The following is a 144,179-nucleotide window of genomic DNA, read 5'->3' on the forward strand; positions in this document are numbered from 1 at the left end:
TCTATAATTACTTCCAAAAAAATAGAACAGAAAAAAGATGACTGAGAAGCTCAGTGAATGTCCAGGAGCACCAGAGAACCAGGCGTAGCTACGGAGCCAGGATCTGCTGCCAAGCCCACATGGCAGAACTGGGCCAACAGACTCCATGGCCGCCTCGGGGCATAGGCCCTGCGGGCTCTGTCACCCGCACCATAACACCAGGCCTGTTTCTCGCTCACTGTTGCCTCTAGAAACAGATGTGGCTTCCGCTCCCACCATCTGTCACCACAGTGAAGTCCAGACAGCCCGACTCCTCCCATTGCTGGGCTGCATTTGCACAGCCACCACAGGGAGTGTGGGACTTCAGTACCTGACAGTTTGGCTTCTATCCCTTGGTGGGACTCTACTTCCTAAGATCAGAGATTTCCCAGACATAAGAAGGAGGTTCCAATGCTCAGTGGCCAGAAAGAAGGACATTGGTCCACTGTGGTGACTGAGGCCATATAAATGGAGTGGTCAGACAAGGCCTCTGGGAAGAAACAGTACATAGGTAAGGCATTATTAGAGTGAAACTGAATTTGAAATAAAACTCAGCAGCCTCTGGCACTCAGCTCTGTGGTCAAGGTGTGATTCTAACAAATAAAAATGCATCCTTCTCATGCAAACACTGTATTGAACAAGCAGTACACAGAGAGTCAGCAGAAAACAATTTCATTTTTGTCTTTCACTGACCCCTTCACTCAGCTCTGTGAGGCCATGTCTGCTGAGTTTTATGCCAGAAGCACGGAAAGTCCTCAAGAATTCTCTGGTCACTTGAGTAACACACACAATTCTAGGGTCACTTCAAGTCATAAATCATAATTTCAGATTTGCCTTAAAATGTGTCTAGTCTTACATAACGGAGAAGGCAATGGCACCCCACTCCAGTACTCTTGCCTGGAAAATCCCATGGATGGAGGGCTGCAGTCCATGGGGTCGCTAAGAGTCGGACACGACTGAGGTGACTTAGCAGTAGCAGTCTTACATAATAGTCAAAATTTCAAATTTGCCTTTAAATTGTGGCTTCTCCCCCCTCTGATGGTGTGGGTCTGAAGTCAAGGAAGTAAAGGGCCTCTCTGCTCTCTTATCTGTGCTTCCTCTGGCTTTTATGGTTTCAATCCCTGCAGAGCTGAAGCACACTCAGGGTGAATAGGTCAGGGGAGAAGAAAAGTTTCTACGTACCTGGTACCGTCAAATTTATCTACAGATTCAATGAGACATGTATCAAAATCTTTGCTGCCTCCTTTGAAGAAATTAAAAAACTGATTTTAAAGTTCATATGAAAATTAAGGAGCTCAAAATAGGCAAACCATTTTGAAAAAGAAGAATAAAGTTCGAGAACTCACTTCCTAATTTCAAAACTTAATATAAAGCTATAGTAATCAAGACAGGGTGTAACTGGCATAACGGTAGATATAAAAATCAATAGAATAGTATTGAGAAGACATAAATAATCTCTCACAGTCAACTCATTTTTGAAAATAGAGTATAAACAATTAAATGGGGAGCTAATAGTCTCTTCGACACATGGTGCTAAGATAAGTATACATTCAATGTAGAATGAAGTTGGACCTACACTTCACACCGTATATACTATGTGTAAAAATGAACTCAAGATGAGTCAAAGATCTAATTTTAAGACCTAAAACTATAAAACTCTTACAAGAAAGCACAAGCAAAAATCCTCATGACTTTGAATTAGGAAATGTTTACTTAGATTCTGCACCATAAGTACAACAACAGAAGAAAAAACAAATTTTTTAGATATCATCAAAATTAAAACATTTTCTGTTTCATAGGACACCATCAAAAAAGCAAAAAGACAGTCCACAGAAAGGGAGAAAAATTTTGTATATCATATATCTGATAAGGATTACTACCATAATACATAAATATCTCTTACAACACAAGAATAAAAAGAAAATGCCATTAACAAGGGATCTGAGTAGATATTTCTCTGAAGAAGATAGACAAATGGCCAATGAGTAAATGAAAAGATGTTTGGTATCATTAGTCATTAGGGAATTGCAAATCAAAACCATGATGAGATAACCACTTCACACCCAGTGTGATGGCTAAAATCATAAAGGCAAATAATAAGTATTGGTGAGGATGTAGAAAAATTTGAACTCTCACACATTGCTAGCAGGAATGTAAAATGTAGTAGCCACTTTGGAAAAGTAGAGCAGTTTCTCAGAAGATCAAACATAGAATTACCATGTTACCTAGCAATTCTACTTTCATTTCAAGAGAAATGAAAACATATCAACACAAACAGGTTCATAAATATTCAAAGAATTATTTTTTACAATAGCCAAAAAAGAGGTGGGAACAACCCAAATGTCCATTAACTGATGCATGGATAAATAGCTCAAATGGTGAAGAATTTGCCTACAATGCCGGAGACCAGGGTTTGATCCTTGGGTGGGAAAGATCCTCTGGAGAAGGGAAACAGCAAACCACTCCAGTATTCTTGCTGGAGAATCCCATGAACAGAGAAGCCTGGCGGGCTACAGTCAGTGGGGTTGCAAAGAGTCGGACATGACTGAGTGACTAACACACACACATGTGTTACACATGTGTTACACACACTCATACACTGAAACATAGACAGCCGCAGAAAGGAACTGATACATGCTACAACATGATGCACCTTGAAAATATTATGCTAAGTGAAAGAAGCCAATCTCAAAGGCTCAAATACTGTATGATTCTATTTAAATGAAATGTCTAGAATAGGTAAATCCATATAGACAGAAAATATATTAGGGCTGGAGGTTTTGGGGATAAATGAAAAGTGATTGCTAATGGGCACAGGGCTTCTTTTTCAAGTGATGAAAATATTCTAAAATTGATTGTAGTAATGGCTGCACAGCTCTGTGAGTATGCTAGAAACTATTGAATTGTGTAATTTGAGTGAATTGTATGGTGTGTAAATAATATCTCAATAAAGCTGTAATTTTTTAAAAAGTGCCAGTGTAGTCTTTGCTATGTGAAGACCTGCAATGCTGAAATGAAATGCAGATGAGTTTTTTTCAAATATTAACAAAATGCAGTAGATCTTGGTCTTGCTACAAGTTGTGGTGGATAATTTATTGTTTCTGGGATCTAACACAACCAGCAGAGAAACTGTAGTCTAGAGTGAGGGGATTTTCAACTAGAAGGTGGTTTGGGAAAAGCCTAGCTTCTCAGCATGAGGCCAAAACAGCCAAGTCTCCCACCAGCACAAGGCCTCCTGATTCCCACTTGCAGGCAGACAGCAGTGTCCCAGCAGACCTGGGTCCTTTGGGGAACAGATCCTGGAGGCAAGTAACCCAGAGCATAACTGTGCACCTAAGGGTTGTGCAAGGAGAAGGCAATGGCACCCCACTCCAGTACTCTTGCCTGGAAAATCCCATGGATGGAGGAGCCTGGTAGGCTACAGTCCATGGGGTCGCGAAGAGTTGGACATGACTGAGCGACTTCACTTTAACTTTTCCCATTCATGCACTGGAGAAGGAAATGGCAACCCACTCCAGTATTCTTGCCTGGAGAATCCCAGGGATGGCGGAGCCTGGTGGACTGCCGTCTATGGGGTCGCACAGAGTCAGACACGACTGAAGCGACTTAGCAGTAGCAAGGGTTGTGCAAGAGCCGAGACCCTGAGAGTCCACGGTCCTGGGGCACACAATACAAGGACAATGTGAACTATCATCTTAGCCTAGACTTCCTCCAAAGCAAAGGGTCCTCTGTGAGATGGGCAGGGCTAATAAACAGGACCAGAAGTATCCATGCCAGTGTATTTGTGCTCAACCTTCAGGACATTCTGAGAAGCCTCACAATGCATTTTATAGCTGTTTACCCCTGAGATGAACGGGGGAAGTGCTTTTTTGTCAGCTCCGCTTTGCCAATGGACAAGGGCCATTCTGTGGAGAAGTAACTCTCCCTCCTTCTGGGTTGTGCAAGCGTAAGTTCCCACAGGCATGCTGTGGAGACGGAGGGACCTAGGGTAGAAAGTACCAGGCACACCATACACCCATTTTCAGCTGTAAACAAGTTGAGAACAATGCTTACGAGGTATGTGATGCAACCATCAACTAAGTTCTGTGAGGTCTCAAAATCAGCTGTAGAATTTTTAAGGTCCAGTGAAACATGAAAATGTGGAGTCTTTGTTCAAAAATTATTAGAATTTCCAGATGGTCACAGTGAGCATTAAGCCAAACCCAGGGTTCTTCTGAGAGTGGACCTTGTGTGACCGCACTGGTTGCACGTGGCCATGAAGCTGTCCTTGTCTGAATTCTAAAGTAGCAAACTACCCTCACCCCAACTCCCATTCTGGCAATACACACACACACACACACACATACACACACATACACCAGGTACTTCTGACTAACGTCTCCATAAGAAACACCGATATCAAGGAGCTGAATTCCCCTGTTCCTGCCTCTCCCTCAGCTCTGACCACACACCCATAAGCAAGACCTCTGCAAGGGGGTTCCTGACCCTGGTGTGTGCTAAGGTTTTTCCAGGCCCAGGTCAAGTCTGGACAAAGGAGAGAATTTTTCATGAAGCTGCTTATTTTTTTCCCATAAGATTCTTTAATATAAGATTTCTTCCTTACTTTAGAAATGAAATTATGGTGATAGTAAGCAGCACTTTTTTTTTGGCTATAAAAGGATATTAATTTTTTTGAATGTCAGTCCTTTGCAGTTTTGGACTTAAGAAAATTACTGGCCCATGAATACCTGGAAATACTGGGTTGGGAGGAAGAAGAGAAGATAGGTGTTCAAAATCAAGAGGTTGGTTGATACAAGGATTTGATGCTACTTGGATAGACAGAGAACAGTGCAGGGTATTTTATCAGCAACCCGGCATCCCTTACAAGATACAGAACCATCAATATCTCGAAACTCAAGTCTGCTCCTTGTGAGTGTTCTTGATGTGCTTTTTCCTTCATCCATTTTTCTTGCCAAGGCACTGCGTAAGGATGAAGGAAAAAGCCCTGTCAGTCCCTTGGACTGCAAGGAGCTCCAACCAGTCCATCCTAAAGGAAATCAGTCCTGAATATTCATTGGAAGGACTGATGCTGAAACTGAAACTCCAATACTTTGGCCACCTGATGCGAAGAACTGACTTATTTGAAAAGACCCTGATGCTGGGAAAGATTGAAGGCAGGAAGAGAAGGGGATGACAGAGGACAAGATGGTTGGATGGCATCATCGACTCGATGGACATGAGTTTGAGTACACTCCAGGAGTTGGTGATGGACAGGGAGGCCTGGCGTGCTGCAGTCCATGGGGTCGCAAAGAGTCGGACATGACTGAGCCACTGAACTGAACTGAACTGTCAGGTAGAGTATGAGCATTCGGGAAGCTCTTCGTAAAAACACCTCATCTATCCTTAGATCATCCACCTGGAATTCCACTGCCAGTACTGCACTGCTTTGAGTAGAATATGAGCCTCTGGTTTACTCAAGTGGCTTAATGTGTTAATTCTTTAAATATGCATTAAAACCCTAGGCAAGAAGATTCAGTAGCACTTAGTCTAGTGCCTGATGCATGGAAGATACTGCTCACATATGATGATGATGATATTAACATCAAGTGATTATATCACTAAATCCTAACAAAACCCAGAGAAATAGGTGCTAATATCATCCCCATTTTTTGGCTGAGGAAACTGAAGTTCAGAGAGACTGAATAAGTTACTCAAAGCCACACTGCTTGGAAGCAGAGGGCCAGGATCCAAAACAGACCCAAAGTCTATTGTTTAACCCCCCTGCTATGTCACTAGTCCTGTGAGAACATGAGTGGGGCACCCTGAGGGACAGTGATACAAGGTTGGAGGTTGATGCCAACCACACTGAGAAGTGTGGAGGTTGGTGCCAGTGAGCTCCGCAATTCTTGCTGCACCACCGGGTGTGCAGCACTTACCTAAGAGGGCTTCAAATGAAAGCACAAGGTCCTTTCCTCACCTCTGTTTCTCTTTGTCCTTCTTTTCTGTACCCTTTTTTCTCCTAGCATTCCTTGTGTGATTCTGGCAGAGCCAATAGAGGAAACAGACCAAAAATTTCCTTTTAGGACAAAATCTTTGCATCTTCAATATCTAGTATTGAAGCAGTATCTAGTATTTAGCAACTCACATAGGTGCCTAATAAATGTTTGCAGATCACTCTGAGAAGGCAGCCTCTTCCAGGTCCCCATGAAATATCCAGTGGTGTTCTTGAGCAGCCTGGCAAAGTCTCTGTCATCCAGCATGCCACACAGTGGGCTCCATGCCCACTTTTATTCCCACATCTCTCCCTACATAGGGCCAAAATGAAAGGTTGTTGCTGAACCACAAAAGACACCAGGATTCTTGGCCTCTGGAGGAGAACAATTCAATCTGGGGCCAGTGACAAGACTTGATCATTCAGAGCCTTTGTGTAATAAAATTTTATTAAAGTATTAAAGAGATAGAGAAAGCTTCTGACATAGACATCAGAAGAGGGCAGAAAGAGTGCTCCCCTGCTAGTTTTTAGCTGGATGTTATATAGCTACTAGTGGTCTGCAAATCAGAGAAAGAAATGTCTCAAAACTCAGAAAATGGCACCAGGCCCTTTACCCACAACATGCATTTTGAGATAACATTGGCACCAGGTGAGTCATCCGGGCCATAAAATGATTGACACGAATCTTGAAGAAAGGCAGATTTCCAAGCAAATATATAGTTTCATTAACATAGATTAGGAGAACAATGTATGAGTTAAACATAATGGCTTGTCAAGTCTGTTCTGAGTCTTAGGCAGAACTGATTTGAAGACCAAGTCTAGGGTAAATACATAGTACATTAACATAGCCTAAGACAAACATTTCCATAAGAAACAAGCCTTGGTTAGCTCAAGGTCTGAGCAAAGTTAAGTTCTGGTGGAGCCAGGTGTCACAGAATTTTAAGAGAAACCTCTTTTTAAATTTGTATAGAGAAGGGGGAAAAATCTAACACTTGTTTGTTTCCTCCTGCTGCTTAAGAGGGAGAGAAAAAAATGTCTGACACTTGCAGCCTATTTCCTCTGCTTGGAGGCCCCTGGCCTTCCTGCCTGTTACCCTCTCAAAAACAAACCTCATTATTAATTACAATGCCTCTGAAAGATGCAGGTGTGTAGTGAAGCCCCCATTCCCAAATTCAGGGAATGTCGTCTGATATGGTCCATTGCCTCCCATTACCTAACAACCACCCTTCAAATGTGTCTACTTCAGCTTCAGAAATCTAAAGAAACAGATTCTGTGTATCATCTCCACTTAATTAATGCACGACTCTAAGGAAGTACTCCAAAGTGTTTGAACAGGATCTCTTGATGCTGTTTGAGCAAGATTGGCTTCCCTGGTGACTCAGATGGTAAAGAATCTGCCTACTATGCAGGAGATGTGGGTTCGATCCGTGGGTCAGGAAGATTCCCTGGAGGAAGAAATGGAACCCATTCCAGTATTCTTGCCTGGAAGATTCCGTGGACAGAGGAGCCTGGTGGGCTACAGTCCATGGGGTTGTAAAAAGTTGGACACAATTGAGTGACTAACACTTTCACTTTTCTGAAAGGTTAGAATCTGCCAAAGCCTCCAGATAAGGAAAAATATCAGACCCTCCACTCCCAGTCCACCTCAGACAAAATATACCTTCTCTTAAGCAAAATTAGCCACTCTTCCGATACTAACCCTTAGTATCCACTTATTAAATCACCAGTCACTTGTCAAAATGAAAGAGAAAATTGCTCAGTCGCTTCCGACTCTTTGCAACCCCAAGGACTATAGCCTGCCAGGCTCCTCTGTCCATGGAATTCTCCAGGCCAGAACACTGGAGTGGGTAGCCATTCCTTTCTCCAGGGGATCCTCCCAACGCAGGAATCAAACTTAGGTCTCCTGCATTGCAGGCAGATTATTTACCGTCTGAGCCACCAGGGAAGCCCAGTCACTTGTTAAGAAGCATTGAATTCATCATGACAGAATTGAGACTATGCAGTTATAGTGAACCTTTTCGGACTGATTAAACACTAAACAAGGCTTTGCCAAAATGTTTTATTTCATGTTTTATTTGAGCCAGCACCAAATGATAGGCATTGTTTCCTTTTAATTGAACCCATACGCAAGTCGGTAGAATATTCCAGATCCTCTGGAAGAAATTTTTCCAAGCTCTATTTGAATTACTTGATTTATGACTAAGTCTTGACATCTGGATCTCACACTGATGTTCTTATTCTAGCAGGCACACTCACAAACAATGTGAATTATCATTTTAAAGCTGTTGTGTGTGTCTCATTCCAAAATGGACACCAAGTTTGTTTGGAGTTGCAGAGTTAACAGGAAAAAGAGGAGGGAAATCAGGCTTTTTTGTTTGGCTGGGCTGGTAGTCCTAGCTCCAGAGACTTTATGGCTGAAGCAAGGAAAAGGCCAACATAGTCATAGAGCCAAGTATGTCCAGCTCTTCCACAAAGAACAGGCATTCTCCTTCCCAGTCAAAGGACAGCAAAGGCTCACTTACTGTATGCAAAGATGCTCCTTGGCCTTCTCTTTCTATGTATAAACTCAAGCACACACTGCCATTCTGCTTCTTCTGAGTGTCTGACTACTTAGAACAGACTTAAGAACAATCCTATGTTGCAGAGTGATCAAACCAACCTTGGATTAGGACTCTGATTCCTCCTTTTTTCTAAAGGGATCAAGTACAAACAACACTTGGGAGGTCTATATAAAATTCAGGAATCCAGAAACTGTAGGAGAGAATCACTTTTGGGAGAAGAGCAGCGAAATCTACTTCTACTAGAGGATGAGATGATTAGATAGCATCTCTGACTCAGTGGACATGAATTTGAGCAAACTCTGGGAGACAGTGGAGGAAAGAGGAGCCTGGTGTGCTGCAGTGCATGGGGTCACAAAAAGGTGGACATGACTTAGTGACTGAACAACAGCAACAAAGAGAAGTCTAGTTCAGCAGCATTTGTCCATGGCCAGGGATGGTGGCAATAGCTGTTTGTGGCATACATCTAAGGATCTAAGACAGGGTAGTTGTCTCTAGGCCTACATATGCTATGGTGGTGGTGGTTTAATCGCTAAGTCGTGTCTGACTCTTGCGACCCTATGAACTGTAGCCTGCCAGGCTCCTCTGTCCATGGGATTCTCCAGGCAAGAATACTGGAGTGGGCTGCCATCCCCTTCTCCAGGGAATCTTCCCAACCCAGGAAATGAACCTAGGTCTCCTGCATTGCAGGCAGATTCTTTACCAACTGAGCTACAAGGGAAGCCCCTACATATGCTATACTTCCATTTATTCTGTAGATTATGAAATCTGCTTCCACAAAGAACAGTTAAAATTGGGTTGGGAGAGAAAAGCAACCTAGAAGAGCATAGAAGGGAGAAGGTGAGGAAAAAGCCTTTTCTATATGGAACACATTAGGGGCATCAGACTTCTGGGGACACTTTGACCTCATCTTTACCTTAGTAAATATCCTACCCCCTCCTCACTTTTCTCTCTTTTTCTCCTGATGTGTTCCACCTGTTAGTACAAGGAAACTTTTTTCCTTAGACAAAAGAATATAAAGAAATGAGTCTGTTCAAGTTTTGTTTGGTTTTTAATATTCTCTTTAAAAATGTTCATGTTTTCCATTAGCTGATCACAATTTCAAACACACTATGGAATTTTTACCCTTCCATTCTGTTTTTAGAATACAGTTTTTGCCTAGACTTGGTAATGGATCTATTAATCCTTCACTGGATATAAAGGAAAACTCCACATTTATGACTTTAACCAGGGTTCTCAACTTGGCATTACTGACTTTTGAGGCCAGAAAATTCTTGTACAATGTCGGATATTTAGCAGCATCCTTGGCCTATGCTCACTAGATGCCATCAGCACCAGTTGTAAAATCCAACAATGTCTCTGATATTGCCAAATATCTCTTAGGAAGACATTCCTACCCCCACCCTAGAAACACTGGCTTTAAGAAAATCATTATTTTATGAAAAGGAGATATTAGATACCAATTTGAAAACTCAAAATCTTCATTTCCCAAGTATTTCACTATTTCAATACTTGAAAACCTTTTTAGTAGATCTTATTCATTGCCTATCTAATGGCCATTTCCCAGCCCTCTGTAATTACATGGTGGGCTGATTCATTGATTTCTTTTCTTAAATTTTTTTCGGCCATGCTGAACGGCTTGTGGAATCTCAGTTGCCCCAACCAGGGACTGAACTAGGGCCACTGCAGTGAAAGCACTGAATCCTCACCACTAGACTACCAGAGAACTCCTTGATTCATTGATCTCTGAGCTGGCAGAATCCTGTCCCAGCCCTGGAAGAGACGTCAATCATGCAAATCCCCTTTCCCTTTGCCAGTGGTTGGTCAAGCGATGGGAAACATGTAGCTCAGTTCTAGACAATGAGAGGTAAAAGTGGGGGAAATGCTTGGGAAGGCCTCAAGATTTTAAAAAATATCAATAAATAACAATAAATAAGATCCTCTCAAAGAAAAAGTCTTTCAGCCATCTCTCCTTTTCACCCACTAGGATTTTTGCCTTTGAGTGGGGCTATATTGCTTGGAGCTTCAGCAGCTATCTCACAGTCACAAGAAACTAAACAAAAGGCTGAAATGCCAATAGCTTGAGGAAGGTAAAGTAGAAAGAACAAAAGAGCTTCAGTCCTCGATGATGTCTTTGAACTGTTGAACTGGCCTTGGAATATGCTTGTTAGTTGAAATAATTCAACACTTTTATTGCTTAGCTAAACCAACAATTGGCACACTATGGTCTGTGGGTCACATTCAGGAACTAAGAATTGTTCTTACAGTTTTAAAAGGTTGTTAAAAAATAAAAATAAACACCCATACGTGATCCACAAAACCGGAATATTTTTTACAATATGGCCCTGCACAGAACAAGTTTGCCAGTCCCCAACCTAAATCCCACTCATAGCAGATGTCTGATGATTTGCTACCCAAAGCATTCCTAACTAATAGAAGTACTGATGTATCCATTTTAAAGCTATGGAAACTGAAGCTGGGTTGGCCAGTTGTAGGCTTGACTAGGAAAGTCAAATACAAATTTGCCATTATTTCAATTCATTGTAAAGTTAGGTCAAATTGAGGCATCACAAAAGCATTAAACCTATTCCTTAGGACTTTAAATAATGTTTGTACAATAGGTTTGATGTTACAAATCAGAATAGACAAGGCCTCTTGATTAAACACAATGTGTTCAATGAATACCTTCAAAAAGGGGCCAGATTGTCCCACTATCTAGAGCACCAACGCATTTCCTGCATTAGGAAATCAAAGCTGGAGACTCCAAGGAGGAAAAGTCATTACAGAAAAACACCAGAAACAAACTCACAGATACGATCAATTCCCTCTTCTACTTGCTGACACAGTTCCTTCACTTCCTCACTGACTCACTCAGAGAATGAATCTTCAGTGAAAAACATTCAAAGCCTTCCTCCACTAACTATAGCTCCTGTGTTAATCTGCAGTCAGGTCAGCATGTTCTGTCATGTAAACAGTGACAAAATCTTAAGTACACTCAGAGCACTGGGTCTAGAAGAAGGCACACAAAACTTGTGGAGAGCCCCCAAGGTGAGAGTTGCACAAAAGTTACAGGAAACACCTGCCAGCATCTAACCATGGAGCTGCAACTGAGCACCAAGGGGTGGCAGAGCCAGGCTTTTCTCAGTTGATGCAACCAGCATTTCTCTGCCTTGGTATCCCAGGAGCTGGCACACAGCAGTGGTCAGTGAGGAACGAGGGCCCTGAGTCTACACCCAGTACTGGTTGTGCTTCAGTGCTGGGTTGGTTTGTCGGCAGAGCTTGACCATGTCGGGATCCAAATTCACCCATGTCTCCCAAGGAGCACATCTTTCTGCTGGCTCGGAAGCTGGAGACTTCTCCATGCGCTCATGCTCTGGGGCCCTGAAAAGACTGACTGGAGGACTGCTGGAGCTTCTTAGAAGAGGTGTCACTGTGACAGTGGGAACCGTTGCACTCCTTTCTGGCTTAGGACCTGAGGTTGTGGGTTCTAGGTTGATCTGGGGCTTAATAAGAGGTTTTGCCTTCTCTGCCTTCCGGCCCAGCAGCCAGATACATGAGGCCACCACGGTTACTATTAGCAGGAAGAGCACCACTGTCAGTGGTATGATGACCATGAGAGGGTGACTGCTTTCCCTGGGCTGGGTGGGGGCCCCAGGGCTGGCTCTGGTGGCACCTGGCGACCAAATGATTCTGATGGGAGAAGCCGTGACATCCAGCGTGGGCTCTTCACCACTGTGTCGTCCCCAGGGAGCTGCTTCCGGCCATCTGGTCTGGGTCAGCTTCCCCAGAGTTCCCGTCTGTGTTGTGGGTCCTGAGGAAACCACAAGCTTTTCCTGAGAGAGACCTATAGTCACAAGGTTATCAGTGACTAAGAAGGAAACATCAGGGGTAAAAGTTTGCAAAAAAAAGGGGTCAGGTGGCACTATGGTGAAAGGGAGACACCCTGTTGCTGGTTGGACGTGGTCTGCCCTGAGCAGAAACGTGAAGGAGTCATTGAGGCTGTTGGGGCCCGTTAGATTAGCACGCGGCTCGAGCATCAGCAGTCCTTGGTCAATATCCCTCTGAGTGAACAGAGTAGCATCTTCCAAGGCAGTGTTCCTGCCTACTCTTCGTACAAGTCTGCTGTGGACAGGGGGTTCTGTCACTTCAAATTTGGGATCACTGTTAGTCCTGTTAGCAAGCTCAGTAGCATCAAGGTCCTTTCTTGTCAGCTGATGGGCCACTCTGTTGGCAATTGTCAGGTTTGACATAACCCGCAGTAAAGGCTGCACTCGGATACACAATGTTTGTCCTGTCAGGTTGCTTTCTGAGGTAAACAGTGAGAACTGTAGCTGGTCCTCTGAGGCAGTGAGGTTTGTCATGTGGTAAGAGAGCTTTCCTAAATTCAGATCTTTCTGTCCAAAACTGACGACCACCTGGTCTTCAATGAGCAGATAACCATGCTGGAGGGGCCACATAACCTTGTAAGTGATTTGGGGGCTCCTTCCATTGGTCACTGCTGACAGGTGAGCACTGGTGATGGTAACACTTGTCTGGCCTTGTGGAAGAAGAAGGTCAGTGAGGTTCACAAGGGTGATGGAGATGGGGATGACATCCAAGTGGAAGAGCTTGTAGAGTGGGCGGTGTTGGCCATCGGTGACACTGAAGTAAAATGCTCCAGAGGATGGGCTTCCATCTTGTATGAACCACACCTGAGAGTTATCAATGTCGGCTTGTGTGAAGTGGTGAACAGGTATATGTGGACGGTGAGCCATTGCCAAAAAGCCATTATTAGGATCATGGATGATCACATACCTGATCTCTTCTGGAGGACTGTCTAGATCTTCTACTTTCAGGTTTTCAGGTCCTAAAACCAACCGATTGCCCTGCAGAACTTGCAGTCGAAGCCCTTTTGTCTTTAATTCTGGTGCTTGGTCATTTATAGGAGTGATGGTGATGTTAAACATCTCTTCAAGAAAGTCGGCCTCTGGCTTCATGGTGGACTTGCTCTTTTCATTGGGCCAAATGGCAAAGGTAAAGTTATCAGCCAGTGATTCAGAGTCATCATGAAGGTATATGACTCCAAATTTATTAATTATATATTGAGAGAAATTGGGTTTTCTTTTGGTAATATTTCTCTCTCCAACCATAAGAGTTCCATGGTGAGGAAGAGATGTAACTTGGAACCAAATTTCGTATGAAGAACGCTGAGATTTGGGCAATTTAAGTAAGAGATTGGACGCATCTAACTTAGATTGGTCAATGAGAACTTTGTCTCCTTCCTTGACAACAGCTCCTGTAAAAAACACACGTAAAGAACAAAGTGGCATTTCATTAGAACTTTCAAATGATCTCAGATTTGCCTGTCCCAGTGGATGATTCAAAACACCTTAGTACCTGAATTAGCATTGCTACCCAAGGCATACTAAAAAAATAAATTTTAAATACACACGCCCACACTATTAAGTCAGTATTTCAAGTAAGAGAGTTTTAAACCTTGAGATTCACTTATAACAAGTTCATCTCCTAACTTTCCCACTACTAGACTTTCTCTTACCATAGAAACAGGTGTAGTTTTCAATATCTCTTTCTTTCAAGAATTTACCCTTTTTGTTATGTTCATTTTCCATCAACAGCTTTCAGTCGTGCACATAGTGAAGTCCCCATTTGGAAGTACAAATAGGAATTCTTGAAAGCTAATTTTCCATCCTTTCCCCACTGAAACTATTAAGGCTCAGGAGAGGAAAAAGCAGAGACCCAGAGAAAAAGCATACATAAAGAAATAACACATTTCATAGCCATATAAGTTTTATTTCAAAGATTGATATCATGGCACTGATAATTAAAAAGGGAAAGATTTATTCCCCAAATGTCCCTGTTCTAATAAGTGGAGATAAGGTACTACCTTATCAGTAGGATAAGGTGGAATTACCTGTATTTGCAAGCAGATGACTCTGCCGACCAGGTTCGTTAATTTCATATGAAATAGTTATATGAAACTCCTCAGGGCCTAGAGCTGCTGGTGGGGAGGACACTGTGAACGTGAAAGAGTCTTCCGCAGTCCAGCCTGTATTTTCCCAGTCCATATGCTGGTATAATATCAGCTGTTCACTCACCTGGCCAGATAGTAAGAAAAATCAGCCCCTGGTTTCGGGGATAATATGAGAATAAACATATATCCCAATTGGAAGAGATACATGATTTTTCAGGGTTTATTCATCCTCAGAGTATTGCACATTTCCATGCAAATTCAGGAACATTAAAAGTGTGGTAACTTATTTGTCAAACCTAGGTGATTCTACTACCAAAAGAGAAAGAAGAGCACATTGATTTTGAGATGACTGATGCCTACAGTATTTATATTATAACAAGTTTACAATGAACCTTTACTTCCATGTCAGCATCATAACTACCAACTCCCAACCAATCTTGCTTCATATGTATTCCTACCTTTCTGCCCAACAGACTATTTTGAAGCAAAACACAGACATCAAATCATTTCATCTATAAATGCTCTAGTAAATATTAGTAAAAGATGACTTTTTTCAAATATTCAGTTATTACCCATGTGGCATCATTTAACGTGGTCCTCTGGTACCTATAGTTCTTATGTATTTGCAGTTATATCTAGAGGTTTAATAAGAATCAAGTTCAATTTTTCAGTAAAAATGTTTTACATGTATATTTCCTCTCGCATTGCATCACTAGGCAAAATAATGTTGGGCTTCTTCTCTTTTGGACATGTTAAGATTGATAGATGGATTCAAGTGCTGCCAGACTGATCCAACTATCTTTAAGCTCCCCATAAGTCTATCAACTAATAGTTTTACGTGCTCATTGATATAATTGCCTAAACTCATTATTTTCATGGGTTTCCCCAGTGGCTCAGACAGTAACAAATCCACCTGCAATGCAGGAGACTCGGGTTTGATCCCTAGGTCAGGAAGGACCCCTGGGGAAGGGAATGGCTACCCACTCCAGTATCTTGTATGGGGAATCCCAGGGACAGAGGAGCAGTAGACTACAATCCATGGGGTCAAAAAGAGTCAGACACGACTGAGAAACTATGCACATTATTTTCACAGTGACAAAACACTGATATTATTCATCATTCCTTCTTCATTCTTATTTGGAATTCTTCTATAAAGAACTTTCTCTTATCAGCTAGTTGGCTGCACTGATATACAGTACCTGCAGGACAGACAGGATAAGTGTTTTATTCTTTTCCTTGTAGTATCATTCTTCAGAAGAATGAGTCCCTTGGCTCCAATCTCCAAACACTGACCATTGGTTTTGTTTTGTTTGCTTGAGAATCATCATTAATTCATGAATTTTAATATATGATGTATATCATTCTCTTTCAAGTATTACTCTTACTGATTTTCAAATTTTCCCATCTTGCTTAAGATATTTTTCAAGATTTAATCAAAGTCCTTAATGTCTGTGGTCTATCAATGTCCTTTTTTTTGAAAAACTTTTCATTTTATATTGGAGTATAGCCAATTATCAATGTTGTGATAGTTTCAGGTGGACAGCAAACTCAATCATACATATACATGTATCCATTCTCTTCCAAACTCCCCTCCCATCCAGGCTGTCACATAACACTATCAAGGTCCTTTTTATATCAACTGATGGAGATGGTCCCACCCAGCATTTTGTTGTCCAGATACCATGTGAGCAGCCCTTCCTCCAACAACAGTGATTGAACATTCTAAAACTATAACCACAGAAGGGAAGGCCAGAGATAAAATATTCAACCTTTAATTCCTATAGGTCACATCTTTTTCTGACCTGCTATCTGTCATAATATCTGAACTTACAGGTAGGTTCTGCCAAAGTACTTGACTGTCCACGTCAAAAGTGCTGAGGATAAACTATCATATAATTTACAGAGAAATTTTCATCAGTCAGTATTTGGAAATATGACTGTCCATATCCACTGGGTTCCACACCCAAAGATTCAACCAACCATGGATCAAAAACATTTGGAAAAAAAAAATCCCATAAACTTCCAAAAGTCAAAATTGTTATGTGTTACCTACTGGCAATGATTTATACAGCATTTATATTGTATTACGTATTGTGAGTAGTCTAGAAATGATTTAAAGTATATAGAAGAATGTGTGCAGGTTATATGCAAATATTATTCCATTTTATATATGGGACTTCAGCATCCTCAGATTTTAGTATCTGCAGTTGTGGGGGATGTAGGGAGGGATGGTCCTGGAACTAAAATCCTACAGATATGTAAGGATGACTGTAATGTATTAATTAACAGAGGTTTGGCAAAGTGTTGCTCTGACTCTCTGCTCATGACAGTGGATGTATCTAGAACCAGAAAGGCTTTTGGCTGGTGAGTTTCATGGAATAAAAGATCTGTGTTCGCAGAGTGGCCAAAACTGCTAATGAGGAGTTTTTTGTTTCTTATCCTATTCAAGGATAAAGCAAGGAAGTGCTGTCACTTGGGGATTTTAAGTGGGGAGAAGAAAATATCATCTCTCAACATTTCCTAATAAAAAAAGCAAGGTTACTCATGAGAAATCGGACTTTCTCCAAAGATAGTAATTGCCGCCACTAACTAGTAACTGAATACCCCAGAAGTTCCTGGGGAATAAGTCAGTTTTATTTAGTAGATCTATCATTTCTATTCCTAGTTTAAGATTTATGACAAAAGGCTAGTTATAAATATATACCACCTCTTAGAAGTAGGTGACTGTGCCATGGATTTTAGACAAGAGGATGGTTCCTGAAATGTTTCCATTCTGCTTGAGAAGTATAATATAAGGCAAACAAGATCCAGTTTCTTCACATGAAAAGTAACCGACTATTAACCAGGAGGAAGGTGTTTGTGGATACAGGTCATTCGTGCCCACTGCTTCTTTGGTATGAGTGAAAGTCAGCTTCCCTAAAAAATATATAACAAATTATTAGAATAATCTAAGACCTTTTGATGTCTATTGTAAGGAAAATGATTTTCCCATGGAAAGAATGGTTTTCATAGATGGGAAGAGTTGACATGAAGGTCAGAAATCTTCCGAAAGAAGTAACTGTGGAAGAGTCTTAAACGTAGTTTTGTATTTCAGGCATCTAACGTAGGAGAGGTCTGTTCTGAGTTCTGTTTTTGAAAAGCATTTTAAGAGTAAGAAAGTGTGGATAACAAAGTGACATTTTACACTGGAGAGTGAGAGAGAGAATGGAATTAGATTCATCTTGAGTGTGTGAGCTTTAAGACCAGAGAACAGGTAACTGAAAGGGCTGAGCTAGAAGTCAAAGGAAGTGAGGGCGCCTGTGGAATGTCAATTTGCCAGTCATGCCTTGAAACAGGATAAGAGGGTTGAGGTGATGTTTAGAAAACAACTTTGGCTTCACCAGCTTCAAGAGTCAGGTTATAAGGGGGGTGTGTGTGTGTGTGAGTGTGTGTATTTGTGAGAGTGCGTGTGTGTGTGTGCATGCTGAGAGACGGCCAGGAAAGGGAGAATAAGATCAAGACCTTATGAGAAAAAGTGTAGGGTCAACCTGAGGAGAGAAGGTTCTCAGAGAAGATTAGGAATTGCTTGTTACCTCAAATAGAAAGCAGCCTTAGGAACAACTTCCAACAGCTCTGCATATTTCCACTGTGTTAAATATAGACAGATAAGCTACTTAGCAGAATACCTGGGCTCTGGGATTAAGGGGAGGGGAGAGGGGTGTTTTTGTTTCCTATGGATTTAGATTAGCCCAGATATTTTCTCTTTTACAATCTTTCTGGTATGTCATTAGAAACTGAATGGTGTATAATTCCAATATAGAAAGAAAAATAGAAAATCAGAAAAGTTATGGTTTTCCTGGTGGGTCAGTGGTAAAGAATCTGCCTGCCAATGCAGGAGACACAGGTTCCATCCCTGATCCCGGAAAATTCCACATGCTACGGAACAACTAACCCCGTGTGTCACAACTATTTTTATATAGTTGTGACTATATAAAGTCACAACTATTTCATATGAAATAGTTATATGAAACTCCTCAGGGCCTAGAGCTGCTGGTGGGGAGGACACTGTGAACGTGAAAGAGTCTTCCGCAGTCCAGCCTGTATTTTCCCAGTCCATATGCTGGTATAATATCAGCTGTTCACTCACCTGGCCAGATAGTAAGAAAAATCAGCCCCTGGTTTCGGGGATAATATGAGAATAAACATATATCCCAATTGGAAGAGATACATGATTTTTCAGGGTTTATTCATCCTCAGAGTATTGCACATTTCCATGCAAATTCAGGAACATTAAAAGTGTGGTAACTTATTTGTCACAACTTAAAGTTGTGACTCTAAGGGCCTGTGCTCTAGAGCCCTTGAGCCACAACTACTAAGCCCAAGAGTCCTGGCTCCTGAAGCCCGGGCACCTTAGAGCCCATGCACTGCAACAAGAGAAGCCACCGCAGTGAGAAGCCCGTGCACCACAACCAGAGAATAGCCCCCATTTGCCGCAACTGGAAAAAGTCCACACAGCAATGAAGATTCAACACAGCTAAAAATAAGTAAACAGATACAATTATTTTAAAAAAAGAAAAGAAAACTCACCATTTGGCAACCAACTAGTAATAAATGCTTCAGGTAAGAATCCTAAAATGACTGCTAAAACTAGTGAGCTAAATTATGATGAGAAACAGGATATTTAGATAGTTCCAAAGCGTCTCCTCATAGATACTTACTAATTTTCAAAGGGGAAAATAGTACCTTCACAGTTGAGAAACATGAAAAACAGCACCTGACCAAGTGATGAAAGAAAATATCATCAGAGACAGGGCAAAGCGAGCACCAGGCAGGAAGCTCTGGGAAGAATCCAGCCTCTCTTGTGGCTCTCGCCCCAAACAAGAGGAAACATCAGATAAAACCAAACTGAGGGACTTCCTACAAAAACGGCGAGGTCACCAAAGTCAACATGACTGTGGAATGGATCCAGATTAAAGGCGACTAAAGGCTCCTGACATCTATTTGCTATGTATTGTGCTGTGGGTTTTCCCCTCTGCCATAGAGAACATTCACTGAAACAACTTGTCAAATTTGACTAAGGTCTATATATTATAAAACAGTATTAGTGTTAATTTCATGCTGTTGAAAATTAAACTGTGGTTATGTAAGAGAATGGCCTCTTGTACTTAGGAACTATACAGAGCTAAACATAAATGTACTAAATACAGAAGTAAATAAATACAAATATGTTACTAAATATAGTAGTAAGGGGGCCATTGTGTCTGTAACTGGCTCTCAAAACTCTCAAAATATCAAAAATGTGTGTGTGTGTGTATAGGGAGAATGATAAAGGCAGTTAAAAGGCAGTTAAATGCTAACATTTGGTGAATATGGATGAACAATTATAAGAGAATTCTGTATTCTATTGTGATTCTTTCCGAGTCTGAAACTATTTCAAAATAAAAAGCTAATATAACAATTAAAAAAAAGTAAATCCTGGGGTGTTTTACTATATCAACTTCAAGAGGGGATCAATAGTCCCTTTTCTCTGATGACTCAGTGTATGTAGAATGGGGGAACTGCCTTGGGCACTCTGAAATCAACAAGAAGTTGCAGACTATCCCAGCATGCACCCCACCTCGAAATTGGTCTATTTATCTAGGACTTTATTGAGGTTGTATTCCTCTCCGAATAGATGGATATGTGGTTCCAAATCCTAGATCTTCTCAGAGTAGTGTTTTTACTAGAAGGGACACTGATAACATCCTTTGGATCTCTGAGATCTAAACATTCTGGATCTCATATCCTTGATTCCTACAGAACCAAAAAGAAAAATATTTATCGGAGACTAAAGAGACAGATTGACTCTAAGAAGGCTAGGGATCCTATTGGTTTTTGTGCGATGGGTTAAAGTTTACAGCTGAGAGGCTCCTGAGATGCTCAAAGAAGTTGGAATTTCAGTAACTTCTCTCCCTCCCCGCAATGACAGGGCTAGCTGGGAGCAGAGCAGGGGCCAGAAGCCAGATGTCCAGGCTTATAGATAAGAGCTCTTTCTTTAGAGCCACATTACTGGGAACTTTTTGCCCCCAACCGCTTGAACCATTAACCTTCTTCCTCCATGAAGGAAAAGGATGTTCATTAATATAAAAATGGAAGCACAGGAATGTAGTAAAATTTGAACCCTGGATTGATCAGCCACTGTGTGGTGCTTAGTTGCTCAGTTGTGTCTGACTCTGCAACCCCATGGACTATAGCCCACCAGGCTCCTCTGTCCATGGTATTTCCCAGGTAAGATTACTGGAGTGGGTTGCCATTCCCTTCCCCAAGGGATATTCCTGACCCAGGGATCAAACCCATATCTCCTGTGTCTCCTGCAGTGGCAGGCAGATTCTTTACACTGAACCACCCAGGAAGCCAGATTGATCAGACCCAAAGTCAAATATAAATATTACCAACTGCCAGCTCTGTGGCTTTCAGGCAAGTCATTTAATCTCACTGAGCCTCCATTTATGCATTAAAATATAGAATCATATCTCACTTGCAGATATGCATTTGACATAATTGGTCTTTTGCCATATCAGTGTTCAAAATGGCAGGCTTTGGGCATTTCTAGGGCTTTCAAGAAAGGATCTAAGCCCTAACTAACCAATTCCTTACAGATGGAAGCTATATTCATTTTTTATAGTGAATCATGGCATGAGAATATTAAGCAATCAGAAAGTTCTAAAATATGCCTAATGAAATAAATATTTTCCCATAAAATAAAGGAATTTATAGGCTGGAATTTTGGCACATATTCTGGAAGCTTACTTTCTGTTGCTTTGTAAATAAGTATTAGCTCACCATTCTATAGGCTTCCCGGGTGGTGTTAGTGGTAAAGATTGAACCTGCTGATGCAGAAAACATAAGAGACATGGGTTCAGTCCTTGGGTCGGGAAGATCCCCTGGAGGAGAAAATGGCAGGCCACTCCAGTATTCTTGCCTGGAGAATCTTATGGACAGAGGATCCTGGTGGGCTACAGTCCATAGAGTCACTAAGAGTTGGACACAACTGAAGAGACTTAGCATGCAAGCATGCACCATTCTACACTTGGTGATTCAGTAAATATTTGTTTAACAAACAGATATACTACTTACAAAGTGTTTTATAAAATTTAATTATAAAGTGTACATTTATATCATGAAGCAGTAGAAATAAGGCAATCCAAGACATCTTACCCATTTTATTTAATAAAAACACATTGACAGTACCTAACTTTAATTGTGCCCTAAATATATGCCAGGCATTCTGTTTGGCACATATGTAACTCACTTTGTTTTTGTTTTAGGAGGGATTGTTATATTCATTTGACAGATTAAAAAAAAACAACAACAACTGAGGCTCAGAAAATTTAAATAATTCACTAGCCAACAGGTGTAAGAACTCAGTTTTTAATTTAGTCCTGTGTGACTCCAGAGTTCATTGCACCTATGTGTGGAAAGCTCAGTGTGTGCTAAGACGCTTCGGTCATGTCCGACTCTTTGCAGCCCCATGGACTGAAGCCCAGCGGGCTCCTCTGTATATGGGAGTCTCCAGGCAAGAATACTGGAGTAGGTTGCCATTTCCCCCTCCAGGGGATCTTCCTGACTCAGGGATCAAATCCCATCTCTTACCTCTCCTGCATTGGCAGGCGGGTTCTTTACCACTAGTACCACGTGGGAAGCCCAGAAAGCTCAGTGGCACTAAAGTAAACCAGAAATTCACAAGATAGGCTCTCTAACCCTAAGGAATTCAGGAATGTGGAAAGTGAATGGGTAGGTATGATTAGGGCAGACAAATGCCATTTTGGTCTGGCCTGTCTAGGACACAGTCACTAATCTCACCAAAAAAATCTCTATCTTGGTCAGATATTTGTAAGGAAAGGAGACTGCAGAAATCCAAACAGTTCAAAAAGATAAAATCTCCGAGGTTCCACATAGGTTAATAAAAAAAGTCCTAAAGGCTAAGACTGGGAAAACAATAAGCTCCTGTGCTCCTGAAGGATGATATCAGAGAAATGACTCCTTTCTGTGTGCCCTTTCTTGCTCCCACCAGGACTGCAGTGTCTGCATGGGACCACCATGTCTACAGTCACTACTGGCCAGAGCTTATAAGGATTCAAAGAAATAGCTCCACATACTGTATCTATTACAAATAGCAAGTTAAGGGAAGGTTGTATTCCTTTTCTTTACTGCTGCCATTGTAGATACAGCTGAAGTGACTTAGTACCCACGCACAGACATAGATTCTCATGGGCCTTATACCATTACAAGTATGGAGCCCTTTAATGAAACTACCAAGTGAGATCATATAGGATGCCTTGCTTTTACTCTATATGAGTATACTAGGGTAAAAACACCCACCAAAAATATCGGGTCCAAATCCCTTGAACCTGTGAATGTTACCTTCTATGGCAAAGACTGTAGATGTGACTAAGTCAATCTTCCTAAAATGGGCAGAGTATCCTGGATTATTCAGGTGGGCTCTAACTGCAATCACATGAATAAGAGGGATGCAGAGGGCTATAAGATACAGACAGAAGAGGAGAAGGCAATGTGATCACAAAGACAGAGATTAGAGTGACGCAGCCACATGCCAGGAAAGGCTGGCAGCCACCAGAAGCAGGAAGACAGGCAAGAAAGAATTTCTCCTAAGTGCCTCCAGAGAGAGCATAGCCCTGCCAACGCCTTGATTTCAGCCCAGTGAAACGGAGTTCCAACTTCTGGCCTCCAGAACTATGAGAGAGTAAATTTCTGCTATTTTAAGCCACCAAGTTTGTGGTCATTTATTACAGCAGCTTTAGGAAATTAATAAAAGGAGAAAGGCTCAACCATGCTCACTGAAATGGGAATTAGTTCTCTCTGCTTTTTTGGTTATTCAACGCCAGCTTCAAGTTTGAACAGTGAATAGGTGACTAGGTGACAATGCAAAAATGTGCTAGCACATAATTCAGTGAACTACAAGGGCCAAATCAAAATCGCTAAAACAAGAAACTGGAAAATGTTCAAGATGTCTACTGAGTCTAGTTGTCATTAAGCTTGTCACTGAAGAGACCCCAAGAAAGCAGGGGTCAGGGTGGGGCAGAAGTGATCACTAACACAAAGAAGCTTATCCTTCCCTGCTCAGAAAATAAAAGAGCCAAAGTTTAACCATCCCATTGCACTCTCCATTAAGTTGTAATAAATTAGCTTCTCTCCTATGGGAAATGCATTCACAATTTCTTAAAATGTACACGCTGATTTCGGAGTCTAGAAGAGGTTATTAGATTAACCCAGAATCGATTGTATCACTTTCTAAATGTGATCCTGGAATCCTGTATCTGTGCTGAAGCAGCAGGCAGAGACGAAGATGGATGATCTACCCATAACAGCATAATGGCTAAAATGCAATTACTGGGCTTTACAGAAAAGAAAAAAGACCAGGCATCATAAACCTCAAAACCAGAACACTTTGCTTTTTAATGATTCCAAATTATCTAAACAAGCACTGGAATGAAAATCACTCAATTAGCCTTGTGCTCTACTAGTAAGAGAATTCTTTAGAGAATTCAATTCTTTGTTTGTATGTTCTTTGAAATGAACAATAATTTCTCTACATTTGTAAAAAGGTTTTATTTCATTTAAAAATTTGATGATTCACCTTCTCTGTGTATCTGTATGTTTAATTCTTCAGGATATAAGATTTTCAGCACAAATTTTTGTGGTTTACCTATTCCCTCTTGGGCAGTTGTAAAATTAAGCAGGTGAAAAACAAGAATGTTTATCTTGGTAGGTTGATATGGTATGGTTTGAAAATCATTAATTTATTCCAGGCTAAGATAGTATTTTGAGCTAATAACTAACAAATGTTTTCCCCACAATTACTCTTCCAAAGGATGATATTAAGTGAGAAATGTCTTGATTTCTTTCATAAGCTGAAACCATCCAGAGCCATTTATTTAAATGGTCATTTTTGTTTATCCATCAAAAGCAAGACAGGGTATGGGTTTTACATGCAAATGATACAGCTGAGAGTGGCAGAGAGCTGGAAAGAATTTAGTCCTTTAAGGTAAAGATGTGAAAGAAGACTCAGGCACCACCTGTCTGAAGCCCTCTCCCCATTGGACCCTTAGCAGGTTATGTGCTGGAACTAACTCTTGAAATTAGAAAAAAGCTGATCTAAAAAGTCAAAAGGCAACTGAAGCCATTATATTACATGAACACGACTAAACAGCTCTGAACTCCTTTTATAATGGCAATTGTTTCCTCTGTAATATCTCTTCTCACCAACCAGATTGAAGAGGAATAATCAAAGCACACAGTAAGTGTTCAATAAAGGTCCTTGTTCAGTAATTTCAGAGAAAAGGTTTTAACCATTGTCACTACCTCCAAAACCTATCCCACCCTCTTTTTGACTTGTTCTGGAGCTGCTGGGGAGGAAACTCAACCATCATTAAATGGCTGAGAATTTGAAGGTCCTGTATGACAGAGGCCATAAAGCTACTGATTTTATGAAAGGATTCATAATCCATTTGCATGTGAAGAAGAAGACAAGATCTGAAAAGAGGAAAGTCAGGGAGGTAAATAATAAGTTTCTTTCTCTTCCCAAGTCACAAATTAAAATGTGCATTTTTGAACACACAAGCTAAACAGAACTGGAACGCCTTCAGCTAAACACCAATTACACTGAATTTTTTGATGATGCTCTACTCTTTTTCAGCATTCATTTTCTTTGTTTTGATGTCAAGACCTTTTTTATTTTTATATTTTTTTAGCTTTTTATTTTATATTGGAGTATAACTGATTAACAATGTTGTGATAGCTTCAGCGGGACAGCAAAGGGACTCTGCCATATGTATCTCAATATTAATGTTCTGCTTTAATGTTTCCTAATTTTATTTTTACAATAAGCATGTGTTATATAAAAACTCAAGCCACCCCCCACACACACACTGAAAGAGCCGGAGTTAGCATTTGGGTTTATATTCTTGCAGAGTTTCCTCTGCACACTCTCCTCTCCCCCATAGTACTGATGCTATTTGTGACTAAAGAAGTGGAAGGGGAGTCAGGGTATTTCAATAAAATTTATTCACAGAAGTTTAGAAACAGCCAAACACATCCTGCAAAAAACACCAGCTTTGTTCAGCTGCTCCCAGCTGCTCTGGTGAGGAATCCTTCCACCGAGTCCTCCTTGCCCTGACCCTCTGGGGTGAGATCCTTGTCGCTGCCCCAGCCTCAGGCCTCAGTCTGCCTCCAGCCTGTGCTCTGCCCAAGGATGCAGTGCTGCTGGATCCAGACATGAAGCCCTTGACATGGTCCCCAGCCTCCTCCTCTCGTCATTGCTCAGGGAAATGTGTTCCAGAACGCCTGGGACTCTTGACTCTTCCACAGAGGGAAACAGTGAGTGGGTGACAGGATGAAGCAAACGCCACTTTCTTCTAATGGCCTCATTTCCATTCATGGAATCACCACAGCCCGTTAGGGGAGATAGAGCAGCCAATTCCAGCGTCCCAGAAAATTGCCTGCCCCGTGAAATTAGTCCTTTGGCTACGAAAGGAAAGGAACCTCTCACATTTTCAAGGACGAAAAGATAATCACAACAGTCTTAGCTACTATTTATTTAGCCTCTGCTACATGTAGGGCAGTGTGCTAAACATTTTGTATTTACTTTCTTGGGTTAATTCATTACAAACTCTAAGAGGAAGTTATGGACTAGAAGATAGGAACATGACCTATAGTCGAGACCCTGAGTTCCAATCCTCACTCTGACACTTGTGAGCTGTGTAGCTGCGGGCAAGTGGCTTAACTTCCCTGTGCTTTAGGATCCAAGCCTGCAAAGTGATATAATAAGTAATATAGAAGAAATCTGTTAAATTGCTGCACTCAATACGTCAGTAAATATGGAAAACTCAGCAGTGGCCACAGGACTAGAAAAGTTCAGTTTTCATTCCAATCCCAAAGAAGGGCAATGCCAAAGAATGTTCAAACTATCACAAATTTGTGCTCATTTCACATGCTAGGAAGTAATGCTCAAAATCCTTCAAGCTGAGCTTCAGCAGTATGTGAACCAAGAATTTCCAGATATACAAGCTGGGTTTAGTTAGAAAAGGCACAAGAACCAGAGATCAAATTGCCAACATTTGTGGGATCATGGAAAGAGCAAGGGAATTCCAGAAAAACATCTACTTCTTCATTGACTATGCTAAAGCCTTTAACTGTGTGAATCACAACAGACTGTGGAAAATTCTTGAAGAGATGAGAGTACCAGACCACCTTACCTGCCTTCTGAGAAACCTGTATGTGGGTCAAGAAGCAACAATTAGAACTGGACATAAAACGAATTGGTTCAAAATTGGAAAAGGAGTATGTCAAGGCTATATGTTGTCACCCTGCTTATTTAACTTCTATGCAGAGTACATCATACAAAATGCCAGGCTGGATAAATCACAAGCTGGAATCAAGATTGCCAGGAGAAATATCAACAACCTCAGATATGCAGATGATACCACTCTTATGGTAGAAAGTGAAGAGGAACTAAAGAGCTTCTTGATGAGGGTGAAAGAGGAAAGTGAAAAAGCTGGCTTGAAACTCAACATTCAAAAATCCTAAGTCAAGGCAGACAGTCCCATCACTTCATGGCAAATAGATGGGGGAAAGGGGGAAGCAGTGACAGATTTTATTTTCTTGAGCTCCAAAATCACTGTGGACAGTGACTGCGGTCTCGAAATTAAAAGACGCTTGTTCCTTGGAAGAATAGCTATGACAAACCAAGATAGCATATTAAAAAGCAGAGACATCACTTTGCAGACAAAGGTCCATCTAGTCAAAGCTATGGTTTTTCCAGTAGTCACATACAGATGTGAGAGTTGGACCATAAAGAAAGATGAGTGCCAAAGAATTGATGCTTTCAAATTATGGTGCTGGAGAAGACTCTTGAGAGTCCTTTGGACAGCAAGGAGACCAAACCAGTCAATCCAAAAGGAAATCAACCCTGAATATTCATTGGAAGGATTGTTGCTGAAGCTGAAGCTCCAATACTTTGGCCACCTGATGCAAAGAGCCAACTCACTGGAAAAGACTCTGATGCTGGGAAAGATTGAAGGCAAAAGGAGAAGGGAGTGGCAGAGAATGAGACGATTAGATTGCATCACTGACTCAATGGACATGAATTTGAGCACACTCTGGGAGATAGTGAAGGTCAGGGAGGCCTGGTGTGCTACAGTCGCAGAGAGGGGTTGCAAAGAGTCAGACAAGACTGAGCAACTAAACAACAACACAACTTAGCAGAAAATTTAGAATGGCCCCTGGGACACAGGGAATGTTCAAAATGGTTTCAATTGTCATTACTACTATTTTTCCTCATTTTACAGATGAGGAAACTAAGGCTTAAAAGATACATTATAACCACAGATTTAATCCAGGTCTTCCCACTTCAGAGGCCAAGGCACTGTCCTCAGTTATAAGCGGTCAGTAGTGGCTCAAGGAGCAGCAACAGGGCTCCCGATTCCTACATGATATGCTCTGTCTACACTCATACACTGAAGATAGGGAGTATGGGCCGCCGTGCTGAATTCCCACAGACTCTAAACGTATCTTAGATGCTGTTTTGGGGAGACAGGAATCATCCCATCCGGGAGTTACCTGCATAAAGGCCTGATGCTTTGTAAACCACAGAAGGGGCTCTCCTTTGTCCTCTGATTCAAAGCACTGGGCCAGGCCACACTGGCATGTTGGGTGCATGCTCTGGAGAGGAAAGGGCTGTGTGGAGAAGAGGGATGTTCTCCTGGTCCATTCAAGAAAGAGAACACGCCTTTCTCTCTCACCACACCTGACTTGTGATGTTGCCCAGGTTGTGCTTCCACATTGGAGCCTGTCCCTGCCTCCACGAGGACCAACAGCTGGGTCTAACACCCCTCATCCCCAACACCACTGTGCAGGCTCTTTCCAGCCCTGAGTCCCACGGTAACACATCACCCACAGACAAATACCTGCCATTGATGATATGAACAGCTGCCACTGATGATACGTCTTCCTGATACTCCCCTCTTGATTCATAAAGTAGAAAAAATAAAACCTTAAATAACTGATTTTTAATCAATCAAGACTTTTTCTGCCCTACTAGTTGGCCTTCTGGGCTTCCCTGGTGGCTCAGACAGTAAAGAATCTGCCTCAATGCAGGAGATCTGAGTTTGATCCCTGGGAAGATCCCCAGGAAAAGGGAACGGCAACCCACTCCATTATTCTTGCCTGGAAAATTTCATGGACAGAGGAGCCTGGCGGGCTACAGTCCATGGGGTTGCAAAAAAATTGGACATGACTGAGCATGCACGCACTCCAATCTAAATTATTATATATTTGCAATGAAAAGTAGTCAAAATTAAAGCTTGAAATGATCACCATCAAAAAATAATTTTTAAAAGAACTAGGACTAGAGTCAAGGCATCTTAATATGACTGTCATCATTCTTGTTAGTATTCAAAATACTAGCAAAAAAAAAGAAAAAAACTGGGCAAGTTGTGATGCCTTTGGGCACACTAAGCTCCCCCTCACAATGTAGTTTTCATCCTTAATTTCTTTTTCCCTTCCTCCAGAGTGCATCTGTGAACTAGAGGATTTATACTTCCTCTTTTCAGTGTCCCTTTCAGAACTTCTGCTAACCTTATGATCCGTTCCCTTCAATGCATCCCAGACAAAGGCAATTGCAAAGCAAAAGCTAAATTCAATTCTGCTACATCACACTGGAGAAAAATGGCTCAACAGTTAAAGGCAGACTTGTGGTTCACTTTGGCTATTTCCTCTAAACTTGACAAGACTTTTTTATTCCTTAGTCATGTAAAGCTATAGCCAGATCAGCTACCATATCCCTGTACCCACTGTTTAAGAATGGAAAAAGACAGTTGAATGACAAGCAATAGTTATATTTAAGAAGACAATTGGAAATGAAGACTTTAAGAAAATGAAATCACATATAAGCAGTCAGATTCCTAGGGTGAAAAAGTAAAAAAAATCAAAAGACTTGAAGGCTTATACATTTAAATAAAAAGGTACGTACGTAGATGCTGGTGGTGATAAAGTACCAGTGAAGTTGGAAACAGATGGCTCTGGGTGCAGATTAAATACACACACACACTTTATACACATACACATTTAGATGCATACATACAACTGTAATATGTGAAATTATGTATATCATTTCATATATTAAGCATAAATGTACACAGACATATCCTGAAGGATTTACTCTTGCAACTCTGCTTTGGCTTCCTTTTTAAATTCATCTTTAGCGATAAAAAGATCCCCTCTTATTTATTAGACACAAGGTTTGAATTTGCTTGGTGTTTTTTGACAGTTGTGTTTCATCCTGTGTTCACCACAAAGTGTCCAGTTTTAAGACCAGCACAGCTGGAATGAGTAACTGCCTGGGCAAAGGAGCACCTCTGCTTGACTTTAACAGGATGAGGAGGAGCAGTGAGGGGCCCGCTCTGCACAGACACCAAGCCCTGTCCAGCTGCACAGAACTACATCAGGACTCACCAGATTCTGCGTAAACATGGAAACGTCCTCTGTGCTGTTGTCAGAATTGACACATAGCAGCCTCCCGAGTCTAGGGGAACTTATGACAGTAAAGGTTATAGTTCTGTTTCCTGCACTGTCCACGTCATTGGTCACAGCTCTCAGGTCACGAGATGAAAGAGGCTTCATGGTACCTAAGTGAAGATTAAAACATGCATGTAAAGCATATGAAGGCTACGGTTAATGACCTTTAAAGATCCCTGGGAACTGGAAAACATGTAGTTATGTACAGGAGACTGGCTAACTCTAACTTGAAACTGGGGTGAGGAGCTAGTGATCCATGAGGCATCTGTTTGTGGATGTGCTTTGCTACTGGGGCTGGAGATGAAGGAGGAAAATCCCATGAAAAGACCCCCTCAGGCCCCACAGTCCTGTGTGTCTAACTGATCCCCAGAGACAGAAGGCATTGCCAGGTGAGGGGCACCCAGCTCAGCTCCGGGCATAGGAAGGGGGAGTCGAAGCTGTACATGGAGAGAACAGGAGACAGCCCCCTCCCTGGGAGGACAGGCACATCCTGGCCCAACAGCAGCTGCAGGTGCTCCATGGAGTGTCCATCTGTGGACACCTGAGGGAGAGGCTGGCTCTGGAACAAATATGGGAGGTCTCCAGAGGACCCCCAGATGTGCATGCTGCATGGATAACATGGGGAGGGGAGAGCCTATGTGGATGTTATGGGAAGAAGAACCAGTGTGCGTGGTCAGTGTGCTAAAATGACTTCACTGGTAACCAATGGCCAGAGAGACTGGGGGACACACAGGTTAGAGCAGTGCTTTTCACATGCTCTGTACTGAAGGATCGTTGTTTCTCCCCAAATCCACTGCGGGCCAATAATTTTATAAAACACAATAAAACATTGCAACAATGTCAAATTGCTATAAAAATTTCTAAACACCTCTTTTCACTTTCCATTCTTGTCACTTCACAGACCAGAAGGTCCATGGACCACAGCTTGAGGAATACAGGGCTGAAGTACATACCCCTTCACTTTGCATGGGATTAGGGAGTAATCCCAACCTGATAGGATGGCAGATCTGAGAGAGATTTATGCAGTCCACCTGGCCCAGAATCTCACCTTCTCTTTTCTGTTTTAGCCCTCGCTAAAGGGCTTTAGCATCAGGTCTTGCACAGGCGCCTTGGACTAGCTCTTGGAGTAGACACTTGAGATAAATTGTTTATGAAGTTGAGTTAATCACCCAATAATAACTAAGACTCCTAAGTGACATCCATTGTGCTTTCATTACTCAACCATTATAGCCCTGGAGAGTGAGGGGCTGCAGTATTTAAACCACCAACTGCAGTATTTAAACCATGTTAGGTGCTTAAAGGCAGGACCTTGACTATAGCTAATACACGGGGAAAACCAGTTTTCAGTAAGATTTTCAAACATGCAAGGAATGTTCTGAGCCTTTAATTAATTAAGGTTCCCTTTAAAATAGCTGACAATAAAACCAAAAATAAACAAAATTTCCTCCACTCAGCAAAGGAACCCATCAACAAGATGAAAAGGCAACCTGGGGAATGGGAGAAAATACTTGCAACCCACCTATCTAATAAAGGGTTAATATCCAAAATATACAAGGATCTCACACAACTTAGTAGCAAAATCCCCAATAACCCAATTTTAAAATGGGCAAATGACTTAAATAGACATTTTTCTCAAGAAGACTTACAAATAGGCAACAGGTACATGGAAAGGTGTTCATCAATGCTAACCATCAGGGAAATGCAAGTCAAAACCACAATGAGATATCACCTCACACCTGTCAGGATGCCCATTAACAAAAAGACATGAAGTAACAAATGCTAGTGAGGGATGTGGAGAAAAGAGAACAGAACCCTTGTGCACTGTTGGTGGGAATGTAAATTGGTGCAGTCACCATGGAAAACAGTACAGTTTCCTTAAGAAATTAAAAGTAGAACTACCATATGATCCAGAAATCCCACCTCTGGGTATACATTCAAAGGAAACAAATTCATTCTCTCAAAGGAAAATCTGTACTCCCATGTTTATTGCAGCATCATTCAAAATAGTCAAGGTATAGAGACAACTTAAATGTCAATCAGTGGATGAATAGATAAAAAAAAGTTATAAAATGTGATATATATATATATATATACACACACACATATATACATATTAACATATATAATCTAAAATAAAATGTTGTAAAATGTGATATATATACACACATACATACATATATCAGTTCAGTTCAGTTCAGTCGCTCAGTCGTGTCCGACTCTTTGCGACCCCGTGAATCGAGGCACACCGGGCCTCCCTGTCCATCACCAACTCCCAGAGTCTACCCAAACCCATGTCCATTGAGTCAGTGATGCCATCCAACCATCTCATCCTCTGTCATCCCCTTCTCCTCCTGCCCCCAATCCTTCCCAGCATTAGGGTCTTTTCCAATGAGTCAACTTTTCACATGAGGTGGCCAAAGTATTGGAGTTTCAGCTTCAACATCAGTCCTTCCAATGAACACCCAGGACTGATCTCCTTTAGGATGGACTGGTTGGAACATCTCGCAGTCCAAGGGACTCTCAAGAGTCTTCTCCAACACCACAGTTCAAAAGCATCAATTCTTTGGCGCTCAGCTTTCTTCACTGTCCAGTCTCACATCCATACATGACTACTGGAAAAACCATAGCCTTGACTAGACGGACCTTTGTTGGCAGAGTAATGTCTCTGCTTTTTAATATGCTATCTAGGTTGGTCATAACCTTCCTTCCAAGGAGTAAGCGTCTTTTAATTTCATGGCTGCAATCACCATCTGCAGTGATTTTGGAGCCCCAAAAAATAAAGTCTGACACTGTTTACACTGTTTCCCCATCTATTTCCCATGAAGTGATGGGACCAGATGCCATGATCTTAGTTTTCTGAATGTTAAGCTTTAAGCCAACTTTTTCACTCTCCTCTTTCACTTTCATCAAGAGGCTCTTTAGCTCTTCGCTTTCTGCCATAAGGGTGGTGTCACATACGTGTATATATATATATACATATATATACACACACACATATATATATACATATATACACATATATACATATATATATACACACATATATATACGTATATATATATATATATATATATATATATATAGACACACACATACACTGTGCTGTGCTTAGTTGCTCAGTCATGTCCGACTCTTTGCGACCTTATGGACTATAGCCCACCAGGCTCCTCTGTCCATGGCAATTCTCCAGGCAAGAATACTGGAGTAGGTTGCTACGCTTTCCTCCAGGGGATCTTCCCAACCCAAAGACTGAACCCAGGTCTCCCACATTGCAGGCGGATTCTTTATCATCTGAGTCACCAGGGAAGCCCAAGAACACTGGAGTGGGTAGCCTATCCCTTTTCCAGGGGATCTTCCCAACCTAGGAATCAAACCTGGGTCTCTCTCATTGCAGGAGGATTCTTTACCAGTTGAACTACACTGTGAACACACACACACACACACACACACACACACACACACACACAGGAATAGTATTTAGCCTAAAAAAAGAAGGAAATCCTGTCATTAGCAACAACATGGGTGAAGCTAGAGGGCATTAGGCTAAGTGAAACAAGCCAGACAAAGACAAGTACTGAATGGTATCACTTATATGTGGAATTTTAAGTCAAACTCAGAGAAACAGAGATTGAAAAGTGGTTGCCAGGGGCTGGGGGTGAAGGAAATAGAAAGAGTTTGGTGAACGGGTACAAACTTCCAGTTATAAGATAAATAAGGTCTGAAGATCTAATGTACAGCATGGTGATTATAGTAAATAACACTTCATTGTATAATTGAAATTTGCTAAGGGAGTAAAAGTGAAAAGAAAAAAGTAAACATAGGAAGAGATGAATGTATTCATTAGCTTGATTTGGGGGAGGATCTTTTCACCATGTACACATATATCAAATCATCACATTATATATTTCAGATATCTTACAATTTTTGTCAATTATACCTTTATAAAGCTACCAAACAAAAGACTAAAATAAGATAAAATAAAACAAGAGAAGATAAACAGAATAAAGTAAAATAAACTACTTGAGCTCTGGGGATAGGCACTAGGCCCTGGGGCTCCTAAGAGGAGGCAGAAGTACCTAGAAATATCAGCCTCAGGAACACAGTTCTGCCCCAGAGTCAGGACTGCCTTGGTATACACACACAAAGTATGCTTTAATTGCCTCCAGTATTTCTATAGTTTTTTGCTGCTGAAAGTCACTGCCACCTTTTAGCTTCTGGAACTGGTGACCCAGGCAATGAGATCATCCCGGGGAGGCCAAGAGGAACTATTCTGTACATTCAGTCAATGTTATATGAAGTCATAACTGAGGCCCATTGTCTATCACCTGTCAAGCAAGGGTCCCCCCTCCTGTCAGGATTATATCTGATTATATTATATATATATATAATTATATCTGATTATTTCTCTTTTGTGTGCAGTCTCTGGGCACCCCAACATCCAGCTTCTTCTCATCTTCAGTTTTTCTTTGGAACTTTTAACACTGTGCTTTGTTAATTATTTCCGTAATGAAATCAGACTCTTATCTTTTCATTTATTCCTTCACCTTAAGGATTATCTTTGGCAGGTGAGTGGGGGAAGGGGTGGTGGAAAGGCTCTTTAAAAAAATTGTTTATCTTTAGTTGAAGCATGTGGCATCTAGTTCCCTGACCAGGGATTGAACCTGAGCCTCCTGCACTGGAAGGGCAGAGTCTTAGCCTCTGGACCACCAGAGAGGTCAATTTCAAAAAGTCTTTTTGGGTAGAGGGCCCACCAGAGATGTCCCAGGTCAAGAGTACTTCTCACTTAGCCAGGGTATATTAATCCCTCATTCCCTTGTCCAGCTTCCTAACCCAGGAGGATGTCCAGTTCCTAGTCAGCAGTCACCCAGAGCATGCTCAGTCATCAAGACTAGCTGGCTCCTTGCTGCAAATGCCTGATGAGCATCTCTGACCATGCAGCCCAATTCACCAAGAGCCAAACATCACTTCCCCCCAACCCCACCTTCTTTCATCCAAGCACTGATATTTTCATCAGTGAGCTTCAAGCACTTAATTTGGGAAAGATTTCACTGAAGCCCCACCTAAGTTTATATTCTATAGAAGAACTGCCCTACCAGGAGTGTGGTAATAAAAGGGCCATGTAACCATATCTGTTTGGCAAGCTCCCACTCTATATGTACCTCATGGCGATTTCAAAAGGAAGTTGGCATGTTAAAGACTCTAAGTCTTGGAGTAAAGATATCTTTTTACCCTTTTTTTAAGTATAGGAATTCTCAAACATACTCATATCCTATTGTGTTTGCTTCATGAAAAACAACCACCACCATAACAGCAAGAGTTTCATGGCCACTGGGCTAAGAGGTCTTGTACATTCCTTCAACAGACATTATCAGGTGCCTTGTATGCGACAAGCCCTCTAATAAGGAATGGAGATATACCAGGAAACAGCACAGACCCATTCCTGCCTTTTCGTTTAGATGTCATGATAACTCCTAAGATGTATGTATTTTTTTCCTCATCGCTAAGAAGGGATGATAAAGCTCAGAGAGGTTAAGCAACTTGACTAATGGTCAAATGTAGATCTCACTGACTCTGAAATTAGTATTATTGAAAAGTTGGCACTATATTGCCTATATCATACTATTGAGTTGGCCAAAAAGTTCATTTCAGTTTTTCCATAAGATGGTAAAACCGAAATGAACTTTTTGGCCAGTCCAATACTTTGAGCTCAGTTAAAATGACCCCTGAGTTAGGAAATGTGATGAATGATTCAGGAAATCTGATAGATGCAGCTCTCCACCTTCCAGACACAGCCTGTAACCTCCCTGGGCTTTGCCTCTGCATCATGCTGTCCTCACTGGTAACCTCTTCCCTCTCTGTTTCCACCATCACAATGCTGCTCACTCTGCAGGGGCAGCTTAAGACCCATCTGGCCAACAAGATCTCCCTCCCCATTGTTGCCTAGGGGAAATTTTCCTCCCCCAAACTCAAGGAGCTCACCCAGGCTGCACCATCACTGGACACTTAGGATAATATATTTCACATGATTACTATACTCCTGAGTATACGTCTTTCTCCAATGAGTAAGTCTTTAATTTTTTCCTTGAGGATTGACAGTCTTTTCTTAAAGCTCTTGGTTATCTCCCGCTAAGTCTTACAATATTCAATTCAGTGTTTCAAGACCATCTGACTAAAAGCTTTTATAAATCTCTGCTCCAAACCCTTTAGCAACATGCTGTGACTTCCTTCTGCTTTCTTCCCTCCCTCAATTCCCATCATGCAGGACAGATGGCCCACTGGTGAGACATGATTCCCCCCACAGCATAAACAAACCCCAAGGGGACTGAAGTCACAGTTTGCTATGAATATCCTTCACTGATCAGTTACTTAACTCTACATCTGTGTAAGTTTATATTCCAGACCAGTTTGACAAAACTCTCAAGGTCAACCCCCCCTCTACACTCTTTGTGAAAGAGCCAGGTACAACTTAGATACACAGAAAGACTAGGACCTAAGGCCACAGTATGTTCCAACATGCTATAACTAAATATAAACACATTCAATGGTGGCATTCAAGGTGAAATATTAGTTACAAAATTCCTTTCTGGGGGATAAATTTTCCTGAAATAGAATATATGTATAAGCATACACACACATATATATTTATGTGTATTTATGTGTATGTATACTTATATACAAAATAATAAAATGAAAATATACATTAAGTTTACTTTCTTAGTTGACAACCAAAAAGTCTATTTAGAACTACAGCTCCTCCTATTTTAAAATAATTGAGTTAAAGATTGACTTTTCAAATTTGGCAGGGCATACAAATTATAATTGGGCTTCCCAGGTGATTCAGTGGTAAAAAAATCCGCCTGCAATGCAGGAGATGCCGGTTTGATCTCTGGGTCAGGAAGATCCTTGGAGAAGGAAATGGCAACCCACTCCAGTATTCTTCCCTGGAGAATCTCATGGACAGAGGAGACTGGCAGGCTACAGTCCGTGGGATCAAAAAATAGTCGGATATGACTTAGCAACTAAACAGTAACAACAACACAAATTATAACTAACCTTAAAACATTCATTCAGTAAGTATTTTTATGATTATTTTGGCTTACCCTACAAATTCTCACAAGTCTCAAGCCAGGGCCACTTTTTAAGGCAGTATACAAAGGAGGCATATCAGTATGGCCCAAGTCTGCTGGGCTGATGGGGAAAAGCCAATTGGTATGGGCTCAGTGGGAGTGATAAAAATTAAAAAAAAAAAAATTGACTAATGCTGGGCTACAATATTTTAATAATCCAAGAGAGTAAAACACACAAAGTTTCCATATAAGCACCACTGCTTATTAAATTGCGCTACACCTTTTCCTAGTTGTGTATATCAATCCATCAATAACATTAAGAAGGAGACAAACTAAGCAGCCACCGTGATGGTCCTATTCTCAGGGAGCTGACAATTCTAAAATAGAGGCAATCCTGGAACATAGGCATGTACAGAAAGAACAGGTACTGAGATCTGAGCACGAGGTTTGGGGGTGGTGTTGGCACTTGGTCTCAAGGCTTACGATTCCTATTAGTTACCTGACTTTGGACCCGGCCATGTCTCAGTTACTTATGTGCCAAATAGAGATGATCAAAACATGCTTTTAAACATATTATTTTGTTTAAATCTTTATAACAACCCAGTTCAGTAGACTAAAACAATACAAAACACTTTATAAATAGTATCTATTGATACTATCCTATAACAGAAATAGATTTTCTCCCATTATAGTTCTATGAAGTCCATAGCTCTATAAAAAGGAATAAACTGTCTCCAATATTTCAGAACATATAAGTCAACTCGAGTCTGACAAGAGCTTCAGTAGCTGACAGCTGACACCTGGATCCACACCAGAGGTGGGACGCAGAGAGTTCCTCTATCTCCTTCCCCTGCCAAAGAGCTGGCTAATAGATGAAGGAGGCAGAGGTCACTCAAGGCCTGCTCCCAGCAGGACCTGATATGGTGGAGGGGGGGTCCCGAGGGAACATGAGTCAGGCATCTGTCATCATCACCCCTGCAGCTTTACACAGCATCAGGGACCAATAGCCTCAGGAGGCTGCAGCAGAGTCAGGCTGAGAAAGACTCAACTATGCCTCTGGAGAGACAATGAGGCCATGTGGTCTTCAGAACCACACCCACATCCAGGAATTCTGATGCAGAGCAGAGGGGCCACTGCTACTTGGGGACATTAGGGTAGGAAGAATGCCAAGAACAACTGGACCAAGGGACCCATAATGTCCATCCCATCTCTAAAATCTATGACTCCCTCATTCTCATTCCACACCCACCCAAGCTCAGATCAAATGTAAGAATCAACTGATGGAAACATACACGAAAATTCATCTTCCTTCCTACTGACCATGGGCTGGAGTTGGATATAAGTCACGGTCTGGAAATAGAGAATGGCAGAGAACCAAGAATAACAGACCTAACAAGCTAGGGGGAGCTGGAAAAAGGAACAGCTCACTCTGGGATCTGAGGATAATGTACAAGTTCTGGTGGAGGGTTCTTAGATACAGGATACAGGGAGGCCAGAGTAGGGCAGATGCAGTGCATGTAGGAAAGGGAAAGGGGATGGTTACTCAGGGCCGTGTCCTTGGTTACTCTATGTTTTGCAGAGTTCCACAAGGGTGACAAGAGATAGTTTAACATGTTTTTCTTGCTAAATTAATATTGAGTAAAACAGGTGCCAGAAACTTGTAACTTTCTAAGCTGTAGTGGCTATAACTTCCCTTGAATCTAATAAAACTGTCTTCAGTCACAAACCAGAGTTTAGCCAGGATAGATGAAAGGTATTTAATCTTTTGCAGCAACCAGATTTACTCTGAGTTTAGACCCTCTTTTTAATAGATGGCTGTATTTTTTTCCCCAAAATATTAGGGTGTAGCAGTTTGCTTATTTTTTAAAACACCAAATGGCACTCTAATTGCCTTGAAAAATGATAGAAGCATTGCACTTTTCAGAGAAAAATTATGGAATATAAAAAAGTTTTAGAAGAGAAGAATCCAGGTTAACATATCTTCAGTTAGATTTTGATAAAGATTCTTTTTGTGAGCTCAAATGCTTAAGGCACCTAAAAATTTCAAAATTTTCCCTTAAAATTCTTGTTTTTTTGAAAGTTATGAACAGTGATTTTTCTCTAGGTTTATTTAGAGGTATGTAAGCTTTAGAAACCTGTATGTAGGTCATGAAACAACAGTCAGAACTGGACATGGAACAACAGACTGGTTCCAAATAGGAAAAGGAGTACGTCAAGGCTGTATATTGTCACTCTGCTTATTCAACTTATATGCAGAGTACATCATGAGAAACGCTGGGCTGGATGAAGCACAAGCTGGAATCAAGATTGCCGGGAGAAATATCAATAACCTCAGATATGCAGATGATATCACCCTTATGGCAGAACTCAAAGAAGAACTAAAGAGTCTCTTGATGAAAGTGAAAGTGGAGAGTGAAAAGGTTGGCTTAAAGCTCAACATTCAGAAAACTTAAGATCATGGCATCCGGTCCCATCACTTCATGGCAGATAGATAGGGAAACAGTGGAAATAGTGGCTGACTTTATTTTTCTGGGCTCCAAAATCACTGCAGATGGTGACTGCAGCCATGAAATTAAAAGACACTTACTCCTTGGAAGGCCAGTTATGACCAACCTAGATAGCATATTAAAAAGCAGAGACATTACTTTGCTGACAAAGGTCCATCTAGTCAAGGCTATGGTTTTTCCAGCGGTCATGTATGGATGTGAGAGTTGGACTATAAAGAAAGCTGAGCGCCGAAGAATTGATGCTTTTGAACTGTGGTGTTGGAGAAGACTCTTGAGAGTCCCTTGGACTGCAAGGACATCCAACCAGTCCATCCTAAAGGAGATCAGTCCCGGGTGTTCATTGGAAGGACTGATGTTGAAGCTGAGACTCCAATACTTTGGCCACCTCATGCGAAGAGCTGACTCACTGGAAAAGACCCTGATGCTGGGAAAGATTGAGGGCTGGAGGAGAAGGGGACAATAGAGGATGAAATGGCTGGATGGCATCATTGACTCGATGGACATGGGTTTGGGCGGACTCAGGGAGTTGGTGATGGACAGGGAGGCCTGGCATGCTGTGTGTGGTTCATGGAGTTGCAAAGAGTTGGACACGACTGAGTGACTGAACTGAACTGAACTGCAGCTTTATCTATTTCCTGGTTGCACAATCAAGTTATATCATCTCTTTAAGCCACAAATTCTGCCAACTTGCTATGAATATATCACCTATCTCACACAGATGTAAAGATTAAAAGACTAGTACACCACTAGCCCCATGATCTCAGTCCTGGTTGTACTTCAGGACCACCTGGAACTTAAAACAAAATGGTGGCCAGGACCTAGTCCAAAGACTCCCATTCAATTGGTGAGGCTGAGACACTGGTATTTTTTAAAGCTTCACAATGGTTGAGACCAACTGACTAGAGTAACGATGGAGTGACCATATTATTAAAATGATCAGTGTCTATATTTTACTGATAACATTGCTGTTGTTGTTCAGCTGCCAATTCACGTCTGACTCTTTGCAACCCGTTGGACTGCAGCATTACTGATAATGTATATCAGTTAAATAAATTATAATACACAGGGCTTTTAAATTGTAATATAAAATTTTATTATTTCCTGTGCCATCTACCTCAGTGCTTTTGGAGGGAAATAACAAGTTTTAAATTTTTTTCCTCCTCTTTTACTACCCTTGCCATTGGGTAAAACCTTGTTCTATCCTCCCAGTGAGGGTTTTGAGTCAGAGATGCTCACTTATATCTCTCCATCTCAGCCAGGCTGAAATTCTTGGCAAAAACCAGTTCAAAGGCTGCAGGGCCTCAAAGCAAGAACTGCTGGTCCCCTGATACACAAGGTTTTTATATTCAAAAAAAGAAAACCCCAAGATCTAGATAGTCACGACAGAAGCTCTCCTGCTTCTTTAAGGATCCTAAGGCTAGTGCAGGAAAAAAGTGCACATGGACAATAAATATTCCTTCCCCCACTGCCCTTCACCAGCATACCCTCTTCTGAGGAACAGGAAAGAGGAAGGACAGAGGTGGGGGATACCCAGCCTTACTTCTGTTAAATTCCTGCAAAGAGACAATCCTTTTTGAGACTTTGTAACTGTTGTTGAAATCACTCTATAGTAAAAGATAACACTTTATACCATGCAGGTAGAACTTTCTATATTTAGAAAGATATTATATTAAATTATATTTCAATTTATTAATTGAAAAACACTTAAACCCGAACACTCAATGAAGTTAAAATCTTACCTGGAAAGATGCTCAGTCCTCTGTTTACTTCTAAGCTAATGATCAGAGCTCGAGCTGTGATGCTAAAAATTTGTCGCGGTGCAAAGTTCAAACCATCTGTAACCTGAAAATTAAAGCCTCCTGACATTGCTCCTTCAAAAGAAGAAATTACACTCTGGTCAGTCTGGTCATTTTGCAAAAGCCACCCACTTTCACCTTCTCGCACACCTGATCTCCCCGCAAAGCTGCTCCTATCAATTTGAGAGTTAGTTAACACGGTCACCAAGCTCACCAAATCAAATACTGCCAAAACACAAAATGAAAAGAATACCAGTAAAGGTCTAAAATACATATTCCCACCTCATTCTCTCCTGAAAGTAATAAAAGAAAGCAAAGATGTCACCTCCAAGAAATTTTTTTAAAAATTTAAGACATGTTCATTACCTGTCTTTTATTATCTTAAGAGTCAATTTATACCAATAAAAGTAATACAAGGATGCCACACACACATGCATCCCTTAGCAGTTTCTGAACTACTTACTGATAACACTTACTTGATGATAATGAAAATCAAAACTAGAGGGAAGTAAATAACACATCCCTCCCCCCAAATCCTCCCATTATTCATCTATCTCTGTTTCCTGCTAAGAGGGGAAAGAGAAAAGTGGAGAAAGATTTGGCCCCAGTTTTGTTAAATTCCTGCAAAAAGACAATTCTACTCTCATACTTCTGTCAAGGGATCAGTGACATCAACAAAGTTATAAGTTAACTTATGTGTGAAACAGAAGTTGGGCCAGGCCCCCTATTGATCCTGTTCCCCGGAGTGCTTTACCAGTCTGACTCCCAAAGCACCAGGCAAGATCACCACGCAGAGAGCATGACGATCACAGTCCCCCCACCTTTTGAAATTGTTCATGCAAGAGTAAATGTGCAGCCCACAGGTCTCTGCATCATGTAATGGGTAGAAATGCCCTCCTCCTTGCCCTCAGGGACATGTGGCAAGGAACAAAGGAGGCGTGATCAGGACCTGCAATCACCTACAAGTACTCCCTTAATAACATGATTTAATAAAAGGCTGGTTGATGACTTAACCTTCTCTTAAGTCTCTGTTATTTAAGCAAACCCAGAGAGTTCTGACTCCTCAAAATAAAAGGTTACAGCCTTTAAACATTTTTTCCCCAATACACTGGAGTCACCATATTTAAAAAAAAAACAGAGGAAGAGAATTCTGGGTCTGCCTAATTTAGAACAGAGGCGCAGAGCCAAATGTTATTTTTGTTTGTTTGCTCCTTTTTACTAGAAATAGCACTTTGAAAGTTGTATTTAATTAAATGTGAAACTATGGAGAAAATGTTTTCTGCTATTAGGCACTTTGAACATTTCATGAATTCGGAAACAAAATGGAAATGGAATCCAAAGGAATTGTAGCAAAATGAATACTAGAACAGTGCACTAGGTACACTAACTATCATACAAATTATGACCAAAGAGACAGACAGAGGGAAACATGAAAGTAGCTGTGACCTGTGGATTTTATTGTACAACCTTAGATTCTCCTGACCTGACAGTACTTTCAGAAGGGCAACCTGAAATCACTTATCCCCCCACTTCTTGGCTCTATCGACCTACTTAGGTTGTTATGTGGAATAATGAATTAGACTAATGGCGGAGCACTTTGCAGATATAAATGCTAAGAGAGACTAATTAAACCTAAGCCTTTGTTTGGGGCTGCTGAGGGACAGAGGTAGCAGGGAGAACCAGCTGGTTTCAGCAAGAGGCTCATCTGCAGCTGGGCTCCTGCCACTTTGAAAGCTATTACTGCCTCCAGGTCCATTTAGAAAATGTGATGGATTGACTCTCAAAAGAGCTTGATTTTAACTCTCCTTTCTGCTTTTTTAGGAGAAATTATTTTCTCTATTTGCCAAAAGCAAATATTGACCTGGTAGTTGACAAACAAATCAATCCAAAGAGCTAATTTATATTTCAATCCTTCACTGCAAAGAGTAACTTCAGCTCTTCAAACTACTCTTCCCTTCTATGGGTGGCACCTATTAGAGAAAGCCCAGCTTTAGAGTCATACCAAGTTACATCTAGTTCTAGGCCTCAGTTTCTTCATCTCTATAATGAGATCATTTACTCCCAATCACTCAGAAAACTTCTGCAGATTAAATGAAATGGGTCCTTTCATTGTATCTCCTGCAGTGCCTAGCACATGCCAGACAATCAGTAACTCCTTCCCACTGCACATTGCTTAGTCTTAGAAATTCTAAACTTTCTCTGTGCAAGTCTCTAAAGCAGTTCTCACTATTTTGAACATATGATAATCCTTTCATAGAGATAAAAAACTTCTAGGCCCTTGCCTAATAATACCTGGATTTTTAGTATCTACTAACCAAAACCACACATAATTGGCAGAAACATCCTATCAATTCAATGTCCCTTTAAATGAATTGTATTTATTAATGTGAACAACTGCATACAATTAAAAATAAAAACACATGTGGAAAAGATCATTCAGTCTAGAAACAACGCTTTGGTACATACGTGGGTAGATTTACGATTTTATTGCAATAAAACTAACCCCCAACAGGTCCCCGGGCTACAGGTTTGGAACCACTAGATAAGAGTGGTCACATAGTAAATGCTTTTCAGGTTATCTCAGAATTCTTTGTACTTAACTGCAGAGATAATCAGGAAATCACTACCTTTGAATTTAGCAGATTTTTATCTTTGTTTTCTTTATTATATTTTCAAAGAAGGTAATTAAAAGTGGCTGGAAAGATACAGCTTTTAGCTTTCCCATCATGCACCCCAGGCTCACATTCCTCCCCCCGCCACTTCCTCCTGTGGCTGAGAATGGGCAGCTTGCCCTCTCTGACCACTGTCAAGGGCAGCCAGGAAACAGAGGCCAGCTAGATCACCCCTCCTGCAGATGTTCAGTGGTGATGTGGCTTATTGATTTACTGATGACCAGAGGTAAGAAAACAAAACCTTTTAATATCAGGGTCTCTTAGATTTACAGTTATATCCATTCATTCATCCTTGTATTCATCATTTAACAAATGCATTTGTTGTGTTCACTAACATAGTCCTAGCATTTGGAACATTACCTGGCACATAATAGGTATCAATAGGATTTCATTCATACAACAAATTTTTATTAAGCACCTACTATGTTCCAGTCACTATTCTTAGGTGCTGAGAATGTAAGAGCAAAGAAAGGAAAGATTCTATTCTTCTAGCCCTTATACTCTAGTGGGGAAGACAGCACACAAATGAACAAATCAATCTATACTACAAAGTAAGGTAGCCAGAATAAGGGATAGAGATAAATGGAAGAGATGTGATTTCAGTGGGCAGTCAGGAAAAAGATCTCTGAGAAGCTTACATTTATCTATTTTATATAAAATGGATAAACAATAAGGACTTACTATACGGCACAGGGAACTATATTCAATATCTTGTAATAACCCATAATGGAAAAGAATCTGAAATGTACATATTTCACCTTACATGACAATGTGAGCAAGCCAAGTATGAGTTACAGGTACACTCTGAGGTTTGCTATTATTGGCCTTACTCAAATGTAAACTTAAATGTACTGGCCTTACTAAAACGTGTCACTTTTTAAAAAAACTATACAGTAAGGTTTTTAGATGGCTTGTGGTTTTCCGTCAGCAGCTATTAGGTTTGACTACATGTTAACCTTTGATTGAAACACATTTTAGTTTCACATTGCTTTTCTCAGTTACCTACCGGTATGTACAAACACTAGCTGGCCCTCGTTGATCTGAGCCTGGGTGAAGTTCTGGATGCTACGCCCAGGAATGGACTTGAAAGCCAAATATCCATTGCTGGGTGGAGAGACCAAGTAGGCCAGGTCCCGTGGGGAGGAGTCCCCATCCACTGCACAGAGTTCATCACGGGTAATCTCAGTGACAGAATTCACCCACACCTTAAAAAGAAAGAATCACAAATCTTGTGAGGACAAATTCCAATCACATAACACCAGTAAACTGAGACACCGGCCCCTTGAATAAAGACTTAAAAGAAAAAAAACTAGAGCAACTCACCCAAGTTTTTTAAAGCATGATGAGTCTTAATTCAAAACAGACATATAATTAAATGTCAGATGAAATGCAGAGCATGTTGTAGTGTTTATTTAATTCATGAGGTTTCAAGAAAAACAACCAGGGTTCATTGTTATTTATTCAAAACTAATTATTTAAACTGCATATGCATTTATGTAAAGTACAAGAGCAACAAAAGCTGGTGGTTACTAAGTACTGTCTGTGTGTCTGGTATATGCTAAGCACTCCACATGGAATCTCAAATAATCATAGAAACTACCCCATAGGGTTGACTTAAGGATTTCTATTCATTACTTTAAGAAGCAAATGATTTCATCAGCTTTTAAATATTTGAGGGCAGAACACAAACAGTATATATATATTTTTAATTCTCCTTTATCCTATCCATCTTGCAGGGAAACAAATAACTAGTCCCTATGGCCTTTCAGTGTTTGCTATGCTGGTGTGTGTGTGCTCCGTTGCTTGGCTGTGTCCAACTCTACAGGACCCCACAGACTGTAGCCTGCCAGGCTCCCTGTTCATAGGATTTTCCAGGCAAGAATACTGGAGTGGGTTGCCATTTCCTTCTCCAGGGGATCTTCCCAACCCAGGGATCAAACCCAAGTCTCCCGCCTGCATCTCCTGCATTGGCAGGCAGGTTCTTTACCACTCGAGCCATCTGGGAAGCCCAGGTGAGTGCTTATTGCAGTTGTTTTTGAGTAACAGTCTCTATTTTTCCAATTGTATTTAAAATCTATTTACATTATTCAACAAGTCATCCTCTTTTGAGCATCTACTACATCCCAGGCAATGTTCTGGTGCTTGCAATACATCATGGAGCATACATTCCAGCAGCAGAGGATGAAGGGATACAAGGAAGAAATGATAGGAATAATGAAGAAATAAATTACATAGTCTGTTAGAAAGTCACAGGGACTGTGAAAAAATTTTAAATGAAGCAAAATGAGATGCTCAGATGTTAAATAGGAGGCTTATCTGAGGAAAACTGGAAGGAGGTGAGGGAGGAGCCATGAGGACACGTGGGGAAGAACAACCAAGAAGAGAGCACAGCCTTACAGTGCAAGCGAGCCTCAGCTGCCTGTGGAGCAGCAAAGAGGTCAGGGCAGTGGGACTAGAACTAGCAAGCTGAGGAGTAGAAGGAGGCATGTCGACACGGCCTCCAAGGTCAACTCCTGCAGGCTCTTGAAGGCCACCTGGGCTTCACTTGAGTGCAACCAGGAATTACCATGGGGCTTTAGGTGAGTTGTCACCTGGGCCAGCTTAGGTGGTAACAGATCCCTGTGGCCTTGTGTCAAGGACAGAGTGTGGGAGGCCAAGGATAGAAGCAGGACAACAAACAGGAGACGACTGCTATAATCCTGCAGAGAGAAGAGAGAAGAGAGTGGGGGACATTGGAGAGGAGGGAAAAGCGGGGAAATTCTGGGTGCTGTCGACAGATTCTAACGAGCTAGGTGTGGTGAGGTGCAGAAGAAGGAAGATGGTGAAAAGGACCTGGTTTGGGTCACAGCAACTAGAAGGACCAAATCACCATCAACCAAAATGAGGGTAGCTGTGGGAGGAGTGGATCTGGGCAGTAAGAGGAGTTCAGTTTTGAAACCCCCAAAGCCCCAAAAGTCACTTCAGTCGTGTCTGCCTCTTTGCGGCCCCATGTACTATAGCCTGCCAAGCTCCTCTGTCCATGGGACTCTCCAGGCAAGAATACTGGAATGGGTTGCCATTTCCTCCTCCAGGGGATCTTCCCGACCCAAGGATTGAACCTGTGTCTCTTATGTCTCCTGCACTGGCGGATGGGTTCTTTACCACTAGGGCCACTGAGTTTAAAGTGCTTGCTGAGACATCACATCACATCTTATGGAATCATGCTGCTCGGGGTTTCCCTAATCCTGTGGTCATGTGATATCTCACCAACACTAAAGGCAGCAGCTTTATCACTAAATAGATTTTCAGATTTCTCTCTGTATTTATAAAGTCCTCCCACAAAAATACTGTGCATATTTCCAAGCTTACGTGTCCTTCTCTGCTCTCTGACAAGAACCTTATCCTCTTCTACACTCGTTACCAACTCTTTAAAAATTCAATCCTAAGCTATTTAAGAGGTAATCGCTCTGGTCTAACAGGCTGTTCTCAGTAGAAAACGCAGTTTGTGAAATTAACTATAACTAAACAGAATTTGAGAAAGGGAGATCAGAAAGTACATAAGATTTCTACATTTTTCTACCAGAAATGATATGCCACTTTAGCTATGAAACTTTGGGCACATTTCTCAATTTCTCTGTGCCTCAATTTCCTCACTAGTGAAGTAGGAATAATAGAATTATTATGTATAATGAGTGATATAAAGCACTGTAAAGTACTTAGAACAAGTTTTACCTGGCACAGAGTAACCATCCAATAAATATCATCTTTCTTCATCAGATTTGGCTCTGAGAATGGATGTGATTTTTTAATATTACTTAAAAGTCACCTGGAGTGTAATATCACTCTTGACGCTATTCTTTTTTATTCTTTAACTTTAAAAAAAAATTGGAGTATAGGGACTTAACTGGTGTTCCAGTGGTTAACCACCTTCCAACACAGGGTTTGATCCCTGGTTGGGGAACTGATCCCACATGCCACGGGGCAACTAAGTCTGCATGCCGCAACTACTAAGCCCGTGGGCCACAAGGAAAATCCCCCACCCCCACAAAAAAAAAATTTAAAAAGAATATTGGAGTGTAGGTGATTTACAATAATGTGTTACTTCCTGGTATATAGCAACATGATTCAGTTACATATATGTGTGTATTTTTTCAGATTATTTTCCACTATAGCTTATTATAAGATATTGAATATAGTTCCCTGAGCTATGCAGTAAATCCTTGTTATCTATTTTATGTATAGTAGTTTGTATCTGTTAATCCCATACTCTAATTTACCTCTCCCCCATCTCCTTCCCGTTTGATAACCATGAATTGGCTATTCTACAACATGCACTGCACATTTTGTTTCATCCCACAGCATTCCTCCATAATTTGGGATGCGTAGTTTGTCTGTTTAATGTTTGTGTTGCCAATGGATGCTCCTATGTCTTGGCATTTGGAATATGCCCACAGAGGATTTTTCAGCACTAAACTCTAAGAACATCAATTTTAATAGCTATCAGAAATACTAATCAACCTAATGTCAAATTGTAAGTTTTGGCTTTCAGTTAATCCATGAAAAGGCTACAGTTCCTATAAAATATACAAGTTGGACTGCCTAACAAAATTCTAAACCCAATCATCCTAGTTTTGCACTTTTTACATTTTTAAATCCATATATGAATCTTATCTTCATTTCTTCAGGAAGTTGAACTGATTTGGAAATATACTGCCATTTCTCTTCCTGTGACTCGTAGATACTCATTGTTTCCAATGGTGCACACAAAAGCTGGATGAAGCATGTTTTCCACTGTAGTTACTCTTTTGTGAAACACTGTTTTGCCCCTCTTGCCTCTAGAATATATCATCTTCCAAAACCAATGTAAAATCTGCCACTCAAAACAAGAGCTAGTAACCTCAGTTCTCCATTTCCACTCAAACAAAATTTAGTTCAATTAAAAGTCCCATTGCTTTTGATGAGACCTGATTTAATGCCTAGTCTTTGGTAACAGAAATTTCAAATGGGCGGGGACAAGAAAACAAAGACTCCAAACTTGAAGGGAATAAATATCTGAAAAAATTAACACTTGAACCTGGAATGATGTATTTTTTTAATTCACTTTTAATTTAAACAGGACGTTAGATTTAGAAAAATGATCCAATGTAATCCAAATTGTGATCCAAATATTTAAAAACCCAGGCTTTTGTTCTGAGTTTCAAGAGGGATGTGAAATATTTGTGAATGGACTATCCCACTCTTTGACCCTTCCAAGCTTTCAAGCCTCCAAGTCACCATTTTGGACTTCGCTGCCTTCATTGTTCCACTGTCCATAGCTCTCAGAGATCTTTACAGTGATGGCAAGTGCTTATCAGAAACAAGCAAATAGTTCTATTTTTGGTATAAACAACAACAACAAAACAAAATGTACAGTATCATTTGAAAGCAAAAGGTGAAAAATAGGAAAACGAAGCCCCCTTGTGGACACCAATACACTTTATCAAGCATGCACGAAAATCACTGGTCATCCCTGAGTACAAAAGTACTCTGGAGAACATACTTCAGAGGAAAATGCAAAGGATTCACCCCACACAGTCTAACTCCAATTCCTAACTCCAGTTTGTCATGCTGAAATGACCTCCTGTATCACCACTGAATGGTCATCATCAGCCAGCCATGTGCTTCAAAGCAATGTTGTTTAAAGTACTTCAGGAGAAAGGAGTATACTCAGAATGCTGGGACTGAGTGGTTAATGCTCAGATTCCTGCCTCTGAACTCCCATCCATAGTCTGAGATGCCCTCAGCAGTTCTACCCCATCCTCCCGCTATCTTCTCCCACACAGACTGTAGATGACTCTCCGTGCCACCTCCTCTAAGCTCCAATGACAAGTAAGGAGAGTGAGCAGCCATGTGGGATGGTCTGAAGGTCTTGAGAAAATGCTGTTTGAAAGTCAAAGACAGCAAGAGAATCTGAAGACTCTGATGGTTAATTTTATATGTCAACTTGACTGGGCCACATGGTACTCAGATATTTGGTCAAATACTACTCCGGGTGTTTTTACGAAGATGTTTTTGGAGGAGGTTAACATGTAAATGAGCTGAGTAATACAGATTTCCCTCTCTCAGGGGTGTGTGTGTGTGTGTGTGTGTGTGTTAATCGCTCAGTCACCTCCGACTCTGTGCTACCCCATGGACTATAGCCTGACAGGCTCCTCTGTCCATGGAATTCTCCAGGCAAGAATACTGGAGTGGGTAGCCATTCCCTTCTTCAGGGGATCTTCCCAACCTAGGGATTGAACCAAGGTCTCCTGCATTGCAGGCAGATTCTTTACTGTCTGAGCCACCAGGGAAGCCCCATCTCAGGTGAGAGGACCTCACCAATCAGCTGAAGGCCTGAGCGGGACAAACTGGCTGATCCTTCCCTGAGTAAAGAGTGTTCTTTCCTGCCTGACTGCCTTTGAACCAGGAAAGCCTTTACACGGTGCTTCCCTTATAGCTCAGTTGGTAAAACATCCACCTGCAATGCAGGAGACCCCAGCTCAATTTCTGGGTCAGCAAGACCTGCTGGAGAAGGGATAGGCTGCCCATTCCAATATTCTTGGGCTTCCCTTGTGGCTCAGCTGGTAAAGAATACACCTGCAATGTGGGAGACCTGGGTTCGATCCCTGGGTTGGGAAGATCCCTTGGAGAAGGGAAAGGCAACCCACTCCAGTATTCTGGCCTGGCGACTTTCACTTCACTTCACACTATTGGCTCTCCTACATCTGTAGCCTGCCCCCTTGCCCCATAGATCTTGGGACTCGCAAGCCTCCATGATCACGTAAGTCAATTCCTTATAATAAGCCAACAAATAAATACACACACACACTCACTCTATTGGTTCTCTTTCTCTGAAGAATGCTTCATAATACAGAGGCCTTATTAATTCATATTTAGGACTGTTTTGGTCCCAGACTCTGACACTAACTTGATTTTTTTGGGCAACTCCCTTCATTTCTGAAGCTTTCTCTCTTTTTGAAAATGGAATTAACAGTAAAACTCATTTTATCTACTTCTTCAGGTCCTTGGGCTTCTTAACTATAACCATGAAGGAAGACAGAGTAGAGTGTCACGGTTACAAGTGAAAACTTACATCCTCACCTCTGTCACTTACTGTCTACCAGCAGCTCTTCCATTTCTGATCATGGGCAGAGAGACTCATATCTGAGCCTCTCTGTGTCCCAGATTCCTCATCCTTAAAATAAAAACCATATCCCATAGAGTTGTTGAAGATTCAATGAGTAAATAAATACAAAATGCTTAGAACAATGCTAGAAGCAGAGTAAGTGCTATGTAAGCATCAGCAACTGTTGTTGTTATTGTTGTTGTTGCTCAGTCGCTCAGTCACGTGCGACTCTTTGCAACTCCATGAGCTGCAGCACACCAGGCCTCCCTGTCCCTTACCCTCTCCCAAAGTTTGCCCGAGTTCATGTCCATTGCATTGGTGATGCCATCCAGCCATCTCATCCTCTGACACCCTCTTCTCCTTCTGCCGTCAATCTTTCCCAGCATCAGGGAATTTTCCAATGAGTCAGCTGTTCGCACCAGATGACCAAAATACTGGAGCTTCAGCTTCAGCATCAGTCCTTCCAACAAATATTCAGGGTTGATTTCCCTTAAGATTGACTGGTTTGATCTCCTTGCTGTCCACAGGACTTTCAGGAGTCTTCTCCAACACCGTAGTTCAAAGGCATCAATTCTTTGGCGCTCTGCCTTCTTTATAGTCCAGCTCTCACAACCATACATGACTATTGGGAAGACCACAGCCTTGACTGTACGGATCTTTATCGGCAATGTCTCTGCTTTTCAACATACTGTCTAGGTGTGTCATAGCTTTCCTGCCAAGAAGCAATCGTTTTCTGATTTCACGGCTGCAGTCAACATCCGCAGTGATTTTAGAGCCCATGAAGAGGAAATCTGTCACTACTTCCACCTTTTCCCCTTCTATTTGCCATGAAGCAATGGGGCCAGATGCCAAGATCTTAGGTTTTTTTTAGTATTTAGTTTTCAGCCGACTCTTTCACTCTTCTCCTTCACTCTCATCAAGAGGCTCTTTAGTTCCTCTTCACTTTCTGCCGTTAGAGTGGTATCATCCATGTATCTGGGGTTGTTGATGTTTCTCCCGCCTATCTTGATTCCAGCTTGTAACTCATCCAGCTCAGCATTTCTCATGATGTGCTCATTGTGTAGGTTAAACAAACAGGGTGACAGCAGACAGCCCTTGGTGTACTCCTTTCTCAATCTTGAACCAATCGGTTGTTCCTTTCAGGGTTCTAACTGTTGCTTCTTGACCTGCATTCAAGTTTCTCAGGAGACAGGTAAGATGGTCTGGTATTCCCATCTCTCTAAGAGCTTTCCGCAGTTTATGATCCAAACAGTCATAGGCTCTAGTGTAGTTGATTAAACAGAGGTACATGTTTTTCTGGAATATTCTTGCTTTCTCTATGGTCCAGCAAATGTTGGCAATTTGATCTCTGGTTCCTCTATCTTTTCTAAACCCAGCTTGGACATCTGGAAGTTCTTGGTTCACATAATGCTGAAGCTTAGCATGCAAGATTTTAAGCATGATCTTACTAGCACAGGAGACGAGTGCAACTGTCCAACGGTTAGAACATTCTTTAGTACTACCCTTCTCATGATTATATAAATAATAGTTATTATTACTGTCTCCCATGCTCTGAAATCTAGGAAAAGAAAAATCACTGCCTGAAATAATTCCCTACATTTGAAACTTTTCCCTAGAAAGAAGTAACTAGTAACCATAGCTTTGGGGAAATTATTCTTTTGCTGGAAAAAGTACTCCCACAGCTTTGCTATTTTGATGAAATGCATACACTTTATATATTAATTTTCAGAAAGTTAACAAGCCTAACATGTGGCACTTCTTTAATTGTATTAAAAGTTGTCAATTTTGGAGAACACTTTGCAATATGTTCAACACACACAGTTTTTCCAGGAAGTTTTCTGTGTTCATTTGTCATTGCTATTACACATTGTCATGGATATGATAGAGAGATCACACTTCAATAAAAAAAATATTAGGGGCAAAAAGTAAAGGATATCTTAGATGTCATAAGCTGCCAACATAGGCTCTCAAAATTAGCTGCCTCTTGGCTCTTTTTCATCAGGTCTAAATTATACTGAGATTGATAATAGACATTATAATTATATCATAAAATTTTAGGGCTCACGATTTCCTTCTTCTAAAACCTTAAACCAATTTCATTCACATTATACTATATATAACAGAAAAGGAAGGTTGTCATTATATACCCTGATCTACATCCCTTTTTCCCCTAATATTTCAAATTTTATAATTTATGATGTTGTTCCTTTTCTGTATATGCCCTCCTCACCATGACTCTGGGCTGTCGAGTGGTACCTAAGTGAATCAGCCATGTTTGCAGACAATGTACCTAGTCTGACCATCCCCATATCCTTTCCTGCTGGACGGAACAGGCAGATGGGCAGTGAACGGGTAGGCAGGGCTGAGCCAGCAGGCAGGCCTACGATGACAGTGTGCACAGGGAGACTTCAAAGCTGATAGTGACAATCTATGCCCCCTCCCCTGAACATAGAGACTTCTTGCATGTGGTAAAGTACCCTGATGAGGGGGTATCTGGCAGCGGGGTGGGGTGGGGGGTTGTTACAGGCTGCATTAACTCTGTTACAACCCTCCAGTATCCACTTCCAGGTCCCTGCTAGATAGAAGTTTCTACAAATGAACTTCCAAGACTTGACTCAACCTGTCAAAGGCCAGGTGTTCCTAGGAACAGGAAGAATAATTTTAAAAAGCGATTTATCTATATCAAAACATTTAGATTCGCTAGATCAGTGGCATACAATGTTCTTTAACACCTAAAGAGAGGGATACTTTTTACATAACAACCTAGAACACATATGTGTATTTGTATGTGTGTGTGTTTAAAATGAAGCAAAAGTTTCATATAACTTTTATATAACACACAGTGCATTCTGATGCTACCTGTTCTATTTGATTCTATTTAATTTGTTTTTAAAATGTTGGTTCTGTTCCACTCAATTAATTTCACAGACTATGAACAGTTTGCAACCTGGAGTTTCAAAACACTGTACCAGGTCATTCATATCGTGGATAGCAGAGTAGACTCTGCTCAGACCACCTGGGCTTAAAACTCACTCTCTTACTAACTGTATGACCTTGGCCAAGGAACTTAACCTTTCTGCGCCCAGATCTACTGCAATCCTCATTCTACATCAAGGACTGTGAGAGAAATGAATGAGAAGTCACATGTGATGCTTTTAGAATGGAGCCTGGCAGGGGCTCAATAAATGCTGGCCCACTTCCCCATCCCCTCTGAAGCCTAGTGGAATAAAATGGCCTTGCATAGGGGGTCCTTATGCCCAGAAATCAGCTCTCACCATGGAACCTAATGGCTGACCACTCTCCTCCCTCCATCTGCTCCGGTCACTCTGAGCTTCTCATGTCCTCAAACACGCCAAACCTGCTATAGGCTCACAACTTTTGCTCTAGCTGAATGCTTTGCTGGGAATGCTCGTGCTCCTAACATTCATATGGTTCCTTTCTCCCCCACCTGAGCTCACTCACGCTGGCCTTTATTCAGAAAAAATAGGGTTAAGACTGCCTTTCCTTAGGATGTCCTGCGTGCAAATCAGTACTTGGCTGGCATCTGGGAACTCCGTTATTAAACAGTTTCCTGTACTGATACAAACCTTTTCCTAAAATAATAAAAGTGTGTATCTAAACAGCACAAACAATGTCGTTTGTGCTGGACCCCTGCTTTCCTCCTGGGAATCTGGGACTTGGTACATACTAGGTGAAGGGTGCCTATGTTAATTGGGCTCCAGCCCCCAATAAACATCTTGGGTACTCAGGATCTAATGATCTTCCCTGGTAGACAACACTCTGCACATCATCACAATTTGCTGCTAGAAGAATTGAGTGCATCCTGTGTGACTTCACTGGGAAAGGACTCTTACAGCCTGACCTCCTTTCCTCTGGACTTCACCCCATGTGCCTTTTCCCTGAGCAGACTTTGCTTCATATCTCTCACTGAAATAAATCTTAGCCATGATTTGACTCTATGCTGAGCTCTATGAGTCCTTGCTCACCAACAAACTGTAGAGGGCTTGCGAACCCCTGACACACAGGGCTCCACTCAAATGTCCCTTCCTTGGTAAGACCTTCCCTCACCATGCTCTCTGCAAGGTCATCATTCTCTGACCCCACGGCTCTCTGTCCCCTTAAGTGCTCTGCAGAAAAATACCGCAGTTCATCACTCTGTTTATCACATACTTTCAATGTCTTCTCCAATCAACAGAAGCTCCATGGAGCACTTAGATAGTCAAAATTTATTGCCCTTATTACTGCTAGACACTGAGGCCACCACAGAAAGTCCCTTCCCAATGGAGCTTATGTTTATGGGAGGAGACAAACAATATTTGTTTACTACAAAGGAGAATAAAGCAGGGTCAAGGGACAGAGGGTGGCACAATGCTCCTTTGGCTGGGTGGTCAGGGAAGCATCTATGAGAGGAGCATGTCTAGAAGGCTGGGCGACCAGGGTCCAGCTAGGTTTCCAGAGCAGGCAACACACCCATGCTTAAGGAGTCCTGGTACTATTAATATGTTCTGCACCAGATGACTGGTAATCAGTGAAATCTAGAAAGCCTCTATTCACAATCATCATAATTTAAACAACAACAAAAAAAATCATTTTGGCAAATAAGCCTCAACACCTTGATATGGAAAGATTTTCACTGATAGAGCACCATGACCACCATCTGCAACTGAAGAAACAAATTCTTGAGATTTCTTCCATTTTAAAATAATCAAGCAAATCCTACCAAAACTATTTCTACATGTGTACATGACTAGTTAATATGTCCTACAGTCATACCTAGTCACCTCCAGATTTTAGACACACTGACTTTAAAACCAAAGCTATTCATATGTTTCCCAGTCAAAGAGAAAAGGTTCCCCCAGTCTAGCCTGGAATGATTCCACCCAACAGAAAATGGAAGCTCAACAGCCCCTTCATCCATCCAAGTGCAGCTTCACCCAGAGAGTGTCAAACAATGTTTACAGTCATAAAAACCACAAGATGTTAGAACTGGGAGGGACTGCAAGATGATCAAGGAAAACATACACATGCATAGACATTCACACACCCTACCCTGCAACATGCTTATGGTTTTGCTATTGAAGAAGGTGAGGCCCGGAGATTGTTCAGTCGCTAAGTTGTGTCAACTCTCTATAATACCATGGACTGAAGCACACCAGGCTCCTCTGCCCTTCTCTATTTCCCAGAGTTTGCTTAAATTCATGTCCATTGAGTCGGTGATGCTATCTAACCATCTCATTCTCTGCTGACCCCTTCTCCTTTTGCTTTCTATCTTTCCCAGCATCAGGGTCTTTTCCAACTGACTGGTTTGATCTCCTTGCAGTCCAAGGGACTCTCAAGAGTCTTCTCTAGCACTACGGTTTGAAAGCATCAATTCTTTGAAAGCTCAGCTGAGGCCCAGGGAAATTTTGCTTAAATTGGGCAATTTACAAGCCTTTAACTCTGGTCTCCTAACTTTAATACAGAACTTTCATGGCAGAAATTAGTTTCTTACTAGATAAATAAAAAATAAGTTCAGAAAGAGCCAGTGTCAAATGACTACACAACTCAAAACTGGGAAGTTGCATCTTTCCTGGCCTGGATCCAGGCAATCGAGGGGGGAAGGCAGGAATAAAGGCAATGGCCCCTGCCCCCAGCTGCTATTATTTTTTTATTTATTGAGAAAAACACTGGAATCAGGGATGGGGCAAGAGGTCTGGGCAAACTACTTGAGTAAGCAAGGTTCCCAGCAGACTATATTTTCCTAATTTTAAGAGAAGACAAAGTCTAGGGTACACTTTTTTCTCCTCACAATTTAATGTTCTGAACATCTTAAATTGGCAAGTACATTTAAATATAGTAAAGCTATTATTAAGTTGATAGTGCCTCTTATAACTGACGGTACCTCAGAACTGAACACCAAGCCCACAGCGGGGCTTCAGTTCCTTTCCGTAAGGAAGCCTGAGAGTTCACTACCTAATTCCTTGGTCCTTCTCTCCCTCAGGCAACTCTAGCTCTTCTCTTTCTAGAGCCTCGGTCCCTGCCCTGGATCTTTCTCACCCGCAGTTCGGCATCACTCAGCAAAGTGCTCAGATCCTCTGCCGAGGCTCCTGAGCATACAGAGGTGTCAATATGCCTGCTTCAGACCTATTCCTGTGTAAGTCCACTTTAGTAGGAGCGAGAGGAAGAAAAACTCTGGAGATTTTTCTTCACTAATAAGACAGCCCTTGATCACACAGACACACTGGGAGAGCCTGAGTCAGTCTTGGGTAAGAGGGGAAGTGGCAGAGCACGGTGGTGAGAGAGTCAGGCTTGCGTACACTCGGCTTCAAGTCGGCACCTTCCCTTGAGACTGCTCAGAACCTCAGCACTCCCATCTATAACAGGGGTATTAATCGCAGCAGTTCCTTTGTAGGGCTGTGAAAATGACACCAGCATAGAAGATGTACAGTACTCTACTCAGTAATAAATGTAAATTTGTATAACTGTGTTTAATAATGATTGACTCCTACAGTTCGTCACACTAGCCCACAGCCTACTTCTCAGCTCACTTTGCTGAGAGTGGATCAACAGATACTAAAATAAGAAGTCTGGAGAGAAGGAGAAAGGAAGCTGAAAACAGAGGGGGAGGCCCACACAGTTGACCAGTTGGAACACACTATCCCCAGGTACCTGGGCAATGACTGGGAAGTCAACTAAAAGATACAGGAATGGGTTCCAAAGATCTAAAAACACCATCATCAATTTTTCACTTAAAATGTAGAGGTTGCATAATGAACAAGCTGTCATAGAATTAAAAGCACTAAAAAGTCTATTCCCAGATCCAATTATTGTGAGCAAATAAAAACATAAAAACTCCAGTGATTTTTAACAATGTAAAATTTTCTATTTAGATTAGCCCCTGCTGGGTTCCTGGGTATGCCGGCATAATCATCCAGCTGGTGCTGGAGTGTCTTATAAATCAAGGTCAAAGGCTTCTTGTTCTCTATTTCTTTGTTGTTCTCCTTGCTTTCTTCCTGCCCCTCTCTGTCACTTGCCAGGACACCACTCTCCAAAGATCTTTTTTCTCTTTGTGTCAACTACCAGCTGGATATCATGGGTATGTTGCACCAAGTTGTAGCTTGGTGGATTAGATCCTTTGTCACTTAGAAAATAACATTTTAGATGACTGGTTTAGAACAGCACAAGCCAAAACCAACATAATGTCTTGGTAATGACTAACATTTATTTAAAACCAGCTGGACTATGTCAACTATACATACACAGTCATATATCTTATTAACATTAGAAACAATACAAAAGAAAATCAAGTGGGTAGCCCTGTATTATTATGATAAATCCAAAAGCATGGAGCACTTACCTGGAGGATTTTATTGGCTGTTATTACTGGAGCCTCATCGTTTACTGATTCAACAGTCACAAAAAGAGTTTGGGGCAAACTCTGTTTTCCAAGCTCTGAGCTATTTGCAAAGATGGTGAAACTGTCAAGAAGCTCTTCGCTATCATCATGCACATAGGAAATCAATTCATTTTCTACCTGTAACCAACAAAAAAAATCACCAAACTACTGGATATGTAATTTAGAAATATGACAAAAATGCTCTAAGAGAAATCCTGATAGTTTATATCTCTTTAAAACACAGAGGCATGTGTTCATCCCATAAAATTTGATTCTGACAATCAGAGCGCAAATTCTGATGGATGGCATAATTTTGATGAAGTAGTGCAGCATCCCAAAAGTAAGTTTAAGGATGAACAGAGTGATTGAGCAATAGGGACTAATAAAGAAAATGCAGGACTGGTTATCACAAGGCCTGAGTTCAAAGACTATTTCAAACCCTAAAATGTGTTGTAGGTGACATAGTCTTCCCTTTCTTCCAACGGATCAGCCATTAAAATTCAGACTCTGCTTGTGTATTTAGAGAGACTAATTTTTGAAGTTGTAGACAATTCAGAAAGTTGGACAATTCAGAATATTGGGCTTAGGCTCTGAAGTTTCCACCCACTGGTTGGATTTCTGCTCTTTTGGGACACATGGACCAGTGCAACTATTGTGTGCATGCATGCCTGCTCAGTCAGACTCTTTAAGTTTCCCCAAACTTCTCTTTTCTGAGTTAAGGATGCATTATTCCCTTAACTGCTCTTTGTATGTGAGGTTACACCTGCTACCTCCTCCTCCTGCAGAATACCATCATTTTTTGATGCATCTCTTAACAGCTACCATAAAGCTCCTGAGGACAGAGAATAATGAAATATATTGGAAATAAATTATTTTTATCAAGCCAGATTTATCTCACTGTAATAACCAAAATACAAATGTTTACTTTTATCCCTGGTTGATTTCATCTTTCTAATTTTCATTCTGAAATGGTTATCCAATGAATTAGTTATTCCTCTTGGATTTGTGATAGCCACAGATTTGATCAGAATGCCTTTCATGTCTTTAAGGCTCTGATGGAAGTATGGATCAAAACCAGACACCAGGAGAATTTTAAAGCTAGAAGGGAACTTGGCTTCAGTGAACCTGTGACCCAAAAATACAACAGCAGATAACTTCCAAAGCCCAACAGGAGTAGCTGAACTTCCAAAAAGTCTCTGGGGTTGTGTTTGTTTTGATAAAATACAGCCAACATTCTTAACAGTTCAACTTTGTCCAGTTCTATGGCGCACTTCCTTTGAGCAAAGACTTTTGATCTCTCAGAGGTGTCTCTGACAAGAGTTGAAAAGTTCATGAACTGTTTCAAGGGAAAGTTGTAGCCACTTGAACACAGGTGCGTGAAAGTTTCTTTGGAGTTCCATGGGAAGAGAATTCCAGACCGTAGGCCCGACCACATATTCCTGGAACATACTGTTTTAAGCTATTTAAAAAAAAAAAAACGTGGAAGATGGCACTGATCAGAGGGCAGGAGCTATTCTAACCTAACATGCTTTAGGAAGATAGCATTTAAATAGACATCACCTTCTCTGTATCCTTCCTGCAGAAATACATCATTTCCTCAACGGAGTGGTACTTTCTCAAATTACCATTTAAAATGCCAGTGTGCGTGTGCATGTGCTAAATCACCTCAGTCGTGTCCAACTCTTTGCGACCTCTTGGACTGTAGCCTGAAGGTTCCTCCGTCCATGGGGATTCTCCAGGCAAGAATACTGCAGTGGGTTATCAGGCTCTCCTCCAGGGGATCTTCCCAACCCAGAGATCAAACTCGCAGCTCTTACATCTCCTGCATTGGCAGGTGGGTTCTTTACCAGCTGAGCCAGCTGGGAAGGCCAAAATGCCAGTTAGTAGGTATTAATCTAAAGGCAAGGAGGGTTTGGTGGGAATGCATCTATTCCTAGTTCTAATGCTAGAAAAACATCTGCTGACCTTCAGGTACTTAATAAACTTGTAGAAAATCTTAAAAGATTCAAAAGCATTTGGTCCTGTCACCAGTCATGTTCAGGGAATATTAAGTTTCCCTCTTCTGTTCACAGCAGGCTTTCCAGGTGGCTCAGTGGTAAATAATCCACCTGCCATTGCAAGAGACGTAAGAGATGCAACCCCTGTTTTGACCCCTGGGTTGGAAAGATCCTCTGGAGTAGGAAATGGCAACCCACTCCAGTGTTCTTGCCTGGAAAATTCTGTGGACAGAGGAGCCTGGCAGGCTACAGTCCACGGGGTCACAAAGAATCGGACATGACTGAGCACACAGAAAAATAACAACGGTTCACATTCTCCCTCCCCCATTGTTCTGAACCTCACTAGGGGTCAAAGGTGAAGTCAAAAGCCCTCCCATACTGGACCCCCTTAATCTCACCTACGGCCCCCCACCCTTGTGTGAAGCTCCACACACTGAGCTCCTCCTGCTCCCCTCACAGAGCTGTTCGCTTGCTCTTCCCTCGGCCCGAATGCTCTTCCTCCATATCCACCACACTCACTATCCGTCATGTCCTCCAGGTGTCTGCTCAAGGCTGCCTTGGGCCCCCACCTCTGTATTTGAAGCTGAGCATCAGCACACACAGACACACAAACACCACTGATGTTCCCAGCACTTCCTATCTCTTTTTCCTGTTCTATTTTTCTCCATAGCACTAATCTTCATTCAACTATTTTATTTATATAAATTCACTTATTTATTTTAATTATTCTCTCTCTCTGCCTCTTTCTGTCCCCACCAGGAAAAAATATCCATAAGGGCAGGATTTGTTGCTGGGTTAATTCACTGCTTTACACTCAATACTTAGAGCTAGCATACCTGACACATAATAGACACTCAAAAACTGTTCATTGAACGAATGAAGGGCAAAAATGGCCAAGACCTCTCCTTCTCTGTGTCACTGAAGGTTATAGCCACAAGTTGTTAGGTGTCACCATAAATGAAAATGACCATGTCTCAAACCCCGGAGACCTCAGAAGTCGTAAAAGAAGAGAAAATGTAAAGGTCTTGAGAAATGGAGGATTTCCTGTCACATCAGTAAACAAAGGATGTCACAGTGAGGTTCTGGCTCTCCAAATGTGAATTCCTGAGCCTTATGGGCACTCAAGAAGGAGAAGAATACCCACAGCCTGGCAGCCATCAGGCTGTAGCCACTCCCTACAGTGAGCTCTGAGCAGCTCAAGATTGAAAACAGGATACTGGCTCCAGATAGCTGAGGTGTATGTGAGAGGAATGATTCGAGTGAGCCCAGACTCCTTCATCGTCCCGTCAATAGAAAAGTGCTAAATTCTTTAGCTTGGTTAATCTGGTTTTATTTCATTAACAATAATCTTTTGATGTTCAGACTACCTGCTCTTTGTTGCAAACTTCTATATAACCTGATTCCTCCTCCCAGCTCCTTGGAGCAGTTCTCTCAGGGTCACTTGAGATGCTGTCTCCTGGGCCTGAAGTCCTAAAAATTTCCACCAAATAAAACACAACTCTCAACTTTTAGATTGTGACTATTTTTTTAAGTCAACAGGGTCACCTGAAGATCAGGAACATATAATCTTGACTGCGAACAAGGCTACAGCAACATGGATACTGTAGGGAACACTCACACTTGATTCGTATTTCAACCAACCATCCTTGAATATATACTTCTCATAATACAAAGCACAGACGATAATGAATTGGTTAAGCCAGAACCAAAATTTAGTGCTCAGTCTCTCACCCATCGTACATGGGGTGAACAGAATTAAATTCACATGAGAACAGGTGGTTATTTAGGTGGTTTGTCCAGCCTTTGGGAGGGAAGCTATGATTAAGAGATGGCTGCATGGAGTCACTGAAGAATCATCTCCCCTGGGTCCCCAGTTGAGAGGCACCGAGCTCCAAGGTCTTTTCCACCCTCAGCACTCTCCACTTCCCCCCATGGCTCTGAATACCACCTGATTGAGTCTAACCATCTTGACAAGTGCCTCAGGGCTCTCCAAAGTTGGCCCCTAAGCACCCTCCAGCACACTCTGTCCATCTGGGAGCCTCATGAACTATTCCTTGGCCCCTAGAACACCATTTACTTCAATGCCTTCACGCCATTGCCATATAATCCCCTTTTGCTTGCATTTCTTTGCTTTCTCTCTCCACCTCTGTTATCTCCCTGCTCTTTCTCTCTATCCTTGAAGTCTAGCTTAAACTTTATTCCCTCTGAGAAGCCTTCAATTAGAGTCAAATGTGACCATTCTGCACACCCACAGTATCATTGTTAAAGTGCTACATGAAAGACAAGAAGAGTATAGCTTATATTAAAGTTCATGTGCCTAACTCCCCCACAGCAATTCTTGAAGGCAAAAAATATGTCTACTTATCATGGAAACCTTACAGAGTAAGGTTGAATAGAATAAGCTTTTAGTAAATGGATTCAAGTCACTTGATGAGGTGAAATCCTTAGAAGCAAAATGAAGCAGCAACATGCATTCTTAGCTAACTGCATAAAGATATCCAAAGATGCTAGACAGCTGTTCATGGTTTCCATCCTGAAGACAGTGTGTTCCTAGGAGCTTATAAAGGAAATAATGGAGATCTGAAAGGTACTCTGCAATATTTTTTTTAAAGTATGGAAATCATTCTTTTATTCATGGTAAGAAAGCAAACTATCACAATAATAACACTCTAATAACTCACTGAGGATATTTAAGCAATGACTAGATGACCTCTCTATGGGGTTATCATGGAAGGACTTCTCCATCTGCTGGGAGGTTGGACCAGATATCTTCTAAGGCCCCATCACTTCCCAAAGTCCATGAATCCAAGTGATAAATGGCCAATTTTTTTCTTATCCAACATATCCAAGTCCAAATATATTAACTGAGAGTTATTACCTGTTTCCTGGTAAATTTCATCAGCTTTACTCTTGGAAAATGAGAATTTTCAACATAACCATGTTTCGGTGGTTTGAGTAGAACAAATTCACAGTCAAGTCCCTCAAAATGTTTGCTTGGAATTCTAAAATAGTCTTCTGGAAGTGCCTTGGAGCCACCTTCCTGGACTGTGAAATTTTGTACTGCCAGAGGAATCCATTTAGGGACAACATCCAACAGGATTTCAAGTCTGCTCACAGCTTGGAAGCCACTCATAACATCCAGTATAAAACGGTCCTGTTGTTGGTCAGGCATTGTCTGTACATAATGGATGTAACCATCATCAACATCCTGCTGCGTAAACATCAAAGGGAAATTCTCCTCTGTACCCACGCTACCCTCCTCCAGTAAAGACCTTCGAAGGTATCCATGCACTGGTGGAGTTCTAACAATGAACACTGCCTCTGAAGGAACAGGGTCTTCATGCACAGCCTTGAGTGCACATTAACAACACAGAGACACAAAAAGAAAAACATTAATCTATGGAATAGTCAAGACCCTTGATGAACCAAATTTTTTTTCTATTAATGTTCACAAATGGCTTAAGTTACAATCCAGGTTAAGACACAGTTTAAGCCTGGGTCTGTTCTGGTAACCATGCTAATATTTCGAATTTCAGTCCTGATCACAAAGACAAAGCAACATTTGAACAGTCACTAATGTATTATCAAGACATCGTTCACAGTGGCAAGAAACCTAGGACTTAGAAAAGAGAGCTGAAAGAAACAAAATGGTATCTAGAGAAGGAATAAAAGATGGTAGAAGCAGCAGCAGTTAAAGCACTAAAATTGCAAGACTTTAAAGGAAAGTCTATTTTTAAACTAGCTCAGCATTTTGAATATACATTTACTGATTTAGCAAAATTCATTTCAAAACTTTCTGTGACAAATTTATAGTCCATGAACTATGTACACCCCCTTGTGGTGAAACTTAAATTCTCTAAGATTCAGAAAAATAATTGAGAAAAAAGCTGGTGGGCTCCATATTCTCTTGATCAAAACTCATTATTCAGTAAATTGCTCTGACTTGAATTCATTTCTGCTGCTGCTGCTGTTCAGTCGCTCAGTCGTGTCCGACTCTTTGCAACCCCATGGACTGTAGCCACCAGGCTCCTCTGTCCACGGGATTTTCCAGGCAAGAATATTGGAGTGGGTTGCCATGCCCTCCTCCAGGGGATTCTTCCCAACTCAGGGATCGAACACAGGTCTCCTATACTGCAGGCAGATTCTTTACCACTGACCCACCAGAGAAGTCCAAATTCATTTCTACTTGATGTTATTGGCTGTATTTAGCAAGCAGGCAAACTCGTTTGCAGTCCTGAGGGTAGATTCAGAATAGCTTGCATTTGTGGCCAGTTGTCATAAATCAGTTGTACCCTGCACAGATTACTCATTCTCCCCTAACTCTGATCAGCAGGGCTGTGCTGCTAGAAGCTCTCAAGTCAGAGCCTCAGGAAACCAGGCGGTTTCTGGTGTGAAGTCTCACCCTTGGCATTCCCGGGGTCTGGGCCAATTTATCCATCAATTTCAAGAAACTACACAAGGCCACATTCAGAGCTAAAGAAATAAACTGTGTAATATAGTATCCCTGTCTGTTTTAGGAATCCTTTTTATGTCTGTTAAATTACACTTTTATACCCTGCTTCACCACATTACAAATGTAACTCAGATCAAATGAAATATTGGCAGTGTTTCCACAAAAAATGAAAAAAGTAATGACCTCTTCATTGATTATAATATATACATTCCCTCCTCCTTCGCAGGTTATTCTACATTATAAACATATATGCATACTCGTGTGATCATGTGCACACAGCTTTAAAATGAAGGGATTTTAGGATTCTTTATATTCCAACTATAGAACAATTAGCAGTATCAAAATCATGGAATCGGCTGGATTTCTTCTCAATGGCATTTGCATTTTTAAAAAGTCATTCCAAATACCAGGAGAGAAATCAGCACAAAAATAGCTCTCAGAAGAAAACAAAGAGATCATTTGTCCCTGTGGTTCCAGAGGGGGAGAATGCTGGGAGCTGGGACCACCACCTACCTGGAGCCTTCCTCTACTCAGTTTTACTGGTTTTCCTTCTTCAACCACAAGGATCTTGCTGTGCAGAATTCGCGTGTGATGTTGGTGGCCTTCTGAGTCCACCTGCACGTAGACTCCCACATATAAATATATATCTTTAATTCGCACTGTTAGGTTGAACATATCGAAGCTGCCACTGCCGTCATGCCTGTAAATCACACGCCCTTGCTTCAAGTCATGCATGGAAAATGAGCCAGGCGCTGAGCTGTTGACCAGCACTTGGCCATGCTTTGGGGGCTGCACAATATGGAATTCGATCTCGTGATCTGTTCTGACATCTTGGTTTGTGGTGACACTGAGGTTGGCTGTCGTGAGGCTGCTGTCTTTTCCTCTCTGTACGAGTAGCCCTGTGTTGTTGGCTACACGGATGTAGGGGTCTGACACGCTGACCTCGAGGAGGGATGACGTGTAGTGGACACCGTCCGTCACAAACAACACAATGCGGGCTGAGTCTGCGCCCAGGTGCCTGAAGAGCACGTGTCCTTCCTGCAGGTCCTCTTGCCTGAACTGGTAGAGTTTCTTAGTTGGGTCACTGGCTTGCACCAAGTCCCCGTTCGGGATACCCCGCCGGATGTAGAGCAACTGCCCATCGTCAAAATCTGAGTCAGGGTCATGGTAGCAGAGATCTGAGAGGGTCAACAAGCGCTGGCCATTCCGCACAACCTCAAATACCTTATCCACCACGCGCAACGGTTTCTCGTCATTCTTTAACTCCACAGAAATGGCGACTTTGATTTCTGTAGACAGATGCTCCATGTCAAGATCCCTGAACGCTCCCTCTTGGTCTGGTCCTGCAGTGGAGGCCACGAGGAGGAATTCGTCACTCTGGGTCTCAGAGTCATCGTGCTCATACATCAGCCGCTCACCCAGGATGTCTTGATCCATGAAGGCGGTGATGTTGTCCTGATTTCCAGGAGACTCTGAAGAGCGAATCAGTTTCAGCTTCCCGTGTTGTGGACTCTTGGTGACTGTATATTGGAAAGTCCGCTTGTCCAAGGTTTGAGCAAATAATTCTGACTTTGTGATTAATTTCCCTTCTCCTTCTTTTACAAGTAATCCTCTGTTAGTTAAAATAATATGCTTCCTCTCTGCTTTAAAGTTGATTCTGAAAGTATAATCTTTTGATTCTATGTGTTTTGCAATCATCAAGAACCTGAAAATATCTTGTGAATGTTCCCTGGGCCTCTCCTGTGGTTCATAACTTATCTTACCGTCTGTAATGTTTTGTTGGCTGAAGACTGAGTTTGTCTGTAGAACTTCTGTGCCAAGTAGCAATTTTCCTTTCTTAGGTGGGGTCAGTAACTTAAACTGCAGTTCCCTCTCAGCTACTTCCACCCCCTCTGTCACGGCCTGTAAGTGATCAGAATTCAATACGTGCCTGTTTATTTTACTGATCTCAAGGGCAACCTTTTTCAGAAGGGTAAACTTTAGCCACTGTATCGTAATAGGAAACACCAGCTCTTCGCTGCTTTTTCCTTCTATGTCAACTTTAAATTTAAAGTGATCCGTAACATTTTCTAGTTGCAAATCTTTGAATGTGGTACAGTACCGGATCTGACTCTGATCAACAGAATGCTGAGAAAAGTTACTGATTTGTTTCCACTCACCACCTGGCCCTTGTTGCTGAATTTGGCCAAAGTGAGGTGGATAAGTGATAACATAACGGGTGTCCACCTCAGGGCGTTCACCATTAACCTCCACCGACAGGTTGCTCTGTGTAATCAGAACCGAACTGCCCTGGTGTACGGCCACACCAGTCCGATTAGCCACTGTCAAGTCCCAGGGAATGGCCATGACCCGCAACACCACTGTACTGCTAACCAGCTCTCCATCATTTGCTCTCAGAAGGATCCGGGAGTTTGGATGGCCCCTGTGCACATAGAAAATGTTGCCATCTCTTAAATCCCCATATGAGAAACCATTAATGGCTCTCCCAGGATCATTGATGTTTTCTAAAAACCCAGCATCTGAATTGAAGTTGCCAAGCACTGAGACACTAAGACTCAAGGAATCTGTGTCTGGGTCTGAAATATGTATGATATTTGGAGTCAGTAGTTTCTTAGAATTCTCAAACACAAGAAGCAAGCTTCCATCGGGGAGCTTAAGGTTTGGGGGATCATTTACTGGAATGACAACAATGTTAAACACATAAGAAACATGTCCTTGCAGATACAGTGGCACTTCCCTCTTGCTATTGGAAGAGACTGAAAATGTGAAATAATCCCTAGGTTCTTCTGAACCGTCATGGACATACCAAACGTTCCCTTGCTCCAAATCCAACAGAGTGAAAACTTTCTCTGGGCCTTGCTCGGGGGAAACATCTAATCGAAGGAACCCATGAACAGGCATCTCCCTTATTTTAAAGAGTATCTGAGAATGATGGATACCCAAAGCCTTCAGCTCCACATCCACCTTCATATGCCTTTGTTCCAGTAAGGCTTGCCCACCTTCTTGGACTTCCAAGTTATTCAGGACCAAGAAATAGCTACTCACATTTTGAAGACTAGGCTTGCCCGCCTCAGAGTCGGCAGTGGAAAGGGGAACTTCTGCCAGCAGCAGTTTCTCCATGGTTGTTGCAGAAGGGTTTTCATTATCACTGCCCTTCATTTTACACCCCGCAGATATATCTTTGGAAACAAAGGCATCCTTTAATGCTCTCTTTTCTGAGTTGGCTTCCAAGCCTCTTACGCACCCTTTAAAAGAGATTCCTCCAGCAGATTTCCCAGGCACAGAGGCAAGTCCTAACCTCTTAACTTCTTCTCCCTTGTGTCTATCAAGACCTCCCACGAAGAGGGGGCCTGCAGATACAAACAGTTTGCTTTGCAAAGGCAGGTTTGTCCTTACTTTTTGTTCATCCACCATCAGGCCCAGGTATCTTTCAGTGAATCTGACTTGAATATCGTGCCACTGGTTGTCACTAACTAAGCTAAAAGAAGAGAGTTGAGTATCACTCCTATTCCTTCCTACATGAGCCTTCAAAAAACCTTTAACTATTTCTAAAGCGACAAAATCTCCTTCCCTGCCTGACTGATATAAAAGCAAGGCTTGTTGAGTTCCAGTCTGCAAAGCAAATTCCAACAGCCCGTCCCCTTGGACCTTCCACTCTGGGAAGGTGACATAGGATCTGGAGCTAAAGAAATTGATGGCTTCATCCTCCCCCGCAAAAAATTCATCACTGCATCCTAGTGACACCTCATAAACTTTCTTAAAACCAGGGTAAGGTCTAAGAGAGGAAAGGATCTCCCTCTGGTTAAACACCATATCCTCCATACAGCCACGGAAATTGGGGAGCTGTCCATCGAGATATGAGACATCAAGTCCACCGCGGCCCGCTATGTAGATTCCATGCTGAAAGTGCAAATTGTGCATCCCACCAGTGATCCGGCCAGTCATCTCATAATGTTTGTCAATAACCAGAGAGACATGATCCTTAACACAGTACAATTCCACTAAATGCCAAGCCAAGTCATCCACACGAAGTCTTTGCTCAGAAAGAAGCACTAGCTCACCTGTCCCCAAATTCACTCTCACCTGAAAGACAAAGAATCATAATTAAGCAATTTCATCTCATAGTGTTTTATTGAGAAAATATGGCCATTCACAAAGAGAAAGAGAAACCTGGACATGGAAACCCCTTCCGACACTTATGGACTACATACTGAAATTAAAATTTTCTGAGTTGGAATATTCAAGACATGCTCGTAAAATTGGAGAAGATCTCAACCCTTACAGGTGGCATCTGATTTTATTCTAGTGAAATAACAATAATCAAGTGTTTTGTTCTCTTTCTCTCACTGTTTTTCCCTCCAGTAATTGAATCATTGTATATTTTTAAAGATTAAAAAAAATCTTACCCGTAAGTTTCCTGATAGAAGTTCTATTATACAGTAGTCATTTTCCCCAGCTGCAAGAAAAAGTAATCCCTGTGGTTTGCTGGTTTGAAATTTTAATTTAAGAGATAGCTCAGAGGAAACTTCTATGATATTGAGCCCCACGTAGCTTTCACCATAAAAAGATGCTGTAGGAAAAAAAGAAGTTAGTAAACTTATTATACAATGACTGTTACAGTTATATTGTCATCTCCCTGCAGGAGAGACTCTGCTGAAGACAGCTGCCTTACCCAAGGCCACACCTGCTGACTGGGGGTAGCCCACAGATCTGTCATGGGGGTAGAAACGCTGTGTTCTCTTGCTCCAACTCAGGACACTTCTGATGGGTCAGTCCCTCTTCAGAACTCTCAAGAGGGCCGAGGCTTCTACTGAAACTGAATTGCAAATCTGATTCTCTGTCTACCCAATTCTGCTTCTTTCCCTTCTAAAGGGCCTAATCCCAAATCGCTGATGGTGAACTGGTGTTATAGTGAAAAGGAACACAGTAGCCAGCTCTGAAATATCAACCTATGAGAAATGTAGGGCAAGTAGTAGCAATGAGAACAATGGAATTGGATGTCTATTGATAAGTCGGAATGAAGCTTTTGTTTTCAAAAGCTTATCTTTTGATAAGGAAAAACTAGGAGAGATTAGCTGACAATTAAAAGGCAGGTGTGAAAGCCGAAGGGCTTCCCTCGTAGCATATAAAAGTCTTTCTCATCTCCTACAGCAGGTGGGCAGGGGAAGTTGAGACTCTCACCCAGGAAATGGCATTGTCAGCTTCAAACAAAGTTCAAGTTCCAATCATGTCAGGCTGCCTTTGACAAGTCCAAGGCCTTGTTTGGGAAAGAATGGAAACTTGACTTATGGGATGGGGACATGTGGATTGAAGCTCAAATACCCTGTGTCCCTAGATCCCTCTGAACATTCTGATCCTGAAGAAAAGATCCATTCCCTGATTAAAGTGATCCTCCCTTTGCTGAAAGAGGATGCATAAACCTCTCCCCACAAATAACATGTAACCCCTGAAGACATGCCCCCACCTCTCCTCCTGACCACTAGACCCAAAACAAAGCCTAAGTCACAACATAACCTGTATGGAGATGTGGACTAGACCCTACAGGAGCTGCAGGACCTATCCAGAAGGTAGTGCCAGCAGCTGGGAAATGCACAGAGGACTAAGGGTACCTAATCAAGGGGGCAGGAACATAAATTTAAATAGGGAGAGTTTATAATACTTTTGGGGGCACATCCCCAGGGATGCAGGATGCGACCTGCTGGCACAGACTGCTGTAAATGATGTGAACTCACAGCTAAGGTAGATCCTAGAAGCACAGAAAGTGCAATGACCTAGTCTGAGATGCACATGACAGAACTGCCATGATGGATGGATGGTCGAAGAAGAGATTCAAGGGACAGAAGCGGTACATCCAGAATTGAGCATGGACAGGACCAGAAGTCATGAGCAAGCTACATGACATGGTGGCCTGGAGCTTCATGTCATCACCTTTCATGTGTCAGCACCTTTTCCTCAGCTTGTGCGTCTGGTTGCCTAATAAGGGAGAAGCCCCTTATTGCCAGTTGATGGAAGGACAAAACACCTAAGCCTCGTTCACAGCTGAGTCAGCATTATCAGGTGCATGCAGACTGGAAATGGACTCCAACTGCACTACAGCTGCTCTTAGGCGTGGCCATGAAACCACCAGTGAGGGAAAATTCTCCCCAAAGTAAAACTATGGGTTGTACATCTACTCATTCAGTTTATATGGAGCCAGACGTGGCCTGAGGTTAGAATAAAGACTGATAGGTAGTAGCAATAGCCTGGCCAGATGGGCTTCCTGAGTAACCCAGGCTGCAATGCCTGCTTCTCCTCTTTGTTCCTACAACATTGTGCATTTCTTTATCCTAGCATTTGCCTGGGGGATTAAAATTACTTGTTTATTCATCTATCTCCTGCACCAGTCCATGAGTTTCCTATGATGAGGGACTACACCTTCTTTGCCTTCCTCTCTCCAATACCTAGCACAGTACCTGGCACCCAGGTGGTATAATAGATTTTTGGTACCCTATTTAGATCTCTTTTAACAGGTTGGTACATCCATCCCCCAGCTGATGAACTCTGTTATCCAGAAATTTCAGTAAAATCATACCCTCTGTCCTGGAGGGCAACCTCTAGCCAATGACTGATTGAAAGAGGTGTTTTGCTCTTCATATTCCAGAGCTGAGATGAGACCACATCTTTGCTTGTTTTCTTTTCCTGCCCTCTCCTGCTTCTATCACTTCCTTAAAGTTCTCTCCTGGTAGCACTCACTCAATTATTCACTCCCACAAGAATCCTTTCCTAAGCCTTTCTCTCTAGAGAACCCAATCCAAGCTAGACAGTTAGCAGGCAACCATTTATTGAACCAAACTGAACTAACCAATAAACCTTCATTTTATAGTTGAGTCAAGTCAGGCCTAAAGAAGCTTATGGACTTAGGTAAAGTCAAAGTTAATTCGAAGCAGAGCTAAGACAAAACCTAAGCATAACCAATCACCAACCCAGTGTTGTTTTTTTTTTTTTCACCAAGATACAAAGTTGATACAGAGATGAACACAATCTCTTTCAGACTTCCTCAGATATGCAGAAGCATCCTTTTTCCTCATTAAAAACAGCCATTAATAATTAAATTCAATAAAACTAGAGTATAGGGACACAGTCATAAAGTTGAAAGAAGCAGTTACAAATCCACTAGGTTATCCTTCTGGCTCTCCCATTACTGAAACCCCCCACTCCAATTTTTGACAGACTTAGAGGGTGTATTGTTAAGTTTTCAAAACCAGGAAATGTTTTCTAAATCATAAAATCTACTGCTGAGAATGACTAAGTAACCTTAATAAACAACATCCCTATATTTTCCCATGTTTCACCTCTGGCACTGAATCAATCCCAGTCTCAGCTGGTGGCTAGAAATTTCCATTGCCTCAGGGGAAAAACAAGGAAGCAGGTTTAAAACTTCTGGCCCGACAGCCTGAAGCCACATACTTCCAAGTCGACCCTAACTTTTGTGGTCCCTAGTTAGTGCCTCAAAATCAGAATAAAAAGCAAGTAGAAGCACAAGTAAAACTTGTTTCTAGAAAAAGAAAGGCAATCTTTACCTGCAGTGAAGGGAAAGGTGTGTTTGGGTATCTTATAGGAAGGTAGCGAATCAAGTTGAACCAAAAAATCAGAGCAACTTCCTGATTTTGTGTCCTTAAATAAATGGTGAAACGTTTGAATAAAAACCAAAGTTTTGCCGTGAGGTAAAATACTTTGCATGGAAGGTTTCTGTAATTTCTCCCAGGTAGGTGACTATATGATTCATTTTACCTACTTTAGAATTGGTTTCTACTCCTTCTTTCAAACTATATCTTCCTGGATTTTTGTTTGATTTTGGTTTTATGTTCAAGTTTTTGGCATTTACTGTGTGCCAGGTACTGTGTGTGCTAGGTACAATAAACTGTGGAAAATTCTGAAAGAGATGGGAATACCAGACCATCTGACCTACCTCTTGAGAAACCTATATGCAGGTCAGGAAGCTACAGTTAGAACTGGACATGGAACAACAGACTGGTTCCAAACAGGAAAAGGAGTACGTCAAGGCTGTATATTGTCATCCTGCTTATTTAACTTATATGCAGAGGACGTCATGAGAAACGCTGGGCTGGATGAAGCACAAGCTGGAATCAAGATTGCCTGGAGAAATATCAATAACCTCAGATATGCAGATGACACCACCCTTATGGCAGAAGTCAAGAGGAACTAAAGAGCCTCTTGATGAAAGTGAAAGAGGAGAGTGAAAAAGTTGGCTTAAAGCTCAACATTCAGAAAACTAAGATCATGGCATCTGGTCCCATGATTTCATGGCAAATAGATGGGGAAACAGTGGAAAGAGTGAGAGACTTTATTTTTGGGGGCTCGAAAATCACTGCAGATGGTGATTGCAGCCATGAAATTAAAAGACGCTTACTCCTTGGAAGGAAAGTTATGACCAACCTAGATAGCATATTAAAAAGCAGAGACATTACTTTGCCGACAAAGGCCCGTCTAGTCAAGCCTGTGGTTTTTCCAGTGGTCACGTATGGATGTGAGAGTTCGACTAGAAAGAAAGCTGAGTGTCAAAGAATTGACGCTTTTGAACTGTGGTGTTGGAGAAGACTTTTGAGAATCCCTTGAACTGCAAGGAGATCCAACCAGCCCATCCTAAAGGAGATCAGTCCTGGGTGTTCACTGGAAGGACTGATGTTGAAGCTGAAACTCCAATACTTTGGCCATCTGATGCGAAGAGCTGACTCCTTGGAAAAGGCCCTGATGCTGGGAAAGATTGAGGGCAGGAGGAGAAAGGGACGACAGAGGATGAGATGGTTGGATGGCATCACCGACTCGATGGACATGAGTTTGGGTGGGCTCCGGGAGTTGGTGTTGGACAGGGAGGCCTGGCGTGCTGCAGCTCATGGGGTCGCAAAGAGTCGGACACGACTGAGCGACTGAACTGAACTGAACTGAGGTACTATAAGGGGTTGGTTGGAGAATTAATAAGACAAAGGAACTCCTAATCTATCACAGGAGAAAATTGTTTGGAAAAAAGAGGATATCCATGTGATGATAGAAAGTGCTAGAACAGAAGCTTAGCTTGAGCCCAGTGGGGTATAAGCGAAGGAGCAATCTATTAAGGTCTCTCCCTGGCAGATATAAATATCCCATCCCATGTGCATATTCTGTCCACACAGACTGGTCCTAGGAATTCAGTGGTGACTGAGAAAGACTGTGTATCAAGCAATTTTAGTTGACTGATTATTAACCAGGAAATGCAGACCACAACAGAAGCACTGGGCCTTGTCAAGGAGGGTAGATGGAGGAAAGGTGTTTCAGGCAGGGCGCTGGCTTCCAGGAAGAGCTGGTGAGGGGTGGAGGAAAGGAAGAGGAAAGAAAAAAAGTGGGGAGAGACAGAAGAGAGGAGACTGCAAGAAACCAGAAGCCCAGTGTGGCTGAGCACAGTATAAGGAAGGGGCAGCCAGGATAGAAGCTGCAAAGGCACGAGGGATTAGGGGGCAAATCCCACTGCATCCATTTGAGGGCTTCCCTGAACTTTCAGTTTAAAGTGCATGAGCACAGCCACACACACACACACACACACATGCATGCTTGCAAAGGTAGACACCCAGTCCCAGTACCCGGCTACTCCCTTCAAGACTCTTCCTTGAATCTCTGATTATCTTCTTTATTTGTTTTCTGGGTTATTATTCAGTCCCAACACCACACCACTCCAAACAGAAGGTAAGACTCTGAGGTCAGGAGCCTTTGTTGATCTTGATCACAGCTTCACCGTACACACAAGCCGTGCAGGGCACATTAGGCACTCTGTAAATGATGGCTTAGAAACCAAGCTGAAGAGTTTAGACTATCCAAAGAGGGCCATAAAGGGGTCACACAGGGACATGACATTGCAATTTAGAAGAGGACTCTGGCTGAAATGCAGAGAATGGACTCAAGGGGATGGTAGGGTGGGGGGAAGCAAACAGGGGGGAGAGGTAGGCAGGTTCAAGAGATATTTAAAAAGTAGGACTGTCAGGAGAGGGAAAGGGAGAGGCCAAGGGGGCAATCCAGATTTCTGGTTGAGTAGTCAGTTATTAAGTGAGGGAACCTGGGAAGGGAGCTTTCGTTTTCCTTTGTTTTGTTGTGTATATATGACAGGAAATTCTCAATAAACGTTTAGAGAGCAAATAGCTGACTGATCACCTGGATCCCGACTTACAGGGGTGGGTGACTTACAAGCCATATTAAGAAGGTTGAACCTTATTCTGCAGACAGTAAGGAAGCATTATGGTTTTCAGTTGGAAAAAGACACATCAGTTCTGTGTTTTAGAAAGATCGGTCTGGTGACTATGCAAGGGCAAAACAAGAATAGGACAGAAATTAACCAGGAAAGTATTTTAAAGAAAGATTTCAGAACTGTTTGCTTTCACTGAAATTAGAATTGTCTTTTCATAATACAGTATTTTTGGTAACTTTTTATCATGCTTTTTTATGTACTGTTTCTTCCAAAATGTTCTGTAGATGATATGACATAAGCGTAGAAACTTATTTTTTAAATTAAAAAACAACGAAAACAAACTTCTCTGCTAGAGTATTTGCATTATACAGACTCCTAAGATGAAGTCCTAAGAGAAGGGCTAAAGTTATAAACCAGCTCTCACTCATGCTGTATCATTTGAGAGGAATAACTTCACTTGGAAAGGAAAGCCACATTTTACCCCACAAATGCATCCATAAGAGCCTTGACAGTGTTTCACCATGGTATCGACAGCCCATATTTTATCAAACTGATGTTGAGTATTTATTCAAGAGATCACTAACTTTATCCACTAGCTTCCCAGGTGGTGCTAGTGGTAAAGAACCCGCCTGCCAATGCAGGAGATGCAAGAGACACTGATTGGATTGGTCAGGAAGATCCCCTAGAGGAGGGCATGGCAACCCACTTCAGTATTCTTGCCTGAAGAATCCCATGGACAGAGGAGTCTGGCAGGCTACAGTCCATAGGGTCACACAGAGTCTAACACGACTGAAGCAATTTAGCTCACATGTGCACAACTAAATCCACAGCACTCTGAAAAAGAAGAAAACTCACAAATGTGAAAAAAATTAGCACAAATATCTAACATGTCCTAGGAGGCCCGATCTCCTAGGGAAAGTTCTAACAGTCTCTCCCACAAGAGTCAGGTCCACTAACATTTAAGTTAGGAAAGAAAATCAATGAGTGAACAGATACTTGCTCCACGGCTGCAGGCTGGACAGCTGACCGGGTGTGCACTAGGCTGGGAGAGTGGGACGGGTCCCTGGCTCCACGTCTCTATCCTAAATGTGTTGCTGACACAGTTGGGAGGGTGGCGGAGAACCGAGTAGTAGGCCCAAGACCACTGTGAGGATGGAAATCTTAGATTTCCAGGAAGAGCCGGGGCAATCCACAGACCTGGAATCCTGGCTATTGCAGAACATGTCCCACCAGCCTCTCAACTTTTATTCATTTCCCAAACATCAGTCTCCATGCCCACTGTTGAGGCTGCAAGAGAAAACGAGCACTTGCCCTGCCCATATCCCCTCTCAATGGGGCGTTCTCCAGGCCTGCTAAAAATGGTCATAAAGATTGTGTCCCACACAACTCCAGGGGGGAGCTAATCCTGTAGATGTTGTAGATTCCTACAGAAACCCCTAGAATGAGGCAGTGGTCGTCCTGGTCCCCAGCCACCTCTGGCTGAGCTGACAGCTCCTTCCTTAGTGACCGCAGAGCTTATGTCCTATTCTGAATGCTCCACATGTGACACTCAGACATTTCTGTGTCTGCTCCCCCGCTGACTAGGCGCTGTCTAGGCGCTGTCTAGGCACTGTCTAGGCCCAGCCACAGGCTCTAGAGTGAGTGCTGGAGCCAGGCTCATTTTGCACACAGACAGAACCTTCTCTAAAACTCCCAGCTCCCTTGCTCTCTGATGGCATGTGCCTTCTCCTGACAATCAGAATCAAATGACCCTTGGAACTCTGCTCAATGATATGTGGCAGCCTGGATGGGAGGGGAGTTTGGGGGAGAATGGATACACACATATATACGGCTAAGTTCTTTTACTGTCTATCTGAAACTATCACAACATTGTTAATCAGCTATACTCTAACATAAAGGACTTCCCAGGTGAGGCTAGTGTTAAAGAACCTGCCTGCCAATGCAAAGACATAAGAGACATGGGTTCAATCCCTGGGTGGGAAGATCTCCTGGAGGAGGGCATGGCAACTCACTCCAGTATTCTTGCCTGGAGAATCCCATGAACAGAGGAGCCTGGAGGACTACAGTCCATGGGGTCACAGAGGTGGACACGACTGAAACAACTTAGCACTCATGCATACTCTAATATAAAAAGTTTAAAAACAAGCAAAATTAAATAGCCCTTTATATGATCTCTTACTAGTTCAGACACTCCCTCTATAAACTTCCTATTGCTGCTGTTAGAGCTTCCCTGGTGGCTCAGCTGGTAAAGAATCCGCCTGTAATTCGGGAGACCTGGGTTTGATCCCTGGGTTGGGAAGATCCCCTGGAGAAGGAAAAGGCTACCCACTCCAGTATTCTGGCCTGGAGAATTCCATGGACTGTATAGTCCATGGGGTCACAAAGAGTCAGACACTACTGAGCTGCTGTTAACAAACTGCCACTAATTTAATGGCTTAAAATGACACACATTGATTGTCTTAAAGAGTTCTGGAGTTCACTGAGCTAAATCAAAGTGTTTGAAGGCCTGCACTCCTTCTGGAAGCTCTGGGGGACAATCTGTCTCGTTGCCTTTTCCAACTTCTAGAGACCATCACATGTCTTGGCTTGTGGCCCCAGCCAGCAATCATATCACTCTGACCTCTGTTTCCATCACATCATCTCCTTCTTTAATTTTGACCCTCCTGTCCTCCTCTTATGGCACCCCTATGATCACCTTTAGGGCCCGTTGAGATAATTCAGGATAATCTCTCCACCCTCAAAATCCCTAATTTGATAACATCTGCAAAGTCCCTTTCACTATGTAAAGTAATATAATCCATGTTGAATGCATTAAGATATGGCTATCTCAGCAAGAGTATCTGTAGCATCCCCAATCTGCTTACCAGACAAAGGTGACTTCCTACTGTGATGAGATTCCATGAGGACATAACACCCTGTGTCATATAAAGACTGAGAGCAGCATTTATCTAAGCCTTTGTCAACCATAAATTGACACTTGCCATCTACCTCTACAGGAGAAGGCAATAGCACCCCACTCCAGTACTCTTGCCTGGAAAATCCCATGGATGGAGAAGCCTGGTAGGCTGCAGTCCATGGGGTCGCTAAGAGTCGGACACAACTGAGCGGCTTCACTTTCACTTTTCACTTTCAATCAATGGAGAAGGAAATAGCAACCCACTCCAGTGATCTTGCCTGGAGAATCCCAGGGACGGGGGAGCCTGGTGGACTGCCATCTATGGGGTCGCACAGAGTCAGACATGACTGAAGCGACTTAGCAGCAGCAGCATCTACCTCTACAAGGACTAAATCAGTTGCTACTGCAGCTGCTGATTTTCAACAAAACACCCTCTGCAAGGAGTTCAGGGTGGAGAGTAGAAGTGAGGCATTCTGTGCTCTGAGAAAAACTTGCAGAATAGGTCCTCAGATAGTTAGGTATTTTCAGGCGATGATTTTATAAGCCCATTTCTTGAGTCTCCTCACATCTAGAAAAGCATTAAAATCCTTCATGGTGATGACTGCTCCTTGTGACTAGCAAAACCCTTCTGCAGAAAATAGGTGCTTGAGTGCATGCACTCCACCTTCACCAAAATCACATATACACTGACCTTTCCCACTACCTCTTTGGAGCAGTTTCTCAGAGCTATCTGAAATGCTGTCTCCCTGCTGTCTCCTCATTTTGCCCCAAATAGAAAACTTAACTTGCAATTCTCATGTTGTGCATTTTTTAGTTGGCATCTTCAACAATTAGATTCTTCAAAACAACAGCCTGAATCACCCAAGGAGGAAAGATAAACTCACATTACACATCTGGCTAAGCAAGAATACATTCTTCAAAGTGCTTGAAAGCAGCTTTTGGTGAGACCTCAGTATTCGATATTTATCATGCAATTAGAGTCGAGGGTGAAGAACAGTATATATGTTAAATTATATGCTACGGAATTCTTCATTCAGTGTGTGTTCAGTCACTCAGTCATGTCCAACTCTTTGTGACCCCGTAGACTGTAGCCTGCCAGGCTCCTCTGTCCATGGAATTTTCCAGGCAAGAAACCTGGGGTGGGTTGCCATTTCCTTCTCCATGGCTTCATTCAATAAATCTCCTCTATCCATATTCTGTACCCCTCAATGGATATCTAACCTATTGGGTCTTTCTCATGCCCAAGCTAATCGCACAGATGAAGAGGACAGGAGAGTCGTTAGTAGGAGAGAAGGGAAATGAGCATTTATCCAGTAGTTCCCAGGCTGCCATGTCTTGCCTGTGTGGAGGTCTTGCCTGTGTGTGTGATCAGTCACTTCAGTCATGTCCAACTCTTTGTGACCCTATGGACCGTAGCCCAGCAAGCTCCTCGGTCTGTTAGGGGAAGCACACTGACTGAAACTGCCCACCCTGGACAGGCACCATAGTAACTATTTGCATGTCCTAAGGACAGGAGGTCCTGGTAAGGAACACGGAACTAATAAGCCACCACCAATGGGAAGAGTTCAGGAAAGGTCAAAAGGAGACACCACATGTCTGACCACCTCCCAGAATCCTCCTCTCTGGCATCCATCTTGGCTAAACAAGGCGTGCACCACCAGGAAGGACTCTGAGTCGGATGACTGGCTAAAGACAACCCAGAAACTAATCCCATCACCATAAAACCCAAGACTGCGAGCCACGTGGCAGAGCAGTTCTCCTGGGTTCCCTTGCCCTACTGCTCTCCACCCGGGTGCCCTTTCCCAATAAAATCTCTTGCTTTATCAGCAGATGTGTCTCCTCGGACAATTCACTTCCGAGTGTTAGACAAGAGCCCAGTTTCGGGCCCTGGAAGGGGTCCCCCTTCCTGCAACAGGTCCATGGGATTCTCCAGGCAAGAATACTGGAGCGGGTTGCCCTGTCTTCCTCCAGGTGATCTTTCCAACCCAGGTTTAATCCCTGGTTTAAAACCCTCCCCCCACTTCCCGCCTCCCACCAACCCCTGTGTCTCCTGCATTACAAGTGGATTCTTTACCCCTTGTAAAGAATTCTGAAGAAGCAATTATCATTCCAGTTTTACAAAAGCAACATCAAGACCAAAATAAGTAATTTTCCCACATTCACTCTGAGAATAGGTGATGACACCCAGATTAAAGCCCAAATCCACCTGATTCCAAAGCCATAGACTTCCCATCACCCCACAGGGACCACTGGGATCCCTGGCCCTGACCATCACCACCTCACCTGTCCCCGCAACACAATTCACTGCTCACTCAGATCCCCCTGGCCTGCAGCCAGCACCTTCCCTCTCAACGATACACCAAAGCCACAGCCACAGTGGCCTCACACCTGGACTCCAGTACGCTCCGGTTGCCCTCTGCACGCCAGGCAGGAAGAGGCCGGGAAGCGGGCAGAAAAAAAGAATCTGGCAGGAGGAAGATGAAGAGGGAGGAGCTCGCAAGTGCCCCAAACAGCAGAATTGACTGCGCAGTGTCAGAGGAACTTTGAAGCAGGTCCGCAAGAGGGTGAGAGCCAGGCACGCCCCAGTATAGGGCCAGGCGCTGTATAACATCACTCCTGAGCTCCTTGCGAAATCGCCTAGAGTGAAATAAAGAACCATTCTGAACTTAATCCGAGGACCACAAAGACTGGCAAGGCCTTTGAGAATGCGTTCTCAAGTCTCGAAGAATGTCTTTTGTTATAAACTGAATTAAATTTCAAAGAGCCAGAGAGGGCGGGAAGGCCCCAGTGTCCAGCTCAATGATGTAAAAAGTCACTGTGCTTTTATTAGTCATCTTTGACTTCTGAAAGCCGCCAAGAGAATGTAAAGCACCTCCAGCGAACGGGGTCCAGAAAATGTCTGCGGACGTGTGCGGGGACTTAGGGAACGAGAGGGCAGCCACCCACAAGAGAAACTCGGCGAGCAGTTTAAGGCCTCTTGAGGGTCACGAGCAGTCGAGGAAGGGCCTGGGTAGGGCAGGGCTGGAAAGCCTGAGAAGGGAGGACAGCAGGAAGCCTTCCGTCTACTCCTCCGAGTGCCGCCGAGAGTCCGGCCCCAAAACCCAGACCCACGGCGCAGGGCCCGCCCCCGGGGCTCGCGAACTGGCCGGGACCGGAGGGGCCAGGCCGCGCGAGGCGGGGAATCGGAAGTTTTCCGCGGAGGCGACGGAGCCACTGCGCAGGGCCGAGCGGTCTCCCCCCCCGGGCTGCCCGCCTCCCAAGGCCCCGCCTGAGAGTCCAAGTCGCGGTCGCCGCGGGACTGGCCGGGCCGCGGGGTCTCCCGGGGCCCTCGGATCACAGGGGGCTCCCGCCTGCGCCCTCCGCCCCGCTCCCCACCGCCTCTAGCGGGCTCCGCGCGCGGCCGGCCGGGGAAGGGACGGGGAGGGGAAGTGGGGAAGTTGGGGGCGCGTACCTCCAAGCGCCCCGCGCGCCCCGCAGAGCCCCAGGAAGGCGGCGAGCAGGACGAGGAGGCGGGCCCCGAGGCGCCCCATCCCGCTGCGACAGCCCCCCGCCCCGAGCTCGCTCCGCCGTGGCGGCTGAGCTACCTGCGCCGGCCCCTTCCCGCCTCCGGGTGGGACCCGGAGAGGGACCAGGGGGCGCCGCCCCCAACCAGCGCGGGGGCTGGGCCGGGGCGGGGAGAGCCGCCGGCAGCCTGCAGTTGTTGCGCCCCATCACGCTCCTCCCGGCGCCGGGGTGCACGGCGCGGACACGCGGCGGGGCCATAGCGCCCGGGCAGACTCGGTACGGAGAGAGCACGAGTCGCCTGCCCTGCGCGGCGAGTTCTGCGGTGGAGTTGACTGTGTGTGCGGGCGCTGATGAGAAATGGAGAATGGAGGGGGAAGCATTCCTGGTGGAGGTAGGACCATACCGAACACGACTTTAAGGTTCCAGAGTGAGCGCCAGCTTATCCCAACGCTGACCAGGCGCATAGACCCCGGCAGATGAATGAGTAAGAATTAAACACAAACTGAGCCTCTGTTACTTCCTTCTGGAAATGGAGATTGCACCAAATCTCTAAGGTCCTTCCAGCTTTGCCGTTCTCACGTTCGAATTCGAAACAAATGGAAAGGCTGTCCACGAGCAATGTGAGTGTTAGCACAGAGAAGGGTCCCGCCCCGGGCTGGCTGTGTACTAGCCAAGAGCTGGAGGTGTAGCTGTGCCTGGGGTTGGAAGGCCAGGCTGAGCCAGGCGTGCAGACTTTCTCCTGGCAGGCTCAGGTAACCACAGAAATGTAAATGCACAATAGGTGCAGAGCGAGATTACTCAGAGAGCCAGAGACTGTCACCAGTGTCCCCAGGGAGCCTCTACTCAAATGTCATACCTGGGTAAGGACATAAGCTTGGTTCCTTAAGAGACCTGAGGGCAAATCACGGTTCAGATATTATTAGGTGACCTTGGTCAGTGACCTTGAACAAATCTCCTAATTGTCTCAAATTCTGTCTGCACTCCTCTAGAAGGAAGGTAATGATGCTGATCCCATAGGTGAGTTGTGTGGTTATTCCAGCCCATGAGGACTGAGTGTTGAGCATGGTGTCTGGCTTGTGGTAAGAACTCACTGGGCAGTCTTGTTGTACCCAGGACCCCAGCCAGGCCCATGGGGCTTCTCTGACCAGTTTGGAACAACTCTGGCTAGACACACACTCCTGAGAGTGAGCCATCTTGTCTCTTTCCTTCAGGATGGAGGGCCGTCTCATTTTCCTTCAATGGGCTTAGCCATATGTACTATTGAAGACAAAAACAAGACCGGGAGCAGACTTGTGGCTCAGATCATGAATTCCTTATTGCAAAATGCAGACTTAAATTGAAGAAAATGGGGAAAAAAAATTCAGGTATGACCTAAATCAAATCCCTTATGATTATACAGTGGAAGTGACAAATAGATTCAAGGGATTAGATCTGATAGAGTTCCTGAAGAACTATGGATGGAGGTTTGTGACATTGTACAGGAGGCAGTGATTAAGACCATCCCCAAGAAAAAGAAATGCAAAAAGGCAAAATGGTTGTCTGAGGAAGCTTTACAAATAGCTGAGAAAAGAAGAGAAGCGAAAGGCAAAGGAGAAAAGGAAAAATATACCCATTTGAATGCAGAGTTCCAAAGAAGAGCAAGGAGAGATAAGAAAGCCCTCCTCAGTGATCAATTCAAAGAAATAGAGGAAAACAACAGAATGGGAAAGGCTAGAGATCTCTTCAAGAAAATTAGAGCTACCGAGGGAACATTTCATGCAAAGATGGGCACAATAAAGGGCAGAAATGGTAGGGACCTAAGAGAAGCAAAAGATATTAAGAAAAGTGGCAAGAATACACAGAAGAACTGTACAAAAAAGATCTTAATGACCCAGATAACCATGATGGCGTGATCACTCACCTAGAGCCAGACATCCTGGAATGCAAAGTCAAGTGGGCTTTAGGAAGCATCATTGTGAACAAAGCTAGCGGAGGTGATGGAATTCCAGTTGAGCTATTTCAAATCCTAAAAGATGATGCTGTGAAAGTGCTGCACTCAATATGCCAGCAAATTTGGAAAACTCAGCAGTGGCCACAGAACTGGAAAATGTCAGTTTTCTTTCCAAACCCAAAGAAAGACAATGTCAAAGAATGTTCAACTACTGCACAATTGCACTCATCTCACATGCTAGTAAAGTAATGCTCAAAATTCTCCAAGTGAGCCTTCAACAGCATGTGAACTGAGAACTTCCAGATGTTCAAGTTGGATTTAGAAAAGGCAGAAAAACCAGAGATCAAATTGCCAACATCCGTTGGATCATAGACAAAGGAAGAGAGTTCCGGGAAAATATCTACTTTGTTGATTACGCCAAAGCCTTTGACTGTGTGGATCTCAACAAACTATGGAAAATTCTTCAAGAGATGGGAATACCAGACTACCTCACCTGCCTCCTGAGAAATCTGTATGCTGGTCAAGAAGCAGCAGTTAGAACCGGACATGAAACAACAGACTGGTTCCAAATAGGTAAAGGAGTATGTCAAGACTATATATTGTTACCCTGCTTATTTAACTTCTATGCAGAGTATGAGAAATGCCAGGCTGGATGAAGCACAAGCTGGAATCAAGATTGCCAGGAGAAATATCAATAACCTCAGATACGCAGATGACACCACACTTATGGCAGAAAGCGAAGAGGAACTAAAGAGCCTCTTGATGAAAGTGAAAGAGAGTGAAAAAGTTGGCTTAAAGCTCAACATTCAAAAAACTAAGTTCATGGTATCCAGTCCCATCACTTCACGGAAAATAGATGGGGAAACAATGGAAACAGTGACAGACTTTATTTTCTTGGGCTCCAGAACCACTGCAGATGGTGACTGCAGCCATGAAATTAAAAGACGCTTGCTCCTTGGAAGGAAAGCTATGACCAACCTAGACAGCATATTAAAAAGCAGAGACATTACTTTGCCGACAAAGGTCCATCTAGTCAAAGCTACGGTTTGCCCAGTAGTCATGTATGGATGTGAGAGGTGGACCATAAAGAAAGCTGAAAGAAAGTGAAAGTGTCAGTTGCTCAGTCGTGTTTGACTCTGTGACCACATGGACTGCAGCACGCCAGGCTCCTCTGTCCACGGGATTCTCCAGGCAAGAATACTGGAGTGGGTAACCATTCCCTTCTCCAGGAGATCTTCCCAACCCAGGGGTGGAACCCAGGTCTCCTGCATTGTAGGCAGATTCTTTACCATCTGAGCCACCAGGGAAGCTTTGATGCTTTTGAACTGTGGTGTTGGAGAAGACTCTTGAGAGTCTCTTGGACTGCAAGGAGTTCAAACCAGTCAATCCTAAGGGAAATCAGTCCTAAATGTTCATTAAAAGGAGTGATGCTGAAGCTGAAGCTCCAATACTAAAGAACTGACTCATTGGAAAAGACCCGGGTGCTGGGAAAGATTGAAGGCAGCAGGAGAAGGGGATGACAGAGGATGAGATGGTTGGTTGGCATCACCGACTCGATGGGCATGAGTTTGAGCAAATTCCAGGAAATGGTGAAGGACACGGGGAAGCTGATGTACTGCAATTCATTGGGTCACGAAGAGTCGGACACGACTGAGCAACTCAACTGAACTGATCTGAACTACTGAAGACGCTGTATGTTATCCATGTTCATAATCTCCAGCATCCCCCACTTGCCCATAGTCAAGCTGATTTTCCTGGGGCTGCAGAACCTTGGACCAGGTTGGTGGGAGTGGTAGTTCTACCTCTAGATGTGTCACAGCTTCCGTTTTCTCTCTTATAAAATGCAAAGATTGGTTAAATGATCTGTAAATTCCCTCCAGGTTCAAAATTTTATGATTCTGATTTGTCATCTTTGGCATCAGGGTTGCTCTGCCATTTAAATAGAGCCCTTTTAATTAGTGCACAAAGAATCATGGAATGTTTGAATTTCTTTACTTCAAGCAGTGATTGCCAATAAACTTTGAGCTTTTAATTTAGAAAAATCATTCAAAGTGTCAGAAAGAGACTAGGAATTATCTCCCTATAGAGCACCACTTGCTCCTCTTCTTTAAATTAGTTCTAATCTATTACATAAGTTCTTCAAAGATTGAATGAAGTCTCCAGCCAATTTCTGCAGCAGTGAAGTTGACTCTAGAATGATAAGAAATTATCATGCTCAGTTGTTATGGAAAACCCAATGATAAATATCGTGACTCTAAGGATGTTTATAGTGTCCGATCAGGAAACCCACCTATAGTCACTCAGATCTAATCATCTAGTCCTTTTGACTGGCATTCACCTGCTATGCCCCAGCAACACGAATTATTCTGTTCAGATGTTAACCTGAACACTGTTCTCTGAGGAATGAAGATATGGAGGACAGAGAATGAATATAGAGATGGACATTCAGTCAACAAATATTCATTGAACTCTTCCAAATGGAAAAGGCACAGTAAAGATGTCATTCACAGAAATGAATTAGAGACCCTGCGTCCAAGGAAGTTACAACAGAGAGGAGTTGAGACTTCCCTGGTGGTTCAGTGGTTTACTCTGCACTCCCATTGCAGGGGGCATGGGTTCAATCCCTGTTCAGGGAACTAAGATCCCATTTGGCAAAGCCAAAAACTGAAATAAAATATAAAAATATTGAGAGGAGTATAAGACAAGTATAGCAGTAATTTTAATAAAATGCATTATAAACTGGGCTTCTCTGAAACTGTCCAAGCCATACATCTTTGATGATGTGACTGGCTTGAGCAGCCATGTCTCATTTACATGACCACCCTCCCTTTGACCTCCACCCCACCATGACTGGGGCAGGGTGGGTTTCTCGTCTAAGGAGCATGGACCCCAGAGAAAAGAGTGTTAAAGCTGATTCCTTCTCAAAACTTTCATCCTAGAAGCATTAAGAATGAAATGATTGGTGGTGATCTCAGACCAGTAAGTCATGTGGAGATGGCTCCTTAGTGAGTACCAGCCAAAGACCCATGTCCACAAAGGTTTGGAGGGACCATGAGTCAGGAGAGGAAGCTGTTTGCCTCTTTCTAGGTCTTTACAGAGAGAGGATTGGCACCGGGTACCAGAGAAAAGGTGATTATGAGGGACAGTCAGAGTGACAGACCTTAAGTTGCTTCCCATTGGCTTTCTTAGTCCCATGAAACCCAGATGTACTTCCTGAGTTTTGTTTCCATGAGATTCTCCTGAGTTCTTTTGATAAACCCACATTTTACTGAGTTAGTATACAACTCTAGCTTCACAAATTCACGGGTACATAAATGATAATTTTCTACATTTTTCTAAAACCCAACTTGATTTCTGTTTTGACCTCTCAATTTGCAGTGGATGAAAAACATTTCTCAGTTAGTTGAAGTTTTCTCTCGTGCATTGCCCTGTGTTGTGTTGTGCGGTGTTGTGTTGTGTCAAAGTGCCATAGGCCTTATGTAGTGCCGAAACAGGAATGACTGAGAGAAGGTGTGTGGCAGCTGTCTGTTTCTGGATGCTTCACAAGGGCACCCATGATGTTTTGCAATTTGCAACAACAGGGAGGGAACGGAGGGCATTTGCTTAATAAAATAAGTCAGACAAAGACAAATGCATATACTATCATATACGTGGACTCTAAACAATAAAGCAAATGAATGAGTATAACAAAACAGAGACAAATTCAGATACAAAGAACTGAATGGTTACCAGTGGGGAGACAGAAGGGAGGAAGGACAAGAGAGGGGTAGGAGGTTAAGAGGTGTAAACTACAATGTATAAAATAAATAAGCTACAAGGATATATGGCACAGTGCAGGGAATATAGCTGGTATTTTATAATAACTATAAATGAAGTATGGGGCTTCCCTGGTGGCTCGGTGGTAAAGAATCTTCCCAAAATGCAGGAGCTGCAGGAGACCTGAGTTGGATCCCTGGGTCGAGAAGATCCCCTGGAGAAGGATTTGGCAACCTGTGCTAGTATTCTTGCCTGGAGAATCCCATGGACAGAGGAGCCTGACAGGCTACAATCCATAGGGACACGAAGAGTCAAACACGACTTAGCAACTAAACAACAACAATAAATGAAGTATAACCTTTAAAAATTATGAATCATTATCTTTGTACACCTGTAACTTACATGATATTCTACCTCAGTTAGAAAAAAGAAAGACCTCCTCAAAATAAATAATAAAGAAGTTTACTCCGCCACACTAGTTTGTCAGCAAGGAACAGCATCCATTAGAAGGGCCTTGGATAGAACAAAAGGCCATATATGATGAACGTGAGGGGGCCAAGAACCATTTTTGGCACTGAAGCTTGACTCTGAAGCGTGGGTCACTGGAGATGGCCTAAGAGCCCAGGAAGAAGGAGGACATGAAGCCCTCAAGATCTCTCTGAAGAGGGTGAGGACTGAAGACAGTGGCAACAAGTTAGTAAAAAGGGTGGGGGATGCTGGTGATATAACGAATTTACTTTACAAGACCGTCATGTTTCGCTTGGAGAAGGCAATAGCAACCCACTCCAGTACTCTTGCCTGGAAAATCCCATGGACGGAGGAGCCTGGTGGGCTACAGTCCATGGGGTCACGAAGAGTCAGACACGACTGAGCAACTTCACTTTCACTTTTCACTTTCATGTACTGGAGAAGGAAATGGCAACCCACTCTAGTGTTCTTGCCTGGAGAATCCCAGGGTCGGAGGAGCCTGGTGGGCTGCCGTCTATGGGGTCGCACAGAGTCAGACATGACTGATGCAATTTAGCAGCAGCAGCATGTTTTGCTTGGTTCTCATTTCGTCTTTTCGTGTCAGCAATGAAGAGCTTAACATTGAAGGAATGTAAAACATTTTGAAATAACATGACTTGATACAATGATGGAGGTCAGGTTCTTTCAAAACTTAAAAAGACTGAGCATCCTGGACTGGTGGACCTCTGAGGCCCCTGTCAGCTCTTGCAATCCATGATGCCTTGAACAAATGAACTTTTCCAGGGGCTTTTCAGTAACACAGACCACACAAAGATGACTGTGGTCTGTAGCCATAATGGGAATTCTTGCAACCTTCCCACAACTGGTGAATCCTCTGCTTCCAATGGCCAGATCTGCTTACAAGTTATATAAGCGGAGTGACAACATACAACCTTGATGAACTCATTTCTCAATTTTGAACCAGTCCATTGTTCCATGTCAGGTGAGGACAGAAGACAGCAGCAACAAGTTCATAAAAAGAGTGGGAGATGCTGGAGGTGTAAAGAATTTAGCTTCACTCAGAATCAAGGCTCCATCAGGCCACAGGCTTCAATGTAAAGCCTCCCACCAAGAGACAGGGGGTTCATACAGCCAGCTCTGAGTGGTAAGCTGCTCCCCACAAGGCTCCATGTAGAGTCAGGCCCCACATGGAAGCTCTACACTGAGTCCCAGGGTGAGGGGTATGGCCGTTTAATATGTCCACAGGATGCCTATGGGCTTCGCAACAACTGGAAAATTACCCACTGAACAGCCCCAGGGACTCAGACATAATACCAACAGGCACCAGGGTTCATTAGGGGAAGACATGTTTCTGCTAAACTTGCATTTCTGACACAAAGCTGAGTTCTGGTAACCCTAGTGAAAGAAATAGAAGAAGCCACAGGAAACTATTTTTGGCTATCTGAGAACAAAAATTGATTTTAAATTGTTGAACTCTGCTTCCCAAAAAACAGTTTAGTGCTGCATTTGGCCTCCCTCTTATGCAAGTTACACATGTGGCCCACTCCTACGTTCACCCCTCAGTTGGGTGAGACTTGAAAAAAGCTAAGTGCTAAAAAGATCCCTCAGCCACATGACTCCTCCAGATCCAGGACACTGAGGGTTTTCAAGTCAGGAATAAAGAGCATCACCAGCTTTTCTGAGCCCCTTCTCCGCCCACCTGCTCTTGACCCTGTGTGTCTGGTGCCATTGCAGAAAGTAGAAACAGCCAGATGTTCTGTATCTTCATATGGTGTTAGTCCAGGTAATGTACTAGTGACAGCTGACTGTGGAGGAGACTGTAAGTGAGCAGTCTCACAGAGGCACCAAGAGAACCAGGAGGTCTTGCTTCATGGAGAAGGAGGGAGTCGTCAGTGTTCATCAGGAAGGCTCAACAGTGCTAAAGGCATCTAGAGCAGTGAAGAAGGATAAAGGTCATCCAGTGGTTTTGACCACTGGGATAAAGCTATAACATTTTTTTCTTTTGGCCATGCTGCACATGTTGTAGGATCTTAGCTCCCCATCCAGGGATTGAACCTGGGGCCCCAGCAGTGAGAGCATCAAGTGCTAACCACTGGACAACTAGGGAATTCTCCATAAAACTGACCTTGATGAGACTAGCTTTAATAACTCAGAGGGAGACAGAAATTGTTAACCCTGTATGGATGGGACAAAAAGAAGAGGAGACATCACATGCAGACAGCACTTCAAAGGGTTTGATTATAAGAGTAGGAATGAAATTAGATTATAGGATGAGGGGGTCATAATATCAAGAAAGAGATTTTTAGGATTAGAGTTTGCTTTTAGGTGATGAAAAACAGAGAAGAGATTGAAGATTACAGGAAAGAGAGGGGAAGCTGGCGGCAGTTCCTGGAAGGAATGGGGTTCACATGTGAGTAGAGGTTTGTCCTGAATGAGAGGAGAGGAGGGGAGGGTGAACTTAGATATATGGCAAGTTAGATTGGGCTGCCGTCTTTGGGGTCACATAGAGTTGGACACGACTGACGTGACTTAGCAGCAGCAGCAGCAGATATATGGCAACTTTATGGGTCAGAGCATAGGGAAGTGAGCTTGGTAGCCTCAATTTTCTCTATGAAATGGGATCAAAGATGCCTACTAAGTATAGATGTATTCAACACAGGTCTGGAGGGTTTGGAATTATCCTTTTTTAAAAAAAAAAAAAATATCCCCCACCCGATATCCCCTTTGGGAACCATAAGTTTGTTTTCTATGTCCATGAGTCTATTTCTATTTTGTAAATAAGTTCACTTGTGTCATTTTTAGATTCTGCATGAAGTGATATCACACAATATTTGGAATCATTCTTGATCTGCTCCTCCTTCCCTTTTCTTTGGTTATGCAAACTTGTTTATAAGTAGGTTGACCATTACCCGCTCTGTGTTCAAGAGAGTCCTGGTTTACACCTGTTGTCCGGGTGTGATTTCTCACAGTATCCATTCACTCTCAACAGTGTCCTAGTTGGAACAATAATTTAGACAGACAGATAAATAGATTCGTGTTTTTTCCAATCTGCACAACTGTGTCATTTTCTCCTGTGGTACAGAGTCCTGCACAAAGCAAAATGTAGAATTGACTATACTATATTTAGTATAGGGTTGGGATGTTTCTCTGTTGGTGAAGTGGAAGTCTGGTCATTCAAGAGATTTGAAAGTTCTGGTAATTGGACAGCATGGAGATAATGACAGCCATCCGTGCTGTTTCTGTGAGACACAGGTAAGAAGACAGGAAAAATTTGCAGTTTTAAGCGTCTCTCAGAGGAGAAACCCTGCCTTACAAGGTGCTTTTGACCTGTGCCCACTTCCAACCCTCTACTACCCTCTCATTTACTCATTGCGGGAAACAAGACAACAGCCTCGGAATTTACAGTGAAGGCTGCACTGTAGGAAGGAGGAAGGGAAGTGCCTAGAACTTGCATGAACACCACAGCCCACGTCCTTAATACATTAGCATCAGAGACTTTCTTTTGTTGTTGTTGTTATTGAGTTGCTAAGTTATATCTGACTCTTTGGTGATATCGTGGACTGTAGCCCACCAACCTCCTCTGTCCATGGGATTCCCCAGGCAAGAATACTGGAGTGGGTTGCTATTTCCTTCTCCAGGGGATCTTCCCAACCCAGGGATCAAACCTGCATCTCCTGCATTTGCAGGCAGATTTTTTTACCACTGAGCTGCCAGGGATGCTCAGACTTTCTTTTACGTACTGATATAACCGAAGGCCCGCCCACCACCACCTGAGAATTGCCTTATGCATCAGGAGGGGTGTGGGAATTTCGTGATGCACAAATGGGACTGGAGGGACTTGTGATAGGCTGGGAAGAGGAAATCTGGGGGTTACCAGAGAAGGGGAAATATTGTCGTCCTGAATGGCAAACTCCAAAGGGCCATATATGGAAGGAATGGCAATTGTGTAGTCAACCATTAGCAACCTTCACTTTACCAGACTTCACTTTCTTTTTCTAAAGAGCAGTTTATGAAATTTGAAACTCAGAGGGACAATAAAACATCAAGGATGTCTGGAGTGGATTCCTAAGGAAAAGTCAGCCCCATAGCAGACAACCACCCTAGGTACATTCTCTGCTCTGGACCTTGACACTCACTGTGTCCTCTGCCAGCGATGCTCCTATGTCCTCCTGGTCCATCCCTCTCTGTCTGCAGGTCTCTGCTTAAATGCCCTCTAACTAGGGGGGCCTTCTAGAGCCACCTGTGGAAAATAGCTCCTCAATCTCACTTTCCCTGCTTTTTCTCCATAGCATTTATCACTGTCTAATATGTATGTGGACTTGTTTCTTGTCTGCCTTCACACACTATTATGTGAACTCTGTGTGGCAGAGACTTGGTTTGGTCCCCTGCAGTAAGCCCAGTGTTTGGGCCATCATAGATTTTTAATTACTGTGTGTTGACTAAATGGAAAAAAAAAATAAGTGAATGAGTGGTTACTTTGAGTTTTAATGCAATGTCTGTTTTAATAGAATTTTAATAAGTCTTCATGATCAAATGGGAGAGAGATTGTATGAGAGTGACTCAATCTTGATTCTTACAATATGAGTAGATGAGTGGCCTCTGTCTCCCTTCAGGTAAATCTGTTGGGTAGGTGAGCTATGCTCAGTTTCTTGGGATCAAGGGCAAAAGGAAAATATTAATATTTAATATTTAAAGACCAAAAGCAAAACAAAACTCCATGGAGCAGGCAGTATTGTCAAACCCACATTGCCAATGAAGAAACTGACACTGAGATGTGGAACAGTATTTGTTCAAGATCATCCAACTGATGAGTCTCAGTCCTAGGATTCAAGTCTTCTGACTTCAAATTCCATCCTGTTCCTATAGCCCAACATGCTGCTCCTCTTGTAACACAGAAAAGACTTGGGGGGAAGAGTTATCTCTTTCCACTGCCTCCACTTTCTCACCTCCCAGACTCCTTTTAGCCAACCCCAATCTGGCTTCCTCATCTCTGCTCCCCTGCACCTGGTCCTATCCTGATCACTGGTCACCTCATCCAGTGGCATGTCTCCATTCTCATCTTACCAGATTTTCAGAAGCATTCAAGGTAAGTACTCCCTCCTTGAAACCCTTCCCTTTCTTGGCCTCCATAAAGCACAGGCTCCTGGTCAGCCTCCTACTTCAGTAACCATACCTCCACAGTCTCCTTTGCCAGCTCCAAGCCATCTATCTCTACAGGCTGCAAAACCTTAGAGCTCAACCCTGCCTCTTCTTTCTTCTCTAGCTACAATCCCATGGTATTAAAAATCAAACTGGGGTCTCCTGCATTGCAAGCAGATTCTTTACCAGCTGAGCTACCAGGGAAGCCCACGACATGGAAACAACTAACAAATTCACATCCCTGGTTATGAACTTCACCCTGGATTTCACCCTTACTTTCATTTCCAAAAACCTTGTTATGGGTTAAATGTGTCTCCCGCTGCATTCCAAACCCATATGTTGAAATTCTAACCCCAATGTATAGTATTTGGAGTTGGGACCTCTAGGACGTGATTAGGTCAAGAGGCTGGAGCGCTCATGAATGTGACTAGTGCCCTTATAAGAAGAGACGTGAAGGCTTGTCCTCTTCTCTACCGTGTGAGGATACAGTGAGAAGACAGCTATCTGCAAACCAGAAGGTAAGCTCTCACCAGACACTGGATCTTCCAGCACCTTCTTAGACTCCTCAGATTTTGCAACTGTGAGAAATAAATGTTTGGTACTTCAGTCATCCAGTTTATGCACTATAGCAGCCCGAGCTAAGACAAGCCTGCTTGCCATCTTCTCTTGAATGTCCAACAGACATCTCAAAATTAACACGACAAAACTAGAACTCTTTATTTCACCACCACCCCAATCCTATCCCTCATCTCTGTAAATAACACTCCCATCTATTCAGTGGTTCAAATCCAAACCTTAAGCATCAGTCTTCATTCATCTCTTTCCCTCATACCCAGGATTCTTCAGTTCTACTTCTGAACATGACCTGAATTAACCTGCTTCTCTCCATCTCTACTGCTGCCCTAATCCACCTCACCATTATCTCTGTCTTATACCCCTAGAGTCTGGAGCAGTGGTTTGTTGATCGGTCCAGACATAACTGATAGTAAATATAGGGTGAGAAAATGAATATGAACTTTTTTTCAATTTAGAGTTACCAGTCTACTGGAGAATACTTGCCATCCAGGAGTCATTTCACAGCAGAACTCAGAGACACCCAGGAAAAATTTAGAAGTCAGTACACTCTAATACCCCCAATGCCAATCCTGCCCTTAGTCCCATGGGACCCTTCTACTCCTTAGCTGTCTTCATGATGTCTCATAGACAAAACCTACTCAGAAGAGAGTAGATGAAATTCCCCCATACAAAAGTGCAGATCAGTGATAATCACTTAAGGACTCATCTCATAGAGCATTTGGAAGTTCAATTCAGTTCAGTCACTCGGTCGTGTCCGACTCTTTGTGACCCCATGAATCGCAGCACGCCAGGCCTCCTTGTCCATCACCAACTCCCAGAGTTTACCCAAACTCATGTCCATTGAGTCGGTGATGCCATCCAACCATCTCATCCTCTGCCATCCCCTTCTCTTCCCACCTTCAATCTTTCCCAGCATCAGGGTCTTCTCAAATGAGTCAGTTCTTTGGAACAGGTGGCCAAAGTATTGGAGTTTCAGCTTCAACATCAGTCCTACCAATGAACACCCAGGACTGATCTCCTTTAGGATGGACTGGTTGGATCTCCTTGCAGTGCAAGGGACTCTCAAGAGTCCTCTCCCAACACCACAGTTCAAAAGCATCAATTCTTTGGTGTTCAGCTTTCATTATAGTCCAACTCTCACATCCATACACTACTACTGGAAAAACCATAGCCTTGACTAGACGGACCTTTGTTGGCAATGTAATGTCTCTGCTTTTTAATATGCTATCTAGGTTGGTCATAACTTGCCTTCCAAGGAGTAAGCATCTTTTAATTTCATGGCTGCAGTCACCATCTGCAGCGATTTTGGAGCCCCCCAAAATAAAGTCTGCCACTTGAAGCAAGGCCTTAAATTGAAGGAAGAAAATATTAAAGCAGACATGAGCCAGTGGAGATTTTCCTGTATTTCCTCTCAGAGACAGTTCTGGAGACTCAGGACCATGTGAGGCACTTCCTTAAGCCAAGATCAGATTCAGGATTAGTCCATCAGCACAAGTCACACACAAATCCCCGACAGGCCACAGAGTTACAGGAAGAGTTCCTAAAACCATGGAAGTTGGCATTCTGCATGACGCCATGAAAAATACCTGCTTTTCTCTTATTCCTTTAGTCCTGTAACCCCGTCATCTCTCTTCTGAGTCAGCAATTGGGTGACAGCTTCTATTTTTATATCATGGGAGAGAAGGACAGGAATCTAGAGGGAAATCAGACATGAGAACCTATAGACTGAGGAGTGAATTTTTTTTTATTCCCCTTATATTAATATTTGTAAGAGTGTCTAGACTAAAAGCCACAGTCCTCAGGCCCTATGCCCTACTGCCCCCACACCCACAGCTCTGTGTTAGGTATTTTGCTAGAGCATCACAAGGCATCTGCATCTTCAACTGCTCAGAAAGTGTCATCTGATGAAGCAGAAGCCCAAGACACAACTTTGACATACCCACAGCATCTGTTCAGGGAGACCACCTCTCTGTGGCTCCTCACTGAAGCTCTCCTAGGCTTCAAGAGATCCTGCTGATGGAGACTCACTACATCACTCACTGCTCAGATATGGGAGAGCCCAGGGTCCCCCTCCTCAGGAAGCCTGTATTCCCATATGAGATTTTTGAACAAAATGTCTTAGAAAACTACATGTCCCCAGAGTTGCCATTGGAGGGCTACTTGCCCTGCTGCAAACTGGCCCTAAGTCCATTTGGTCATTCAGCAAACTTCTGGTTCTTTTTGGGTGGATACCAGAAGCTGAGGACTTCCTTGGTAGCTCAGATGGTAAAGAATCTGCTTGCAATGCAGGAGACACAGGTTCAATACCTGGGTCAGGAAGATCCCCTGGAGAAGGGAATGGCTACCCACTCCAGTATTCTTGCCTGGAGAATTCCATGGACAGAGGAGCCTGGTGGGCTACAGTCCACAGGATCACAGGATCAGAGTCAGACACGAGCGACTAACACAGCACAACAGAACAACCAGAAGCTGACTCTCCAGTGGTTCTGAGTGGGTACAATTAGATTTTCCCTTCACCATAACCTCACTACCAGGTAGTAGAACAATGAAAGAGACAAATTCCACTGAGAGTTACAATTCAATCCCCAGTTTCTATGTGGCAGAAACCCCACGCTCTGCTCTGGCCATATGATCATGCTCACATAAAAGGCCCATTCCAAGGTGCATGAATGCCCATCTTTGTGGTCAAATCCAATGACAAAGTCCTCCTTGTAGCCAGAAGAAGCAGGGACAAAGGGGTTTTAGGTCTGGAAAACAGGTGTCAAAGTCCTGGGCTTGCCAGATTGTTAAACATCATTCATTCAAGGACAGTGAGTCCTATCCAATGCTCCCAGTCAAACCTTCTCTCACACTATGAATGCCACTACTTAAAATTATCTGACATTCCTTATGCTAATTCACATGCCTTCTTAGGTCTTACTTCAGTAAGAATACTTTAAGAGCCAAGAGATCAACTTGAGGTTTAGATTGCTATTTAGGATTCGCTATAACTAATTAATAACCCTGTGAGTTTCAAAGATGGTTAATCACCTCTGGGATGAAGACTGAAGTTAACTTGTACATAAAAGTCATACCCTTTATACAAATTATTCTAAAATAAATTAATCCAAAGACAATACTAAATTGACTCTAAAATAGAAGTAAACCCTAAAGCTCTTGCTCAAGGACAGCCCTCATCCTCTTTCCAATATAAATCAACTGGCAATCAATACTTCTCTCTCTCTCTCTCTCTCTCTCTCTCTCACACACACACACACACACACACACACACACACACTCTTCAGTGTCCTTCTCTTTTTGCATTGGAAGGAACTGAGAAAGCTGGGCAATAGCTGTGCACTTTCTTGAAGGCTCAGCAAAAGTTGGGATTTAGACCATTTACTCTCCATGAAGCATTTCTCAGAAACCATCAAGAACCTGAATACAGGGAGCATGACTGGAAGGTTCAGAAAAACTATTTGGTCTTTGTGTGACTGTAGGGTTTCAGAGTCTGCTGATGTTGCTGTGGAAAGGGCACACGTGGAACTTGCCCTGGGTGAGCCTAGGACTCTGTGATGGAGGAGCCCCAGCTTCCAGGTAGCGCTGTAACACCTGGGCCCAAAATAAAGGCTCTCAGTCCTCCTCCCGGACTCAGTCAGCAAGTACACTCCCCACCAAACCACTGTGTCCTCCTCCCGGACTCAGTCAGCAAGTACACTCCCCACCAAACCACTGTGTGGGGCTCACGCTCCCTCCTCGTCACTCCCGCACCCTTGTACTCTCCTCTCACTAACCCTGTTTGGTCCTGGTGATCTGAGTGCCCTCATATTTATTAATCAGGCAGTTATGTCTAGTATTCTAGATAGCCTCATGGCATCTTGCATAGTATAGGTGCTTCACAAATACCTGTTTCCACTTTCTCTATAGCTCATACATTCATTTATTCACGATGTTTAAACTCTGGGGGCAATATTCAAAGGGAAATTTCAAGGTGGATTAATTTTCACCTTGAAAATTAATTCTGCTTCATGGGCAGGTCTGTTTCAGGTTTCTAGACACCACAGAGTCAGATGTTAGAGACAATGATAGTTTGTGGGTATTTTTTTTACTGAAGTATAGTTAATTTACAATGTTATGTTAGTTTCTGGCGTACAGCAAAGCGATTCTGTTTTACATATATATATGTATACACACACACATAATTTTCCACATTCTGTTCCAGTATAGGTTATTATAAGGTAATGAATTTAGTTCTCTGTGCTATGTAGTAGGACCTTATTTATCTATTTCCCTTCTTCAAGGGATCTTCCCAACCCAGGGTTTGAACCTGGCTCTCCTGCATTGTAGGTGTATTCTTTACCATCTGAGCCACCAGGGAAGTCCCTTGGCATGCACAGCACCTTGTTTATCTATTTTATATTTTGTAGTACATGCTAAGTCGCTGCAGTTGTGTCCGACTCTGTGTGACCCCGTGGACTGTAGCCCGCCAAGCTCCTCTGTCCATTGGATTCTCCAGGCAAGAATACTGGAGTGGTTTGCCATGCCCTGTTTCAGGGGATCTTCCTGACCTAAGGATCAAACCTGTGTCACTTATATCTCCTGCACTGGCCAGCAGGTTCTTTACCACTAGCACCACCCAGGAAGCCGTTATATATAGTAGTATATATCTGTTAATCCTGAACTCCTAACTTATCCCTTTCCCCCTTTCTCATAAGTTTGTTCTCTATGGCTGTGAATCTGTTTTTTTGTGCTGTAAATAAGTTCATCTGTATCATGTTTTAAAATTCCACATTTAAGTGATATAATATTTGCCTTTGTCTGATGTACTTAATTTAACATGGTAATCTCTAAGTCCATCCATGTTGCTACAGATGGCATTATTTCATTCTTTTTTATGGATAAGTAACATTAAGGTGATGTATCGATATATCACATCTTTATCCATTTATCTATCAGTGGACATTTAGATTGTTTTCACATCTTGGCTGTTGTAAATGATAGAATGGGAAAACTACAGAATGGGAAAGACTAGAGATCTCTTCAAGAAAATTAGAGATACCAAGGGGACATTTCATGCAAAGATGGGCACAATAAAGGACGGAAATTGTAGGGACCTAACAGAAGCAGAAGATATTAAGAAGAGATGACAAGAATATGCAGAACTATACAAAAAAGATCTTCATGACCCAGATAATCACAATGGTGTGATCACTCACCCAAAGCCAGACATCCTGGAATGTGAAGTCAAGTGGGCCTTAGAAAGCATCACTAAGAATAAAGCTAGTGGAGTTGATGGAATTCCAGTTGAGCTATTTCAAATCATAAAAGATAATGCTGTGAAAGTGCTGTACTCAATATGCCAGCAAATTTGGAAAACTCAGCAGTGACCACAGGACTGGAAAAGGTCAGTTTTCATTCCAATCCCAAAGAAAGGCAATGCCAAAGAATGCTCAAACTACCACAAAATTGCACTCATCTCACACGCTAGCAATATAAGTAATGCTTAAAATTCTCCAAGCCAGGCTTCAGCAATACGTGAACCGTTAACTTCCAGATGTTCAAGCTGGTTTTAGAAAAGGCAGAGGAACCAGAGATCAAATTGCCAACATCCGCTAGATCATCGAAGAAACAAAAGAGTTCCAGAAAAACATCTATTTCTGCTTCATTGACTATGCCAAAGCCTTTGACTGTGTGGATCACAATAAACTGTGGAAAATTCTGAAAGAGATGGGAATACCAGATCAACTGACCTTCCTTTTGAGAAAACTGTATGCAGGTCAGGAAGCAACAGTTAGAACTGGACATGGAACAACAGACTGGTTCCAAATAGGAAAAGGAGTACATCAAGGCTGTCTATTGTCACCCTGCTTATTTAACTTATATGCAGAGTACGTCATGAGGAACACTGGGCTGGAGGAAGCACAAGCTGGAATCAAGATTGCCAGGAGAAATATCAATAACCTCAGATATGCAGATGACACCACCCTTATGGCAGAACTCAAAGAAGAACTAAAGAGTCTCTTGATGAAAGTGAAAGTGGAGAGTGAAAAGGTTGGCTTAAAGCTCAACATTCAGAAAACTAAGATCATGGCATCCGGTCCCATCACTTCATGGCAGATAGATAGGGAAACGGTGGAAACAGTGGCTGACTTTACAAAATCACTGCAGATGGTGATTGCAGCCATGAAATTAAAAGATGCTTACTCCTTGGAAGGAAGGTTATGGCCAACCTAGATAGCATATTAAAAAGCAGAGACATTACTTTGCCAACAAAGGTCCATCTAGTCAAGGCTATGGTTTTTCCAGTGGTCATGTATTGATGTGAGAGTTAGAATATAAAGAAATCTGAGCGCCGAAGGATTGATGCTTTTGAACTGTGGTGTTGGAGAAGACTCTTGAGAGTCTGTTGGACTGCAAGGAGATCCAACCAGTCTACCCTAAAGGAGGTCAGTCCTGGGTGTTCACTGGAAGGACTGATGTTGAAGCTGAAACTCTAATACTTTGGCCACCTGATGCGAAATACTGACTCATTGGAAAAGACCCTGATGCTGGAAAAGATTGAGGGCAGGAGGAGAAGGGGACAACAGAGGATGAGATGGTTGGATAGCATCACCGACTCGATGGACATGGGTTTGGGTGGACTTAGGGAGTTAGTGATGGACAGGGAGGCCTGGCGTGCTACGGTTCATGGGGTCACAAAGAGTCAGACATGACTGAGCGACTAAACTGAACTGAACTGAATAGGAAAGAACAACTAGCATATTTTAGATTGTTTACTTTTTGTCAGGTACTGTTGTAAGTGCTTTATCTATTTAGTGCACATTATAACTTTATGAGATAAATACTATCGATGCCCCCATGCTACAGATCCAGTGGTTCCTAGAATTCTGTTGTTAGAGACTCATTTACTAGAGTTTAACCACGTCCTCTTTCAGGCAGTTCTCTCATTTTAAATGTGCATATCCCTCAGCATTATGATGCCCAGAAGTATACCAGATGAAAAAGGGAAGCTTCATATTAATTAATGGACAGAATGCCTCACCCTCTAGTAATCTGTTCTCTCTGTTGGAACTGGAGGAGGAGTTTGTGTGTGTGTGTGTGTATCTTTATTATTATTATTATTATTATTTTATTTGTTTTGCCATACATTGACATGAATCCACCATGGATGTACATGTGTTCCCCTTCCAGAACCCCCCTCCCACCTCCCTCCCCATCCCATCCCTCCAGGTCATCCTGGTGCACCAGCCCCGAGCACCCTGTATCATGCATTGAACCTGGGCTGGTGATTTGTTTCACATATGATAATTTACATGCTTCCATGCCATTCTCTCATATCATCCCACCCTCGCCCTCTCCCATAGAGTCCATAATACTGTTCTATTTATCTGTGTCTCTTTTGATGTCTCGCATACAGGGTTGTCTTTACCGATTGACTAAATATACCATATGTGTTAGTATACTGTATTGGTGTTTTTCTTTCTGGCTTACTTCACTCTGTATAATAGGCTCCAGTTTCATCTGCCTCATTAGAACTGATTCAAATGTATTCTTTTTAATGGCTGAGTAATATTCCATTGTGTTTATGTACCACAGCTTCCTTATCCATTCGTCTGCTGATGGGCATCTAGGTTGCTTCCATGTCCTGACTATTATAAACAGTGCTGCGATGAACATTGGGGTACACGTTTCTCTTTCAATTCTGGTTTCCTCGGTGTGTATGCCCAGCAGTGGGATTGCTGGGTCATATGGCAGTTCTATTTCCAGTTTTTTGAGGAATCTCCACACTGTTCTCCATAGTGGCTGTACTAGTTTGCCTTTCCACCAACAGTATAAGAGGGTTCCCTTTTCTCCACAACCTCTCCAGCATTTATTGCTTGAAGTCTTTTGGATAGCAGCCATTCTGATGAGCATGAAATGGTACCTCACTGTGGTTTTGATTTGCATTTCTCTGATAATGAGTGATGTTGAGCATATTTTCATGTGTTTGTTAGCCATCTATATGTCTTCCTTGGAGAAATGTCTGTTTAGCTCTTTGGCCCACTTTTTGATTGGGTCGTTTATTTTTATGGAATTGAGCTGCAGGAGTTGCTTGTATATTTTTGAGATTAATTGTTCGTCCATTGCTTCGTTTGCTATTATTCTCTCCCATTCTGAAGGCTGTCTTTTCACCTTGCTTATAGTTTCCTTTGTTGTGCAAAAGCTTTTAATTTTAATTAGGTCCCATTTGTTTATTTTTGCTTTTATTTCCAATATTCTGGGAGGTGGGTCATAGAGGATCCTGCTGTGATTCATGTCGGAGAGTGTTTTGCCTATGTTTTCCTCTAGGAGTTTTATAGTTTCTGGTCTTCTGATCTGGTTTAGATCTTTAATCCATTTTGAATTTATTTTTGTGTATGGTGTTAGAAAGTGTTCTAGTTTCATTCTTTTACAAGTGGTTGACCAGTTTTCCCAGCACCACTTGTTAAAGAGATTGTCTTTTCTCCATTGTATGTTCTTGCCTCCTTTGTCAAAGATAAGGTGTCCGTAGGTGCGTGGATTTATCTCTGGGCTTTCTATTTTGTTCCATTGATCTATATTTCTGTCCTTGTGCCAGTACCATACTGTCTTGATGACTGTGGCTTTGTAGTAGAGCCTGAAGTCAGGCAGGTTGATTCCTCCAGTTCCATTCTTCTTTCTCAAGATTGCTTTGGCTATTCGAGGTTTTTTGTATTTCCATACATATTATGAAATTATTTGTTCTAGTTCTCTGAAGAATACCATTGGAAGTTTGATAGGGATTGCGTTGAATCTATAGATTGCTTTGAGTAGTATACTCATTTTCACTGTATCAATTCTTCTGATCCATGAACACGGTATATTTCTCCATCTATTTGTGTCCTCTTTGATTTCTTTCACCAGTGTTTTATAGTTTTCTATATATAGGTCTTTTGTTTCTTTAGGTAGATATATTCCTAAGTATTTTATTCTTTTCGTTGTGATGGTGAATGGAATTGTTTCCTTAATTTCTCTTTCTGTTTTCTCATTGTTAGTGTATAGGAATGCAAGGGATTTCTGTGTGTTAATTTTATATCCTGCAACTTTACTATATTCATTGATTAGCTCTAGTAATTTTCTGGTAGAGTCTTGAGGGTTTTCTATGTAGAGGATCATGTCATCTGCAAACAGTGAGAGTTTTACTTCTTCTTTTCCAATCTGGATTCCTTTTATTTCTTTTTCTGCTCTGACTGCTGTGGCCAAAACTTCCAAAACTATGTTGAATAGTAGTGGTGAGAGTGGGCACCCTTGTCTTGTTCCTGATTTTAGGAGAAATGCTTTCAGTTTTTCACCATCTAGGATAATGTTTGCCGTGGGTTTGTCATATATAGCTTTTATTATGTTGAGGTATGTTCCTTCTATTCCTGCTTTTTGGAGGGATTTTATCATAAATGGATGTTGAATTTTGTCAAAGGCTTTCTCTGCATCTATTGAAATAATCATATGGTTTTTATTTTTTAATTTGTTTATGTAGTGTATTACATTGATTGATTTGCGGGTATTGAAGAATCCTTGCATCCCTGGGATAAAGCCCACTTGGTCATGAAGTATGTTTTGAAGAGAGACAGCTGCCGATAAAGAAGGCAGGATGCACATCTGTGTCATATCAGACTGGGAGCTCTGTATCTGGGGTTTAACAGAGAAATCGCTTCAGATGTTGGACAGAGAAACTTCTGTGTCTGTGCGGTTGTTTATTGAGCCCAGGATAAAGAAAGAGTTTATGGAAAGAGAATCTGAGCCATGGAACAATTGTCTGACTGATGTCTAGACCCAACATTCAAGACACAAATGGTTGTCCATAGGAGGGCGATTTTTGCCCTCCCCGGACATTTGACAATGTCTGGGGATATTTTTCGTCGTGACTGGGTCAGGGGAGGGGGCAGTGAGGGCTACTGTCATTTAGTGGTCGGAGGTCAGATGTGCTGTGACATGCTACAATGCAGAGGGCAGCTGCCTTGCCTCAAAGATTGATCAAAAGAGCACCAGTGCTAGTGATAAGAGACCAGATGCTGTATGATTTCAATACCTTTAGACCATCAAAATTTTACACCTTGTTTTATGTCCCTGGATATGTTCCAGTGTCTCTCAGTTTATAATCTATGGGACCTTGAGTAGAATTTGTATTCTTACTGTTGCGTGAAAATTGTATAAATCTTTATTATGTTGAATTTGTTCATAGTGCTTTTCATGTCTACTATATCCTTCTACTTATACTACTATACCCATTCTATCAATTTTTTTGAGAGCTTGGTATTGAAACTCCAACTAAAAATCTTAATTTATCTACTTAAAAAATAATTGCAATTGTGATATGTAGTAGAACTATGTGTAAGCTTGCCCTGTATTTTCCAAGAAGTAAAGTGAGAGTCTCTCAGTCGTGTCCGACTCTTTGTGACCCCATGGATAGTCCATGGAATTCTCCAGGCCAGAATACTGGAGTGGGTAACTGTTCCCTTCTCCAAGGGATCTTCCCAACCCAGAGATCGAACCCAGGTCTCCCGCATTGCGGGCTGATTCGTTACCAACTGAGCCACAAGAGAAGCCCAAGAATACTGGAGCGGGTAACTGATCCCTTCTCTAGCAGATCTTCCCAAACCAGGAATCAAACTGGGATCTCCTGCATTGCAGCGGATTCTTTACCAGCTGAGCTACCAGGACTGTAACTATATATAACCTTGCCCTATATTTTCCAAGTCTCCTATAAATGTTTTATCATACTTTCGTAATTTAAAAAATAAAAAAGAAACAAAAAATTTTTAAAAAAGTATCACCAGGGCTGAGGCTGAGAAACCCTGCAATACATTTGGATCTGCGTCTAAAAAATCTTGTCTGGGCTTCGGGGCAGTGACGACTCACAGGCGCCCTCCAATGGCCAGTATGAATAATGATCCTAAATCCCAGTGAGTGTCTCCAGGTCTCAACCTTTTCCCCACTGTGCTCAGCTTTCTTTGAAAGAGCTAGAAGGCATGTCTTGTCCTTTACGGGGGTGTCCCTGCCTCCCAGGCACATGCATTATGAGAAAGCATGGAGTGTGAGACCTCTTCCTTCATGATGAAACTCTGCTGATCTTCCAGTCTTGTAACTTTATGGAAACAGCTTGGTGTTGCAAAAGTTCCTTTCCCAGAAGAGCAAGCAAGAAAACCAAGGAACTCTTTCTCTTTTGTGCCAACTAATTACACCTCTATTTGTATTTTCTCTTTCTTGGCTCTTTTAACTTCTTTTCATCTCCCAAGTCGGTGTGGACTTGTAATCCCATGATTAGCAGAGTGGTGTCTGCTCATTGCTTTCCTGGGAATATTAATGAGTTTAGCAACAACAACAGAATCCCGATGTCTTAGAAGCTGATGAACTTCCTGACTTGTGCATACATCTCAAAGACATCTTGCTGAAACTGATCTTTTATTCTCCAAGCAATGACGAGACATTAGGAAAGCCTTTCTTTCTTACTCCTATAGTTTTTAAGCTGTTAGATAATTACTTTGACCCTTACCTTGGGCCTGTGTTAAATGCCAAAATTATTGGGAAAGTGTAAGCCTGAGAATCATTCTAGGTTATTCCCCTGACTGACGTTGTGTGAAGCAATTTGCCATCCCACACCCCAGATCGTGTCTGCATGTGCCAAGCTAGGTCTGCACTGACTGTCGACCAAACCACTCATCCTGGTTGAGTGAGGGGAAGGGCAGCGCTTCCTGGCTCTTAGGAAGCTAATCCTTTGGACCAAGTGTCTAGTAACACGCGCACGCAACAGACGCTGGCCCACTCAGCCACAGCCCTGGGCTGGCCTGCCTCTCCTGTCAGCCATGTCACTCCTGTTGCACTGGGGGATGTGGTAGGTCTGGTGAATGATTTGCCAGCCCATGGGAAGCTCTGAATCCATCTGCTTAGAATGCCTCAAAGATTCTTTGTTCTAAGTCAGCCTTGAAGAGCAGTGACCAGTATAGTTCTTCATCCCACCAGTAACCTGATCACTGACACTTGAGAGGAAAACTAAGAATTCAGGAGCATTATTCACTACCTTGTGAAGTATAAATCATTGTGCTTGCTTGAAACGGCATGTGTGTGAGGAAGAAAGTCACGGTATGCTTAGGTTCAAATCCTTTACCTATTTTGTCAAGTCTCCTCCCTTGCTCAAGCCTTAACTCATCACAACCACTGATTCTGGGAGCGAACACACCCTTCCCATGAGAATGTTCTGAGAAACCATCGGTCAGGCATGCTGTGTCGCATCAATGCACGCATCTCCGTTCTTTCCTTGTGGCAGCAGGTAGCAAGAAACATCTCAAATTCTCCAGGAATCCAAAGCTAATAAGGAAGAACTTAGAAGTCATCTTAAAAGAAGATAGACCTAACTGCAGCTTTGTCACTGAAAAAATAATTTCTCGACTTTCTGAGAAGCAAAGCTTTTGCCACTTGAGGGCACCATTGGGTTTTAAGAAAAGAGCTTTCTGTTACCTTGAAAGAGCCCAGACACATGTCCAACAAGTTCTGCGAAATAAAACTGCATTTAAGTCTCACTTCTAGGAAAAGGAAGGGAAACAGTAATCTACCTTTTATTTTCAAGCAAGATTAACCCAAATTCAGTTAAGTTATAAATTCCCTTTTACAAAGCTGCCTTTCCCCAGCCAAATGAAATAAAAAGAGATATTGTGTTAAAAGATGCCCTGTGTATTTTTGTAGAGGAGACAGTTGCTTAAGATCAACATTCCAGTGTGAAGTGAGAGAAACAGTGGGGACAAATTGCATAATAGGAATCTTCTGACTTTAAACTGGAGACCTAAGCAATTTGAGTTCCATAGGGAAAAACTTTGCTTTACTTGGGTGTTTGAAAACTCCCAGAGAAAAGAAAAGCTGACATGTGACCCCAGTTTCCTTATCAGGGTTTGTCTGCCTAATGCAGGTGCCAATTTCAGCTGAGAATACTAGAAATAACAGGGAAAGCTGAAATTTCCAAGCTGGGGGCTGCAAAGGGCTCCTGTAGGAAGGGATGGATAAAGACTCTAAAATGAATTTTTGAATTCAATTGAATATAACAGTGTTAATGTGGGTTTTTCAGAATGAGACATTTACTAGGCAAATAATCTGTAACAGAGCATTAGATAGCAGAGCAGAGCATCATCAATATAAACTGGACTTTCCTCTCCCTGCCGTTCACCAAGCCCAGTCTATTCAGTCTTTGGGACTCAGTGCGAGCTCCCTGGTTTCAATAGAGCCTTCTTTTATTTTTTCAGATAATCATCTCATTGCTTAGATTTTCTCTTGCAACTGTATTGCTCTGAATGTTTTGTATATGAATCCAGTCTCTCCCATTGGCCTATATGACCCTTGAAAACAGAGGACAGATATTATATACTTGTAACTCCTATTGCCCAACCCAGGAACGTTTCAGGCACATAATACAATACTTTCTAATTTACTGAGTTATCCCAAAAGAAATAAGAAGATGGGAAAAAAATTTCTTTCTATTTTCTGGCCTTTAAAGGAAGAGAAGGTGGTTTCTATTGCTGAAAAAGCTTGAAGATGTCAAATATCTAAAAAGAAATATGGGTTAAAGTTTAAAAACACAAATATACATTACATTCCTTGAGGCTTTTCTTTTTTTTTTTTTTACTAAGTCATAACTTTATTTTTTTTTAATTAGTTTATTTTCTATTTTTTAATTTTACAATATTGTATTTGTTTTGCCATACATTGACATGAATCCACCATGGGTGCTTTTAAGATGAATTACCACACAGGCAACGTACCAAACCTAGATATGTTTTAGGGAAACTGAGTATATCATAAAGTTTTACCACAAGAGGAGATACAACATCCAATATGCAGAGTATGTGCTAAGTCGCTCAGTCGAGTCTGACTCTTTGTGACCCATGGACTGTAGACCGCTAGGCTCCTCTGTCCATGGGATTCTCCAGGCAAGAATACTGGAGTGGGTTGCCATGCCCTTCTCCAGGTGATCTTCCCAACCCAGGGATCGAACCTGAGTCTCTTATTTCTCCAGCATTTGAAGGCAGGCTCTTTACCACTAACACCATCTGGGAAGCCCCACCCCCTCCATCCCCGTATACATTACTGTTTATGAAATGCTGACTCTGCAAGCCACTTTATATTTACTACCTTTAAACTCCAGGAATCTTGCTCAGAGAGAATTAATCAGCTCATCAAAGGCCTGGAATGAATGGGTGGTAGAACTGAGGCTCAAGCTCTGAGCATGTGAATCAGAATTCGTGGTTCTTTACGACAGCAAGTCCAGACTCTCTGGGATGATGACTCATGGTCTTTTCATCAGCAGGCCAAGGACATAGCAAGAGCTGGGATGTAAGAGGGATGTGATATGGCTCAAGCCCACCTCTGCCAACTCAGCATTCATGGGAGCTGTGAGCATCACCCCCAGCCCTGGTGTGGTTGAAGTCTGGAGATCCAAGTCTTGGGATGCTGCTATGTGACCAGCAAGAGGCTTCCTGTCTTGCTACCACCTCATCTCATTATTAGCAAGCCACTTGGATGGCTGGGTTGCATTCAACCCCTCCTTGCATTTCCAGCAGGGCTTTGTCCATAATAGACATTCAGTATCAGTGGAATTGAATCTTCAAGAGGTAGACTAGGGAAGTCTAACTTCAGTGCAGCAGTAGGACTAGCAGTGGATTCAGAGACAAGACAGAAAGAATCTTGAGAATTTATCAACTACTCTGTGTGAATGTGAGGAAGACTTACGTGATTCTCAGTTCCTATGTCCAGGGGGAAAAATATTAAGAAGAGAGGTGGTTAGAGTGGGATTGGTGTTAGGGGCATGATAAATTAGGAGTGCTAAAAAGTCATCAGGTGGCATTGTCCAGACACAGTTTAAAATTGTGGGACACTGGTACTTGGGAAAGAAGCCAATCAGAGATGTCCATTTGGGATTGTTCTTGCCCATCTTGTTGGCTATGGCTTATAAATCATCCCCAAACTGATCGCTCTTTCCTCTAACACTATTACCCTGGTCCAAGCCACCACGATTTTTTACAGATGTGTCTTACCAAGTGTTGTTCTTATTCAGGCCTTTGACCTGCTTCTGACCTGCCTGGACATTGCCCAGACTATGTGCCTGCCTACAAGCACAACAAGTCAAAGTGAATGGCCCTTAGAAGTCTTGAGCCCTTGGAGGTCTGGTCAACCCCTCAGGGTCTAATGAAATCCTATGACTCACAAGGTGAAACAAATAGCATTGTAAAAATGTTAAAGTGAAACCAAAGCTGCATTTTTGCATGCAAACTGATGATGGGATTATAAGCAGGAGCCCCTGAAACTGCAATCTGAAGTCTCACCCACGGAGTAGACACACCGCCAGGACCTTTTCCCAATGGGGACTGCAGATTGCTATTAATGAGGGACTTCCCAGCGTTATTCGTCTGGATGTTGGTCGACCTAATTTTGTGATGTCTGTGCTGTTACTGTTTTCCATTGTTTCTATTTCTCTTTTCTTTTAATGATTGTATACTTAAGTTAAATAATCCTCTATTAAATACTGAAATTGTCTATTGTGTGTATGGTGAGTGTTTTCTTTTGTTAACGAATCCTTCAAACCTAAAACAAAAATAAAACTTTCAGCGAAACAACTGGTTTGGCTGTTTGTTTTTGCGACACCCTATCCTTCCCATCTATTCTTACAACAGGCACTGTGGTCCTTCTGAAACATAATTCAGATCACCTTCAGCTAGAACCCTGCAACGAGTAAAAGCCAAAATCTTCACAAAGGCTTGCATGACCCCACCTGACAGGTACTCCTAATTCTCAGAACTCGTCTTCCTCTGCTGTCTTCCCTGGTCCTTCAGCTCCAGGAACATCAGCCTTATGGCTGGACCACAAGCCCCACCAGGCTTACTCCTACCCCAGAAACTTTCCCCTAGCCATTTCCTCTGCTTGGAGCACTTTTCCTCCTATGATCCTCATGGTTCACTCTCTTCCCTCCTTTAGGACTTTGCTCCAATGCCATCTCCACGTTAAGACTTCCTCCAGCCTCTCTTTCAAATGACAGTTAACCCCACCCCTCATTGGCTCTCCTTTCCCTGCTTTAGTTTTCTCCCCAGTGCTTATCATCTTCATTTTACATATTTTCTTTAATTGTTTATTAAATTGTTCATTACTCATCTCTTACCACTAGAAGATGTCTGTGTGGGTGTTTCAGCAAGCATTAAGAACAGTACCTGGTACGTAGGGAGCAGGTAGTAAATATTTGTTGAACAAACATTGAATTATTGAACCTGTACATACTATTAGTTGGAGCCATGAGATTGCAAGGGCAAGAAGTTAAGAAAGGAAAAGAGGTTTGAGAATCAACATTGGGCACAGAGTTTCACCCAGAGCTCTGCAGCTGAACTGGGACATATGCCCATCCACTGACTTCTGGACCAGTCTTTGGCCAAGACACCAAACAGCCTTGCCTCCCAGAGACTTGGAGCCCCAGTAAGATTGACAGAAGTAGAAGAAGAGAGTCCTGGTGATCACATTTCAGGTCCCAGATGCCTGTGAAAAAAAATAGAGGATTATTTTTCAGTTTGTGGCAATGGGCACCACTAAGGATCCACCGATTTTGCTTGTGGAGGCTGAAGCAAGGATTATTTTATTACCATTATAGCCTTGTTGTACCTCCAGGAGAAACAACATTTACTTTAAAATAAGGCAGGAATAAAACTAGTCCCCAGGTGGTAACTGTCACCCAAACTTTAGTTAATTTATTGAAACATGCTAGTAACTTACTAAATTGTACCCTGGCATCATGAGAAGCCCAATGTATTTTCTCCAGGAGCTTTAATTGCCACCAGAGATGTCTAAAAGACTGCAGATTAGTCTTGCTTGATGATGTGGTGACTATCCTGTTTCCCTTGGCTTTCTTCTAAAACTCATCTAGTTATTTCCCTGGAAATTTGACTGTATTGTCAAGGTGGTCATGTGTCTTGAGTCATGAAAGGTAGCCCATTGTTCCCTGGCCAAACCCACACGATTATTTCATAAGATGTCAGTCCATCATTGAATCCCTAAAAAACTGGTTCATTGAAAGAGAGCTGTGTGGTTAATTGCCTGTGACCCTCCAGACATAGCTGTCAGGCTCGGTGTTCAGCCAACCAGCAAAATTCCACTGCAAATATCCTCTGATTAGCTCTGCAGTGAGGCAGGAAATTGGAAAGCCAAAGAGTAGAACCAGATCAGTGGAAAATAATTGCCCATTCATCAGTAAATCTAGACATGAGAAGACCTCCAGAGAGCATCATTAGAAAAATGGCTCCATCTTTGCCAACATCAATACCACTTTTATGCGCCAACCTTCATAAATGCAATGACCTTTGATGTGATCATCACCACCACCACCATCATCAATATCCACAGAGGTAGAATGTATTCATTACATTCCCACCATCTGTATAGTGCTGTTCTGACCACCCACCAAACATTGTCCAATGGCCCGAGCCTTTAGATGTTTAATAAATAATCTATGATTGTTGCCTGAAGCTAAAGCTGCCTTTCACAGAGACCAACTTCCACCTGGCTGGTATGTTTTGTTGCAATTGTTTTTTTAACCTTTTTTAACATTTTCAATAACACGATTCATGCTTTTATCAGACACAGGCTACTTGGATTCCCTGACCAAAAAGAGTAATAAGATAATTATCTGAATACTATTTTCATGAATATAAGTCAATTTATTCCTCACAATAATTCTTTGAGGGTGCAGGTGTTGTTTTCCTCACTTTATAAATAGTGAAACGATTTCAAATAAGGTATGTGACTCATGGATTTATAATTTTGGATAAGTGGTAGAGTGCGTATTTGATGACTGAAGGAGAAAATAAAATCCCAGAGAGCCATAATCTTTTCAAAGGATGACCCTAGTGATTTGAAAAGAGAGAGCCCTTGAAGTCTTAACTTGGAAAGATACCCGTGTGTGTGTGTGTGTGAGAGAGAGAGAGAGAGAGAGAGTTGAGCAGAATGAGAATGCAACAGAGAGAGAATGAGAATGAGTTCATGTGGCTAATTCAGAAAGGAGACTGAGCTCAGGGAAATGAGAAAAATTTAAGTGCCCGGACAAAAAGAAAAAACTCATCATAGGATCCCTAGAAGCAGAGTCCAGGGGACTATGATTGAATGAAAACATCAAGTGACCTGAGGAGCGGATTAACAATATTGTGATAGTTTCAGATACACAGCAGAATGGCTCAGCCATACATATACATGTACCCATTCTTTCTGAAACCCCCCTCTCATCTAGGCTGCCACATAATATTGAGCAGAATTCCCTGTGCTATACAGTAGGTCCTTGTTGGTTATCTATTTTAAATATAGCAGTGTATACATGTCAATCCCAAACTATCCCCTCCCCACACGCTTGCCCCCTGGTAATTACAAGTTTGTTCTCAAAGTCTGTGAGTCTGTTTCTGTTTTGTAAATAAATTCATCTGTATCATTTCTTTTTAGGTTCCGTATATAACAGATGTCATATGGTACTTCTCTTTCTCTGTCTGACTTACTTCACTCAGTATGACAGTCTCCAAATCTTGAGATAGTCATTACTATGGTGAATAAGACTCAGCCCTGCCCTGTAAGAGCATCAGGAAGGTGCTTGATAGAAACAATTAATGTGATAAATCTGCAGTAGACATCTGGGTAAAACGCTTGAGAAACCAAGAGGCAAATGAGATTAGTGCGAGCCTCTCAGAGATGTTGCCACCAATAAGCCCTTTCATGGATCTTTGAAGGAAATCTCTGGACAAGAAAGCCCTGGGTAAGCTCCTCAACACCTCACCACCCCATACTGAACAGCAAAAGGCTTAGATTCAACAACACTGGAGCTTAGTTCAGATAATACTCCTTGGATGCATCATTAATATCAAAGTGTTTCCTGAGGATAAATACAGATAAGAATCAATACTCACTGACTCCTGGGCTTCCCTGAAAGCCAAACTCCTCTGGGATCATTTCCTTTTCTTTTCTTCCTCTTCTGATTCACATCTCCTAAATGGACCAAGGACTATTTTTTTTTTTTTTCTTATTACGTGTGACTCAGCGCTGATTCATTTCTTCACTATTTTGTATAATTTCCGTTGTTATTCTCTTTAGCTGAATCTTATCGACTTCCTATAATTTTTTGAAGTTTAGATTTCCCTTCCCAGGTCACTTATTCAATTGCTTTAGAAATATGGGATCAAGTTTGAATACTGCTTCTATAAAATGAAACTTCAGATCTATGAATGTGTGACTCATTCCGGTTGACAAATTAGTTGGTACCCAGGCCCCATCTCCTTGCCTCCTGCTTTCCTTCATGCTCCTACAGCTAAACAGGTACCATTAATGTTTTGTGGGGGGATGGCATAACTAATTATTACACTAGGAGATTTTTTTAAATGAAAGAAGGCACTAAAATCATCAACAAGCATTAACTGAGCTACAACATGTATGAATTGGGATCATCCTGGACAAACCAAACTGTAGCATCATCCAATTTGTTACATCTTGTAGGCATTCCTTGGGGTGGCTGTCATCTTGGCCAGTCAGATGACTGCAGGGCAGTAGAGAAAATATTTTTCCTTTTCTACACAGTTAGGGCTTTCCAAGCAAAGGGAACTAAAACTTGGGTTAAAAAGCAAACTTTGGAAATTTTTGAAAGAGTGTTAGACTGGAAGCTGTTAGCTCCCATTTCTAGGGTAACCAAATTTGCCTCTCCAGGAGGCTTGCAGTCCAGGGGAGGGGCTTTTCCCTTTCCTTCCTGAGAGAATTGGTAACATTCAAAGGATTGTATATAACAGGAGAGGCAAGGCTTTTCTCCCTCTCTCAGAAGCAGAGTTTCAATTAATTGCTTTTTTCATTTCTTGTTTCTCTGTATGTCTCATACATTTTGGTGAAACCCGGACATTTCAAATAATATAATGTGGCAACTCTGGAAATCAGATCCCCACCCCTCACCACCAGGGTTTGTTGTTGCTGCTTGTTGAAGTTGTTTGTCTTGTGACTTTCCTGAACTAAGTCTATAAAATGTGTATTCTTTGCCAAGGATTACCACTGAGGTCTCTGCTGCTGCTGCTGAGTTGCTTCAGTAGTGTCCAGCTGAGGTCTCTACTCAGCTTTGTAATCAAATAATGACTGAATGGAGAATTTCTTATATTGTCTGAATGAATAAATCTCCAATATCTTTGCCGAGGGCTTCTGTGTGCAGGTTGAAGTTTGTCTTCCGCATTCAACCAGGCAGCTTATGACTCTGCCTTAGCCTTTACTTTGTGCTTAACAAGAGCCTCAAGGTCAACCAAAAGTGAGGGCACAGGATCTTCTAGCATCATTCATAAGTGTGTACACGGCCCCACATGTGCACATGGTTTCCTAGATTTTTCAAGAATATGTTAGAGCTTTTCAAAGCAGCTGTGGATAATTCATTCTTCAGTGAAGAATGCAAATAAGAATTATGTTCAGGTAATTCATTTAAGCTTGGGTTTAATCTATTGTTTGTCTTGTTATCTGTATTTGCTTCTAAATGTTTTCAACAAATGACCCAGAGAAAGGTTTTTAGACTTGAGTGAGCTCAAGTCAAATAAAAGTCTTCTGATTAGGGTCTTCCAGGGAACCACAAGGCAAAGCAAGTCATAGCAGTTCTTTGGGAATGAGGTTTTGAAAGAGCTCAAGCTCCATTCTGCTGTCTCTAGTACCAGGCATACAGACTCTGATTTTTCAAGGCTACCACGGAACTAGGGAGCATGGGATTAAAATAAGGCACATTAAATGCCACAAACATCACTTTTCTTACTGAAATTCAGTCATTTTTTTCTACTAAATGATCCACAGGTTTCTGTAAGCTTTCAGTTAATTTCTAGATTTCTGAGAAAGTTGGTTTTACCCCAGTCAAATTCCAGCAAGTTATTTTATAGATATCAACAAGCTGATTCTAAAGTTTAGATAAAGAGGCAAAAGACTCAGAATAGCCAGTATGTTACTAAATGAGAACAAAGTTGAAGGACTGAGGCTACCTAATTATAAGACTTACTATCAAGTTACCAAGACAGTGTTGTATTGGCAAAATAACAGACAAACAGATCAATGGGATGAAGTAGAGAACCCAGAAATAGACTTATCAACTGACATAAACATAGTCAGTTGATCTTTGACAAAGGAGCAATGGCAATACAGTGGACCAAAGACAGTCTCTTCAGTAAATGGTGCTAGAACAACTGGACATCCACAAACAGAAAAGATGGATCTAAACCCAGACTTTACATCCTTTACAAAAATTGACTCAAAATGGGTCATAGACCTAAATGTAAAAGGTGAACTATAAAACTCCTGGAAATAATGTAGAAGAAAACCTAAATGACTTTGGGTATATTGATGCTTTTTAGATGCAACACAAAAGACACAGTTCATGAAAGAAATAACTGACAAACTGGACTTTGTTAAAATTTAAAATCTCTGCTTTCTGAAAGACACCATCAAGAGAATTAGAAACAAGACACAAAGTGGAAGAAAATATTTGCAAAAGACATCTGATAAAGAACTGTTATCCAAAATAAACAAAAAACTAACAACTCAACAATAAGAAAACAAATAACCTGAGTTAAAAATGGGTCGATAATAGCCTTTGAATTTTTATAGTGATTTTAATACTAAAAATATTTTTTTATTGAGAGGAGAAATATGTCAATAAGAATGATTGTCATACTATTAGAAAAACAGCAAAAGACATGTGAAAGTGAAAGTGTTAGTCACTGTGTTGTGTCTGACTCTTTGCAACCTCATGGACTGTAGCCCGCCAGGCTCCTCTGTCCATGGGATTCTCCAGGCATGAATACTGGAGTGAGTGGGTTCCCATTCCCTTCTCCAGGGGATCTTCCCAACCCAGGGATCGAAGCCGGTTCTTCTGCTTCTTCTGCATTTCAGGCAGATTCTTTACCATCTGAGCCACCAGGGAAGCTTTAATAAAAGAGAAAATAGAAATAGATAGTAATAACACTGAATTTTCTCCCTTATAATTAAAATAGATTTTAAATGACTACTTAAAAGAATATAATTTCATTAGAAAAATTGAAACATGTAATAGTACAAGGAAAAACTGACGATCACCTGAAGATAGCCATCATTAATCTAGTGGGGATCATTCTTGAATTTAACTCATTATGCATATACACCTATACAATTTAAATGAGTATTCTATGTGCTTTTAAATAAAATATATGGACACCTTAAAGTGGGACAAAAATCTTGACACCTCACCAAAGAAAATGTCCACATGGCAAATAAGTATATGAAAAGATACTCCACATCCTGTGTCATGGGGTAATGCAAAGTGAAACAGTGAGATACCACTATATATCTGTTAGGCTTCCCTGGTGGCTCCGTTGGTAAAGAATCTACCTACTATGCTGGAGACCCAGGTTCGATCCCTGGGTCAGGAAGATTCCCTGGCGAAGAGAATGGTTACCCACTCCAGTATTCTAGCCTGGAGAATTTCATGGTCAGAGAAGCCTGGCAGGGTATAGTCCATGGTGTCAAAAAGAATCAGACACGATGAACACATACATTTATTAGAGTGATCAAATCCAGAACACTGACAAGACCAAATGCTGGTGAGAAGGTAGAGCAACAGGAGGTAAAGCAATATTAATATGAGCAACTCTCAATATTAATACATTGCTGGTGGGAATGGAAAAACATACAGCCACTTTGAAAGACACAGTAGTTTTGTCTTTAGAGGTTTCTTACAAAAGTAAACTACTGTAGTCCTCCCTATCTGGTATTTCTCTTTCTGTTGTTTCAGTTACACATGTTCAACCATGGTCTGAAAATGTTACATGGAAAGTTCCAGAAATAGGCAATTCCTAATATTTAAAATTTCAGGTCATTTTGAGTAGTGTGATAAAAGCTCTGTCCCACCCAGAACATGAATCATCCCTTTGTCCAACGTATCCTGTACGTTAGTCATTTAGTAGCCTTCTCAGCTGGGGCTTTCCTGGTGTCTCAGGGGTAAAGAATCTGCCTGTCAATGCAGGAGATGCGGGTTTGATCCTTTGGTTGGGAAGATCACCTGGAGAAGAAAATTGCAACCCACTCTTGCCTGAGAAATCACATGGACAGAGAAGGCTGGCTGGCTATAGTCCATAGGGTCGAAAAAGAGTCAGACACAAATGAACAACTAAACAAAAATAAGTCTTCTCAGTTATCTCAGCTGCTCTATCGCTGTGATTGTATTATTTTACTTAATAATGGCCCCAAAGAACTAGAGTAGTGATGCTAGCAATTTGTATAATATGCTCAAGAGAAGCCATAAAGTGCTTCCTTTTAAGTGAAAGTGTAAAGTGATTTTTTTTTAAGTGAAAAGGTGTAAGTTCTCAACTTAAGAAAAGAGAGAATATTATGCACTGTTGTTGCTAAGATCTATGGTAAAAATGAACCTTCCATCAGTGAAGTTGTGAAGGAAAAAGAAATTTGTGCTAGTTTTGCTGTTGAACCTCAAACTACAAGTTATGGCCACAATGCTTGATAAGTTTTTAGTTAGGATGGAAAAGGCATTAAGTTTTAAGATATTTTGAGAGAAAGAAAGAGAGATACATTCACATAACTTTTATTATACTATATTGGTATAATTGTCCTAGCTTATTATTAGTTGTTGTTAATCTCTTACTGTGCCTAATTTATAAATTAAACTTTATCTTAGGTATGCATGTGTAAGAAAACAGTATTCACAGGGTTCTGTATTATCCAAGGTTTCAGGCATACATTGGGAGTCTGGGAACACATCCCCCACAGATAAGAGAAGACTACTGAATTCTTACAATACTATCCAGCAAGCAAGTTCCTTGGTATTTAACCAAAGGAATTGGAAATTATGCCCACAGAAAAACCTGTGCACAGATGCCTATAGCAACTTTATTTGTAATTGCAGAAACTTGGAAGCAACCATGATGTCCTTCAATAGGTGAATGGATAAATAAACTGTGTTATACCCAGACAAGAAAATACTATTCAGCACTAAAAGGAAATGAGCTATCAGGCCCTGAATAGACTTGAACAAACTGTAAATGCATTATTACAAAGTGAAGGAAGCCAATCTGAAAAGGCTACCTGCTATATAATTCCAACTATATAACATTCTGCAAAAGACAAAATTGTGAAGACAATTTAAAAGTGAACAACAAATTAATAATTCAAGAAAAGTAGTATGCTAACTGAACAAAGCCTACAGATTAGGAATAAACAGCCCAGAGGTGGGTTATAATCTCTAGTGTTATGTGACAGTGGGACATAGTGGGAAAATTTTAAATAAGCTTGGATTACAGCCTTATTACGGAAAAAAAAAATGTTGATTTCTAGGCTTGGAAATGTGTGCTTAAATTGATGTACACTGGAAAACCACTGAATATTTCTGAGCAGAAAGTTGGAGAGATATGAGTTCTGCTTGTTGTTTGTTGTTCAGTCACTCAGTCAGTCATGACTGACTCTTTGCAACCCCATGGACTGTAACCCACCAGGCTCCTCTGTCCACAGGATTCTCCAGGCAAGAATACTGGAGTGGGTTGCCATTTCCTTCTCCAATGAGTTCTGCTAGAAAAAGATTAATCTGGAGACAGAGTAGAGAATACATAGGAAAAGTTTCAGAGAAGGAGAGTGGAGGGCAAGTAAACCACTTATAAGTCTACAGCTGAATTTCAGGTGGGAAATCTTGTGCAGGATTTGCGTAGAAGCTTCAAACAGACATTCAATAGAAAGTTAGCAACAAGGCACAAGAAAATGCAGATGCATCAGTACAAATAAGACACTACACTCCTTTTGGGGAAAAACCTACATAAGATCCAAGTCACCCTGAAAGTTTAAGTGCTAAATGACAAAAGCAAGTTGGATATGAATTGTTAACAAGCTTTGGAGCTGTACCCGCTGCCCAGCCATGGTGTGGAAAGGTAGGTTTCATGCACTTACCCTGTACCCACACAAGTGTACCAAAGAGCCCATGGAAAAGAGCACTAAGGAACCAAGCAAGCATGCCCAAGGATGACCCCTTTAAGTGAGAAATCAGTAGTGGTGGAGCTGGGAGAGAGATCTCATAAAACTCTACCTTCTGCATAACCCTACTCTCTTGTTATGTTGACAGAATCTCCAAAGTTCAGAAGTAGCCAAAGAGTCAAGGCAGGTTCCAGCCAACTGTGAAGCATGATCTTTAGTTCCTTCTCCCAGGATTCTCAGACCCAGAGCTCCCCACACTGAAACTCACCTTGATTTTCTGTCTTCAAAGAACGTCATCTCAATGCTTTTTCACTTTGCTCTTCCTCATCCTATCCTCTCTCTCCCAGACAACTCACTTGATCTCTGCTCTGTCCTTTCATACTTTGGTTCTAGATCACAGGATAAACCAACCAATGCAGACATTGGTGATGCCCAGGGTCTCGCATCTGCATGTGCAGTGGGCGTCCCATCCATCGTGCCCACTTCAGGGACTCCCTCCCTGCTATTCTCTGATTGGAACTTTGTCCTGTGCTTGCTCAGCCTTTGCACTTGGTGTTCTGGGTTATCCAGAGATTAAACGCCCCCAGGGGCAACCTTCACAACCAAAGGATGGATGTCAAGGAAGTCCTTGGTTTTCACATAATTCTGATGTGCATTTCTCACATTTCCTTAGAGAATCTTCAGCTAGAAGGAGGCTGGGTTACCAGCAGCAATAATCCTCTAAGATGATTTTCATTGACTTTTCCCCCTTCACTGTCTGACTTGCTCCTCTACCTCCTTCTACCTTCCTGGAATCACACCCGAAATAAACTGCCTTCATCAGAGTCCTTTTCTAAGGGTCTGCCTTGGGAGGAACCTAAAAGAGACATTGTATACTCTGTCAACAGATCATTGTGATATTAGGCTGCACTCTTTAGATTACACTTGAGTGCTTACAGATGCCTTCTCTGGAGAAACAAAAGAATCTCTTAATTTTATAAAGGAGTGACAGTTGAGTTGGTGATTTGGGACACATTTATAGAACATAAAGGAGACACTTTGAAGCATATGGCACCTATAAATACTCCCAAACACAACACATAAACCCATACTTATGAGGTTTTGCCCCATATGAAGATGAGAATTTCCATACTTAGATCCACAACCACAATGAAACAAATTGAGATTCCATGCCTAGACAAGCTGTATTGTTCATTAAATATATAAATTACTTTTTTTCCTTGGGGATCAATTTGAACTACAATTGACGAATGTGGTAAAGGCTGAGGAAAGTCAAAATTGGCACTACTAAATACAACCATTGGTTGATGACCTCCTATGAACCAGAATGGTAAAGCAGCATTCAAACTATGCTTACGATCCCTATAATTTAACTTAAATGGAAAAACTTTTAAAAGCCCTAACCATCTTACAGTTTTCATGACATCAACGTAAAGAACTCTTGAATTTAATAAAGAAATAAATTCCATTTAAAATGTGTTATATCCAACGCAGGGAGAAAGAGACACTAATGGTCAGAGTGTTAGCAAGTGTGTCACTTCCCTTTGTGTAAATTTATATCCCTACATTTTACATCAGTTTTTCAATCCTTTAGAATACTGTATTATATTTATATGCTGAACACCTGGCATATAAAAAAAAAACAATGCCAGGCCCACAGAGATGAGTTGGATGTAGTTCTGACCTTCCACGACACTATGGTCTAACAGGAAATTGAGCTAGTACAAAGGATTAGATTTTCAATCAAACTTACATGAATCAGAGATCTTACCCAATATCAAGCTTTATTAATAATTTAAGAATACAACTTTCAGGAAGCAGAGACTAAATAGAGAGCAGTCTGGGCTCTTCCATGGCTCCCATATGTCCATCTTCCCACATTAGACACGTGCTTTCAGGCCCAACACTGATAAATCCGCTAAATGAGAGCTGTGGGTTGCCTAACATAGCAGGGAGCATAGGATTATGACATATCTTCATTTTATACCCAAGAAAATCTTATAGCTCTTAAGACATTTTCCAGGGAATCATGCTTCATAAACCTGTAGATCCCAGATATGTTTCCATAGGCAAACCAAAGACATTCTGCTAAGTGAACTCTACAGGAAAAAGACTCTCCTTCTAGGAAATACCATTAGTCTATTCCCCAAAGATCCGGTTACTTTGCTGACAAGGAGATTCAACCAGATCTCCTGCCTTCCTTCCTTCCCTTGGGAGCATCTGCCAGTAACAGGGACAGAAAATGCATCACAGGTCAGCTGCTTCAATTCCTTCCTCCCCAGGGAGAGAGGATATATGCCCGAACGACAACAAGACCCAACAGAAATCAATACTGTTGTAAGGGATCAGGCAGAGGTTGACAGAGAATTCAGAGGATAGTAGAGCACTGAAGACTCTACTGTCTGTGAGACCTCAGCATGCACATTTTACAGCATCTGAAATCATGCCTTCTACTTATGAGATTCATATCCAGGGAGCCACAGAGACCAGTTGGGTCCAATATTGATGGATCTGAACTAACCAAATGTAGATATGAAAGGCCAAAATATTCAAGGGCAGGAAACTGGGGCTAGTAGTTAAGGGGTTGAAAGCTAAGGTTTGAAATGCATGTGCTGTTAGAGTGTGACGTTCCTTAGGTAACAACTTTAAGAGGGTTGTTCCTCCTCTCCATCTCCCCTTCTTGCTCACTCTCTTATTCTCTGCTTCTCCATACTTTCTTCTCCCCTTCTGCTATTCTCCTTCTCCTTCATTAATTCAGTATAGGTGGATGTTGTTGTTTAGCCGCTAAATCATGTTGGACTCTTTTGAGACCACATGGGCTGTAGCCTGCCAGGCTCTTCTGTCCATGGGATTCTCAAGGCAAGAATACCAGAGTGAGTTACCATTTCCTTCTCCAGGGGATCTTCCTGACCCAGAGATAGAACCCATGTCACCTGAGTTGGCAGGCGAATTCTTTACCACTGAGCCACCAGGAAGCCCAAGAGGTAGGGGTAGGCTTAAATAAATATACTTTATACCATATTATAAAAATATTTCTATAATATGGATTCCCTGGTGATTCCCTGGGATTCCCTGGTGGCTCAAGTGGTAAAGAATCTGCCCAGCATTTGGGAAACCTGGGTTCAATCCCTGGATCAGGAAGATCCCCTTAAGAAAGAAATGGCAACCCACTCCCAGGAAATAGCAACCAACTCCACTGTTCTTGCCTGGAGAATCTCATGGACAGAGGAGCCTGGTGGGCTACATTCCATGGGGTTTCAAAGAGTCGGGCACAACTGAGCGACTAACACACACAGATAAAAATATTTAAATCTACTTCTTATAATATAAGCTCTAAATTATATACGTACAGATGTGTGTTTCTATATAACAATAAATATTGATTTTAGCAAATACTTATTGAATACCCCCTGTGTGGTGTCAGGCACTATTCTCAGTTCTTGTGATATATCCATGCACAAAATAAACAAAAGCCCTTCCATTTTGGAGCTTACATTCTATCAGGAGGATATAGATAGCAACCAATAAACATAATTAATAAGTAGCCTATATTGCTTGTTAGGATTCCCTTGGGCTTCCCTTGTGGGTTAGCTGGTAAAGAACCCACCTGCAATGCAGGAGACCTGGGTTCAATCTCTGGGTTGGGAAGATCCCCTGGAGAAGGAAAAAGCTACCCACTCCAGTATTCTGGCCTGGAGAATTCCATGGACTGTATAGACCATGGGGTCAAAAAGAGTCAGACAAGACTGAGCAACTTTCACTTTCATTGCTTGTTAGGAAGTCATAAGAACTAAGGAAAAAGAAATAGGACTGCTGAGAGGGAACAGGCTGAAATTTTAAGTAGATTATTCATCCTTCTAGTAGAGGAATAACGGGGTGAAGGCAAGGGGCAGATGATAGAACCTTATAGACCATGTTGAAAGCCTTGGCTTTTCTTCAGTGAGAAAAGGAGAGTCTTTAGAAAGTTTGGGGCAGGGTAATTCTGTCATCTGATCTATGTCTGCCATGTTGAGAAGACTGTGGGGGCTCAGGAGAAGCAAGGATACCAGTTAAAAGACTATTACAACAGGCCATACAGGAGATGAGGGGGGTGGTAGCAATGGGGGTGATGAGAAGTGATCGGATGCAGATATATTTCAAAGATAGAGCCAACAAAGCAGTTTCCAACTTCCTCGGGAATTGCATTTCCAGACAAAGACAGGGACTCCGGGAACCTTTCTCTGAGCAGAAAGGATGCCTGAGACTGTGCTCCCGCAAATGCTGCCTGGGAGCAGGCAAATGTTTTCTCCTATCCCTGCATCTGGCCACAGAGAAGAGATTGAACATGTGGTGCATGGAATTGCAGGAGGTCCAAACTGGAGAAAATTGGGGGCATGATGTTGAGTATTTCACAAGCCTCCCACGTTGACAGGAGGAAACTGGGTTCCAAAGGGACAGTAGCTTGGTCCAGGATCACTCAAGCGCCACACCCTACTGTCTCCTCCAATTTTCTGAGAACCTGGCCTTTGGATCACACAAGCTTAGACCCAACATCTGGTTTCACCATTTTCAAGTTGTGTTTCCATGGGTTAATTTCCTCAAACCTCTCTAGACTTCAGCTTTAGTGTCTGTAAAATCTAAAATGTATCAGTGTAAAATTGATCATGATGGTAGTCTTTTCCCGAGGTTGTTGAGATGATTACATGTGATCATCATTATGTGAAATAGCTTAGTGCCTAGTAGACAGGGAGGGGGAGCTGTTACTATTAAAATGAGTGGCTGAGCCCGGATTCAAGCACAGTTGGCACCAATGAGACTTTCTACTATCATAGTCACTAGAAGCTGGGCCAGCAGGGATTTACAAGCAGTAATTGCCTCTTTCTTTCAAGAACTACACAGGCCCAGTGGGGAGAGGGGTCTTTTCTGTGCATCTCTCTGATCCTGAGACATCATCCCTGCTGTACACTGTATGTCGCTCTACACCTCATCACAAGTGCCAGAAATCTTGTTGGAAGGAGCTGTGGCTGGGGGAGTCATCCTTGGCTGCATCTGAATAGAAACTGAGACACAGAGGAGGCTTTGCTTCCCAGGCATCCACTATCCACTCCCAGAGGATGAACCTTGTTCAGATGGAGACAAAAATCAAATGCAGCACCAAAGACCAAAGAAGTCAGACTGTGCTTTCTCCTGCCCTGGCAACAGTGAAAGGACCCTTTCATTTTTATTGATCCAAAGAATGTTTCCTGAGTGCAAACAGCAAGAGAACACACAAAGGAGGTAGTCCTTTAACAATAGGGTTCTAATCCTTAGATGAACAGCAGAATCATCTGGCAGCTTTGTATAAAAATTCCAGCATACTGCCTCCACTTTAGACTTCCTAAATCTAAATCACTGAAGATGGAGCCCTGGCTTTAGTATTTTTCATGTGGTCCAAATGATTCTAATGTACAGCCTAATAGCCTATCAGGATGTGAAACTGAGAAATAATTTTAAGACTTAATGCTGCCATTGAATGTAAAAGCACCTTTTGGGTCTATGTTAGTTTCTTATTGCTGCTATAACAAGTGATTATAAATTTAGTACCTCAAAAGAACAGAAATGTATTATCTTACAGTTCTGGACATCAAAGAGCTAAAATGGGCCTTACTGAACCAAAGTCAAGGTGCTAGCAGGGCTGCATTCCTTCTGTAGGTTCTGAGGGAGCAGTTTGTCTTTCATTTTTTCCAGCATCTAGAAACCACTCAAGTTCCATGGCTTATGGTTCCTTCCTCCATCTTCAAAGCCAGCAAATCTCTTTTTCTCTCTGCTTCCATTATCACATTTACTTCTCTGATGTTAATAAGGACCCTTATCATTACATTGAACCCATCTGTATTATCTAGGATAATCTCTCCATCTCAAGATCTTTAATTTAATCAACTTAATCCCATCTGCAAAATCTATCTTGTAATATAAGGTGATGATCCAAGGATTAAGAGATGAACATCTTTGGGAGTTCATTATTCAACCTGCCACAGAATCTTTTAAGAATGGAGAAATGGTAGCAGGGATAATCAAAGGGAGGTTACCTTTGACTGCACAGCTGGGTAAATTTTTAAATCTGCTTAGACTCTGAGAATAAGTAGTTTTAAAAATTTGCCTAGCTACACAATCAAAGGTAATGAGACTTCCAGAATTACCCTATTACACAGAATAAAAGCAGAGAGATTTCAGGTGAGAATTTTGTGCTGACTCACTACTGCTCACTCTTTCAATTCTTGCCTCCCACCAAACTCCCCAATGAAACTTTAGAATTCTCTGCATGCTATTAGACAAAATCCTTAATGATTTTTATTAAGTAGATTTCTATATAATAGATTCTGAAAAAATCTTTCAGAAGTAGATTCTGAAAAAAAATAGAAAATTATGATTCCCTCACTTTTATCAAGAAAAACATCCTTTAAGACTTCCCTGGTAGACTTGTGGTTAATAATCCACCTGCCAATGCAGGGGACACGGGTTCAGTGCCTGGCCCAGAAAGATTCTACATGCCATGGAGCAGCTAGGCCCATGCACCACAACTACCGAGCCTGCACTCTAGAGCAGCAACTACTGAAACCCGCACGCCCCAGAGCCTGTCCTCCGCAACAAGAGAAACCACCACAACGAAAAGTCTGTCTTTGACAACGAAGAGAAAGCCCTGCTTGCTAAAACTGGGGAAAGCCCGCATGCAGCAATGAAGACCTAGAGCAACCAAAAATAAATAAATATTTTAAAAAGAAATAAAATAAAAAGAGACGAATAATAAACAGAGAGGAAAGGCCCTAAACATGGGAACACAGTTGAGCACTTGAAGCCTGGCCATCCATTTCTTTTCTTAGCCGCAACATGCAGGCACCATGGGTGTATATTTACAAGTTGACATTACTCTCCAATTGGAAATCCTTTTAAAGAAGAAAGGAGACTGTTATTTTCTCTCTCATTTATGGGAATAAAACCTTGCAAACAGATAGGTGTCATGAGACAGAAACCTTTTCAGAAAATTCTCCGAGACGAACATTCCATTTTCTCTGCCATTTCTAATCAGCCAGGAGTTGAGGGATTCTCTTCCTCTTAAGGTTCCACCTTGTACTGCTTGCAATTCCAAAGGAGATTGGGGGCTGACCAAAAAGATTGTTTGGGTTTTTGCTTAATATCGTACAGAAAAATTCTAACAAACTTTTTGGCCAACCCAATACTTTAATAGATTACAGATTGTTTTCAGTAGCTGACCTAGACATAGCATCATCACTTCCTGATTATATTGATATGTTTCTATTATTTGCTTATTTGTGTCTCCAGAGACAATTCTTTTTTGTCTTATTGTAAACAGCATAGCAAGGACTCTGTATTAAATCATAATTATTTACCCATGCAGTTCATGCACCTTTGTCCCAGGGGAATCTGGTGACGTGAATTTACAGGAACATCAGGGTATTTCTCACCAACAGTTTCCTGTTATTGGTATGCTTTTGTTTAGTTGTGATCTTTTTTTTTTTTTTCTTTTCACTCCTTCGGTTTCTCAAGGGAAAAATAAACAAGCACGTGACAATTATCACAGTCATGGGATATCATCTGGGGACCTCACATATGTGTTTTCATCAGGGACTGGGCACTCTGGCAAGGTCAAACACTGTGGGATTGTCTAGACAGACAATTGGTTATCATTCATTTGTTCTCTTGGTTTTCCCACATGCTTCAGATAGCTATCTTAGTGAATGTGTATTGCATTATATAGAACTTCCCAGTCTAAAAGAGCCTGTACAAAAATAGAAAACATTATAAGAGATTTATCAATGAGAAATAATCAATTTTCTGAGTTCTGAAATATAGGAATTTAGTTTGATATTTTCATCTGCCAAATAACAATATAATTGGTCTCATCAACAAAGATGAGAACTCTCGTGAGTTGAAGCATCCATGCCAATTAAAGTAGAAAACTGTATTATTTAGTTACTGAATGAGACTACAAAACTTGGAAAGCTACAACATGTACCCAAGTTTTTCAGTCTTCTTATTACTTAAGTACACATTTATCATGATTTTTAATGTCCATTTGAAGTTGAAAAACAAGAATTTTTATCCTTGAAAACATTCAGGAAAACAGAGCTGGTTTTATAAATCCTCTTCTCTATACCAATATGCTTACAAAACACAAACTGAGAATAGACATCAGCAAGTGACTTCTGGAGTTGTTCTGTTCAATACAGTGGCCGTGAGCCACATGCCACTACTTAAATTTAAATTAATGAAAACTAAATAACAGTAAAATTTCAGTTTCTTTGTCACACTAGGCACATCTCAGTCACTCAATAGGCATATGTAGCTAGAGGATTTTGTATGGACAACCCGGACTGTTGAACATTCTACCAGGAAACAAAGTTCTATTGGACAGTGATGATCTAAGATGGGATTCAACTTGCATCAAAATCCAATAAATAGAAAATTAATACCTTTCAAGGTGAACAGTTACTAATGGAAATTGCAGCTAAACTTTCCTTAGGTTTGAAAATGTTGCACTTTTTTATTTCCTCCAGTGAAAATAACTCTCTTAAACCTAACATCTCTTTTATATTTCTCTGCCCCCTTAGTTTTTGTTCATTTTTAGAAACAAGTTAATAAAGTATATAGATCTGGTAAAGCTGAAAAATGAATCAGGAAATATAACAAAGGATTGTGAAGCATTGTCTTGTCTTGGGACAGCAGTGTTTAGTGGACCAGCTGATAATTTGCCTGATTCTCCTTCATGTTCCTTTCCTTCCACTCCTTTAAAATGCCACACTTAAGTGCAGATTTAGGTAGACATCAAAGCACGTAAACATAGAAGTCAATTGTTTGGAAATTCCTTTTATGATCTGTTTGCTCTTAGCATCAAGCCCCTTTTATCTATAGTCTCTCAAATTTTATTACCCATCTCCCCACCCCCCCCCCCGACTTACCTCCAACCTGTCAATCGCTTAAATATGCTAAAGAGATGAACTGGAACAGAATCTCCAGTTCAAATTTCGAGTCCTGTATCTGCCACTTATCTGGAGCTCTCTGACCTTGGGCATGTTACTTTTTTCTGAGTGATGAACTTCTCGCTCCTACAGAATGAGGGATGTCGCTAAGCATATCTGCTGCCCAAGGTTGCTGTGAAGGCCCCACAAGCTGCTAGATGTGATGTCACCACGTAAGAGGTAGAGTTGGTGCCTATGATCACTGGTTATCTCACATTATTGGCCCCATGGGAGGCTCTGAAGGTCACAGCACCTGGGAGCCATGTGGAAGGACAAACCAAACCATTGATCCTTTTAGGGTTTTTAAAGTTCCAAGAAAACTAGACTTGTTGATTTGTCACCTCCAGGATCCTTTGTCAAAACTTTGTCAACATTTTCCACCTTGCTTTAGAGATGAGGAAGTCAATGTTCAACACTAAAATGCTTGTCCAGTTCCCCAGAAGTCTTGGGCAGTCAGTGCCATTGGACATTGAATACTGAAGTTCCTTATCAGAAATTCCTTATGTTGAATTTATATAATCTAATTAAGTCATCTAATCTGGGTACTGTTTCCAAAACTCTTTTCCATAAGTAATATAAATGCAAGCATAACAGGATAAATAAAATCATGGTGTAACCAGAAAGAACAGAGGGAAACCATCTACCCAAATAAAGTATTTAGAATATAAAGAGCTGATTCTATTTTTCTACTTAAGCTTCACTGGAAGATTCTTTTCCAAGCAAAGAAAAACTTTGCTTTTGTTCTACCCCCTTTGTCCTAGTCATCTCAGATTTGATTCTAGGGAGAAGGATTTCCTTGTTGATGAAAGAATGATTGATTTTTAAGTTCATGAAATGGAACTCCTGCCAGGCCTCTACCAGGCAAGGCAGTTCATGCAACAAACCTCTGAGCAGGCTTCCAGTAAGCCCCTGCTCTCCCCCCCACTGTTTGGGGATTCACTTGGTCAGGGTGGTGTGAAAGCCCTGAAACCATCACAGTGCCAAGTTCTCTGTGGGACACTTGAATAGGGCAGCGCTCTGCAGTTTCAACAGTTTCTCTTTTCCAGTGTAAAACCGATCATTTGGAGGCAATTAACCTTGCTATTCCTCAGTTTCTTCATCTGAGAATTGCATGCCTTACATGGGATACTGTAAAGACTATGCACAACACCCTATTTCGCATGTCAGCGTGGTGCTGGCACATGGCAGAAATGCAGCAAATGTGAGTGGATCTTATCCTCCCTTTTGTATTTGCATCCATTCAACTTAACCAGCATTTATTCAATGTTCCAAGACCCAGCTAGCACTGGGAGGAATGCAATGGTAAACAAAAATGGTCTTCACTCTTGAGTGGTGTACACTCTAGGAGGGCTGGTGAAACAAGCACATGAATAAATGTAACACCAGGAAAAATATGACTCCTACGTAACAGGGTAACAAGCAAACTTCTAAAGAAGCACAGAGGAAGGAGAAAGTGATTCATGCTGGGGAGATCTCTTAAGATTTCATGGAGGAGATGGCATGGGCTCTATCTTTTAAAAAATCATAAGAGATCCACTGTGTAGATGAGGAAGAAGGGCATTCTAAGTGAAAAAAAAAAAAAAGTGGAAAGAACAAAGAATGAAAGGCAAAAGTGAAAGCTTTTAGGAAAGAATGGTTAGTCCAGAGAATATGAAAAGGGCTGTACATGAGGGGAACTGTGAGAAGTCAAGCTCAAAGGAAGGCAAGATGGTATGGCCTTGAATGCCACGCAAAGAGTTTAGATCTTGTGGCCAGGGCCAGGGTGTTTGCCCTTTCCCTATCATGGCACGCATAGAAAACAACCATGTTTGTACAGCACACTGGAGTAAGTGGATGAGACAACCTTTGGCTAGAGGCCACAGCCTGGAGCTCCCCAAAGGCCAAGGGGATCACTATCTCAGCATACCTATAACTGACTTGTAGCACAACTGGATCCCATGGCACATGGACGGGAAGTGGGGTAGGAGATCTCGGCTCTAATCAATGGGAACTAGGGAGGTTTTCTGAACGGGGAGTTACAGTACCAGAACTTACCATTAAAGAGTCAACTTTCCAAGCCATAGGTACATATGTCATGGCTGAAGTCCAGAAATGATGAACATCTGCAGAGAAAAAGAAATCATTCTACACTGGATTTCTGTTCAACTTTCTATTTACAAAGCTCATTGTTCAAATAAAGATACCTGACCCAATGGATATCTTAATATTTGAATTACCATTCACATCCAACTTCTTATTGGGAAATGCAAGGCTTATGAAATTAAAACATGTTCATGCCTGAATGACTTAAACCAACACATTGGCCTTCCAAAATAGGAAGGTTATAGCAATAAACTTGGTAATTGTTTTTCCTAACTGCAAACCTTTGCTTAAATTTGGTTCTTTGGCTGTAAGATATATTCTCAATTTTTCTGACATTTTTCCCTAGAGAAACTTTAAATATGTACACGAAACTATAAAGGAAATTATAAAGGAAAAAACTTTGTAACTAGCCTGAAAGGATTATCCAAGTTTTGCTTTTTTAATTGTTACATGTTATCCTTAAATGTTAAGTAACTCTTGTATCTGGCTAGGTTATTGGAAAGTTCTCCAGAATTCCTATGAATATTCAGTCATTTTATTTTTCCTTTATGTCATGCTCCACTTGTATCTTATAGGAAAACCTGACATACATTTGAGTCTAATGAATCAAAGATGGAAAAGAAAGTTGAAACCCCAAATTAAAGCAGGAGCAGTCATATTTTATTTTGTCTATATGTTATCTTTAATGAAGATGATGAAAACTAAATTAAAATGTTTTAGTGCTGAAAGATAAATAACACATATGACAATCTCTTTTCTCTTGTTCTCTCTCAAGCTCTCACTTTCATTTTGGTGGAAGGAAGTTAAATTCCTACTTAGATGATGCTATCTTTAACTGTTTTATCTCAGAGCTCAAAGATAATTTTAAGTGGGTTTGAATTGCTAGACAGAGTTAATATGAGTTGCCAGATTATTTAAACAAATATACTCATACACACAAACATACAAAGACATAAACATGCATGTTTTGTGTATGTATGTGTATCTATATATAAATGTGTATAATTATTCTTTGCTGGAGGCAGCCCCCACTGGCCGGAGAGACCAGAGAATATGTATCTCTTCCCCAACCGCTAGTCCTGTGATGTCAAATTGGTAACATGAGATAGACCACGGTGGAATATTTATATCATGGAAATCAGAAACACTATAAAATGAGACTTCCCCCCCAGAAAGCCTGTTATTAAACATCTGTCAGCATACCTTAAGTGTATATGTATATACATGTGTTTATGCACAAAAATTTGCATCTGTGTATATACATATACAAAGACATATATATGGTTTGAAGATTAAGTAGCATAAGAAGTGTTGAGAAGATATAAGAGAAGAGACTTCACTATCAAGAAAACAAGTGAGCAGTGACAAGGAGGTGGCAAAGCACGGTGTGTATCCAGGATCACAGAATCTTATGTTTTGGTCAGAGTGAAAAATGTGTGAGGAAGAAAAAAGTAGGAGGTCAGTCTGGAAGGTTTCTTGGAGACTGGATATAAAAGGCACAGAAAACTGACATACTAGACACTAAAATTCTCAGTATGTCTTAAGAATGTTACCTGTGTGAGTAATCGGAAAGACAGATTGAAAGGAGTGGACACCAGTCAGAAAACTAGATATTTAAATTAGTGATTTTGAAGGTAGTTATGAGTGATTAGGTCTGAGGTGGTGGGTAAAGTGGGCCTTCCTTGATGGCTCAGCAGGTAAAAGAAACCGCCTGCAATGCAGGAGACACAGGAGATGCAGGTTTGATCCCTGGGCTGGGAAGGTGGGTAAAGAGAAGGGGAGAAGGCATTGTAGATGAGGAGGTGGTAGAACTGAGAGGCCCTGGTGTTGGATAGCTTGTCCTCATGGCTAGAAAGTGGCCCAGGATGACAATCTAAAGGAAGCCTATGAGCCAAGAACCCAAGTCATGAAATGGCATCATAGTTGAACAGCATGATCTTTAAAGGTTACAGTGGTTTTGCCTCATATTCACAAGCAGAAGAGAAGTGCTCCACGGCATCAGGTTGACAAGATTCAGGTCTCCCGCATAGCAGGCAGATTCTTTACCAGCTGAGCCACCAGGGAAACCCTTGACAAGATTAGGAGGTGATTATAACTTCTAAATTTCCCAGCCTATATAATTCTAAAGATATCCTCAAGATGCCTTTGATTTTGCAGGTGGTTAATGTTTTTGTGGTCTTCTCTACCCTTTTAGGATACTGATTCTCCTACTACTTGTATTATACCAGCCAGAAAATGAGCTCCTTCTCTGAGTTCCACCAGGTAAAACTTTACTCTCCATAGGGATTTGAGAGCATGATAGACTTGCCTAAAGATTTGGAGCCTGTTTGGGAGCGAAGGAGAACACATTTCCAAATAAGCAGCACAAAAAACTGCAAATTAAATCATAAGCATCACTGTCCTTGAAATGTCCCCTAGCCAACCCAGCTGTGACTTTGAGCTTCATGACACTTCACCTTACCTGGGCTCAGCCTCTCTCCATCTCATTGGTTCCTCTCTTTCTTCTGTTCTCTCATCTCTCAAACCCTATCCAGTCTAAAAAAAATGAAATATCATTTTAATTGCTTAGATCAACTTGCTAACATCTCCATTTTCCAAATGGAAGATAGAAAACTTTCACTGGCAGTTCAATAAGTAGCCCAGTATCACTAAGCTGAAATCAGATGACCCTCTCTCTCCTCACCTAGAGAAATAAGAAAATTCCTTTTCTTCTGCATGCAGAGTAATTCTTCTCTCTTCCCTAAAGCTATCAGCCCTTCCAGGTTATAGGGATTCCACATATTTTTGCATATTGATTCTTCCCCAAGGGAAATCCTGGTGTCAGATGTTAAAATACAATAGTAATCCTTTATTCTATGTCATCACTCCTATTTATAACACTATCTCTTACAATTCTTTCATCCTTATCAGGCTAGTAGGCCGCAGTCCTGCAGAGAAGGTAATCAGTGTGCTCTGGCCACATCAAGACCTAGAGAAAAGAGCTGGATTGTACTAGAAAGGTCACAAAGTCTTTACATGCCTATCAGTTACACAATCTTTTGGGAAAAGAGACTCCATATGGCAATTTTCTGTTCAAGTCGATATAATTTTTACCACTGCCACTGAGTGAAACCAAGCTATTATAATTGCCATCACTTATTCAGCCAAAGGCCAGTGCCTGAGCCAAATGAAAGGCAAGCATGTATGAGATGGACAGGAGGAAGCCAGCTGATGATGTGCACAAACTCTGCATGATGCCTATCGGCACACTATCCCAATCAAATCCTTTCTTCAGGCAATCAATGCTAGAATCACTCACAAGAAAGTGAATGTTCTGAAATACGTATATGTATGCTCAATCATGTCCGACTCTGCAACCCCATGGACCCCTAAGGTCCTCTGTCCATGGGATTATCCCAGCAAGAATATTGGAGCAGGTAGCCATTTCCTCCCCCAGAAGATCTTCCTGACCCAGAAATGGAAACCATGTCTCTTGCAGCTCCTGCATTGGCAGGCAGATTCTTTAGCATTGTACCATCTGGGAAGTTCTGAAATGGCTTTAATGTAATTTTGGCAGTATCTATCACCTTTTTCACTGATTGCCTTTCTTTCTTACCCCCAACTTGAATCCTCCATCATCCTCCTAAGTTGTTTTTTCTGTTTACTTACAGGGTGTACATTACTGTAGGTTCTCATTATTTAAATAGAAGGCAACAATGTCTAAGCGTCTAAGTTGGGTGGATAATCCAGTGATCAAATCTGTCAAAGTGGTACTCCGCTTTAACTCAGTTGACTTGTATCTGCTGCCTAGACTGTTTGAAGATGGCTTCTCTGAAAATGCCAAATTAAGATTTGTATCCAACACCCCATACACAGTCTCTGATCCTCCTCACCCCTCTTTATTTCAGCCACTGAAGAGGCTGCAAGTCCCACTGGGACTCTGAGAAGCTTCTTGAGGTACAATTTTCAGTGCTTCCCCTCAGATCCATACCAAGTACCTCTTACTTCATGGCCTGAGGCTTCTCCATCACAGCAAAGCTGGATGTGGACAGGAGCAAACACAATCTAGAAATGTAGGAGAGGTTACCCCCAGGGATTTCCTGTAACTAATGGAGAATGGAAGCTAATGGATAAATGCTTCTGACAACTGTGTCGTCTTATAAGAGTACTGTTTTGAGATATATTTAGTAAGATTTCTAATGAGGCTGTGCCAGAGGACCAATTGCCCCAAACTAGACAACTTGAAAGTGGAAGTGTTAGTCGCTCAGTCATGTCTGACTCTTTTCGACCCTATGGACTGTAGCCCACTAGGCTCCTCTGTCCATGGGATTCGCCAGGCAGGAATACTGGAGTGGGTTGCCATTCCGTACTCCAGGGGATTTTCCCAACCCAGGGATCAAACCCAGATCTCCTGCATTGCAGGCAGATTCTTTACCACAAAGCCGTGGACAGAGGACCAATCACCCCAAACTGGACAACTTAACCCTTCTAATAATGCTTTTTCCTTCTTCCTGTTTTCTTCTCTACACCTCTCTCCTACTCTCTGAGAATACTTAAAAATATCTACATGTAAGACTCTACCTCAGGCTCCCCTTTGGGGGAAGTGCATCAGTTGTAAGGCAAAACACTGCACCTCATAACTGTTTTTAGGATAAGAATTTTGTCTTCCCTAATATTATGCTTTCATATGTACAGTGTTCCCAAAGAATGAATGTATGGTGCTACATCGACAGGTCCTCAGATCCCACAACTGCTGCTGCCAACTTAGCCCTCAAAGTCTGAGTCACTAGGAAATAGCCCATTAAGAGCTGAATAATTCAGACAGTATGAATGAATTGCATCTTCGTTACTGCATGAGATGACATATGGTATGGTATAATATGGTACATACAGTTTTTAGTGAATTGAAGAACATTATTTTATACATAAAACTATCATTGATGATATGAAGGGAAGGGATTACAGAAATACTTTCATTTTCACATTAAAGTTTTAAAATAATCCTAAATGTATATGAATTACAGTATTACTTTCCATATTTACCCAAAATATTTTTTTTCATTCCTTTATTTTCAATCTTTTTATATCATTTTATTTTAGAGTATGACTTTTTAAAGCAGATAGATTTTGAGTTTTTTTCACCCAATCTAATAACCTCTATATTTTTAATGGAGGGGGAGGAATTCACTTACATTTATTAAACTTACTGGTATATTTGGATTATTTCTTCTATTACTTTTTAAATTTTTTTCTACTCATAAATTCAGCAGAAGGCAGAGATAATTCTTTAAAAGGATGGTAAAGTTTCCTTCAGTCATTCTCTTTTTCTACTCATTAAGTTTCAAAGTTGTTGGCTGCATTTTTACTTTTTGTGATTATTAGGTATGTATATTTTTAAAACTAATTAAATATTTCTTCCAGAAGTTATTTTATCCTCATTCTGAACAAATGAAACACCCGAATATACTCAAGCTACTTTTTCAACATTATTTCATATTATAATATTGTTGGGGCTTCCCTGGTAGCTCAGTCGGTAAAGAATCTGCTTGCCGTGCAGGAGACCTGGGTTCAACCCCTGGGTCTGGAAGATCGGCCACCCACTGATTCTTGCCCAGAGAATTCCATGGACAGAGGAGCCTGGTGGGTTACAGTCCATGGGGTCACAAAGAGTCAGACATGACTGAGCTACTAAACCACCACCACCATAATATTGTCAAAATTTAGTTTTACCCATTTTAAACACATGTACACAGACACACATACTCACACACACGTGGTCATTTTTATGTCAATTTTTACTAAAATTTACCAACATAAAAAGTTGATTTCTATGTTCACAAATGTATCTTTAATTCCCTGCATTTTATTTGGGTTTGTTCTTCCTTTTGTTGAAGTAAATACAATAACAGTTTTTTCACTGAGGACCTATAGATGGTAAATTTCTTTAGTTTTGTATGTCCAGTTCAGTTCAGTCCCTCAGTCATGTCCGACTCTTTGTGACCCCATGAACTGTAGCATGCCAGGCCTCCCTGTCCATCACCAACTTCTGGAGCTTACCCAAACACATGTCCATTGAGTCGGTGATGCCATCTAACCATCTCATCCTCTGTCATCCCCTTCTCCTCCTGCCTTCAATCTTTCCAACATCAGGATCTTTTCAAATGAGTCAGCTCTTTGCATCAGGTGGCCAAAATATTGGAGTTTCAGCTTCAACATCAGTCCTTCCAATGAACACCCAGGACTGATTTCCTTTAGGATGGACTGGTTGGATCTCCTTGCTGTCCAAGGGACTCTCAAGAGTCTTCTTCAACACCACAGTTCAAAAGCATCAATTCTTTGGCGCTCAGCTTTCTTTGTAGTCCAACTCTCACATCCATACATGATCACTGGAAAAATCATAGCCTTGACTAGATGGACCTTTGTCAAAAACTACCATTAATTCATCCTTAGCCTTGAATAAGAGGCTATATATAAAAAGTCTTTATTGGATATAAAAACTGTTTGTTTGGATATAAAAACTGTTTATTTGGATATAAAAATGTTGATAATCATTTTTCCTAGAATATTGATGGTTTTGTTCCAAGTTCTGGTTGTATCTATTGCTGCCAATAAGAAATCTGCCATCAGACTAGTAGCTATTCTTGAGAGTAATCTATCTTTTCATTTTGAAAACTTAATTTTTTTTTCTCTATTTCTAATGTTCTGTAGTTTCACTGTAATATATCTCAATGTAGGTTTATTTGTTTCATTTTTACCCTTTGGAGTACATTTTCAATATGAGAACTCATGTTCTTTTTCAGTTTGTCTTTTAACTTTATTTGTGACTCTGTACAATTCTTGATCTATTCTTCTAGAATGCCAATAAAGGAGAGGCTCAGAGTCTCCAATACGGGCACTTCACTGTTCCTTAAGGTTTTTATTTGTCTCCGTATGTTTCATTGACTGAATTTCTCAGGGCTGTGCTGTGCTTAGTCGCTCAGTCATGTCCACCTCTTTGTGACCCTATGGACTGTAGCCAACCAGGCTTCTCTGTCCGTGGGGATTCTCCAGGCAAGAATACTAGAGTGGGTTGCCATGCCTTCCTCCAGGGGATCTTCCCAACCCTGAGATCAAACCCAGATCTCCTGCATTGCAGGTGGATTCTTTACCAGCTGAGCCACTAGGGAAGTCCAAGGATACTAGAATAGGTAGCCTATCCCTTATCCAAGGGATCTTCCCTAGCCAGGACTTGAACCAGGGTCTCCTGCATTGCAGTCGGATTCTTTACCAGCTGAGCTACCAGGGAAGCCCGAATTTCTCAGTACCACCTACTAATTCATAATTTTATCTCTGTATCCAGTCCAAAGTTTACTTCATTTACCAAATATTTTATTTAATAATTCTATTTTATATTTCTAAGATTTCTATCTAGTTTTTTTAATCATCTATTCTTAACACATTTCTTTCTGTGCTATTTGCATGTTTGTATGTATTTCTGTGTGTAATTTTAAATATCTATTGAGGTCCTGAGGTTTGATAAAATTAACTTCATTTTCAGAAAATTCATGTTCCAATGATTGATTTTATTACATGTTTTTCTTAGCATGTATTTTGGAATTCTGGTGTGCAGGCATAATTTTGAGTGGAAAGTTTTAAGAATCTGTGGGATTTTTCTCTCTCTCTTCCTTCTCTATGCTCCCTTCCCTATTTAGTGGTTTCATAGTTGACTCCCTCAGGTGCCACTGGCCTTGCACTGAACCTTGCCAGGCACAGAGCTTGCACAAGGATGGTTTTGGAGAGAACTGCAGATCCATCTACCCACCCAAAGGGCATATTGGTTCATAGGACTACATCAGCAGGATTTCCTTTGTTCAGAAACTTCCCTAAACCACAGCTTCTGGCAGAGGTCTCAACGGCCTTTCATATCTGCAAAAGCTCACCCTCTCTTTTCATTTCAGGGGAGTCTAAATCCTGTCCCCTGTCTTTCAAAATACTTTTTTGTTCCCATTATCCTTGTCAAAATTAAACCTTCAGTTCCGACTCAAAACTCAGCAAGCTCATACCTTTAGCCCCACTCACTGCATTCAAATGTCTTCCATTTCATGAGAATTGTATTTATCTTGTTTTCTAATATGGCTATGTCTTTTTTATTTTCTCAATATATGTGTTTGGTATAGAAGGGATTACTCAAACGTGAACTTATTGAGCCATTTTGACAGAAGTCTTTTATTTACTTTGATATTCAAGAATAAAAAACACATTTACTTTTGTTTTAAAGTAATATATTCCTCTAAGACCTTACCTCTATTTAAAAAACATAACATGGGAACTCATTTTAAATTGTGAAAAATAGCTATAATTTTAAAATTTTAATGTGTTTTTATTCTGTTAAATTGTTTGTTATCTCTGGAGTCATTTTGAAGATGTTAGTGGCAATGTGGTTTTACAGTAATTTTGGTTCTTGACTATTAAGTTATAAGTATATTCCATTTTCAAAAAAAACAAACATCCAACATAAAATAAAAAACCGTCCTGGCAATATACTCTGTATGGACTAAATACTAGATTGAACACAGTAAGTGTAAAGTTAATGACTGGTTTGGAGAGCCACAAAAATATATGCCAAGATTCTCCATTTAAACTGTAGGATAGGATATTTGAAATATGCCTATCTATGGATCTTTGGCCCAAACTTTTAAAAATGCAATCATTTCTTTGGCAAACACTCCATTTGAAAAATAAAATAAAAAACACTCAAAATATAAAAGTCTTCATCTTATATTTGATCCCAAACATATATATAAAATTTTTATATTTTTTTCACTTTGCTAACCCTCATTTTTGTGCAAAGTGCTAAAACAAACAAGCAAACACACTCTTAATCTAACAGCAGAATTTGGAGCCAATGGCACCTGTTTCCTTTTTCATGGAAAATGTTATTCCTCCCCAGAATTATTGCTTTCTTTACTACGGTTGATTACGCACTCTCCATCTCCCTATTCTGGAATCTTGCTAAAGAAGACTCTGTACTGTTTTGCTCAGATACAATAAAATTTAACACAGGCTGCAGGGTAGTAACTGGAGTATCAGTAACAGGCAAATCTGTGGTCACAAAGCACCCCCAAGCCACACATCCTCGGAACTCCAAATGTCAGGTCACCTCACCCTGATACAGTTTCTGGTTGAGTGTGTTCCTCAGTGGGTCTGCTAGTCAAGGCCACATTTCTACAGAGATTATGAACAAATAGTGTGGAAAAGTTCACCTGCAGACTCCTGCCTTCCCAGTAGATGGGTCACTACTGGCAACCATAAATTTCTACAGAAAGAAGGTGTCTGCCATAAACTGTTGTGTGATTTTACGGACATGGTTTAACTCCCCACTGCAGAGTCTGGGACATCTCTGCCCCTGCCCATCTCACAGCCTTGTGTAAGAATCCAAATGCTGTTATATTTAGAAGAGCTTTGAGGACTGAAAGTTCTCTATACATGTAAGGGTACTCTTTGTGTTTATCCAGGTCTGGATATGAGGTCATCCCATCACATAATAAACAGCCTGACAGCTCAAACTTCCTGGTGCTGGTACATCATCATCCTCATTGTTTCATTAGTGGGCTATAGCTATCTTGAAAAAGCTAAGAAACAGTTCTTCACCTTCATTTTGTGTCCATTACACTGATATACAATTGAGTTCATCATTATACAATTGTGCACAAAATTGTGTACAGTTTATAACTGATGGCTACAGGAGAAAAATCACCTCCTGTATACCGCACTGAAGAGTTTGCACAATCTGCCTTGAGCCTGCCTCTACAATTTCACATTTTTTTCTAAAGCTTCATCTTAAATTCCTCCATCCCCTAGATCTATTAGTTATTAGACCTACTTAATATACCCCAGACGTGCCACGATCTCACAAATCTCCATGCTTTTGTATACACTGTTCCCTAAGCCTCAAACTTCCTTGACCTACATAGTTCCTCATCAAACTGCTACACGTCTCAATTTTCCTTCTGTGAGATGCTTCTTCGAGCCCGTTGTAGACCTGGACACACTTCACTTCAGGGTTTATCCCACTATATTATCCTCTATGTGTAATAGTCTGTCCTCTCTCTCTGTAGATCCAGGATCTGATTCATGAAGGGCAACTAGTAAACTTATTGAATGACAAAATCAGCTGAATTCATTCATTCAAAACTACTGCTCTTATTGTTCTTATTGCTCATCTAGTATGTGTGAAATGTTGGACCATATATATCAAGGATACAAAATGACTTCTCCTGTCTTTAAAGAGCTTATATCTCTTCAGGGTAGTAACACATCCAAATCAAGGCAAATCTTCAAACCTGTCTCACTGTCCCAAGTCCTCTCTACAAAGGAATTTTTCTATTTTTACTATGTGGACACTTCGGATATTCCATCTAGAGTTTCTTTTACTTGGCCTAAAATTAAATGCAAGCAGTCCTGATGGAATTGTGGTGCCTTTTCTCTGGTTCCTGTCTATTGTTTGCCAAGAGCCCATGAGTATTGTGGTGAGCTGTCTCAATACCCAGGAGATGCCACACAACGCTGAAAAATATTTTTTGATTGTGCCTAAATAGCAAACAGCAATGGACTCCCCAGCCATCTTCCTGCCACCTCAGAAGTTGCCTTTAATTCTGAAGAGTGATTTCCGTTTTGCATTTTTCCCTTTCAGATTAATAAAATCCCAAGGACCTGAGCTCTGATGAACTACCTATGGAATTTCCTTTTAGTTTATTTTTTTCCTCAAATTCAAGACATTTTATTTCACTTCCTCTCTGATTTTTTCCCACAAATATTTTTATCTTTTTTGTAGTTTATCCAAACTTAATAGGCCTGCACACTGGTGATATGGAAAGCTTGGGTTGGCAAAAGATACTTTCTGGTGGTTGAATGCAGATTGCCAAAGAACACCCACGAGGCAGATACATTACAGAAGTAATTCCTCCCAGCTGATGAACTACACAAAGGCGCCCCCTCCAGGCAGGGGAATTTCAAAAAAAGCCACCCACTGGGGCAAATGATCACCAAAAGGCAGCCGTTGGATCACACTGGCTACAACTCAGTGAGCAGGCGTGGGCTGTGTGAAAACCCCCAGTACCCTCTAGGCGGGCTACTCAGCACAGGTTGAGTTTCTTGGGAAGACAACTCCAAGATGGAGATGAATGAGCAGGTGGTTTATTAGGGAGCACCCTTGGAGCAACACCCGTGAGAGGGAAGGGAGGAAGGGGAGAGGAGCAAGAGAGGGGAAGGAAGGAAGGGAAGGCAAGGGACATAGGATTAGACAGAGGGAGAAGCTGACCTGTGATGCAGTCTCCACAGAAACCTCAGGGGAGCCTGCTGGGGAGCTTTGAAGCCGAGAGCATTCAGAGCATTCTCAAGTTGGGGCAAGGGGACTGGGCCTTTAGACTCCCAGGTTGGCTACTCTGTGGATGCAGGCAGCACCCTCCCCCCGAAAGACTCTCCCTGGCAGAGCCAATTGTAAAAGGAAGCTGGCAGCTGAGAGCATAGCTCTGCTGGCAGCATGCCCAGCAAGTGGACACCTGAAGGGGACTCTGCACAGAGTGCTGGAGTTGCCAGCACAGATCTGCACAACAGTGTTCACCCTTTCAGCTATGATGGCCATCCAGCGTGGCTCTCCACGTTAGCATCCCCTCACCTTGCATGACGGTCCCAGCAAATTTGTCAGTATGATACAGTCAGACCTGATGTTCTCCGAGATCTTGAGGAGGATGGAAGGAAATGAGGTAAACCCAAATGCCACCATCCTATACACAGAGAAAAGATGTGCAGATTGAAAGATGGCCCTGATCACCTCTCATTGCCACTGTCAGCAATAACCAGGCTCTTCCTTCGATCCCTGAATCCTAGCTAACACAGAAGCATGGCCAGGGCATGTGAATTCAGCCTTCCCCAGGAAAGGCAGGGTGGTTTTCATGTCTTGCCAAGTGACAGTTGGACATAGCGTCCTTAGGAAAGTCTTTGGGTTCTACATGGTGCTTGGTGTTAAGGGTTTATGTTGAGAAGGCAAATGCCAAAGAAGGAAAGCCTGTTCACACCTGATATCTCTTCACTAATTGAGAGAGCGGAAGTTCCAGTACCTTTTCCCTTCACCTATCACTGGCGAGCTACTGTCCATGGGGTCACAAGAATCAGACATGACTTAGCAACTAAACAACAACAACAAATCACTGCTCTTAGTCAACCACACCCTACACTTGTAAAATATAAGTTGAAGAGAAATGCACAGAAGGAAAACTTTGCTTTATACAGTTTTCCCTGATTAAGCCTTAAAACTAAAAATTTAACACACATTTATTGAATCCTTACTATATGCCAAGCACTGGGCTACTTCCTAGAGATAAATGATGAGAGAAAACAGTTAGATGCAATTTCTATCTTCATGGTGCTTATAGTCTCAGGAAAAGATCTAGTGTGTTCTTAATTGCTAGATAATTGCATCTCATGAATGCAGAGAAACTGCATGATGTTTGGAGAGCATATCAGAAAGTAATTTAGCCACGTCTAGGGATCTAGGCAAAGTTTTAAAAAGTGGACAGTTAAAATGAAATTTTAAAAATGACTAAGAGTTAAATCAGCAAAGAATAGGATTGGGGAGCACTACAGATGAGAGAACAAGATACATTAAAGCCAAAGTGATTGGAAAGAACCCTAATGACCTAAGTGTAGCCCCTGGATTAAGTCAGACCTGAAAATAACCAGACCTATTTTTCTGGGTTTCCCAGTTAGGAGAACCAACACATTCCCTTTTTTATTTAAATGATTTTATACTGGGTTTCTGTCACTTACCACCAAAGCATAGTGAAAGAGCTACAGTAGATACATTGTCTTCAAAAAGATGGATTGATTGTCCTGTTGACCAAACAGGATTTTTCTCTTAAAAATTTGTACTTATATACTCAGAAACTGTTATATAGTCAACCAATGAGTTTGAGCTCTACAAATAAAAAGGTTATGTAGGGTTGGGAAAGAAATTACTGCCAAAATATGGCAATACCTAGTGCAAATCAAAGTAGTGGAGGAGCCAAAACAGAACCAAACTGCTTGATTTCAAGATCCATCTCTGCCACATATTAGCTGTTGACCCTGGGCAAGTTACCCTACTTCACTGTGCCTCAGTGTACTCATCTGAAAAATGGGTATAAAAATAGTACCTGCCTCATGGGGTTGTTGTGAGGCCTAAACAAATTAATACATATAAAACACTCTAGAACAAGACTTGTACAGAATAAACATTCAAAAAAGTGTAAGCCACCATTGGTATTATTATTATTAACATTATGGTTAAGCAGAAGAAGCCACTTAACAGCAAGGAGAGTGAGCCAGGCATAAACAGTAGAACAAGATGAGGAACAAAGTGAGGACCACAGTGTGAGGAAGGACCACAGAGGAAGAGAAGGGAGTTGTCTCTATATCAGATGCCTCTCTAGTTCCCATAGGAGTAGCCATACTTTATAAGATGTCTATTTCCTCAAAATAGCCACCCTGACTTCCCTGGTGGTCCAGTGGTCCATGACTCCATGCTTCCACTGCAAGGAGCTTGGGTTCAATCTCTGACTCAGGGAACTAAGATCCATATGCAACATGGCATAGCCAAAAAATAAAATAAATTAAATAGCCACCCACTCACCCACCATTAAAAAAACAACAACAACTTGAACCCCTTTGATTGGATTTCTGTTCCTTGTAATCAAATAAGCCTAGACAAAATCATGGCATTTGAAGTGCACGGTGTAGGCCAGACCAGGTGACACTTCCATATTCAACACCATTGACAGCTCCCCCAGAACATCATGTATGTGTACTCTCTCCATCGAAATCCATCTTACTTCTGGGAAAACAATTCAAAAGCAAATATCTCTCAGATGGCAGGCGCCAGCATTTTCTCAGTTGTATGGACACTTGCTGTGCTAACCAGGAAGCCCTGGTCTGGTCCTGTGTTAGGAGGACAAGAGGGAATCCTCTTCATTTCTACCTTGCAAGAATAGGTAAATCATTTCCTTTGTTGGGATCAGGCATCCAGGATTGCCCTGCGAATCCAAAGTGTTTCTAACATTCTCTTTCCTAAGTTCTATTCATAGAAAACCTTGGCCGGGCTCCAGGTCTGTGTCACATTGTTCGTGTGGAATGAGGATGTACTCTCCTTTTTCAGAATAACAAGCCCATGTTTTCGAGTCATTAAGGAAAAAACTTTTCCCACAGCATAATGAGTAGAGTTCACTTTAACACCCCCAAGATGTGTCATTCCAAAGGACACAAATAAAATGCCCCCTAAAGCCACACACACTCCAACTCCCTTGTCAGTGAGTAAACAACCTGTCTGAGAAGATTTACCCCAATGCCCTCACATTCTTCCCCAGGAAATTGACTCCCTCTCAGACCTTTACTCCTTACTTCAAAACACACAGAAAACTAAATGAGGGCAGCCAAGCCAGCACTCAGAGGAAAGAAAATAGACCCTGGAAGAGGTGAAAACATCTGGCCCAGTTTTTTCCACCTGAGTTTTCACCCATCAAGCAATCAAAATTCACTTTGATCCTGAATTTCAGAATTACAACCGTGACATATCAGAGCAGTCTCAGTGACTGCCACCAAC

The 144,179-nt window shown here is 41.9% G+C and overlaps 1 protein-coding gene across 1 annotated transcript; it reads right to left on the minus strand.

The window, feature by feature from the left end:
• Positions 1-8,034: 8,034 nt before the first annotated feature.
• LOC145516548 (chondroitin sulfate proteoglycan 4-like) lies at positions 8,035-81,872 on the minus strand. The gene is made up of 10 exons (XM_081517769.1): positions 81,621-81,872; positions 69,467-69,630; positions 65,574-69,143; positions 63,486-63,956; positions 58,572-58,748; positions 45,119-45,317; positions 41,384-41,515; positions 30,008-30,180; positions 14,459-14,642; positions 8,035-13,822 (listed from the first exon to the last, which is right to left on the minus strand). The coding sequence occupies exons 1-10, from the start codon at positions 81,697-81,699 to the stop codon at positions 11,775-11,777; spliced, it is 7,197 nt and encodes a 2,398-aa protein (XP_081373895.1). The 5' UTR covers positions 81,700-81,872; the 3' UTR covers positions 8,035-11,774.
• Positions 81,873-144,179: the final 62,307 nt, after the last annotated feature.

The sequence above is a fragment of the Giraffa tippelskirchi genome, chromosome 8 (genome assembly GCF_054371585.1).
Source record: "Giraffa tippelskirchi isolate mGirTip1 chromosome 8, T2T-mGirTip1v1.2.pri, whole genome shotgun sequence".
NCBI classification, from domain to species: Eukaryota; Metazoa; Chordata; class Mammalia; order Artiodactyla; family Giraffidae; genus Giraffa; species Giraffa tippelskirchi.

Bases quoted from the DNA above. Each gene is read 5' to 3' on its own strand.
- LOC145516548 (XM_081517769.1), bottom strand. From the start codon at position 81,699: ATGGGGCGCCTCGGGGCCCGCCTCCTCGTCCTGCTCGCCGCCTTCCTG. The intron at 14,643-30,007 runs GTGAGTCCTGAT...CTATCTGGCCAG, and splicing joins CCATGTTTACGCAGAATCTG to GTGAGTGAACAGCTGATATT. The intron at 13,823-14,458 runs GTAATTCCACCT...TGTTTTTTACAG, and splicing joins TCATCTGCTTGCAAATACAG to GAGCTGTTGTCAAGGAAGGA.